General features: G+C 40.1%; 1 protein-coding gene across 3 annotated transcripts; it reads left to right on the forward strand.

Moving 5' to 3' along the window:
• The first annotated feature begins 903 nt into the window (after nucleotides 1-903).
• met (MET proto-oncogene, receptor tyrosine kinase) lies at nucleotides 904-100,767 on the forward strand. 3 transcript variants are annotated; one of them, XM_057836279.1, is made up of 22 exons: nucleotides 904-1,121; nucleotides 11,895-12,891; nucleotides 14,859-15,056; nucleotides 50,891-51,094; nucleotides 60,764-60,889; nucleotides 61,022-61,198; nucleotides 63,011-63,168; nucleotides 63,528-63,645; nucleotides 63,716-63,852; nucleotides 67,810-67,974; nucleotides 68,660-68,759; nucleotides 75,699-75,908; nucleotides 83,777-83,926; nucleotides 88,634-88,787; nucleotides 89,073-89,207; nucleotides 90,655-90,909; nucleotides 91,366-91,446; nucleotides 92,744-92,925; nucleotides 93,577-93,686; nucleotides 93,789-93,954; nucleotides 94,195-94,331; nucleotides 99,311-100,767. In XM_057836279.1, the coding sequence occupies exons 2-22, from the start codon at nucleotides 11,896-11,898 to the stop codon at nucleotides 99,597-99,599; spliced, it is 4,248 nt and encodes a 1,415-aa protein (XP_057692262.1). In that variant the 5' UTR covers nucleotides 904-1,121; nucleotide 11,895; the 3' UTR covers nucleotides 99,600-100,767. The 3 variants fall into 3 exon arrangements, with proteins under 3 accessions (XP_057692262.1, XP_057692263.1, XP_057692264.1); XM_057836280.1 differs by having other exon boundaries at nucleotides 89,073-89,192; XM_057836281.1 differs by lacking the exon at nucleotides 89,073-89,207.
• The last annotated feature ends 10,386 nt before the right edge of the window (nucleotides 100,768-111,153 follow it).

A 111,153-nucleotide genomic window follows, 5' to 3' on the forward strand; every position in this document is an offset into this window, starting at 1 on the left:
CTGAGAGTTTTTTGTGGGTCCTCTACTGATGGGCAAGCCTCATTTTGCGATGTCCAACTAGCTTTGGGGGCTGGAGTTCTTTTGACTCAGGACACAATCTCTGGGAAACATGTTTTCTCAGTCAACGGGAACTGACCCAAGAATTTCTGCTTCAAACTAAAATGTCAGATTTTGGGTTAACTCCCAAACTCCTCTTTTTGTGTTGATTCCCCAAAAATACAATAATTATTAATAATCTAATAAAGAATAATTTTATAATCATAATTGCTGATAAGTAAGTTTTTGAATTCACCAGAGTAGGCACTTTTCCTATTGCGGTTTGAATGTCTTAAGTAACAGAGTATTTATTTATTTATTTATTTATTTTTATTTTTATTTTTTACCAAAACTTGTCACTTGCTCTAGAAAGGTTTCGTCTCTGTCATGCCTATCAAAACACTGAAAGTTCACAATTTTAAAGCCATTTGCAGGGTTCTTAAGATTAACTTTATCATGATATTTTGTTCTGGTATCTTCTCTTATCAATTTAGCACACACTAAGTTGCACTTAGCAAAATGAAATTAAAGTTGCACTTAGCAAAATGAAATTAGGTAGGCATATCAATCATGAAGAGACCCACAAAAAATTGCTCTAGAAAAGCTTTAAATGCTTTAATAGCTGTCCACTCTAGCAACCACTGACACTGAAAGGGTTAATTATTTCACTGTGGATCCTTATGGTGGTACTTAGTGTAAAGTTTTGAGAAACACTGTGTTTAAGTGATGTGAAACAGAAGAAAATGTGACGAAGACACAAAGAATTTCACCTGAACGGATTGACTGAGGTGGGAAGGAGGCTGGGGTACCAGGTGACGTCGGTGAACCGTGGGCGTGGCTTGGGGCACCGCGCGCGGAGGGGAGCGCCGCGCACGCAGCCGAGACCGGAGAAGCAAAGCGGCAGCATCGTGTCGGCTGCGCGCACGCATCTGCTGTCACTGACCAAAAAGACAGTTTTCTTTTTAGTCACGAATAAAAACAACAACAAGAAGATAAAGAAGTCGTCGAACAAGTTGAAGCGACTTTGTTTTGGACTTACTTGTGAAGTTTCTCGGGCAGAATATGATTTAAACGCCGACGAGCAGGTGACTCCAATCGCCGCTTTATACCTTTATTTTTAGTATCAATTACACACTGCGTACTGGTTTGAGTGGCTTCAGTCAAAATGTGTTGTTGACCTGGCTTTGTGCGTACTCGTGTGTGTCTGTGCTGCCCATGCAAGTGCGCGCTCGTGCATGTGTGTGTACTTTCTGCATGACTCACTTTCCTCCTCAATTCGAAACATTTCACATCTTTTGTGACCTTTCTTCGCATTGCTTTTTGTGGGTTGCAGGTGCACCCCCCCCCCCCCCCCCACACACACACACACACGCGTAATGGTGATTCTGATTCACTTCTTTTGTTTGTTTTTTTTTGTTTTGTTTTTGTTTTGTTTTTTAAAGTGACGTCTAATTCAGACAACAGTGATTCCTTCTCTACACTTTAAAGTGACTCCTGGAGAAACTTGGGTTCTGGTTGGAAAAAAGGCTGTTACTTTTCAGTATTGTGTGTATTCTGATTGGAAAAAAGGTTCTTACTTTTTAGTATTGTGTGCATCGATTTCATTATGTAGTGTGTCATTAGTCCCTTTAGAGCACCCTACAAATAATAATCATAGTAATAAATGACAAATTATGTAAATCTATTTTGTGTGTGTGTTTTTTTTTTTATTTTTTACTTTGTTCTTATGGACTTTTAAAAATGACTTTAATTAAGGATTTTAATTTATTTTATTTTCATCATTTTGACAATGGACATGAACACATTGTATTTTACTATATTTTTGTAAATACAGTGCATCTTTAATTTCCTACATGCCTGTTACAGGAATAGAAAGTAAGTGTGGTTGTTTGTGCTAAAGGTTGTTTGTCTTAGCGTGTTTTGTGATTGGCTGGCAACCAGTTAAAGGTGTACCTAACCTCCTGCCCTTAGTTAGCAGGGAAAGGCTCCAGCACCACCACTACCATAGTGAGGATAAGTACAGTACAGTACAGTGCAGTGCAGTGCAGTACAGTACAGTACAGTACAGAAGATGAACGATCTATTAGTATTTTTTTTTCAGTTTGTTTGAAAAAGAAAGTCACAAGCAGGGCCGGCCCAGGCCACTTGGGGTACCTAAGCAAAAATAATGCCGAGGGGCCCATATTTTTGGCCCACCATTTCGTCACAGAGTACTGTGAAACCCATACATGCAATCCAACCCATATGTCCACATTTTGTATATTAATCAGATTTTGTTGCACTGCATATTTCAAACTTCTCACCCCATATGATTGTCAGTACTTACAGTAGATGGCGCCAAACCTTTTTCTGATTGGTATGCTACTTGATAATAATGTCCGATATAAATGAAATGACTATATCTGCGCTCTCCAGTCCAAATGCATATTATGTAGGGCTGTCAAAATTAACGGGTTAACGCGCGGTAATTAATTTTTTAAATTAATCACGTTAAAATATTTGACGCAATTAACGCACATGTCCCTCTCAGACAGTATTCTGCCTTTTGGTAAGTTTTACAGCAAGACGTTTTGTGCTGTCTAACAGCGAACTCTTGTGGTCGCTTTGCGACATGGTTTATTGTTTTTCTTGCCAGTTCAATATGGGCTGCACGACGTCTCTGTTGTGCTTATATGATCCTTGGAAAAGATTTGTCCGTAAGTATGGTTGTTGTAAAGAATGTACATATTATGTTAATAAGCGAAATGTTATATTTTTTGTATGAGACGCTTTTTGTTTATGTTTAGTCAACCTGTATAGCGTGCTAAGCTAACGTTGTTGCTAATGCAATGCTTGTTTACTTTTTTTTGTAGTTTTACGTAAACGTTCTAAAGAGGACAATGGTTTGAGGCCATTTTATTAATAAATCAGATGAAAAAGGAAGAAGTCTGATTATTAAGGCGTCGTTCACTAGCTGTCTAGCTTTGGAAAAAGTAGACGCTTCGGAGTGAGGACAGCATAGACAGATTTAAATGACAGTAGAGTGAAATGCCCACTACAGTCCTTATGTACCGTATGTTGAATGTATATATCCATCTTGTGTCTTATCTTTCCATTCCAACAATTTATTTTACAGAATATGTATATAATTCACAGAAAAATATGGCATATTTTATAGATGGTTTGAATTGCGATTAATTGCGATTAATTACGATTAATTAATTTTTAAGCTGTAATTAACTCGATTAAAATTTTTAATCGTTTGACAGCCCTAATATTATGCCAATATTTCGTTTTACTACAATCAGCGGAAGCCGTACATTTGCCGTTGCCGACAGGTGACAACTTGCTCGACTTTACTTGATTCGCTCCGGGCTTTTGCCCTGCGGCTAATGGCAATTACCAGTATGACATATTGACAAGCTCAGCTGACAACAGCGTTCAAGTCGGAGTGTCTTGCACAACAACAACAACATCAACAACATCCTCTATTATCTCGATACTGCTGTAGGGCTGCAGCTATAGAATACTTTAGTAGTCGATTAATTGATGGACTAGTTAGTTCGAATAATCGAGTAATCAGATAAGGAACATGAAAAATTTAAATACCTGAGCTCAGCTTTTAATGAGGATCTATGTACAACAAAAGAACAATTGGCTAACTTGCATAGAAAAAGTCAGCTAGCTTAAATGCTATAAAGTGCTAAAGTTTTTTTTAACAATGCTCTTAACAAATGGTTCAGACACATATTCCCACAAAAAACGGCTAAATATACCTATTAATTAAATTATGAATGCGTTAAAAAAACATTAGCTCAAACAATAACTTAGCTTACGTTGGTCTTAACAGGAGCAGTTGGATTCAGCCATGTAGAAAGAGGCAGACCAGAGGGCAGTGTATCCACCCTAATCAATAAAACTAAATGCAAACACTTTCAAAATAAACCATTACAACGCCACTTTAATTAAATGAATACTCGAAGCAACAACATTTAATTCGAATGTTTTTTCTAATCGAATACTCGAGTTAATCGGTTAATCGTTGTAGCACTATACTGTTGTTTCTTTTCTTCTCTGGTTTTCTTCTTTCCTTTCTCTGCTCCAGAAGGATAAATTCTCTTCGACATATTCGTGCATCTATTTTCAAAGCAAGTTTGAGCACCAATCATCGCAAAGCAGGTTTAACGTCACTCCCCAGGTTGCCAGATTGTAATGACAAGAAAATGGATGTTTGCATAGATCAACGGCAATGCGCGCCACATTTTTCACGATGCTCTATTAGTAACGTTTAAAAAGAGGTTTCCAGATTGGGGGGGGGGGCCCTCTAGTGGTCAGGGGCCCTAAGCAGCTGCATAGTCTGCGTATAGGCTGGGCCGGCCTTGGTCACAAGGAAGCAACCCATACTGTTATGGTTTGGGGCCCTACAGTATAGTCATTGTTGTCAGCAGATCCTCTATCCCCCTTCCAAAACCCTGAACATCGACATAATGATTTTTGTGTGAGTGTGTGTCCCGCTGACATTTAAATAATCAAATTAAATTTAAAAAAAAAAAAGGGGCTTTTTATTTTCTTAATGGAAGTGCGTGTGGGCGGGGCCACATAGATGGGGCCATGGAGTGACAGTAGGAGTGCATCTGTGTCTGTCATGTCACGCTAATGTACTGCTGCTGTTTTGATGCCTTTGACGCCGCATGTGTCACAACCACATCAAGCTCAGCCTTCATTCAAATGCACATTTTGCAAATTCTACCACAACACCGCAAAACTCCGACTGCCCCCCTACCAAATAGATCCTTCCCTCAGCGTGCCCTGTCACCCGCACCGTGTGCCGCTATTGAGTCGTCCGGTGATTTATTGTCCCACCAGGGTCCGTCCCGCCTCTTGGCTTTTAATTGAGTTTATCTTAACGCTCCCTAGAGGCTTCGCTGTTTTTAAGTCAAGTGCTTGTGTGCCTTTGAAGCCCCTTTCACACAGAGAACCAGGCAAAATTGCCGACTCCCCAATGAACTCCTTATGGGGTTTTCATACTAAACCCTGCAAAACCCATAGGCGGAGTTTGACTTTTGGGGCGGGGGGGGGGGGGGGGGGGGGACAACATGTGGATGACCCTGAAACGCAGTGTCAGCAATAAAATTCAATTACAAGAAAATTTATAATAACAAGTTGAAAATGAGCATTTTTTTTGTTTCCCATCATTCTTGAGGGGAATTCTAAATCAGGCTGCTTAGGACAGCCATACTTTTCTCCAAAATAGTCATCCATCGAAAATATGGTACGCCCGCTGGTGTCGTCCCAATGTAGTTACCCCCGTCAAAAATTGTATCCCCTGGGCGAAGCCACAGTGCTGCACTGATTTGCTTGATTTCCATGTTTTGGTGATGTAGTTACAGTATATACGAGGATTTAAAACATGGCCGATCCTTAACGTAACATACATACTCAATGTAAAAAAGGCAATGCCTTACTATTTTACTCGTAGGATGACCTATAACTGTTATTACTGTAATTCAAGTCCTGTATGAAGTTTCTCCAGTTTAATAAACGTCGATGTCCAAAATATAAAACTGTGGTTCTTTTCTGGTTTCAATTAATTGTTTAAGTCAACATAACTCATATCTAATGTGTAACTACGTTGGCGAGACACGGGTGGTGGCTCTGTTGTACAATTAGTTTGCCTGGCACGGCCAGACTGTTCTGCCTGTGTTTTTCAAACACTGAGAGTATAGTCTGGGACCCAGCCCATTAACAGCCTCTCGAGCAAGTACAAAATCAATCGACAAATCAGATTTGTTTATTTGCGTGACGTGTTCTTAACGAGCAACGTCACTCTTCCGCGTCGGAAGTCGTCTCCACAACAACACAGATGGTGAACAGGAGAGCCGAGAATATGTTCCAATCCACGGTTAAACCAGTTTTAAATTACCAAAAAAACATCGACACAAGTCATTGACAACAGTCTGTCTCGCGCTAACCATGTTGAATAAACTCCGCTCTCCTCGTATGTTTACTTCCGCGCGCAAGTCCATCGTCCCGCCCGTCGCTGATTGGTCCACTCCACTGTCTGTTTGCTGTGGCTTGCTCCGCCCTGGAAATTTTATCCGCTTAATGGTGGCCAGACTCAATCGCTGGAACAGCGGTGAGTCTGGAGTACCAGGCTAACAATTAGTGTCTTGAAACTCCACTCACCATTTTGGCAGTGCTCTCTGACGTTTCATGGTCCACATTTTCAATCCTTTTGCCCAGTAGTTGTTGTCGATTTTGAAAGCTTAGGTTTGAAAAAATTATGTATAACCATTTTGCCTCTTCGGTCCTCGGATAGTTTTGGCTAAGCAAAGCAAATGACCGGCTAAGGTGCAAGTCACATAATCTGTTCGAAAAATAATTTTGACCCATTATAAAAATATCTTCTTTAATGTTCATTGTATTCACTTTTGTTGTTTGTCTTATTGCTTTACAACTTTTATAGACAATTTTTTACCAGACAACTCTTAATTTTAAAATCATAAATAGGAAAGTCAATTACGTGGAATGACACTTTTCAGCCATCGAAGGGGGCTGCCTCCCACGGCCTCCCTTTAAACTCCGCGTATGGCAAAACCGTAATGTTTGTGACGTGTATGCTCGCACAGAGATACAGCATGCGGCAATCTGATAATTGAACGACATCAGTGTCTGGTGTGATTTGTTAAATCCCCAAAATTGAAATGACTCGTCTTGACTATAGGGACCTGCCGATCACGTTTTTTTTTTTTGTGTGTGTACAAATCAGTTGTGCAGCAGAAAAATAATACACTTATATATTTTTGTTTTCCATAAATAAATATTTATTTTAAAATATGATCATCCATTGTGATGAATTGAGCTATCATGGTTGTGATTTTCTTTACTCAAGTTTTTTTCACCAGTGCAAACATACATTTATAGAAAAAAATATGCTGTACATATATTTTTTTGCATATATTTTGTTGCCTGTAACCCGAAACCCATTAGCTGCCGTTGGTAGTTATGGACATCACATCCATCAATCCAACTGGAGGGCTGACATTTGGCAAAAAATCGCTGGCAGCCCTCCCAGTCAAAATGCATTCACCCAATTCCGATCTTCTGAAAATAACGTGATCGGGCCTCAATTTCCAATCACATGATCAGATTGGCGACATTCCTAGTTTCCCCAACCTTTTTTGCACCATGGACCGTTGTGATTTGGGCCTTTCTTTCATGGACCAGCAATGTGTGGCAGACAATTACAGTAAATACTGTATAAAATAACACGGCAATGGCTAAAAACGAATATTAAATGCAGGGAAAATGTAACACACCATACAATGAATCAACCATTTTTTACAGCGGCCTCTCCTAAACTTGACGGCAAATATCCTTGGTCGCAGGCATAATGAGTTCTTCTCGAATCCTGAACGGTTTCTTGGCTTTAGCAGTACGATTCGCCACGAAGTGTGATCAGGGGTGAAAGTGGCTAGAATTTCTTGCCGGAACTCCCCGATGTGAATGTCGCCACGGAGCTGTTTTTTCTTTCTTTTTTTTTTTTTTTTTTTTGGGGGGGGGGTGTCAAACCTCCTAAAACTACTAACTACTAAACGTCCGTGGAATAAAATAAATAATAAATATCAGTGGAAACAGATTACGCTACACAAGCACTTTATCATGCTTGTTGTTAACACTTGTGTATGCAAATCTGATGTTGGTAGACTGTTTTCTTCTTGGAGATGAAATGCATGTGTGGCAGCTTAGCATTTTTTTTTTTTTTTTTTACATAGCGTTTTGACAGTTGCCGTCATATTTTCGGAATCAAAGCACCGTGTACCAGAACACTATTCCGGCTCAAAATCTTATATTGGAACTGCGTTCCGGCCCGGAATCTTATACCGGAACTGCGTTCCTGACTGTTCTGGCCCACTATCACCCCTGGGTATGATGCTCTCAGTGCATTTGCTTTTGTTGCCTCGTTTGCTAGCTGTTACCCGCATGCATACAGTGGTACCTCGACATATGATCACATCGTCACATGATCCTTTCGACACCAGATGTAAAATTTGACTCGTCATTTGTCTTGAAATATGACGACATGCTCGAAATACGACGATTTATGACAGCGTCGCAAGTTCATTGTTTTCCTGCAAGACGGACGCACACAGATTTTTCTTGTGAGAATCAACATGGATCCCAAGACGGGTAGTATGGATGGTGAAAAAAGGAAAAAGGTGATACTTACAATTGAAATTAAAAAGGAAATGATAGACACATATGAGGGTGGTGTGTGTGAACTGGCTAGACAACGCGGCTCACCGGTCCCCCCCACCTAACTACACACCCACTGTCTCCTCCCTCCGACATCCATTCGCCAGTCAGTTGAGGTGACAATAAAAACGCTTTTGTTGTTCCTTATGTTTTCATAATATATTTGTTTTAGATGTGTCTTATTTAATGCATTTGTTAAATTAGACAGAACACGGCTCACCGTATCCGCATGCACCCGCCGTCTCCTCCTACCTTTGTTCGCCAGTCTAATACGCTTTTTAAAAATTTCAAAACGCTTTGTAAATTTTTTCATTGATTATTATTATTAATTTTGATTTGTATTTATAATTCATTTTGTTATGTGTAATTGCTATTAGTAATTGTACCTGCAGAATTTTATTAAGGATTTAGCATAGGTTGTTGGGCTGTGGAACGAATTAATCGAATTATAAAGTATTCTTAAAAGAAAATCCCGCTCGACATATGACCATTATGACTTACAAAACAAGTCCTGGAACAAATTAATATATTAATTATTAAAGTCGTATGTAGTGGTACCACTGTTTTATGCAGAATGGACTTGGTTGTAGACTGCTCTTCAGGCTCAGCAGGTGGCTTTTTCCCCGTAAAAAAGCTGTCCAAAGACGCCACCGCACACAGCCAACAGCAGCTAACGTTACTGTTTACATTGACTGACGCTGGGCGGCTATAGGTGTGCAAACACCCCAGTAATGGCGGCCAACTCGGATAAGTCAAGAGGCACAGGCGAGATTCCGGTTGTTAGCAAATTATTTATTATTTCCCTGTGGCCGGGTAGCAAATGTGCCACGGACTAGTACCGGTGTTCTGGAATTCCTTACGACCATGGCGAGTACTGACTATTTTTATTGAGTTTTATTGAGTACCTTTTCATTGCCTCAAAAATCCTTTATGCATATATTGCCCTCTCATACTTTTAACCATTGTGTTTTCTTGTGGAAGCTTTAAAGCAGAGTGGTGATCTGTTGACCACATTGGTCACGTAGCGTATTCCCACCATCCTTATTTGATATAACTACATTTAAATATTTTCTTGAGGCATTTTTTAGTATGTTCTGCCTTGATGCATCTAAACAAAACAAGTTGAAAACGCACGGTAGTACTTTGGTTGTCAAATTCGCCTCTTGTTGGACGTTTCGCCGATGTAGCACATTTTGGCAGAACACCGGTCACCGGCCCGGTGGTTGGGGATCACTGCTCGAACACACATGTACTGTTCCTCGTCTGATCCTTCCTTCAATCCGAGAGCATCGTTGGTTCAACCATGTTGCAGTCTGATGGTCCGCTTTTTTTTCTTGTTCTGTCTTTTATGTTCCATTTTATATTGGCCCAATTTTGTGTTCCTATTTTGTGAACTACTTTTTGTGTTCCACTTTTTGAGGGTTTTGGTATGTTCAACTTTATGGCTACTTTCAGACCGCAGATTAAAGTGACCCAAATCAGATCTTTTTTCCCTTTTGTCTGACTCAAATAAGATTCTTTCATGACGTTCTTAACAGGCCAAGTCACAATCTGAATCTGATTGTTTCAAATGCCATATAGGCCAGGTATGTGGTTTGAATTAAACATGGATTGGATTTTTCAGAACGGGACAAAACTTTTTTTTGGTCCCACATTTTGTCGTCTTCCTTTGCGGTCGTAGTTTTGTGTTCATGTTTGGGGAAAAAAAAGAAGAAGAATTAAGTAACTTTATGTACCATGTACAGTGGGCCAAATAAGTATTTAGTCAACCACTAATTGTGCAAGTTCTCCCACTTGAAAATGCTAGAGAGGCCTGTAATTGTCAACATGGGTAAACCTCAACCATGAGAGACAGAATGTGGAAAAAAAAACAGAAAATCACATTGTTTGATTTTTAAAGAATTTATTTGCAAATCATGGTGGAAAATAAATATTTGGTCAATGCCAAAAGTTCATCTCAATACTTTGTTATGTACCCTTTGTTGGCAATAATGAAGGCCAAACGTTTTCTGTAAATCTTCACAAGCTTTTCACACACTGTTGCTGGTATTTTGGCCCATTCCTCCATGCAGATCTCCTCTAGAGCAGTGATGTTTTAGGGCTGTCATTGGGCAACACAGACTTTCAACTCCCTCCTCACCCCGTGGCGTCAAAATTATAACAAGAACGGGGAGTAAAAATCTCAGAACCACACGGGGGACCTAGAGAATGACCTATAGAGAGCTGGGACCACAGCAACAAAGGCTACTATCAGTAACACAATGCGCCGCCAGGGACTCAAATCCTGCACTGCCAGACGTGTCCCCCTGCTGTGGTTCGCTAGAGAGTATTTCAATGATCCAGAAGAGGACTGGGAGAATGTGTTATGGTAAGATGAAACCATAATAGAACTTTTTGGTAGAAACACAGGTTCTCATGTTTGGAGGAAAAAGAATACTGACTTGCACCATACCCACTGTGAAGCATGGGGGTGGAAACATCATGCCTTGGGGCTGTTTTTCTGCAAAGGGACCAGGACGACTGATCTGTGTAAGGAAAGAATGAATGGCGCCATGTATCGAGAGATTTTGAGTGAAAATCTCCTTCCATCAGCGAGAGCATTGAATATGAGACAATGCTGGGTCTTTCAGCATGACAATGATCCCAAACACACAGCCAGGGCAACAAAGGAGTGGCTTCGTAAGAAGCATTTTAAGGTCCTGGAGTGGCCTAGCCAGTCTCCACATCTCAACCCCATAGAAAATCTGTGGAGGGAGTTGAAAGTCCGTGTTGCCCAACGACAGCCCCAAAACATCACTGCTCTGGAGGAGATCTGCATGAAGGAATGGGCCAAAATACCAGCAACAGTGTGTGAAAAACTTGTGAAGAGTTACAGAAAACGTTTGGCCTCCGTTATTGCCAACAAAGGGTACATAACGAAGTATGTATATCAACTTTTGGTATTGACCAAATACTTAGTTTCCACCATGATTTGCAAATAAATTCTTTAAAAATCAAACAATGTGATTTTCTGTTGTTTTTTTCCAGATTCTGTCTCTCATGGTTGAGGTTTACCCATGTTGACAATTACAGGCCTCTCTAATATTTTCAAGTGGGAGAACTTGCACAATTAGTGGTTGACTAAATACTTATTTGCCCCACTGTAGCATTCCATTTTTGTATTTTTTGTGCTCTGTATTTTTGTATCCTTTTTTTAATCTGTTTGACTATTTCGTATTGTGTGTTCCTCTTTTGTGACATTCTCTTGTGTGAGCTACTGTACCTTTTGAGTCTCGTCTTTTGGTAACCACATTTTGTTTTCTGCCTGAGAGATTCACTTTTTTTGTTGACTTTTGTGACTGACTATTTTTTTATGTCCTTTTGCATTCCGCTTATTTATCTCACTCTTATTTGTCGTCTATTTATTTGTGTTTTGTACGTTTGCAAGTTTTTGTTCCGATATTATATGCTCATCCCTTTACGTCACACTGGTGTTTTTTGTTTTTCTGGGCCCAGTTTTATGTGTTCTTTTGCTCTCCGTTTTCCCTTCTTGTGTTTGTCTCACTCTTTGACCACTTGTTTCTGTTTCAGTGTTTTATTGTTCAAGTTTTTTGAATTCTCACTTTTTTGCTTTTCTCCATCAGGATGAAACTTTGCTTCCTGCAAACCTTGCGTGCCATGTTGCTATTGTGGTGGTCCTTTTTCTGGCCCGGCATGCTTGGGCGGTGGGTTGTCTCCTCCGAGTCAACCAAAGTCAACTTCTCATTGGAACACAGTCTCCCGACGTTCACCGCTGAGTTCCCAGTACAGAACATGGTATCGCTGGATGGCGTCGTCTACGTGGGCGCCATCAACCGTATCTACGCGCTGGCGCCCAACCTTACTAAGCTGTCTGAGTACCGCACAGGGCCTCTGCTGGGCAACGAGTCCTGCGGCTCTGGGGGTGTCGGTGAAATGGATAACCACAATTTAGCCCTTGTGGTTGAGAATATGTACGACAAAGGCTTGTTCAGCTGTGGCTCGGCGGACAACGGCGTGTGTCGCCGCCACGTCCTTGACGACGATATCAGCCCAAAGACAGTGGATGAGGACGTTTACTGCTTCGCTGACAAAGTGTTCCCTGGCAGAGGCATACCGGCGGATGCCGACGTAGTGGTTGGCCCATCAGGCTCGCAGGTGCTCAGCGTAGAGAGCAACGTCATCCATTTCTTCGCGGGCAACTCAGAGATTCCCAGCTCGGGGAGTCTGCCAGATGCCATGACTCGCCCTCACACCCTCTCCCTGAGGAAGATGAAGACTAGCCAAGACGGGTTCACCTTCTTCTCTGAACTGTCCCACATGGATCTGATCCCGTCGCTGCGGGGGAACTACTACCTGCGCTACGTTCACTCCTTCCACAGCGGGCCCTATGCGTACTTCCTGACGGTGCAGCGAGTTAGCCGGGACTCGCCGGCCTTCCACACACGGATCGTGAGGATGTGCTCCTCGGATTTGGTCATCCGCCGCTACGTGGAGATGCCGCTGGAGTGCATCAGCACCGACAAGCGGCGGCGACGCTCGGCCGAATCCCGCAAGGTGTTCAACCTGTTGCAGGCGGCACACGTAGCCAAGGTGGGCGAGGAGCTGCAGCGTCACTTCCAGGTAATTTTTCATGGCTTTTAGGGGATTTCAGCCCTTTTGTTTAAATGAAATTATATATCGTGGGAGCAGTAACATGAACATTACAGTGGGGCAAATAGGTATTTAGTCAACCACAAATTTTGCAAGTTCTCCTACTTGAAAAGATTAGAGAGGCCTGTAATTGTCAACATGGGTAAACCTCAACCATGAGAGACAGAATGTGGGAAAAAAAAACTGAAAATCACATTTTTGATTTTTTGATTTTTTTCCAAATTAGAGTGGAAAATAAGTATTTGGTCAGCTACAAACAAGCAAGATTTCTGGCTGTCAAAGAGGTCTAACTTCTTCTAACGAGGTCTAACGAGGCTCCACTTGTTACCTGTATTAATGGCACCTGTTTTAACTCATTATCGGTATAAAAGACACCTGTCCACAAATTTAGTCAGTCACACTCCAAACTCCACTATGGCCAAGACCAAAGAGCTGTCGAAGGACACCAGAGACAAAATTGTAGACCTGCACCAGGCTGGGAAGACTGGATCTGCAATAGGTAAAACGCTTGGTGTAAAGAAATCAACTGTGGGAGCAATTATTAGAAAATGGAAGACATACAAGACCACTGATAATCTCTCTCGATCTGGGGACCCATGCAAAATCTCACCCCGTGGCGTCAAAATGATAACAAGAACGGTGAGCAAAAATCCCAGAACCACACGGGGGGACCTAGTGAATGACCTACAGAGAGCTGGGACCACAGTAACAAAGGCTACTATCAGTAATACAATGCGCCACCAGGGACTCAAATCCTGCACTGCCAGACGTGTCCCCCTGCTGAAGAAAGTACACGTCCAGCCCCGTCTGCGGTTCGCTGGAAAGCATTTGGATGATCCAGAAGAGGACTGAGAGAATGTGTTATGGTCAGATGAAACCAAAATAGAAGTTTCTGGTAGAAACACAGGTTCTCGTGTTTGGAGGAGAAAGAATACTGAATTGCATCCGAAGAACACCATACCCACTGTGACGCATGGGGGTGGAAACATCATGCTTTAGGGCTGTTTTTCTTTAAAGGGATCAGGATGACTGATTTGTGTAAAGGAAATAATGAATGGGGCCACGTAACGAGAGATTTTGAGTGAAAATCTCCTTCCATTAGCACGGGCATTGAAGATGAGACATGGCTGGATCTTTCAGCATTACATTGATCCCAAACACACAGCCAGGGCAACAAAGGAGTGGCTTCGTGAGAAGCATTTCAAGGTCCTGGAGTGGCCTAGCCAGTCTCCAGATCTCAACCCTATACAAAATCTGTGGAGGGAGTTGAAAGTCCATGTTGCCCAACGACAGCCTCACTGCTCTAGAGGAGATCTGCATGGAGGAATGGGCCAAAAATTCCGGCAACAGTGTGTGAAAAGCTTATGAAGAGTTGCAGAAAACGTTTGGCCTCTGTTATTGTCAACAAAGAGTAAACAACAAAGTATTGAGATGAAATTTTGGTAATGACCAAATACTTATTTTCCATCATGATTTGCAAATAAATTCTTTAAAAATCAAACAATGTGATTTTCTGGGTTTTATGCCACATTCTCTTTCATGGTTGAGGTTTCCCCATGTTGACAATTACAGGCCTCTCTAATATTTTCAAGTGGGAGAACTTGCACAATTCGTGGTTGACTAAATACTTATTTGCCCCACTGTAGGTAGGAGTTTTGTTTGTCAGTATCAATCACTGTATTGGCTGGTGAGGAGATTCGAGATCCTGGAAGAATACACAGCTAGCAAGCTTCTTGCCCAAAATCAGCCAGGCTGAATTTTTGAAATTTAGAGCGCTTGTTTCAGATTCCTTTTTTTTTTTTTATTTTATTTTGAGTCAGACCCTTTATGTTGTTTTTTTTCCCGTAACCTTTATTTGAATTTTAAATAGCTAAAATTAAACCATGAACTTTTTTTTTTTTTGGTACTTAAATGTATTCTTTATGTTTTTTTCTGAGATTGAAGAGGGAGACGACGTGCTTTTTGCCGCCTTCGCCCGTGGAAAGCCCAACTCCAGCGAGCCCACCACCAACTCTGCTGTGTGTGCCATCAGTATCAAGCACCTCAATAGCATGTTTCGAATGTACATGCAGAGGTGCAACACCGTGGACCCGTACCATTTCACTGGTTCAGATGGCAAGGCATGCTACAACGTGGTGAGTTCTGCCTGACAGCCTGCTAAAATTTCTGTCAAAGAGTTTTTTTGAATACATTTGTGTCATGACTGATTTTCGTTGTGTATTTACATACAATTTACAATACATTACCTAAGAGGGTAAGCAAATCTTCTGATAGCCATTTGATCTTCCGGGATCTCGTCCTTGATCGCACCGGTGGAATTTTGGAATTTTTCCACTTAAGACGCATGTGGATGAAAGAGTTCAAAGTGCAATGCCGTCCACTCTAATCGACCATATTTGGTGCAGTTACATCGTTTTTTTTTTCCTCCTACCTCTCTGCTCACATAAAGCGTCCATTTTAGGACAAAGTATCCCGGACTGCAGCCAAGGCTCACAGCCACTGCTGGAATCAATCATGTGACCTCGAGGACACCCTATCATGAGGGTCGTGCTTTCCAATACTATTGACAAAGCACTTCATTTACAGTGGACGTTTACAGCCACTTGCTCCTCTGAAAAAGTCCTCATTCCCCTCCATCCGCCAACAGACCCCCGAAATCAATCAATGTGTCAATCAATAATGATGTGAAGTTAACTAGTTAGCTGTCCGGGCCTCCAGACCGCTGCAATCTTATCGTATTTCTTCCTGCATAGTTCCATGGTGTGCCTGTATGTCAAAATGTTAGAACCATACTTACAGTCACAACAATACATGGCAACTTGTGTCTCTCGATGTGGAATATGCTGCAATGGAGTGCACACGACTCATTATCAGTTTTGTTGTTTGGACAGGGAGAGCAAGCAGGGCAGGTTTATTGGACGTACAGCACATTTACAAGTGAAATACAAGAAACCCCACAAAACCAATTTAGAGACATTTGATCAATTTTCATATAGAAGTATAGTAGAAATAATGATAGTAATGATGATGATGATGATAATGATATAGGCAAGGGTGTAAAAAAATCTGAGATATCAAAGGACTAATCTACATCTGAGGCACACTAGACAACCCCAAGCTTTTTTTTTTTGCTTTCTTTTTCAAAATCACACAGATAAAAAAAGTGCTTTACCTAAAACGACCCAAACTTTTATAGATTTTCATATTTTAATAAGGAAAGCATACAAACAATGACAGAAGGGGAAAAAAATAAGTCAGTGAACCCTCTGCATAAAGAGACATAAAGAGCAATTGAAACCAGTTTTTACCAAACAATTTAAGTCGTGTGTGCCCAATCACTGATAAGTGGTTTAAAGCTGCCCTGCCCACTATAAAACGCACACCTGGTAAGAAATGTCTTGATGAGAGGCATTGTCCGATGTGCATTACTCCTCAGTCAAAAGAACTGTCTGAAGACCTGGGGTCACAGATTGTTGATTTGCATAAAGCTGGGAAGGGATACAAAACCATCTCTAAAAGTCTGGATGTTCATCAATCGACAGTAATAGAAGTTGTCTACAAATGGAGAGATTTTGGCACTGTTGCTTCTCTCCAAAGGAGTGGCCGTCCACCAAAAATGACACCAAGAGTTCAGCGCAGAATACTCAGAGTTAAAAAAAAGAACCCTAGAGTGTCTGCTAAAGACTTACAGAAATCACTGGCACAGTCCGATATCCATGTGCACACATCAACTATATGTAACATTATGGCCAAGAATGGTGTTCATGGTAGGACTTTACAGAGGAAAAGACACTGCTGCTCGTTTAATGTTCGCAGAAAGGCACTTGGACACTCCACAGAAATTTTGGCAAGATATTTTGTGAACTAATGAAACCAAAGTTGAATTGTTTGGGAGTAACACACAACGTCAAATGTGGAGGAAAAATGGAACAGCTCACCAACATCAACACCTCATCCCATTGAAAAATGCTTTCAAATAATGTTTTGAACAATATTCATCCTTGAATTAAGAACATTTCGGACAAGCATTTGTAAGATTAATTATACAAACTTTTTGCTTAAAATAAGCCTGTTAAGCTTTTCCGCTAGCTATCTTCTTATTTCAAAAAAATTTACTTGAAGCACTGGCAGATAGTGTCACTTATTTCGAGTATATTTACACTGAAAACAGGGGAATTTGTTCCCCAAGCACACAAACACACAATTTTAAGGAGGTGGGTTTTTGTAAATTACCTATATAACTGAAGTCATTATATAATGCAAATAAGTTGCTTAAAAGTTGGTGGGGATATTTTAAGCATCCTGAAAAGTTGTTAGTGTTACGTCCCTACCGTCCCTATGCAAACCTATGCCCTTGGATATAGGCAGGCACGGCGCAATTTAGAAAAAATTATGTAAGTATGAACATTTTCGAAAACTTAAAAATATTCAGGACAACACTATAATCTATAAGTTAGTTTACAGTAAGAGCAAAGTAAAAATATAGTTTTAGAAAATAAAGACGGAAAGAAAATTGGAGGGGGGTCTAAAAAAGTAAAAATAAGTACAGTGGTCCCTCGACATACTTTGACACACGATCTTTTCAACATATGACGTAAAATTTGACTTGTCATTTGTTTCTACATTCGACGAAATTCTCGAAATACGACAATTTATGACAGCATCGCAATTTTACTTGTTTTCCCGCAAGACGGACGCACGGCAGATTTTCTTGTGAGAGAAATCAACATGGGTTCCAAGAATGTTAAAGCAGGTGGTGAAAAAAGGAAAAGGTGAGTCTTACTATTGAAGATGGATGGAAATGATAGAAAAATATGAGCGCGGGATGCGCGTCCGTGAACTGCTTGACAACACTCCTCCGACCTCCGTTTGCCAGTCTTTATAAGTTAAGGTGACAAATATTATTGTGGTGCAAAGAGATCGCCAACTTCGTCGGATTTTTAATCATTTATTTCAGAACTTGTGCAACACAACATGCCAACTGTCCGTGGCAGTTGACGCCAGCAACAACAGGACGTTAAAGGGCAACTGAAGAGCTTTTCGGACTTCGTTCTTGAGCGTTTTACTTGGGTAAATTGTATTAAGTCCATGATTGGCTGTCTCAAAACTCATATTAAAAAGTAATAATAATAACTAGGCCTGCAAGCAGGACTGAACGGGCCCTCGCAATCTAGCGCAACTCGGACGTCACGCAACTCGGACTGTGTGCAGGTCAGGGTGGTGGCAGATCCTCCTCTCTAATCATCTCATTAGAACCTAACATGCTCGAAAGTCGCCTATTTACATTCCCACACCCAAGAGATAAAAACCCCTATTGGAGAGAGTACTACAAAAAAGGAGCCACTACTGAGCTGTGCAGCCAAGCCCTTATTCAAAACCAAAATTAATCTTCTAACTGGGCCAATTCGACCAAGTGTGCCAACTATTGTGGCTCTATAAGCTCCCTGAATCTCTGAAAAAAAATATTTCCTTGAAATGGCGAACAAAGGGTCGTCACGGCAACAGACAGAGACACGTGGACATGGGCCGTAAAAAAGTATTTTAATAGGTCTTGAAACTACAATGACCAACATGAAAAGAACTGGACATGTTTTGGAAAAACGAGTGACTTTCTATCGCCACTAGTTGGCGCTGTAGGGTTGATGCAAATGACCCCTACAAGGCCCTTCAGGGTATGACTCTCAACAAGCACGGGAAGTTTGGCGCAGATATCTTGTATATCTGCCGAGTTATGACTGTTCAAAGTTTTTGGAGAGAAAAATTGTTGACAGTCATTTTCACTTTCCTGTTTGGACCCCTCCGCTTCAACGAAACTTCAATATTTTTCATCAGGCACCTGAAGACAGGTCTTAAGGTTTCCCTTATGCAGGTTTGAGGTAGATTGATTTTTTCCTTTAGAGGAGGAGTGTGTCCCGTAAAAAAGGGCATTTCCTGTTCCCACTAGGAGGCGCCAGGCACAAATGGTAAATTTTCAATCCAGTCCTGCTCAGGCTGGTATACCTCACACACATGCCAGATTTAAAATAGATTGAACGTTGTATGAGGGAGTTATCAGTCATTTTCCGAATTCGGTGTTTTGGCGAAAAAATGGAAGAATTTGGCGCCCCGCCCAGGTCAGGCCCGTGAATGAAAACACACCATTTTTATAACTTAAGATTTCATATGCCTCATGAACAGTCTCACCAATTTTGAGAATGATCAAACTAATTCCCTAGGTGCCAAGGTGTAAAATGTGCACACTGTAAATCGATAAAAAGTTCACATTCAATCCAAAATACCCGATTTCCTGTAGGATTTGGAATGTGTGTGCAAGAGACTTTTTGGAGCAGTTTTGCACAAAGTTTTGACTCTCCAAATTTCATCACTCTATGTGAGAAAAACCTAAATGGAGAGGCCTTTTTGAAAAATTCAAGGGGGCGCCACTGAGCCATTTTGTTAAATTGTTTCGTAACGTTGCAAGATTATCGAACGTTATCCAAAGCCGCATGTATGTGCAAATTTTGGTGAGTTTTTATGCATATTCAAGCCTCCAAATGTAAACTCTTACTGTGAACCCATGAAAATTTCACATTCGATCCAAAATACCCGATTTCCTGTTGGATTTGGAATATGGGTGCAAGAGACTTTTTGGAGCAGTTTTGCATAAGGTATCTACTCCCCAAATTTCCTTGCTCTATGTTGAAAAAACCCAATAGGAAAGGCCTTTTTTAAAACTTCTTTCTGTCGCCACTAGTTGGCACTGTAGAGTTGATGCAAATGACCCCTACACGAACCTTCAGGGTATGACTCTCAACAAACACGGGAAGTTTGGCGCAGATATGTTGTATATCTGCCGAGTTATGACTGTTCAAAGTTTTTGGCGAGACAAATTGTTGACGGTTATTTTCACTTCCAGTTTGTACCTCTCCGCTTCTACAAAACCTCAATATTTTTCATTAGGCACCTGAACACATGTCTTGAGGCTCCCCTGAAACAGGTTTGAGGTCAATAGATTTTTTTCCCTTGGAGGAGGAGCCTGTCTCGTAAAGAAGGCCATTTCCTGTTCCCACTAGGGGGCGCCAAGCCTAATGGGTAAAATTTAAATGCAGTCGTGTTCAGGCTGGGATATCTCATATACTTGCTAGAAATGAAAAAGATTGAACGTTGTATCACGGAGTTTTTAATCATTTTCTGAATTTGGTGTTTTGCCCAAAAATGGCCAACTTTGGGACTACGCCCAGGCCAGACCCTTGGATGAAAACTCACCATTTTGAAAACTTAAGATCTCATATGTCTCCTGTATAGTCTGACCAATTTTGAAGACGATCCAACTATTTTCTTCAGCGACAAGGTCTCAAATGTAAATCGATAAAATTTCGCATTTGATCCAAAATTTCCGACTTCCTGTTGGATTTGGAATATAGGTGCAAGAGACTTTTTGGAGCAGTTTTACGCAATGTATCGACTCACCAAATTTCATCATTCTACGTTGAAAAAACCTAATAGGAAAGGCCTTTTTGAAAATTTCAAGGGGGCGCCACTGAGCGATTTTGTTAAATTTTTTTGTAGATTATCAAAATTTACGCAAAGTTGCATGTATGTGCAAATTTTGGTGAGTTTTCGTGCATGTTCAGGCCTCCAAACGTAAACTCCAACTGTGAACCGAAAAAATTTCACATTTGATCCAAAATATCCGATTTCCTGTCGGATTTGGAATATGGGTGCAAGAGGCTTTTTTGAACAGTTAGGCATAAGGTATCTACTCCCCAAATTTCATCGCTCTACGTTGAAAACCTGAGAGGAGAGGCCTTTTTGAAAATTTTAAGGGTCAAGGGGGCGCCACTGAGCCATTTTTTGAAATTTTTTCAAAACGACGCAAGATTATCAAATTTTACGCGAATCTGCACGTATGTGCAAATTTTGGTGACTTTTCGTGCATGTTCAGGCCTCCAAATTGGCCATTTTCATTTGCCATGAAGAAAGAATAATAATAATAATAATAACTAGGCCTGCAAGCAGGACTGAACGGGCCCTCGCAATCTAGCGCAACTCGGACGTCACGCAACTTGGACTGTGTGCAGGTCAGGGTGGTGGCAGATCATCCTCTCTAATCATCTCATTAGAACCTAACATGCTCGAAAGTCGCCTATTTACATTCCCACACCCAAGAGATAAAAACCCCTATTGGAGAGAGTACTACAAAAAAGGAGCCACTACTGAGCTGTGCAGCCAAGCCCTTATTCAAAACCAAAATTAATCTTCTAACTGGGCCAATTCGACCAAGTGTGCCAACTATTGTGGCTCTATAAGCTCCCTGAGTCTCTGAAAAAAAATATTTCCTTTAAATGGCGAACAAAGGGTCGTCACGGCAACAGACAGAGACACGTGGACATGGGCCGTAAAAAAGTATTTTAATAGGTCTTGAAACTACAATGACCAACATGAAAAGAACTGGACATGTTTTGGAAAAACGAGTGACTTTCTATCGCCACTAGTTGGCGCTGTAGGGTTGATGCAAATGACCCCTACAAGGCCCTTCAGGGTATGACTCTCAACAAGCACGGGAAGTTTGGCGCAGATATCTTGTATATCTGCCGAGTTATGACTGTTCAAAGTTTTTGGAGAGAAAAATTGTTGACAGTCATTTTCACTTTCCTGTTTGGACCCCTCCGCTTCAACGAAACTTCAATATTTTTCATCAGGCACCTGAAGACAGGTCTTAAGGTTTCCCTTATGCAGGTTTGAGGTCGATTGATTTTTTCCCTTTAGAGGAGGAGTGTGTCCCGTAAAAAAGGGCATTTCCTGTTCCCACTAGGAGGCGCCAGGCACAAATGGTAAATTTTCAATCCAGTCCTGCTCAGGCTGGTATACCTCACACACATGCCAGATTTAAAATAGATTGAACGTTGTATGAGGGAGTTATCAGTCATTTTCCGAATTCGGTGTTTTGGCGAAAAAATGGAAGAATTTGGCGCCCCGCCCAGGTCAGGCCCTTGAATGAAAACACACCATTTTTATAACTTAAGATTTCATATGCCTCATGAACAGTCTCACCAATTTTGAGAATGATCAAACTAATTCCCTAGGTGCCAAGGTGTAAAATGTGCACACTGTAAATCGATAAAAAGTTCACATTCAATCCAAAATACCCGATTTCCTGTTGGGTTTGGAATACGCATGCAAGAGACTTTTTGGAGCAGTTTTGTACAAGGTATTGACTCTCCGAATTTCATCCATCTACGTTGAAAAAACCTAAATGGAGAGGCCTTTTTGAAAATTTCAAGGGGGCGCCACTGAGCCATTTTGTTACATTTTTTCGTAACGTTGCAAGATTATTGAACGTTATGCAAAGCCGCATGTATGTCGAAATTTTTGTGAGTTTTCGTGCATGTTCAAGCCTCCAAATGTAAACTCCTACTGTTAACCGATAAAAATTTCACATTTGATCCAAAATACCCGATTTCCTGTTGGATTTGGAAAATGGGTGCAAGAGACTTTTTGGAGCAGTTTTGCATAAGGTATCAACTCCCCAAATTTCCTCACTCTATGTTGGAAAAACCCAATAGGAAAGGCCTTTTTTAAAACTTCTTTCTGTCGCCACTAGTTGGCACTGTAGAGTTGATGCAAATGACCCCTACACGAACCTTCAGGGTATGACTCTCAAAAAACACGGGAAGTTTGGCGCAGATATGTTGTATATCTGCCGAGTTATGACTGTTCAAAGTTTTTGGCGAGACAAATTGTTGACGGTCATTTTCACTTCCAGTTTGGACCTCTCCGCTTCTACAAAACCTCAATATTTTTCATTAGGCACCTGAACACATGTCTTGAGGCTCCCCTGAAACAGGTTTGAGGTCAATAGATTTTTTTCCCTTGGAGGAGGAGCCTGTCTCGTAAAGAAGGCCATTTCCTGTTCCCACTAGGGGGCGCCAAGCCTAATGGGTAATATTTCAATGCAGTCGTGTTCAGGCTGGGATATCTCATATACTTGCTAGAAATGAAAAAGACTGAACGTTGTATCACGGAGTTTTTAATCATTTTCTGAATTTGGTGTTTTGCCCAAAAATGGCCAATTTTGGGACTACGCCCAGGCCAGACCGTTGGATGAAAACTCACCATTTTGAAAACTTAAGATCTCATATGTCTCCTGTATAGTCTGACCAATTTTGAAGACGATCCAACTATTTTCTTCAGCGACAAGGTCTCAAATGTAAATCGATAAAATTTCACATTTGATCCAAAATTTCCGACTTCCTGTTGGATTTGGAATATAGGTGCAAGAGACTTTTTGGAGCAGTTTTACGCAATGTATCGACTCACCAAATTTCATCGTTCTACGTTGAAAAAACCTAATAGGAGAGGCCTTTTTGAAAATTTCAAGGGGGCGCCACTGAGCGATTTTGTTAAATTTTTTTGTAGATTATCAAAATTTACGCAAAGTTGCATGTATGTGCAAATTTTGGTGAGTTTTCGTGCATGTTCAGGCCTCCAAACGTAAACTCCAACTGTGAACCGAAAAAATTTCACATTTGATCCAAAATATCCGATTTCCTGTCGGATTTGGAATATGGGTGCAAGAGGCTTTTTTGAACAGTTAGGCATAAGGTATCTACTCCCCAAATTTCATCGCTCTACGTTGAAAACCTAAGAGGAGAGGCCTTTTTGAAAATTTTAAGGGTCAAGGGGGCGCCACTGAGCCATTTTTTGAAATTTTTTGAAAACGACGCTAGATTATCAAATTTTACGCGAACCTGCACGTATGTGCAAATTTTGGTGACTTTTCGTGCATGTTCAGGCCTCCAAATTGGCCATTTTCATTTGCCATGAAAAAAGAAGAATAATAATAATAATAATAATAATAATAATAATAATAATAATCCTTTGCATTACAATAGGGCCTTCGCACGCCTAGTGCTCGGGCCCTAATAATAATAATCCTTTGCATTACAATAGGGCCTTCGCACGCCTAGTGCTCGGGCCCTAATAATCGACCGCGTTGTTTTTGAGCAACACCTTAGCATCGAGGGACGCGCCTCCCTTACGGCCGCTACCTGATGACGTCAATTCCTGACGACCGCGCCAACACTCTAAAGCACCATGCTATCCTAGAAACTAATATACCCTAGAAAGTAATATCTCAACTCCACTCTCTCTCACTCTGTTGTCAGCTGCGCGGTGCGTTCAGGTACACCATTCAAAATACATCTGCCATATTAGAACATGATTTGTTACATTATTACTGGTATTATTTATATTATTACTATCATTATATTGTTATTCCTGATTTGTATTCATAATTTATTTGTTTTGCTCTCTGTAATTGCTATTTGCAATAGTAACAGTAGTATTAAGGATTTGGTGTAAGTTTTCGGCTGTGGAGCGAATTTTTTGAATTATAATGTATTCTCTTGGGGAAATCCTGCTCAACATATGACCATTTTGACTTAAAAACAAGGTCTTGGAATGAATTAACTTCGTATGTAGAGGTATAACTGTAATTAAATAAATAAATAATAAAAAGCACTGGTGAAAATAATTAGTGCACCAATTAAGTGAACACAAGTCAATAAGAAAAAATACTGAATTTTCTTTCTATGTGTTAAAAAGTAAAAAGTAGAAAAAAAAAATATTTAAACAAATAATAATAATAATAACAATCCAAAAATTGGGGCCCTATTTAAAAAAAATTCAGACCATAAAGAAAAAAAAAAGTTTAATATTTTTTAGAGGGGCGTGCAACTAAATTCAAAGAAAAAAAAAATACCACTGCACATCATAAATAAGATAATAACATAACAAAAATATAAGGTCAAAATGACACTGCTATACTATCCGAATTTGGAGACGAAACAAAAAACTACTATTAAAAAAAAAAAAAAAAAAAAAAAAATTAAGAAATAATCTTCTAAAAAAACTATCAAAATATGGATACTGCTAAAATGAGATTTAAATTTTAATTTATTTATGATATATGATTTAATTAAAGTTGTCTTAGAAAACCTGCAGCATTTTCCAAATCTGAATGAAAGAAAAAGTAATAGAGTGGAAAACAGTTAAAGAAAGAAACAGTAAAACAGAGTTGTTGTTTTCCCTGAGCGGAACAACTGCTGTTCATCTTTTGTTCCTGGAGGTGATCTGTGTGGTCGCGCCAACATGTTACAAGGATGTCAACGGTTACATTTTACATCCATGTTCCTCTTGGCCAAGCTGAACACCTGCCGCTCATTTTAATGACGTCCTTTTGACTTTTTTATTGAGCTTTTATCACACTTTGAGTGTCAGACTGCTTGTCTTACAGTCTTATGGTCAGACGGTGCCTCGTTATAGTTACACAGTTAAAATATTTTTCCGCTGTGCAGACATCTGCATTTTGAGCGACTGTTCATTTTTCACCTCATGTCCTACTTTTCAAAATAAATACATTTTATCTTAAATTTCTAATACTCTGTCAAAATACGCTCTTGACTTTTTCCAGTCTCTTTGTGTGACAACCACTGTTTAAAAAGAGAACGAGACAGAGTTGAAGTGATTGATGGATCATTAAATGGCATTAAAAAAACAGTCACATTAGAGATGCTGAGGGCACTTCTTAAATTCTACAGGTACCAGACTCCCCCCCCCCCATCTTTCATTATTTTTTTAAACAAGTAATTGTACTTTTACTTAAGTTGAAAGTATAAGTGCCTCGTCCACCTCTTGTTTATGACTGGTCCGGTGAGCATCTGGCGGGTAGTCTTTGCTAGCCTCAGATATGATAAAAGGACTCATAAATTCATAAAGATTGTCTGGCACTGAAACACACTCCAGCACACAGAAGCTTATTTTGGTCTTTTTTTGTGTTGCTGCTGCTGCTGCTGCTGGAGGGGGGAAAACGTCCCAGAAAGAATCTGGCGAGCATTGAAAGCGGAAAGAGCACGTTTGAACTTTTTTTAAGTGGCGGTTGTCATCGCCAGCGAGCCTCCTAATTCTAGCGCATGATGGATGTTTTTAATGATGACTCACGCATTGCTGGATGTTTGGGCAAGAGTGCCACAACTTTCATTCAATTCAGTACAACAAATATTGAAAGAGAAGGCAAATAGATGCAACAAAATAGTGAATAAAAGTAAATGAGAAAATAACCCAAATCTTTTGAAAAAGTTTTATATAACAGGGAAAAAAATACATTTCAATTAAAATAAGTGTTAAAAAAATATGAGAAAAATAATTTGGGGGAAAAAAGATGAATAAAGGGCATAATAGCTTAAGAAAATATATAAATAAAGTCAATAAAAAAGAAGTCATGGATGACTGGTTAGCATGTTGACTCAGTTTTGATATCAAGGGTTCGAAATGTTAAAAAAGGAAAATTAAAATTAAGAAAAGTACCAATAAATACGTACATTGATACTAAAAAACAAACAAATAAAAAATAGAACATTAGAAGAAAAACTATACTAAATGAAGACAAAATACTTTTTCCCACAACCCTTGTAAGGATAAGTGGTATGGAAGACGAATGAAGGAATAAAATACTGGTGTTGCACCGATACCATTTTTGGGCTACCGATACCGATTCCAACTGGCTGTGGTATAGGCCGATACCAATAAAGTACTGTACAGGTACCTTATTTTTTGGGGAAAAAAATAAAATAAAATTCTTTTCATACTAAATTACTGCATACTCACTTGACTGTAAACTGCCATTGATGACGCTAACGTCCAATTTATTTGAAGTGGGAGGGTTAGCAGCGAAGGAATGAACGTTCATTCGCTGCAACCCTCATACTTCAAATTGATTGGACCTCTGACTTCAAATGGATTGGATGTCTACTAGTGATAAACTTATCAAAATTCACCGCAGAAGGATGATTGGACATCACACGATTGGGCATCTATCATCATCTTGCATAGCTGGCGGCCATCTTGGGCAGGGCAACATCGGGTTTGAAACAAGATTTTAAAAAGAACATATAGAACAGCATCGGCACGTTATTTCTTAGTACTCGCCAATACCGATTACGTCATTTTACCATCGGTGCAACCCTATAAAATACAATATGAATAAGATAAATCAGTGTTTTTCAAACTTTTTTGAGTCACGGCACACCACAAACTGAAGGAATCTGACCTTTTAGCTCAACTGCCGGAATCACGGCAGCCGAACCATCGGGACTGCGCTAGCGCAATTCCAAAGACCCGGGCCGGCGGAACCCTGACAACTCAGCCAAAAGGCCAAACTCCACGCATTCACCTTAGTCGTAATCCATTGTACTGACTCCATTTTAAAAGCTGGAAAAAGGCTTCGAAACACAGGTTGACAATTTATTCCAAGTCGGCAGCTATCATACAGCACAGAGAGACCCAGGCGAGGAGGCAAACTGGATCCAGGGTCACCATATCATAAGTCACAAAAGATTCCCTAGAAAAATGACAACGATTAGTTAAACATTCAGTCTTTTAAAGGCTCTGGTGATGCGGGCTATGGTCCAGAAGAAGGTTGTGTTTGGGCATGCTTTAGGATTATTCTCTGCGTGGATTGGGCAGGAGGGGTTCGGGTGTTACTGTTTTCAGGGAAACGAGAGTTGAGGATTTTGCCACCTCAGCACGCTATGAGTGCTAAGTGTCAACTTCTCAGTCGCGGGTTCCTCGTTAGCAGATGCTCCTTGTGGCAAGACAAGATGTCCCGTCATTGTTCTGGACTGTCCATTGGCCTCCAGAAGAGCTCATGGTAGGATTTGGTGGTAAAGCTGTCTTGGCCATCCCCTGCTTGTCTCGCTCAGTCAGCTGCATGATGCGCATAGAGACGCTCGGTCAGCGTGACGTTCTTGATGTTTGTCTTCTCCAGATATGATAAGGCTGTGCTGACCCTGCACTCTCAGTCAGTAACATTCGGGCTCTTTTACCGCCCTCCCACATCGTTTATACTCCGAATATACTCTATTTGTTGTCCTAAACTATGATTAAATGCCTTTTTATTATATTGAATATGCTGGATAAATACAAACAGTCAAACGGTAAATACGAGAAAAGATAATATTCTCTGATTAACTTAAGTGTGTTAGAGTAATACAAACAGTAAATACGAGAAAAGATACTAATCTTTTAGCACACCACAAACCAAAAATGTTCGAAAATTACTTTCTGTACATTATATTTAGTTATAAAATAATTTCTCAATATTTATACTTACTCAGTGTGAAACTTGAGCCTGTTTTGATGAACACAAAGCCGATATCCTGGCAGGAATCTTCTTCAACAGCTCTCATTTGCTCTGTTTTAATTTTTTTTTTTTTTATAGCAGTTAGGCTTGAAAAGCTCAGAATTATCATACAGGGGGACTTCAGCAAAGTCTTTAACCGCATCAGGGCCGAACATCTCGCTGAAAATAGCTTTGTGGGCAGGTAGTATTAATGTCTCTATGATCGTGTGGGACTTTTTGGATTTAGCAACAAGTTCCACAACAAGGTAACTGGCTTTGAAGGCTTTCTCATTGACTTTTTCACAAAGCCTAACAAAATAGACTTGTTTTGAAGCGATGGGTGTTTCGTTTGGAGATGACGTTTTAGCATGCTTGGTACCATGGCGCTGTTTGATAGTTGTTCGTGTTGCGTTCAAGAACTGCTCGGATTTATAGCAGTCAGCCACCTTGCTGTCCTCCACAATGTGTTGGAATAAAACACAATGGGAGGATTGACGGTCGTCACATATGGATGAAATGGAAAGGACACTTTCGTGTATATCGACACTTGACGAGTCTAATCAAATGATGTACAATAGACCCCACTGACCAACGTCACACAATGACGTGTCGCTGTATTGTGCCGCCATATTGTCCGTCATTGTGTGTCCGTATTCTCAATGGTCTCAATTTATCGTGCAATTTATAGTGCAATTCATGGAAGCCCCGGTGCTTTCAGACGCCGTAAACTCATTGGATGTGTTGCATAAAAGGCGTTATGTGGAAAAGCTTTGGTCGATCCATTCGCCAGCTCCATATTTGATGCCTAAATCGATATTTTTCGACCCGCTGTCTTCGCCGTCTCTGCCTGACATCTGCTACCCTGATATCTACATCTATCTTGTCCACAGAAACTTAGCCTATTGTCACGAAACTTTGAAAAACTTTAAGAGCAGCACTCTAAGCAACATTACCCTGTGTGACCCTTTACTTCCAATTTTCTAAAATGGCGACAATCAATTAAAAAAAAGGTTGACTGCGATGGCCGACGCTTCAAGGATAGGTGGATATTGGACTATTTCTTCAATAAAATCCGCAATAACTGTGTCTGCCTCATTTGCAAAGAGACAGTCGCTGTTTGCAAAGAGTTCGATGTGACGCGATATTACCAAACAAGACACGCTGACATGTACGACAACATTACAGGGAAGAAACGCAGCGAGAAATGAAAGCAACTTGAAACTAGTTTAATTTCACAGCAGCAGTATTTCGCAAGAGCCCGAGTATCGAAAGAGAACGCCACAAAGGCGAGATTGTTGAAATTATGAATTAAAAATAATAATAATAAAGCAAATGTGACACACAGAAGGGCTTGCTAAAATTTGTTTAAATATATTGTTCTACGTAAATCAGCCAAGGTAGCCCCCCACATTTTTACCACACCAAATCTGGCCCCCTTTGCAAAAAGTTTGGACACCCCTGTTTATCTGATGATCCGTAGACGAGGCCAGCTTCTTTCACTTGTTACCAGCTAAATAGTATTCAAAAAATAATGATGGTGGAAGAAATAAGCATCTTGAATTTGAAACTGTATGTTGTTGGCGATTAGCCTCGCAATGATTTTAATTGTGGTTGTCAGCCCAAAACCCTCTAAATATATATTAAATGCATCTTACCAGATATAAAATGACTACTACATAATCTGTGGTGATCGTTTGGTGCCCAGTTTTCTTGTCGAATTGCAGCAGTCCATCTCGCTCTCCTCTCCGGGTCTCTCGGAATACGGTAGAACTTCATGTCTCTCCGTCTATCTTCTCTGTTACTGCAACCAGCCGCCACACACGCCTTCACCATTTTGATTATTAATGTTAACGAGCAGAAAAACACGCCATAATAGGAGGAATTTACGTAAGGCGTAAACACGACGAGCTGACGGACAATATGGCGCGGAGGCGTGGTTGTGACGTCATGTGAGTGGGGTCTATAGACGTGTCAGGGTCCACATTGTCGCAGACAGCAAGGTGGTTGATGGCCAGAAATCCGAGCAGTTATTGAACGCGACACGAGCAATACTTTGCTCATCTGCACACTACCACAACCTTCTACCTACTGTTTCCTTCCTACTGCAACTCCGCCTGATGAGGTAAAAAAAAATAAATGCCATTTTTCTGACGATCTCTCACAGCACACAGAGTTAAATAGTGCTAAACTAAATCATGAAAAAGCCAACTATAAAATATACGAAAGTACAACAGAAAATGGAGGTTTATTAAAGAAAAAAAAAACTAAAATCACTTACAGTAATTATTTTTAAAGTTGTTTTTCTAATAAAGATGTATTTTAAAAAGTCTATTTGAATGAATTTTAAGAAACGGGAAAAGGAGTTCAAGAAACTTCAACATCATCCATGATTACTGCAAGCCCTCTCATTGCAAATGAATTTGATGTTTATTTGCCATCATATTTGTTATGTGCATTTCATCTCATTAGGTAACATGAGGGTCCAATATATCACAGTCGTGCTTATGTGGTCCTCATCATGAGAAATGTTTGTAGTCAGCGTGAAATCAATGTGTCGGCTATCTGCTCATGAAAAGCTCATTAAAATGACCGTCGCTCAAAAAGCGGGGCTAATACAAGGGCGCCGTATAATCAATTGGTTGGAAGATTGAATTTAAAAGCAATCAGCATTTGCTGCTTTTTCTTGCAATCCATGCTAATCTGATCGTCATGTTGACCCCGCACACGGACGTGGTTGCTGTTTTTGCGGCATGCTCGCACCTCCAGACGTGTCGTCATTGAGGGTAGTGTGCGAGAATGCAGGTGTCCACCTCTCTTCACTGTGTACACCTGGAATACCTGTGCGTGATTGCACCCTGAGAAGCACCTTGGGTGCGTTGACGCCATTCACGTCGTCATCCTTTTTCGCTTGATAGTGAATCAGTGAAGGCTTCTTTAACTATCTTAAAGTATTTAGATGTTTTTTTTTGTTTTTTTTTTATTGTGTGTATGTGGTAAGGGGCGGCATTCTGTTACTAAGGCCTGGGGTTTTTTTGTTTTGGATCTAAGCATGCCACTGCATGTCGTGCCAGCGTTCACGACAGGGTAGAGGTGCGGGTGGTTCCTCGGCAGGCATAAAAGAATGAATGTTCTTACCTCATCTTGTCCCATCCTGTCCTGCTTTTGCTCAACTTTTACACTTTGGAAAATACCAGCTACTGTAAATGTGAGATGACACAGTACAGTAAATAAAACTGTTAACTGTGTGAATGCTGCAAGTTCACATATTATTTGAGCTGAAAGAAAAAATATGCTTTGGTATTAAAAGGAAAATGAAAGAACTTGTACAACATCTAATTAGATAATACAGTGGTACCTCTATATACGAATTTTATTCATTCCAGGACCTGGTTTGTAAGTCGAAATGGTCACATACATTATAATTTGATAAATTCGTTCCACAGCCCAAAAGCCGACACCAAATTCTTATTAAATGGTACAATTACAAATAACAATTACACATAGCAAAACAAATACATTATAAGTACAAATCGTAGTAATAATACAGTGATCCCTCGTTTTTCGTGTTTAATGGGGAAAGTGAAAAACCAAAAAGTGGCGCAAAATTTTATATAGGCCTATATATATTTCTTTTGTGTTCAATGTATTTATTCAGATTTAGCATTGGAAACAGACACATATAAGACATGTTCTTTCATTTTTTCCCCCAAAGTATAATTTTTTTTTTTTAATGTGTATGGAAACAGACACATATAAGACATGTTCTTTCATTTTTTTCCCCCAAAGTATAACTTAGATTTTTTTTATGTGCATATATATACAGTATATATATATGTGTGTGTGTGTGTGTGTATATATGTATATATGTGTATATATGTATGTATATATATGTGTATATATATATGTATATATGTGTGTGTGTACATATATGTATATATGTATGTATATATGCGTATGTATATATATATGTATGTATATGTATGTGTATATATATACTGTATGTGTGTTAGAGCTGGACGGTAAACCGAAAATTTACCGTCACCGAAATTCTTCACGATGACCGACGTAATTTTGACCATGTCGGTAAATTCGGTAAATTAATTAAACAAGAAAATAGTCTTTTCATCCCGCTTTGACTTTGTGTTGTTCGTATGTGTTCATTCCCCTTTAAGGAAGCAGCCAATGTACTTACGTAGGGAGTCACGTGATCATCAGGAAGCCAATCAAACAGAAGCCCGGTTAGCTAACGCTAGCAGCTAACGCTACAAGCAAAACGTGATGGAGTGTGGCTTAAGGGAGGTTCGCCAAACTTTCACCCGACATTTAGTAGACTCTTGGTGGCATCCAGACGGACTTTCACCTGCTGTCCTCCCTTGTTCTCACGATTTCCGGAGATTGGGCTTTCAGTGCTTTCTACTGGTAGCCAGGCCATAGGCTAACGCTAGCGGCCGCTAGCGGCTAACGCTACAAATGAACGTGATGGAGTCGGATAGCGGCTCTAACCTTGTCGAAACGGCTGAACTTTATGAGTGGATTGGGCACGGACTGCATCTAGCAATTACTATGTTTCGTTATTTTGTATCTGACTGTGTGTGATTTCTCTGATAGCTTTTGTGATGGTAAAGCATTCAGCATAAAGCACAATCCAACGGTGAAACGTATAATATGACCGAGAAATGGCCCCAGCTATTTTTCTGTATGTGCTTAATTCTGTGTCATTATTGCTATCATAAAATCTAAAGTGTTTCATTTGCAGAAGATCAATATAGCTTTAATGTGTGTCTGTCTGTCTGTTTGGGGGTTCATGTATGCGTGCATTTATTAAAAAATGCACTGGGGGGAAAAAAAACCCTGAAACCATAAAGTAAACACTTGTATTGAATAATTATGTCACAGCAGCCATTAACAATAAATTGTCTTTTTGAAGTGTACTGTTCAAGCTGCAAGTCATTTGTGTTACAATGACATGTTTGAACAGGCATATTGATTTTGACAATGTACATTGTTCAAGCCATACACGCCGTTATAAATGCTCATACTTGAATTCTTATTGTTTACAATACATTTTTATAAACAATGTTTAGACTGCATGTACAATTGTTAAATATATCAAATTGAATGCTGGTAACTAAATCAACAAGAAACTGTTCATCTGTATTTCATGCATTGATTCAGATTTTCAAATTATATAACAGTCCGCTTGGGCGACTTTATCGTCATTTATCGTTATCGAGGTAAATCTGCTCAATTTATCGTGATACGTGTTTAAGGCCATATCGCCCACCCCTAATGTGTATACATATATGTATATATATATATATATATATATATATATATACTGTATATATATGTATATATATATATCAAGAAATGGTTTTTAAGCACTTCAAATGTAATATTTATGATAAGTTTTAAGCATGTTACTGTCCCACCGAATTCATTTTTTAAACAAGAATAAAGTAGTAGAAAAATGCCTGGCTTTATTAAATGCTTCATTGAGTGAGTCCACTCAAATCCGCTCAAGCTCCTCACTTACACATAATGAGTTGCTACAGCAGCAGTTTAACAGGTTAAATGATGATTGACGCATGCAGCACTTTGAAGTTCATGTCTCTGGCTACATCACACCAAAACATCCGTCAATCAATGTTAACTTTAGTAAGCAACTCCAGTGCACGTGCACTGCCTGACGAACAAGGAGCAGGGAGAGGTAAGGAGGGAGAGTGAGACAATGCGATTGGCTCAGGACAGCTCATCCGTATTTTTTATTTTTTTTTGAAAAAAATCTGCAATGGACTGAGGGCGCGAAGTTTGAAGCGATAAGTAGTGAGGGATCATTATAATAATAATGATAATGTAACGGATCAGGTTCTAATGTGTCGGTTGTGTTTTGCATGCTGTTCCTGAATGCACCGTGTGACCGACGAGAGAGAAAGAGGTGTGGTAGAGTGGGAAGTTTTTACTTTTTTTCATGTTCGCCTGAGTTATGCTCCTGCGTTGCGGTGACGGCGAAGTGACTACGGCGTCGATGAGCATTCGATAGTTCTGCAGTGAGGGAACGCGTTGCTCTGTAATTCACCACCAAGCAACTAAAGGGGTGTTGCGTTATGTTTGTACGGTTTTGGGGCATGCTCGTTGACTCCCTCTAATCTTGTTTAACGGAGAAAAATAAACAATGCTAGACAGAACGCTTGAATATGGATCTTCAGATCATCAACATTGAATAAATGTTGATCATACTGTACAAATGTTGAGGCGCAGGCGATGCAGAACACGGTTTCGAGGTGGTCTGTCCGACTTCTGATGCAGCACAGAGTTCTAGCCTAGGGTGGAAACCAGCAAGCTGTGGCGGCTAGCTTCAAACTGGCGGGGAGCACTGCGTCCAGCATTTTGTCCGAGGTCTGCAAAGCCCTCCAGCCCTATTTGTTTGCCGTGTCCGACAACCAGCCAGTGGGAAGGCTTGGTCCATTTTTGCGTGTAGAAAAATAATGTTTGACAACGGAGGTGAAAAAAGAAGGAGCCAGAAAGGCTACGGCAGAGGGTCGTAAATCAGGTCTTCCTTGACGGCGCAGGTCTGACGCGGAAGCATAACTTGGCCTTAAGGGTGTCTGTAGTTGTCTTGTGTTGCACAAGTTCTGGAATAAATGATTTAAAAACCTGACGAAGTTGTCGACTTCCTTGCCTATGTTACAATAATAATAAATGTCACCTTAACTTATAAAGACTGGTGAACGGAGGTCAGAGGAGGATTGTCGAGCTCATAGACATATTCCAAGCCAGTTCGCTCATATTTTTCTATCAATTCCATCTTAATTTCAATGGTAAGAGTCAACATTTTCCTTTTTTTAGCATCTCCACTACCTTTCTCGGGATTTATGTTGATCTCTCTCACAAGAAAATCTCTCTGCGTCCGTCTTGCGAGAAAACAATGAAATTGCGACAATGTTGTAAATCATTGAATGCTGTCATATATCGTCGTATTTTGAGCATGTCGTCAAATGTCGAGCCAAATGTGGAGTCAGATTTTACGTCGGCTGTTGGAAGGATTCGTATGTCGAGGTGTTCGTATGGCGAGGTGCCACTGTATTATATACTGCTGACCACCACTAGGGTGCATAGTTTTTGTTGCTTTGGCAGTTTAGATCAAGGGCAAAACACAATGAACCTCTAACTGGATTTCCCCGATTTGAACTCATTCGACTTACTCACTATGCCATCATCAAGTTGATTAATTTCTCCACTTCCTCTTTGCCTTTGTCCATTTTCCCCCCATGAGTTGACAGTGTGGTGGCTGTTGAGTTAATGATCAATCCTGGCTGTTCCCTTTTTTTTTGTTTTGCCAGGAAGACCAACAAAGAACAGACGGACAAACAGACAAAAGTGTTATCTTTGTTACACTCATAATGTGCAGGGAAATGAGCAGCAGCCATGTGTACCGCCTAAAACCGTGTTTGAAGGGTGGAAGTCAAGCTGAAGCTTGAATGTTATTGTTTGGGAGGGGGATGATTATGTGTGGTTGAAGGTTGGGTGCTACAATTAGAAGAATAAATAAAGGACAGGTGTTGTCATAATCGTCACCAAAACTCCCGTATCAAAGTGGTCGACCTACCTTATTTCCCTGTCACGTTGTCCTCTCACTGCCATGGGATCTCTCAGTCATTTCTGTCCTTTGAAAACATTTCTAATCACAGAGTCCAGTTCGGCGTACAGGCTTGTGGCCGCAGAGCTTCTACTTCAGCTTCTAATTGAAAGTTTTGGATGGACATATGCACAAACACACGCATGCCTGGGAAAAAGATGAGAGTATGTGTAAAAGTTTGCCTTGTAGATGAATCCACAATTACGATAACAAACTAGAGTATATTTTATGTTTTTTAATGTTATTAATGGCCTTTTATGAACTATTACACGATTATAATTTGTGTTTTTTGCGTTTCAAACAAACAGTGGGGCAAATAAGTATTTAGTCAACCACTAATTGTGCATGTTCTCCCACTTGAAAATATTAGAGAGACCTGTAATTGTCAACAAGGGTAAACCTCGCATTGTTTGATTTTTAAAGAATTTATTTGCAAATCATGGTGGAAAATAATTATTTGGCCAATACCAAAAGTTCATCTCAATACTTTGTTATGTACCCTATGTTGGCAATAATGGAGGCCAAACGTTTTCTGTAACTCTTCACAAGCTTTTCACACACTGTTGCAGGTATTTTTGGCCGCTTCCTCCATGCAGATCTCCTCTAGAGCAGGGGTCCCCAACCTATTCCACAAAGGTCCACTGTGGGTGCAGGATTTCATTCCTACAAAACAAGATGACAACACTTTTTCCCCAATCTGGTGTTTTACAAGTGCAATCAGTTGATTGCAGTCTGGTTTGACTTGTTTTAGTAGAAGCCTCATTGGTTCAACTGTCTCTGATGGATCGGCTGGAACAAAAACCAGGACCCACAGTGGGCCTTGAGGACTGGGTTGGAGACCCCTGCTCTAGAGCAATGATGTTTTGGGGCTGTCGTTGGGCAACACGGACTTTCAACTCCCTCCACAGATTTTCTATGGGGTTGAGATCTGGAGATTGGCTAGGCCACTCCAGGACCTTGAAATGCTTCTTACCAAGCCACTCCTTTGTTGCCCTGGCTGTGTGTTTGGGATCATTGTCATGCTGAAAGACCCACCCACATTTCATCTTCCATGCCCTTGCTGATGGAAGGAGATTTTCACTCAAAATCTCTCGATACATGGGCCCATTCATTCTTTTATTTACACTGATCAGTCGTCCTGGTCCCTTTGAAGAAAAACAGCCCCAAAGCATGATGTTTCCACCCCATGCTTCACAGTGGGTATGGTGTTCTTGATGCAATTCAGTATTCTTTCTCCTCCAAACACGAGAACCTACCAAAAAGTTCTATTTTGGTTTCATCTGACCATAACACATTGTCCCAGTCCTCTTCTGGATCATCCAAATGCTCTCTAGCGAACCGCAGACGGGCCTGGACGTGTACTTTCTTCAGCAGGGGGACACATCTGGCAGTGCAGGATTTGAGTCCCTGGCGGCGCATTGTGTTACTGATAGTAGCCTTTGTTACTGTGGTCCAAGCTCTCTGTAGGTCATTCACTAGGTCCCCCCGTGTGGTTCTGGGATTTTTGCTCACCGTTCTTGTTATCATTTTGACGCCACGGGGTGAGATCTTGCATGGAGCCCCAGATCGAGGGAGATTATCAGTGGTCTTGTATGTCTTCCATTTTCTAATAATTGCTCCCACAGTTGATTTCTTTACACCAAGCGTTTTACCTATTGCAGATTCAGTCTTCCCAGCCTGGCGCAGGTCTACAATTTTGTCTCTGGTGTCCTTTGACAGCTCTTTGGTCTTGGCCATAGTGGAGTTTGGAGTGTGGACAGGTGTCTTTTATACCAATAATGAGTTAAAACAGGTTCCATTAATACAGGTAACGAGTGGAGCATCGTTAGACCTCGTTAGACCTCGTTAGAAGAAGTTAGACCTCTTTTACAGCCAGAAAATCTTGCTTGTTTGTCGGTGACCAAATACTTATTTTCCACTCCGATTTGGAAAATTAATTATTTAAAAATCAAACAATGTGATTTTTTTCCCCCACATTCTGTCTCTTATGGTTGAGGTTTACCCGTGTTGACAATCACAGGCCTCTAATCTTTTCAAGTAGGAGAACTTGCACAATTGGTAAATACTTATTTGCCCCACTGTAACTCCATTGCATTACTTATTATTACGAAAGATGCAACGAAAAATCAGTGGCCGAAAAAATTTAGGCCGAAATGTGACTAAAAATGTGGCTTCGGTTTTGGTCTGAAACACTTTTGAAGCGTTGAGGGTGTCCGGTTTGGTGGCCTCAGCATTGCATCTCTGCCTTATTCAGATGATGTGATGCTGTTGGCTTCATCTGGGAGGGACTGAGTGTCGAGCCGTTGGTCCTCCGCGTTGAGAGGAGCCAGTTGAGGTGGTTCGGGCATCTGGTTTGGATGCCTTGGGACCCCGCCGGAGGAGCTGGTTGAAGTGGCTGGGGAAAGGGAAGTCTTAGCTTCCCTGCTTAAGCTGCTGCCCCCACGACCCAACCCCGGATTAAGCAGTAGATGATGGATGGATGGATGGATGGATGGATGGATATATATATATATATATATATATATATATATATATATATATATATATATATATATATATATATACATATCAGGGTCATAGTTAGGTACAGGTTTAGTACAGCAGGGAAAACCAAAAGTCTTTTTATCACACCATTTGGGTTAAACCTAAAATGCAGCTCTTCTTAAAGTGCAGAATTAATAGAAGAAAACATTAAACTTGTGTTAATGTGCAAAATTAGACACCTTTTTTTCGCGGATGGAAGTTAAGTCAGGTAGCAAAATAAGATGCTTCCATTTTCAATGTTGGATTACAACACAGTTAAGGCAAGGCAAATTTATTTGCAAAATAAACATTTCCTGATTTGAAAAGATAAAATAAAAACTTTTCAAAAGTGTTTAGTAATATAGCATTTGATAGTTCCTAGTTCCCACTCTCTACATTTGTCACAACTTTCCTAACAGTGAGTTTGTCTTCTTTTTACTGCAATGTTGGTTCAGAATACAAATTACAAAATGGTCGTATGTCGAGCAGGATTTTCTCATAAGAATCCATAATAATTCCATTAATTCGTTCCACTGCCCAAGAACCTACACTAAATCCTTAAAAATTACTGCTGGTACTATTGCAAATAGCAATTACACTGAGCAAAACAAATAAATGATACAAAATCGGTATAAAAATGTAATAATAGTAATAATAATAATACCTGAAATCATGTAACGAATGGGGTTCTAATGTGGCGGTTGTGTTTTGCGTGGTGTACCTAAATGCACCACGTGGCTGACGTGACAGAGTGAGGTGCATTAGAGTTTTTACTTTCATTTTTCATCTTCTGTTGATGGAGTCAGCTGCGGCAGACAGTAGGTGTGTTGTGTTGCACAGTTCTGAAATAAATGATTAAAAACCGGAAAACCTGGCAATTTCTTTGGCGATGTGACAGTAATAATAATTCTCACCTTAACTTATAAAGACTGGCAAACGGAGGTTGGAGGAGGACCGTCGAGATTGACAGTACGGCCGTATTATCGAGCCAGTTCACGGACGCGCACGCCACGCTCATATTTTTCTATCATTTCCATCTTCATTTCAATGGTAAGCATCACCTTTTTCCTTTTTCACCAGCTGTTCTTGGAACCCACATTAATTTCACGCACAAGAAAATTCACACGTCTGTCTTGCGGGAAAACAAAGAAACTGCGGACCTGTCATAAATCTTCATATTTTGAGCATGTCGTCAGATGTAGAAACAAATTGCGAGTGAAATTTAATGTCGGATGTCGAAAAGATCGTGTGTCGAAGTGATCGTATGTCGAGGTACCACTGTATATGGCGGAAAACACTCAGGTGACTTGAATCTCTGCTCTGAGACCCCCAATTTGGCCAACTTTCAAAATTGGCCGATACATCATTGGAAAGCTTAAAATCTCAGTTTTCTGGGGGAAGAACAATTTTGAACAGGAGGGCATTTAAAAAAATGTTTTTAAACAGCAGAACCCTAACTGGAGGTGAGAGCATGAAAGAACAGAATTAAAGACGCCACGACTATAACAACGTGAGAGCTAACAAAACCATTGTAACGCACGCTCCGTAGCGTTTGCTTCACAGCCCAAAACGAAACTAGTAGTGGCAACGAAGCAACATGCTAAAACAATGGACAGTTTGCGCACCACGCCAGCGACGTGCAGCGATTGATTTTCAACGCACCCAGGAAAACGAAAGCCGGACTTTGAAGTGACGAAGGCAGCCAGATCTGTTCGCATGGGACAGAGCTAGTGTGAAGTGTGAAGCGGTACAGAGATTGTGAGTTTTTAACCCTGAAAAATAACCCACTACAATGGTGGAAGGGGCGGCATATTGTTTCTACGAAACGCAGTCTACTTAAACATGAACATGTGGATCAGTTGATCTTCCTCAAGAAAAATCTGCCCTTCAAAAAAGATATAGACAGTCATGAGGAATAAAAAAATGTGGAAGCACAGGCATAAGTAAATGACTTTGCTGTGTATAAGGTTAAAGTAATGATAATAGACTTGTCTGTCTAAAATGCCATGTTTTTATTCCCCCAATTATACCAGTGGTAAAGCATAATTTATTATTTATTTATGATAACACTAGTAGGTTTAATTCTTTTTTTCTAGAGCTACTGCATATAATTAATATGTTTTGCTTGTAAGATGTTTACGTTGAAAGTTTGCACTTAAATTACTTACCCATTGTGTTCAAAACACCAGGAAATACATAAATTAAATTACTGCACTTTATTGTTGTCTGTCACTGGAGTTTTATTTTATTATCAATCCCATCCAACAAAATGACGGTCATATAGTAAGCTTTATTTATTTATTTATTTTTCATAAAAAAATAAAACATAACATTGGTATGAAATTTTGTTGTTTAATTTAATCTTTAATCTTTTTTTATATGTTTAGAATACTGTACGAACACACACAACAAATGTTTACTATCGTATCGTTTTCACTCTGTATCGAACCGTATCATTCTTAAACTGTATCAAATCGTATCGAATTGCTCGGCTTTAAGAATGTATCGTTTTTTAATCGAATCGTAACCTGTGTATCTAGATACAAATCGAATCGGCTTCATGCCAGAGATTCCCAACCCTAGTAGATATCCGTGACCTTTTTTTACAGACACCATTTTTTTCATTGTGACGTAATATGCGAGTGAATAATTTTTCAAAGTCGTTTTTTTTTTTTTTTTTTTAACTAATCATTAGACGAGAATGAATGATTCTAAACTAAAAATGACAGACATTTCAAATAATAGATATAATTACTGAGCTTCTTTTTATGGCTGGGTTGAAACAAAAGCAGTTACGCGACGTCTGTAAACTGGGGTTTCCAGGGTAAAACGGACAAATTAAAAATAGTTCGGGGGCTTAATGCGCCATGAATCTGCTATTGCAGCATATAGACATATTATTCTATCAAACACAGCAGTTATTTTTGCTTAAAATAAAGTTTCTTTTAAAGAGGAGTGCAAGAGCAGAAACTGCTTTTTCAGTCTTGTCTGTTTTTTCCACCATATATGAAAAATATATTTTATAAATATATATTTTAAATTATTGGTTAAGTTTTCGGCCGTAGTTTTTCCATTTCAGTGCAACCCTCATTATTACTAATTATATTGGGTTTGGATGCTATCTGAGCCAATACACTTGAAGTATCTCAGGGTCTGAGGTCACACGGGTGCATGTTTTGATAGTCCGGCAAACATCTGCTGCAGACATTTCATTCTAATGTAATCCAAGCACAATGCCAGCACCCCTTCTGTGTGTGCTTAAGTGTGTGTGTCTTTGTGGGTGTGGATGTGTGCATACGTACCCAAGCAATGGAGGCAGACACATGTATAAACGTACACACAGATAAACTCAACAGATCTTAAATCAAAGGAGCTATTTCTTCAAATTTTCTTCTTCACGTCACTATATACATTTGGAGAAGGGGCTTCCTGCTGACAGGAACTCGTCTTCCTAAAAACTGGACAACCTTTTGATGCTAAGTTTTTGTAAAAAGTCTGAATGATGTTGAGCTGTACATGTAGTGCTTTTATTATAGGAAAACAATGTTCCCTAATGTTGTGATTATGTGAAAAGAAGACAAAGACAAACAATAAAACTACACTTTAGGGAAATTGTGACAGAATGCTTCTGTAAAGGGAAAAAAAACTATAGATTTTGAGCTTTCGTGAAAAGTAGACAAATTATTGATGCAGCACTTTCCTTAAAGGAAATTGTTGCAGTTGTTTAATGTTCGAATTTTCACTTTGTGCCGAAGGATTGGGTGGCCAACAGTTCAGGTGTGCCGTACCTCATGCCCAGCTGGGATAGCCTCTAGCAGGCCCGTGCCCCATTTAGAAGAGGAAGAATGCTTGTTTTTTTTCTCCCTTCATGTAATGAATATTCTTAATCAGAATTAAGTAGAGATATGACCGAAAATTCAGCCAAAAACTGCTAAAAAAGCATTATCGGTTTTCGGTTTTGAAGACCGAATGTTTACAGACAACATCTCCCCGGTTTGGAATTTGTAGTGGAACATGTTGGCTGTGAGCCAGTAGTGTTAGCGAGATAGTATCAGCAAGCGTGTTGCTTCTCGCTGTGTTTTGATGACGTCATCACAAAAGGACTAAGGTTCTTCACACTATTCGGTGGTGAATTTTCAGTCTTCAAAACCGAACGAAAACCGAAAATGCATTATTAGCCATAGCCATTTCTGGCCAATAGTTTTCAGGGCCAAATTTTCGGTCACATCTCTACCGATAGTGCATTTTTCAGCTATTTTCGGCAGATAGTTTTCGGCGCCGAATATTCGGTCACATCTCTAGAATTAAGTGCACAAAGCAAAAGCAGTTTTGTTTTGCATTTTGGTTAGCCCGCTCTTTCATTTTCATAAACATGAGTTCATGACAACGCCATGCAAATGTACAAGTCTGTGGGGAAAAAACAAACAAACAAGCACATTCAGCTGCTTTGAGGCTTTGTTTGCATAAGAAGGAGCATGTAAAACTTCCCTCAGTCCAAAATCTTCTGGCAATGCAGTTAAAGTGACAGTGTTCATGCTTGAAAGTGTCACAATGGCCAATAATTGAGCTGATGACATTGTGATTATTTTAGGGCTGTCAAAATTATCGCGTTAACGGGCGGTATTTATTATTATTATTTTTTGATTAATCACGTTAAAATATTTGACGCAATTAACGCACATGCCCCACTCAAACAGATTAAAATGACAGCTCAGAGTCATGTGCACTTGTTACTTGTGTTTTTTGGAGTTTTGTCGCCCTCTGCTGGCGCTTGGGTGCGACTAATTTTATGGGTTCAGCGCCATGAGAATTGTGTAATTATTGACATCAACAATGGCGAGCTACTAGTTTATTTTTTGATTGAAAATTTTGCAAATTTTATTAAAACGAAAACATTAACATAATATAAAATTTCTATAACTTGTACTAACATTTATCTTTTAAGAACTACAAGTCTTTCTATCCATGGATCGCTTAAACAGAATGTTAATGTTAATGCAATCTTGTTGATTTATTGTTATAATAAACAAATACAGTACTGTGTACAGTATGTTAAATGTAAATATCAGTCTTGTGTCTTATCTTTCCATTCCAACAATAATTTACAGAAAAATATGGCGTATTTTATGGATGGTTTGACTTGCGATTAATTACGATTAATTAATTTTTAAGCTCTGATTAACTCGATTAAAAATTTTAATCATTTGACAGCCCTAGATTATTTTTAGTTTTAGTTTTCTTGCTGCTGTTTTAGTTTGCAACAGAGTTCCGCAGTCAAGTCCTAAAAAGTGTCTTCTGGTTAGAGCTACTGGTTCTGACTTCTGGTTCTAACTCTTAGTTGTGATCTGACCTGGCTCAGGATTTCTGTTACTTCTGGATTTCGGTTATCTCATCAATGGTCACATCTGTTTCTGGCTAGTTTTCTATTTTTGTTCATATGACTATGGTTAAATTTGGATTTTGACTTTAGCAAGGCTTGTTGCATTCTAACTTTTAACGCTCACTTACTGTACTGGACTGTCTCAGGAAATTAGAGTACACAATATTCTAATTTTTTGAGACAGTCCTGTGTATATATACAGGACTGTCTCAGGAAATTAGAATACACAATATTCTAATTTCCTGAGACAGTCCAGTACAGTTTGTATAGTCCTTTACAAAGGTTCTAACTTCTGGATCTGGACTCTAGTCTAACTTATGGTGCTGGCTTGTGGTTCGAAAGTTTTATTCTTGCTTGAGAATGTGACAGCTGGTTCTTTGTTGTAGTTCTGACTTTTTTTTGTGTGTCAAAACCATGATATATGATAGCGCTACTGGACCCAGGTCAGTTGATTTTCATTTCTGTGAGAGAAAGTAGTTTTCTTGATGTCCCTAATGGTGATTACATGCTTCTCTGATTAATGAATGAAGAAATGAATGAATGAAGACGTGCACTTGGAAGGGGAGTGTTTGATGGATCAGACTTCAGGAAGAATACAGCGCTTCCAAGCAGGACAGTTTTTTTTTTTTTTTTGTCAGTGACCTGCTGACACCGCTCATTTGCTTCCACGCCATCGGAAAGTATGCACATGGAAAAGTTATAGAATACACGAGAGTCCCTGCAGCAGCAACACAATTTTTCAGCCACCACGTCATTAGGTACACCTGTGCACACTGTGAATGAAAAACGTGTTTGATACGTTAGCATTCCATTTCGTGGATGTCAAAGAAAGCTGTGACATGATTGGACCACATTTCATTTTGGGAAAGAGGACAAACATTCGTAATGATTTGAATGGATTACATCCTGCCAAAAGAAGTTAAAAATCTAAAAAAAAAAATTAAAAATCTGAGAAAAAGCAGCCCACCTAATAAGTTATTTGACTAATAAATGGGGCACAAGTGTGTGTGCCTGGTGACTTCTGTCTAGCAACAAGCGGATATAGCATCAACAAACTCGCTGGTTCAAAATCCCTCAAAGTAGCAACACTATGCTGTTACTATCTTCAGGAAGCCACGTTCGCACGTGTGTCAGGTCTGCTGTCAGGTCGTCAGGTGGTACAGTGGCGCCACCGTGCCGAGCGGCGCTGCCTCGTTGTCAGCTTTTTGCGACTGACCCTAGCGCGACAACAATGGCTGCACACGCGTTGCGACAAATGTGCATTTATAACGCTGAGAGTCGTGTTTCAGATGGACGTGTGTTGAGAGAGTGCAGGTGGAGACGTACATACGGATTTCACTTTCACGCACACCCTCAAGAGAACAACCTCTCCAGTTCATTGATTGCAATGTCAAAGGTTGTCCATTCCATGTTGTCCACTGGCACCAACTTTATTTTGGTTGAACAACTTTAGCATACCAATTCTAAGCATTTTCGCATTCAATCAGTTCTTACTTTAAATAGTATTAAACTGCATGCCAAGATGTAAAATTGTTATGACTGTGCCTCAGCGCTTTGCCGATTTTTATTAGCATGCCAAGTGTTAGCATGTTCTTATTTGAGCAAATGTAATTAGAAAGAGTATTTAAATTATGGGCGCAACGGTTCAGTTAGCCTAAGGTTCGGTTTGAACCTCGGTTTTGGGATCACGGTTTCGCTTCAGTTTCGGTTTGCATTAAAAATTTTTTTTTTTTTTAAACTGCCTTTATTTTGCTTTTAAGAAAATAAAATAAACACTTAAAATGTAAACATTTTTTACTGTTAAAATGCCTCTTAGCTCTTTGGCTTGTGTAGCGACTGCCTACTGAAATACACACACAGTAGTAAAAAAGTTACCTGGCAAAGTAACTGGTGTTACCTTTCATATTTTTTTTTTTTTGGGGGGGGGGGAGGGACAAAAAAAAAACATAGTAACCTTTGCTATGTTTGGAGGTTATTTAATGTTGTGAATCAACCGTTGTAAAGTTGATAAAATTGCTCCCGTTTTTGCATTAGTTCCCTTCTGTGCACTTTCGACATGTGAAAATTTTAAAATTGTTTCATCCTTTAAAGATAGACTCAAGTCAAGATATTGCCGATTTAGGAGTATTTTAGATCAAAAGTTACTTAGGTTCGCTAGGAAGGTTCACTACAACAGAGCCTTTCTGAGAAGTTTACTGCTCTAAAATGGCGGCTGTTTACTAACGCTACCGAGTCTGTCATTTTGCATGTAGTTTTATATGCATGAGATATCTAGGGGTAGATTGTAGGCTGTCGGCTACAGTCAGGAAATATTGGAGCCACTTAGCCTAGCATCGCGTTTGCTACAGCGTCACAACAAACACTCTTCCCTCCGTGTCTCTGACTTTTTTTCGGGTATTTCAACCAACGTATTAACGCACATTGTCTCGTTGCCGAAACGGTGACAAAATCGGAACGGAGGAAAGAAATGTAATGCACAAAAAACATACAGATTTTGAACGTAACGTATGGCGTACACGTCTAAAAATCAGTGCTCACTTGTACAAATTACACCGAGACAGTACAACTTGACAGGTAGGAATTATAGTGGACCGTCACAGTTAGGTAGTAGCACTCTGTAGCACAGGACGTCCAACTATCAGTGGTCAGGGCGAAGCTATGTGCTTCAGGGAATCATGTTCGATGGCTTTGCGTGCCATTTCATAAATGTCGGGGATTACGTTGTTGGAGAAATATGTCCGCGAGGGAACAATGTAACGCGGGTCAAGCGTTGCAAATAAATTAACGAAGCCCGCCTTGTGTTTTCACTGGTGTCATCTTCGGGGTTGTCCTACTCTGAGAAAGTGATATCTGTGGGTGATGCCGGCTGAGGTGCCGGAGTCATGTTATAAGTGTTGCCATTAGCATAGGGAACAAGCACTGCGCATTGCTTGCAAATTGTTTTTTTTTTTTCAATATTTTCTCTCCCTCTGCATTGTTGTCCACGGGGAAACTGAAATGTTGCCACACAGCAAATTTGAAAGAAGCCGGTGCTTCCTCAAAATTCGGTCTCTCCACTCCTCCGCTCGCCATAGCTTTTTGTTTTCTTTCTTGTTTCACTTTCACTTCGCTCGTAAGCGAGAGAGGGCGTTACTCGGCTTCCATTACACAGGTGCTTGACAGCGATCGGACATTTACTTGCGGGGCGGAATTTCTCCACAGCTGTGCTTCACGTCACACACAGGCACACAGAGCTCGATCAACTCATTCCACAAGCATTCGGGATAAATTAATTGTAAAACCGAAAAGGCGCAGTTCATAAAGGCGTATTGAACCGTACAGGGCGAACCGTACGGTTCAGCTTTGAACTGCGAACCGTTGCACTGTTAATTTGAATGAGGTGCAAGATGTCAAATCCTTATCAATGTTTCAGAGTGTTTTCTGTACCCGTGTTACTACTTTTGTAATGTTGTAGTGCCCAAACTATTTCCACTGATGACTGCATGCACAAAGATTCAATGATAACTTTGACGTTCTTTCACGTAATAATTTAAGTAAACACGGTACATCAAATAGTAAAAGTGTTGTTCTGTAAAATTGCGAAACCACAGCTACACTATCTGATAAACGTGGTAAATAGTCATGGATTTTTGCAGATTTTGCAATAGCCCTCATTCCTGTAGCCAGCTACCTACCCAATGCACTGAGCCATAACCATATCGCGTCCCCACATTCAAAAGGAAAATAGGGGCAAACAACTCCAGAGAATGAAAATATTTAGTGATTATTCTTCAAAATATGTGATGTTTACGCTTGGCATCTTGACAAAAAGAAAAACTGGAAAAAATATGTTTGCCTCTGTTACTGAACTATTCACTTGTATAAAGGTTGTAGATGTTTTGTGCTGCATATTTAAAAGCTTGAATATAAATCCAGTTTATTAGTAAGCCTAGTATTTTAAACCAGGGACCCACCTGTTGGGAGTTAAGGTGTCACAACCTTTTCACAATGGCCCCCAGGTTGCAGTTTAGACACCTTTGTCAGCAATTAGCATGTTAGCAATTCATTCTTTTAAATGGCAATAGTTCTTGATTATACAAATGACAAGATCTACATTAGGTGGTTGAGTTCTAAACTGGTCCCCTGACTGCCACTGTTGCTGCCATATTCTTGAGTGAAAAAAACAATAGTATTATCGTGTAGACTTTATAAGTGTGCAAGAGTCCATTTTTTTTTTTTTTTTTTTTTTTTTTTTTAACAACCGTCCCTTTTGATATAATATCACATTGGGAGCTATCTACTTTCATACATGAGGGGGTTTGTGAGGCCTTCTGAGCTGCGCTAAGCCCCCCCTTAGCTCGTCTTTCATCTGGCTCCGCTCGTAACGGACTGCGTTGCATCATGGGAAATGACCGGCACACTGTAGAGCGCTGCTATTGCCGTAAGAGTGTCGCCGGGCCGCTATCCACTTGTTGTGTCTGTGCCTGCTGGAGCGTCGGAAAAAACGCAGTGAGCGGAACCAGAGTTTGATGTAGAAAACCCACCGCAACCCTTTTACCCCCTCCCCGCTCTCTTTGTTTTTAGTCATGGCCTTCAGCGGCGGGCCTCGGCTTACATTAATCATTAATGACCCACAAGGGGGGTTCTTATGGTCCTTGACCTGGCTGCTTGACCGCGCCGCAGCTTTGCTTGTTTTCTCAGCCTCACTGCATCATGACCTCTGCACCAGCACTTAAATGGGACGGGTGGGGGGCATACAGGTACTGGATGAGCCCTTGATCTTAATCAGGGTGGGCACAGACAAATTACTTTTGGGTATGTTTAGCTTTAAAGGAATTCTGTTAATGGCCAAAGTGAGCTCACAATGGATGCTACAAATAAAATTGGCAAACGCCCTGCACATTTTTGGGCAGGACTTTTTTTTTTTTAATTTATTTAGTTTGTTCAAGCATCTACTCTTAATAGTGACGAGTGGTGTCCACCAAATTTCAAGTTTCTAAGTGAAACTAGCTACTCCTAAATCTCGAAGCAATAGACTCTGGAAATAACCTTTAAAATGTTTGCATCAAAGTAAAATGTCAGACTTCTTGTCTGTTTTCTGGTATGGCTTGTTGGGACATTTTATGTGTAGCTTCATCATGTTAGACAGACTGGCCAAACTTTGTAAGACTGAATCGCAGACTGAATTTTAAAGAATTCCAGGAGCTAATACCCAGCTGACAAGTCCCTTTGGAAAGTACACCACAAGGGCAGTTTAAGACAAAAATAATAGACCTTTATGTTTTGGTGCATGGCTTCTCTAGACTTTTTTGGTGAATTTACGCAATCTACTCATGATAGGCCACACACCAATATGTTGCCAAGGAAAAATAACTCAGGGGTTGATTTTTATTTTTCATCTTTAACCTTAACGGAATTCTGGGGTCGAGTCTGCCCATGTTAATTCTCACCTATGACAATATTTGGACTATAAAGCATCCATCTGACTATAAAATACCACCCACTAAATATGACAAGAAAACAGCATTTATTGATAGCTAAGCTGTATCGGACTATAAGCCGCAGTTGTCCTCACTGTATTATGGGATAGTTACACCAAAAGATATTAATCGGTGAGACTTTATTTGACAGGGGTGTCATAAGACTGTCTTAAGACCATTATAACTATGACACGACACTGTCATGAGTAGAGCTAGGCTGATATACTGTATATCAGGCCGATATATGGACTTTTTTCCAACATTGGCCCTTTGCCGATTGAACAAAACAAACAAAAAAAAAAAAGCACATTAAAATAGATTTTGATAAGGCATCTGTGTGCGCCACTGTAGCTGCCACTGACTGATAGTAGGCAACCCAGTAGGACCCTGCAGCGGCTTGAAGGCAGGCCGCTACAGGAAGCCTTTAGGCTTTCCTGTTTTGTAAATATTGTAAGATTTTTCTTTATCTTGCATCAGAGAATATGCAATGTTTCTTAGCCTTCAAATGTGTTTACTGAGTGATGCTTACACTCTAAATGTAACTTGTAGTGTTAGCATTAGCTTTAGCATGGCAAGCATCCTCTTAAACTCTCACTCTCATTTCATTACATCTCATTGTGACGTCCTGGTGGGTTTAATTATTAGAAAAAAATGGACTGTTCTTGCTGAGTGTGTATAATCATAAAAAGAAGTGCTGCGGTCATTGGTTTGGTAGCACTAGACCGAATTAATCCTTTAAGTCTCAGGTCATCATTGTAAATCTGAAGCTGTTGAACTTGAAGCATTTTTTTTAATCGGCTTTCATAATGTACAGTACGTGCTTTAAAAAAATGTGTAGTGGCTGACAAAATCGGCTAAAAAATGTTTTAGATATCGGCATTTAAAAATCCCATATCGGTCGACCTCTAATCATGAGCATTAATGAATGCTTATGACAGATGTGTCATCCGGCAAATTATCTCACTTTAGAATGGATGTAAAAAATCCGAGTTGCACATAATTGGAGTTAGTGACATAACTTGCCGGATGACACTTAATGACATCTGTCATAAGCATTCGTTAATGCCCATGACAGTGTCATGTCATAATTATGGCGGTCTTATGGCAGTCTTATGACACCGCTGTCAAATAAAGTGCTACCTATTAACCCAAATAAATCAACATATAAGCCGCACTTTTCAAAATGAGTGGTAGTGTTTTATAGTCCGGAAATTATTTGTGCTATATAAGTGCGTTTTAAATTCAGAAGCAAATTGAGAGTAGCTGTTCTTCCGTTCTATGGTTAGCTCACACACTTTTTGCAATCACAGGAGCCTTTAGAAAGTGATCTCTGGTCACTTGCCTTTCTTTAACTTGCTAGTCATTTTATCTTTATTGTTCATTAGCTGGTTGTTAATTTTGACTTCTCATAGTGTGTGCAACTGCACCTGTATGTCTTATGTTTCCCTGAGTTTTGTTGTGTGATAGACTGATTACAACGAGGCCAAGTTTTCCTTGTTTTTTTTCTTTTAAGTCAGCCTTCACCTTGTCCGCGTCACCGTGGGGCATCCATGAGTGTCATCAAATACCCCGCACTTAACGGGTCGCCATTGTCTTGACTACAACGGCGACGTGATTGGGTTTCACTTTTTACGCCCGCAGTTCGACGCATGCAAGATGATATGCCGGGCTTTAGTGTCAAAGACCAAATGAGGCCCGCAGATGCAAAAACATCTGAGCCCCTTCAAGAAAAGAAAAAAAAAAAATTTTTTTTTTCCCCACTTCTTATATCACACATTTGTATGATTGACGCTGTCATGTCTATGCAGAGTTCGTCAGATGAATGCGACCCACACGAGGGTATCCAAGAGGGCAAGGAAGGAAAATATCGTCTACAGGTGACCCAGTTTGTGCAGCGTCTGGACTACTTGCACAAAGAGCTCACAGGGACTCTAGTGACCTCTATCAAGGTGCTTCCCGTCCACGGACATGCCGTCGCCTTCCTGGGCACCGCCGACGGACGCCTCATTCAGGTAAGAGGGCCATGGCAGCATTGTAGCTGGTGGTTTTATGTCTTTGGAGGTAGCAATTCTAAAAGGTCTAGGAACCTCTCGGACAGTAGTTCTTTACTTGGGTTCGATCAAACCCCAGGGATTTGGTGAGTTAGTCTCGTGTTTGGCGAAGGTTACGTAAGACACGCAAGGCCCCATTTTCATATTCTGACTAAATCTAGGTATAGTGACGTTTTTGAACAGGTTTTTGACTGGTTTGCCCCAAATTTAAAGACTTCATTCCATTTCTTTCAATTGCTAGTCTTCTGTCCGATGGGAGGAGAAAGTGTTTTTCTTAGTGGAAGATTGATTCGCACTGGCTATGAGGAAGTACAGCAGACCTACAGTGTATCACAAAAGAGAGTACACAAGAAAGCCCGCAAACAGTTTACGAAAACATGTCAACATAGCACATGGATTACTAAAACCATGTCCAATGGTCTGATGACACGGGCGGGCTTTCTAGTGCACCGTCTTCAGAAGAGGCTTCCCCCTGGGGTGAAAGGCATGCACACCAATTTGATGTACAGTGTGGCGTATGGTCTGAGCACTAACAGGCTGATATCCCACCTCTTCAATCTCTGCAGCAATGCTGACAGCACTCCTGTAATGAGTCACATGACACTCTGGAGGGAAAATGACAAGCAGTACTCAATTTGGACATTTAGGGATATTTTTATATTAATGGCTATATTTTGAGGGGAAAATAAATTAACTATATTACCATATTGGCCAGAATATAAGACTCTGTTTTTTGTATTGAAATAAGACTGAAAAAGAGGAGGTCGTCTTATATTCGCGGTCTAGACATCATACCCATTCACAACGCTTGATGGCGCCAGATATCATTGAAGCGATGTTCTGTCATGACAGATCTCAGCTACGCTCCCCATTCACGACCCTAGATGGTGCCAGATACCATTAAAGCGATGTTCTGTCATGACAGATCTCAGCTACTCTCAAGTTTAACCAGTTTGCATTATTTTATTGCAATGTTGTTCCTTATTCAGATTTGTTTCAAGACTACAGTTACAGTTAGACTTCACTTTGATGGCTAATGCAGTTATTGCAATTTTGTTGCTTTATCACAATAGATTGGTTTATATACATTTCTAAAACCAGAAGTCATTCATTTAGGAATGTGAGTGAACTTTAGTTTACATATTTAAATGCTCAGATGTTAAGATTTGAATGAGGCGAAATAACGTTTTTTCTCTCAAATATATTGTTATACTCATTTGTTTCGGATGTACTGTAATTATTTTCTGTATAAAAATTCATTTGGTGTTCAAAAAGTCTTTTTTTTCAAACTTGAGTCTTGAAAACGAGGGGGTCGTCTTATAATCAGGTCTTATATTCGAGCCAACACTGTATATAAGCTGCACACAGACTATTTTTCATTGTGTCAAAGTTTCATTTTGTCAGTGTTGTTCCATGAAAAGATATACCGTACTTAAATATCTGCAGAAATGCGAGGGGTGTACTCACTTTTGTGATACACTGTATGTGCAGCGTGGACTCAAATTTTGACCTGTTTAAAAGTATGCTGTCAAAATGTGAAGAAATTTGAACAGGGATTCACTTACATATTAGCCTGTTAGCTTAAATATATCAGTGCTGAATTTGGGGAACGCACATGTGAGAGGTTCGGTACCTTTAGCAAGGTTTAAAAACACTGCTCTAGAAGAAGGGATTTTAAAATATGACAGAAAGTTCTTCACCAATAAACCAGTAACTTATGCAGGGCCCATGTGTGTTTTTTCCAACTATTGTGTTTATTTAGTTATTGGGTAATTTATCGAGGGCAAAGAAGATCTGGCATTGGTGTAGCTCTTTCCAGAGGTTTTGGGATGTTTTTGGAGCAGGTTTTGCAGAGCCGAACCGAGACCGTTTTGTTCCAGGAAATTCCATTTCCAACTTTATTTGGAAATGTTTGATAGGAAACATAATCCCCGCTTTTTGGGAATGACAGCCCTCAGCTTGACGTCTGCTCAGTGAGCCTCGTTGGTGCTCCACTCACGGCATGGTTAGTGTGTAGCGTGCACAAAGAGCAGCTGTTTGTTGGCGTTCGCACCTGCTGCCTTTCTTTCAGCATTTTAACGCATAAAGTCAGGAAGTACAAGTTGATCACTGTTGTTAAAGACGTAACTTCGGGTAAAGGCTTGCATGGCAAATCATAAAATTTTGCTGCCATGCTATGCCCATACGTGATGACCAAAGCTCGAGTTTAGTATTTTTTGTCTCTTATGTAAATTATTCTTTAGTTTTGGTGGCAGTTTTATAAAATCTCTCAGAAATGTTTAGCTTTTAAAGACCCTGGAAATGGTTCTTATGGCTGCTTCAAAGAAATATGGCATAATTTCTATGACTTTCTGTCCATAGCTTGTTATATTAAAAAGACTTCAGGGGCTGAATTTCCAAAACATTCCAGATGGCAAGGATCGCTTGACATTAAAATCGATCGTCCGGTTCAAACCAGAACAGCCAACTTCATGTGTTACAGTTTCTTGGACTTTTTATGTTCATCAACTCACACTAGAACTGTCTAACAACTTTTACGTTGTGCAGTCAGATTAGCTTTAATGGCATAATTTTACCCCTGTAAAATTGAGAGCGCAAGGAACCCAATAAATTAGACCGGTTACTTTTGACAAGTTTTAACCAAATTAGCGAACTTTCTTTGTCTTTTCAGGCATCACTTCTTGAAACTTTTTGCTGATCTCCTGATGGTAGACATGCTTGACCAAAGTAAAACTTGCATCAGATGCTGGATTTTTCCAAACATCTTGTTTACGCCACTGAACCAATGGCGGGTCATCAAACTTCGTTTCCCATGCTCAATGACTAAAACTCTAAATACATCCAAATTATAAGCAATCAAAGAAAATTTCTGGGACTAGACCGTCTTTGGACACCTGGAAATCCCAAAATGAGCCTTAAGAGCATCTTCGAATGAAACAGTATCCGAATGATTGTTCAATTGATAAATCTCTGGTAGTCCCAATACTTCTGTCTCTGCCTGGCATAAATGGACAGTTAATTTGACAGGACAGCTGCTGGAGAAAAACACACAGCAACAGCTGCACAGAACTCTCACTGAGTTGGGAATGTCGTGCGAGGGAACGTGTCAGCGAAGACCGCCGCTCGGCCATTAACGTGCCGATCACCGTGAACTCCCCCCAGCCCCCATCAAACTCACCCCTACGCAACCCGCCACTCCCGCCTCCTCCTATTGGCTATGCCATCCCGCCCTTTTCCATGCAGCTGTCGCTTCTTTCCAGCTCGCTTGTGTTTCACAAATGCGCAAGTTCATTCACCCTGTCCGTGCCACTGTGTAATGTAATGTGATTTAAACATACATTGAAATACAAAGTGATCCAAAAAATCTCAAAGTTATTAAAATATTATTCTAATTATGTCAAAATGTTATAGTATTAAATTAGGAGTTCACATCCAAAAATCCAAGATTTTTTAACTATTCATGGTGAATGACAGTATTTTATATTGTGATATAAATCATATAATCTTGAAAAGTATAACATTTTAATTTTGATAGTTCTATGCAGCATTCTTAAGGATTTTCTCTTTCAGACAATATTAGGACTTAAGATATGCGTATGTTGAGAAATAATTCATTTTGGACACGCTACATAAACAGCACAAATGTTATTTTATTGTTTTCTGTTAGGTGTGCTACAAAATCTTGACCTAAATACAAACAATATTAGGATAGTGATTCTTATATTGACACACAATTTTTACTGCGATCCAAAAATCAGATCAAATAATAATTTTATGGCATGCTGAGGCCACATTTGCTGACAACGGTGAAAAAGCGTGAGAACATATGGTTGCCCATATGTCGAGTATACCTTCTTCCCATTCAAGAATTTGTCGAAACGAGTACTTAGTATTTGTGTTTTTATTGAGTCTTTTATTACCTTTTCATTGCCTCAAAATACTTTTTGCATGTGTTTCCCTCTCATACTTTTAAGCATTGTCTTTTCTTGTGGTAGCTTTAAAGCAGATTGTTGATCTGTTGTTGTCTAGCGTATTTAAACCACCCTTATTTGATATTACTACGTTTAAGTATTTTCTCAAGGCATTTTTGGTATGTTCTGTCTGTATGCAACTAAATCACGTGTCCCCAACCACTGGGCTGAGGACCGGTACCGGTCCGTGGCGCATTTGGTACCGGGCCGCAAAAGAAATAATAATTCATTAACGACTGCATATTGGCCAAATTAACTTCGGCCCCTGCCCCCTAACACACCAGTATCCCTGTCTACTCTAGATATAATACTAAAGGATGGAATGTCGTCATAGGAATCCATTGATTGGACTGCTAGCTGTATATCTTGTTTTGTATATCTATGTGCGCTTGTCCTCGATAATAATGTCTGACATAGGGCGGGCGACTCACATTTGTTCCTGGAGATAATTACCCCCCCCCCCCACACACACTAGAACAACTGAAAAACAGACGTCTTTGGACAGATTTCTTAAGGGGAAAAGGCCACCTGACGAGCCAGAAGATAGGTCTACAACCTCGAAGAAAACTAAATCTACGCTACTTCCCAATCACTAAAGACCCACGAACTGCGAAGGAGTGGATTCGTGACCCGTTTGTGAATAAACCGAGTGATTCGAGCATGTCTGTGCACCAGGAGGATCAATTTGTAGAGATCACGAGTGACGGCGACCTTAAACGTAGGTTTGAGAAAACAACTCTACCGAGGTTCTGGATTCAAGTCATTCTGGAATATCCTGACATCGCTATAAGAGCATTGAAAACCGTGCTACAATTTCCCTCGTATCTGTGTGAAGCGGGCTTCTCTCACTCTCCCATCACACATTGATGAGACCATCTCGTCCCAACAAAACAAGCTCAGGCCTCCCACTGATTCAGCGGGTGACTTAGCTATATATTTTCCCTGCACTTAACACGACGTGGCTAAAAACAAATGTTATTTTATATTTGCTGTATTTTTCTGCCGCACATTGCCGGTGTTCTGACCAATTTTGCATGCGCGTAACGTTAAAAATGGCCGCGAATGCAGCGATTCCAAAGTAAATACCACAAACTTTCTTTAAAGAAAGGAATATTAACTTACGTTTGCCATGTTAGCTGCACACAACAACTGCACGCAGCTCTCTCACTTAACCCTTTAACACCTAAGCCTATTTTGGCTGAATTTGCATGCATTTGATGTTGCCTTTATATTTCAAAGAAAAAATTGTTTACAATGGCCACATTGGGTCCCTTTTTTCAGGACACCTTGAACTTCATGTCTAAACTGTTGTTTTCTTCACTGACCAATTATAATCCACATTTTGGACCCAAAAAGACAAAAAAAAAAATTCCAAAATCTTTTTTCAAAATTTGTAATGTTGACGTCCCATTGACAACCAAACATGCTCGACCAACCGTTTTGAAGCTTGATAATATTTATTCAACTTGTTAGGATAAACATTCAATAGAAAAAAATAAGATTGAATAGTTTTATGTTTGAGAATTCAACACAAACAGCAGGTATGGTCATAGGCGTTTTTGGCCTTTACACATACTATGGTCAAAACAGGTTATATAGTGTGCAAAATAGTGAGAAAAAAATTTATATATATCATCTAACACAAAAAGGGTTTGGAAGATATCTCTGTGAAGTTAGGTGTTGTACCCATCACCTTATCAAAAGTTTATACGTACATGCAGTCAAGCTTCTCGAACACACATCTACATAAAAATTGAAAAGATTATAGTGAAGAAAAAATATATATAACAGTGAAAAAAAGTATTTTAAAAAATATTGTCAAGTACAGTAGTTCAATTCAAATTTTTCAGGCATGCGACCCAATAAAGTTTTTTTATTTTTTATTTTTTATTTTTTATTTTTTTGCGCACTCAATAAAGCTTCTTCTTAAACAGGTCACGGAGCTGCGTCACACACAATGTCATACAGCCTTCTCTTTCGCCGTTTGCGCTCTACTGTCACTTCTACTCGCCGAGACGCCGATTCATCAGAGGAAAACAACGACAAATACGACTCATCTTCTTCCTTGAGTTAATGAAATAATGCATTAGCTTGTGCTAAATGTAGTTTTAGATTCATTCTGCACGCTTCAAAGTCGCTCGCTCAAACCAACCGGTGTTGTGCATTTTCCGGCACAACACCGGCTGTTGCTTGCTTCGCATGCCTCCCTTCCAATAGTTGGCGCCTCGCTCGGAAATTTATTAAAAATGATCACATTTGATTCGTCCTTCCTGACATCACAACGACTCTTGGGATAAGTAGTCTTTTGTGCTGCTTTTGGTTTTGAAAAAGGACAAGAAATGATGGAAATATGGAGATGGATACATGGTCCATGCAGCGTTTTAATGCATATTTATGAGTGCAATAAAACTATAACACTCAAATGACATTATCTCCCGTTTTTCTTGGCCGATTGACTTCAAATAAAAACTGGTGTGGACATCAACTTCCGCACTTTCAAACGAAACCAACCAGCAGTACGTGGGTGATGTAATTACAGCGTGACGAAGTTTCAAAGACGATATGCGTAAACGCGTCGCTGCCGACACGTTCGGTGTTAAAGGGTTAAGGACTTCGCCGTGTTGTTAAGCATTAATTTACGCCATTTTCGTGTCGCACATGTATGTTTATGATGGAAATAGTTTTTTAGCACCGTTGGATAACATTGAGAGTCCAACCGAATATAAAAGAGGGCTTTTTGATCGCCACAAAAGCTTTGGGAGAAAACACCGGTCTGTGAAAAAAAATAAAGACCCAAATCACACCAGTCCGTGGTGCAAAAAAGGTTGGGGAACCCTAAACTAAACAAAACAAGCTGAAAGAGCACGGTGGTGCTTTGGGTGTCAATTTTTTTTTTACTCCTCACGTCTCATCTCATCCTGTCTTTCCTAATAATTTTGCTTTTCCTGCTCGTTTTGTGAAATATCGACAGTGCTGTCATGCTCATTAACGTTCCTCTCGGGTTAAAATTGAAACATGTTTATGTCGCTAGAGAAGCCCTGGAAGCCCGGCAGCGTAACCATGAGACGTCACCGCCTTGCGACTTCAACAACAATGGCAACCTGCTAGTTAGACTAATTTTACAAATTGTATGAAAACAAAAACATCAAGAGGGGTTTCAATCTCAAATTATTTTAACTCATAATAACATTTATCTTTTACAAACTACAAGCCTTTCTTTCCGTGGATTCCTTTGATGAAACTACAGTAGTAACCAATATTGACGTATTTTATTCCCACTGTTTTTCCAACTTTTGAAAATTTTCAAGCTCAGAATCACTTAAAATGGCTTGTTTGGACATGAGTCCATAAGATTTTTTTTTTCTTAACATATTTAACCAATTTTGATCTAAGAGGTGAAATTTACAACCGGAACTGATTTCTTGTCCAACTTTTTATACCTTTCAAAGCCACATAAAGTACAAGCCCTGCAAATTGTCAGCTTAATGTTAAATTTCTTGGAATACTCCTTGGAACCTTTTAATGCATTGTATCATTTGCCATTTCAAATTTTTTGTCAATCAGTAAAAATGGTGGCGAGCGGTGTTTTTTTTTAATTTTTTTATTTGACAGTGTCCAACTTCTTTAATTACCGTAATTTCTGGACTATTGGGCACCCCTGATTACAAGCCTCACCCACTACATTTTCAAAGGAAAAAACCATTTTGTACATACATAAGCCAATAAGCCGCATGTGCCCACTTAGTAACATGAGATATTGACAAAGAAATAGAGTTTTCAAAATTTTAATAACATACCTTAACTTTTCGTTCCAAACAGTGCCAGCAAACACGGTAGGTATATAGCGGCGGCACGGAAGTTACATAGCATCAACACGGCGGTAACAGCACTAAGTGGGCTGGTTATTAAAAACATAAAAGTCTGTGTTAGCTATCTTCATCTTTCTCCTGTGCACTCAAACCATGGAAGTCTTCACCCTCAGTGTCGGATATGAAGACGCTCAGATACAACACACCACGCACCATCCAGTCTCTCCTTCGTTGTCGCCTTCAATGTCTCCCATATTGAGGCAAATTCACTCCTGAGCCCGTGCCATCCTCCTCGTCACGCAGCAGACTGGCCCCTCGAAACCTGTTGGTGATGGCGGACTTCTTTCACAGTACACCGCTTCACGCTGTCAGGCTCCCTCGGCATACCTGTGCAAAAGCTGCTCTTTGCATGCGGCAAGTCTTGGCAAACGATCTCTCGCTGCTAGACATCTAAGCTTCCATACAACTCGGATGGCCAATTTAATTTCTTCTAGCATTTTCCATGATGCGGGTCTGCCAATTCTACTCATGCACAAAGACGAGGGTCTGCCACCTCTATTCATGCATAACGCACAAAGTTAAACCACCGGTAGTAGTGCAAACTAGCGTCTACCTCGACGCATATATGCCACGTGTCTTACTCCCACATTCCATGCTCGAGCGCCCCTGGCGGCTGTCAGAAAAATGCACAAATTGGCTGCATCATTGCACACGCCGCAGGACCCAAAATGAGGGGAAAAAAGTAGCGGCTTGTAGTCCAGAAATTACGGTAGTTCAAAATGGCAGCTCTAAACCAAAATGTCGGACGCTTTGTTCAAATGTCTTGTTACTTGAGACTTTTTTTTGCGTCCTGTCACAATAGACATAATCACCCATTTTTGTGTCGATCGATCAAACTTGCATCGAGGGCAGATTTTTTTTTTTCTAATTATTTTGCTATTGAATAAATTTTGAGGGTCACATTTAGGACCTTTAAAATACATAAATTAATTACTTTTCTGGTATTGTATGGAGTAGGATTGACTTTTCTGGTATTGTATGGAGTAGGATTGTGGTGATATTTTAAGTGAACGCGATTGTCTGCATACTTCCTCATTCTCACACATATTGTCAAGTGTGCGACCTCCCCAGCGGTTCAACGTTAGCTTTGCTACATCGAGAATAATGGCCGCCTGGAGGAGTTAATGGTGGTGTGAATTACAGCTTATTGTATTAGGCGAGTTAAGGTGGGGGAGTGTTGGGGGTGCTGGTGTTTGCCGAACAAACAGTGCAACTGCTGTGTTATTCCCACAGAGCGAAGCAGAGGGAAAAATGTTTCCTGAGCACGGTGGTGCAGAGTCCGTGCGAGCAGGAAACTGAAATACAGCAAAAGTTGACAGCTTCAAACAATGAGCGACAGTCACGCCATTTTTTATCATTTTGTTCCTCGTGCAGGTGGTTGAGAAGTCGCTAGTTCACAACATACTGACACTTTTTCCATGCTGGACTGAGTTATTAGATAGATGTACTTGACAAAATATAAAGTGAAAGCTTTTGTTTTGATTTCATTGTTCACTAAAGGAACTCCAAGGTCTAAGACTTTGTACGTAAAGGCTCAAATATTGTTTTGTGACACTTTTGAAGAGGGTGCAGATTAATTGGAAGATATGAATTGATAGACAGAGTCAAATAGGCATGTATGGATGGGCAACACAGCAAGACAGACAGTCTGTGCATTTGGCACAGGTTCCTCACATGTGAGAGGTGCTTGTGTGTTCAGTTTACATGTTTTTGTGCATTGACGCATGGTGAAGAGCCTCTCTTGCGGTTTTACATACGTCACCTCATATGATTCTTTTGTGCCTCTTCAGGTGCGCTTTTCCCGCTTTGCCTCGCCACACGTCAGCCTGCGCTTGGACTCCCGACCCGTCACGTCCTCAGTTGCGCTGTTCGATGGCCAGGGTGCTGGAGCTCTATTATTGGCCACCGGAAACAAGGTGAGGTCATTGACATTTAACACAAACAAAATATGTACTGACTGTGAAGAACATTAATTAAAAGTTGTGACAGGTAGGGGATATACGGATTTTTCTACGTGAGTGCTGACTCTGAAATTTGAATTCTACCAGATCACCAAAGTGCCCCTGATTGGCCCGGGCTGCAATCAGTTGACATCCTGCACTTCCTGTCTCCTGTCTTCGAGGGTGACTGAGTGCGGGTGGTGTGACGGCCGCTGCACGCGAGCCCACCAGTGCCTGTCCCCTTCCATTTGGACGCAGGACTACTGTGCACCTGTTATCACCAAAGTAAATGCAGCAGACACAAGTAGATTGCAGAGATGCGCTTGTATCAGGATATAACCTGTGACAAGAATTAAGATAGAACCCCGGGCTGGGTAGGTGGGGGCTGTGGCTCTGGGGTGGCGCCGCGCGGCGTCTCCGCTCGTCTGCGTGGCTCTTACGAGTTTGGTGGGATTCGCGTGTGACTGGATGTTATTGGGCGCGCTCGGGTGGGGGACCCCGGTGCCAGGATTGACGATGGGGCAGCGTAGGGTCGGTTGCCGACGGGCTTACTCTCACAAGGGATTCACACGATTATTGGTTTCGAGATCACAGAGCTGATTTGTGTATACTCCACCCCCTCCCAATCACTTTGCTTATAGACTCCCTCCACACCCAATTTAATTTAACCAGGAAATAATTTAAGAATCTTCTGGAATGTAATTTGGACCGGGAAATAACATAGAGTCCAAAGTAACTAAGACGTATTGCGTATGCCTCGAAAAAATTAATAGTGAAATGTTAAGCTGTATATTAAGATTGTACGCAACCTCAATAGTACAGGGAGAAACTTGAATTAACCCAAACCTGCCAAGAATTAAGAAGTTACTTGAGTTCGGAGGCAACAGGTGGTAACGTAGATCAAGAGGTAACTTTAGTAAGTTGACATGGAGGTAACTGAGTAGTAACCTGTTCCGGAAAAATAACTTGAGGCCGTCAGTAACTCAGGAGTAATATGGAATGACTTGCACCTGTATATATTTTACGTTGTGATGTTATCAAGTGAAAATCTAAACAAGGAATTTACTTGCAGTCAGTAGTAACCTGGAATTCACAGGCGCTAACTAGTACCGACAGTAAAAGTAAATGGGGTGCAGTGGATGATTGGTTAGCACGTCGCCTCACAATTCTGAAATAAATGGTGCAACGTGAATGCTTGTTTTTGTACCCAGCGATTGGCTTGCACCCAGTTAAGGTTGTACCTCTCCTCCTACCCATATTCAGCTGGGATAGACTCCAGCACCCCCATAACCCTTGTGAGGTTAATCGGTACAGATAATGACTGACTGAATGAATGAGGTAATTCGTAACCACCATGTAACCTTGGTGACCACTAAATCAAAGCCGAACGTGCATACATGTGCATTTTAGGCAACAGGACACTGCCTGTGTTTGATGTGTTGAGTGCAAAGAAGCGGCGTGATGCCGTCACAAAGTCTGTTCCCAACCGTCTCAGATGACCTGTGTGTGGAATGCTTCTTATGAAAGTGTTTGGACAGTATTCCATCAAGTAGTATTCCGTGGCCTATTTCCAGCTCTAATGGAGCTTCCCCGCCGACACCAGTGTTGTTCTTGTGTCTTCCACGCCGAGAGAAGATCTAACTGCTGCTGCTTTCTTTTGGAATGCAAAAAAACCTGAGAAAACACTTTTCATCTTCTTTTCGGAGACCATCAAACATACAACATTAGCAACACCTGCACAAGCTAATCATGTCCAACTAAAACACAAACTTACTGAACTTTGTTCTTACGAATTTCGTTTTACTCTTTGAAGAACCTATCAGCAATTTAATAATGCTAGAAACATTTCAAAATATTTGTTTATAGACAAAAGCAACCAAAGTGGTCCAAATGAATTTCAAAAAAGTAAAATTTGCACACCTTGGAGCAACTTGAGAAAAAAGTATAGAAAGTAACTTGATCTAGAAATTATCCCATAGGTAACAAAAAGTTACTTTTACCAAGAAAGGAAGTGATTTGCACTTGGTGAACAGCACTGAAAGCCAAAGGTTCTCTCTTCAAAGAATTCCAAGGTGTGTGATGGGAGTGTTTTCCTAGGTGTCTCCGTCATCCGGGCCTCTCCGTGGCACCACAGCGGTGACCATCCGCGGCCGTAACTTCGGCTTCGACAGGACAGAGCGCTTCAAGGCAGCGTTGGTTAGCGTGGAGCTGGCCGGCGCCCCCTGCAAACTCCCTAGACAGGACAACCTCAACAGGTCTGTGTGTGTGCGTGTGTTGATGTGACAAAGAGGTCCTATAGGAGCAGCTTTAATGGAGCTTATTGTGTGTGTGTTAAAGAAGGAATGTTAAGAAGCCCCCCAGAATCCCATCCCCCATCGCATCCCAGATTTCCACATTCAGCACATGATTCCGCTAAGTGGAAAATTGCTGGGAAAAAACTCAGCATCCTGACTTCCCGCATTTGTTAAAAAAAAATCCAACAATTAAAAAGCCAGAAAACACAACTAAAACCACTTCCCAGTCTTTCCCAATTGCATTCCTCTAGAACGTGATGATGATTAGATTAGGAGCACACTAAGTTCTGTGTCTTGTGGGGGTGTTGTTGTGTTTTTAGTTGGACTGAGATGCAGTGTTCCCCCGTCTTCACTGGGAACTTCACCCCGACTGGACATGCAGTCAAGGTCACCAGTGGACACAAAATTGCAATCATGGAGGGCGCCTTCACCTTTGTGGTAAGAGTGGTGGCGCACTTTCATAAAGTAACCAAGTCAAGTCACATTCAAGCATGATCTCTGAATTCAGAATCCAGTGATCGACAAAATCTTCCCGACATTTGGCCCAAAGTCCGGTGGCACTATGCTGACCATCAGGGGTTCCTTTCTGGACACTGGCAACAAAAAAGAAATCACTGTGGGCACAGCCACCTGTGTCATCCAGAGGTAAGTAATGTACAGTGGGGTAAATAAGTATTTAGTCAACCGCTAATTGTGCAAGTTCTCCCACTTGAAAATATTAGAGAGGCCTGTAATTGTCAACATGGGTAAACCTCAACCATGAGAGACAGAATGTGGAAAAAAACCCAGAAAATCACATTGTTTGATTTTTAAAGAATTTATTTGCAAATCATGGTGGAAAATAAGTATTTGATCAATACTAAAAGTTCATTTCAATACTTTGTTATGTACCCTTTGTTGGCAATAACAGAGGCCAAATGCTTTCTGTAACTCTTCACAAGCTTTTCACACACTGTTGCTGGTATTTTGGCCCATTCCTCCATACAGATCTCCTCTAGAGCAGTGATGTTTTGGGGCTGTCGTTGGGCAACACAGACTTTTAACTCCCTCCACAGATTTTCTATCGGGTTGAGATCTGCAGACTGGCTAGGCCACTCCAGGACCTTGAAATGCTTCTTATGAAGCCACTCCTTTGTTGCCCTGGCTGTGTGTTTGGGATTATTGTCATGCTGAAAGACCCAGCCACGTCTCATCTTCAATGATGGAAGGAGATTTTCACTTAAAATCTTTCGATACATGGCCCCATTCATTCTTTCCTTTACAAAGAGCCTGGTCCTGGTCCCTTTGCAGAAAAACATCATCCCAAAGCATGATGTTTCCACCCCCATGCTTCACAGTGGGTATGGTGTTCTTCGGGTGCAATTCAGTATTCTTTCTCCTCCAAACACGAGAACCTGTGTTGTACCAAAAAGTTCTATTTTGGTTTCATCTGACCATAACACATTTTCCCAGTCCTCTTCTGGATCATCCAAATGCTCTCTAGCAAACCGCAGACGGGCCTGTACGTGTACTTTCTTCGGCAGGGGGACACGTCTGGCAGTGCAGGATTGGAGTCCCTGGCGGTGCATTGTGTTACTGATCGTAGCCTTTGTTACTGTGGTGTCAGCTCTCTGTAGGTCACTAGGCCCCCCCGTGTGGTTGTGGGATTTTTGCTCACCGTTCTTGTTATCATTTTGACGCCACAGGGTGAGATCTTGCATGGAGCCCCAGATCAAGGGAGATTATCAGTGGTCTTGTATGTCTTCCATTTTCTAATAATTGCTCCCACAGTTGATTTCTTTACACCAAGCGTTTTACCTATTGCAGATTCAGTCTTCCCAGCCTGGTGCAGGTCTACAATTTTGTCTCTGGTGTCCTTCGACAGCTCTTTGGTCTTGGCAGTAGTGGAGTTTGGAGTGTGACTGACTGAGTTTGTGGACAGGTGTCTTTTATACCGATAATGAGTTAAAACAGGTGCCATTAATACAGGTAACGAGTGGAGCCTTGTTACACCTCGTTAAACCTTGTTAGAAGAAGTTAGACCTCTTTGACAGCCAGAAATGTTGCTTGTTTGTAGGTGACTAAATACTTATTTTCCACTCTAATTTGGAAATAAATTCTTTAAAAATCAAACAATGTGATTTTCTGGGTTTTTTTTTCTATCTTCTGTCTCTCATGGTTGAGGTTTACACATGTTGACAATTACAGGCCTCTGTAATCTTTTCAAGTAGGAGAACTTGCACAATTGGTGGTTGACTAAATACTTACTGTATATGCCCCACTGTACTTCACACACTGAGGGCCCAATTTACTTTAAGTTTGCTGGTGCGAAAATTTGTGCAAACTTGATCAGTCAGGCCAACGGCTTTGGAAGCTTATCCACTAACCTGGTGCAACCAGTGTAAAGTTTAAACAGCACATCTGAAAAGCAGGCACACATTGTAGATTTTCGAAATGCCAGAAAAAATGTTACCACGATAAGGCTCCAGCACCCTGCAACCCTGACAGAGAAAGCAGTGTTGAAAATGGAGTGATGGAAGTGGTCCATTCAGCTATTCTGAGCATCGCAATGATTTTAGGGCTGACTTGAAGCCAGTCACAGAAAAAAAAACATGTTTTATCATTAATACAGTAGCAAAATTCCCTCAAACTCATTTTAGCATACCATGACAATGGAGATCAGTTTTTCAGGCATTCTGTCAAAGGTTTTAAATGCCCTAGAAGTTACTTATTTCAAACAAAAGATGACTTTAATTGTTAAACATTGTCTGGCTTCCAAAGAATAAAGCAATAGATTTACTACATACAGGTAGTCCAAACGAACGAGATCCGTTCCTATTCTTGCGACGTAACCTGGATTTCCACGCAGGTTGGAATGAACCCTTTAAGTACCCTGAATCTCAAAATCATTATCCAAAACCAATTAATATATGTCATATTTTTTAAAATTAAGTAAAAACTCAGATAGATGGATACATAGGTAGTTATTTCTTCCCTCCCTTAACATCCATCACACCATAGTTCTTCTTACAACTGACATTTATTTATTTATGTATTTATGTATTTATTTGTTTGTTTATTTATTTATTTATTTGTTTATTTATTTATTTATTATTAATATTTATTTACACACATTTAGAAAATACAATTATGACAGAGCATACAATAATGCTATAAAGTAAATCAATAGAGACATACAGGGGTTGGACAAAATAATGGAAAAACCTTAAAAAAAAAAAAATAATAATAATAATAATTATGTAGGGTGTAGGTCTGCCTTTTGCAGCAATTGCAACCTCAATTCTCCAAGGTATTGATTCATGCAACTTGTGAATTGTTTCCATAGGGATTTTAAGCCATTCTTCAGTTAGAATACCCTTTAACTATTTTAGAGACGATGGCGGTAGAAATCGGCGTCTTATTTGAATCTCTAAAACTGACCATTAATGCTCAATAATGTTGAGGTCTGGGGATTGTGCCGGGCATAGGGGTGCCCAACTTCATTAGAATGTTCCACATGCCAATCTTTAATAATGATGTTCAATGATTATGATGCCAAAACGTTTGGTGTTTCCATTATTTTGTCAACAGCTTCATTCACTTACAAAAACATACCTCAATCGCTGCACAGTAATACAGAGGGAAATAAGGTCCAAATCTTGGGCAATTCAACAAGAAAAACTGCAGCTATGAGTGGCACCGGTTCAGCGGTGAAAATGAACGCTGCTCAGAGCTAACGGGGGGCATCACCGAGCCTGCGTCGTTTACCGTTTTCCTGCTTTCTTGTAATGTTAACTGGCGTTCACCCCCGCTTCCCAATGTGTAAACAAAGCTCGAAACTAACAGAAAGTAGCGCTGGCGTGACATCAAACAAGTCCGAATGAAACAGAGGAAAGCGGACCGCACATATAGTATAATGAAATACCAGGTATGCATTGCAATTAGAGATCAACCATTTACTAACTAACAAAATTAAATGACAAATAATATGCTGTACTTACCATCAATGCTGAGAGGTGGCGGACAATATACTTAACAAAAAATAAAACACTGGAGACAATACAGCTGACGAGAATCTGGCGTCGTAAAGTCGAAATCACATAAGTCAGGTACGTCGTAACCCAGGCAATACCTGTACTATGTAACATAATCATATGTTTGCTTGCCCTTTATAGCTGCACTCACAATACCATCACTTTAAACTTTGATTTGAATGAAATATAATTATACAATCATAGCACCGCTATAGATAGATAGCATTTTGTTTTTTGTTCTTTTTCTCGTCTGTCTGCTCCTTTCCTTTCTGTCCCCCTATAACCCCTTCGTGTAAGCTGCTTTCTCTTTTAAATAAAATACATGAACAACCACAATGGGAGTATACCAACCTTCCATATCGCATAATAAAACTGTTCAGTCTATAAGGGCACCCATTCTCCGTGTCTAAGCAGCTGAACAGGACAGGTAAAAAAGTAAAGAAAAGAAAAAAAACTTTGCTTCGCAAATACTGTACGACGATCTCATAAATAAACATGGCCAACTCCACCTCTGGATAGATGGATTAAGTACAAGCTATTTAGGATCCTTGGAAACCAGACTCTAATTTGCCATATTTGATGCTCGCAGTCTTTCGTCGAACATGCTGATCTGCAAGACACCGCCTCACACAGTCCCGTCAGCACAACCCGTCAAGCTGATGGTGGACTCTGTGGAGCGCCATGCCCCCTCCCTGTTCACCTATAACCAGGACCCCCTCATCAATAGCATCCAGCCATCACGCTCCTTTATCAGGTAGAGTATGTTTATTAGTATTACTACATCCATAAAGGAAGTGTATACATGTTTGCACCCCTAATACTATTTTATTTAGTTAGATTACATGAATATTTTCTATGTTCAACCAACACATATTAGTCAAATTTCATTTTATGAATTTAATTTATTTAACATGTATTATATGCCTTTTGAATTGTTGTTTAACTGTAACTACGTTTATTATCGAGCCGTTTGTTTCTTCATTTAATTGTGTTTATTTATTATTTAAAGTAAATACATTACAATAATTTAATGTTTGTTTACACCATTTGGTCCATGCAATTGTAATTTTAAAAAATGATTACGTAATTTGACTTTTTACTAAACAAATCAGATCGTCTTTTTTCAGCATTTATCTTTGTGTTTTAATACAATGTTTCTTGAGCTTATTTTATAAATGTATTGTAGTATATATTAATTGGACCAAATGTTCTACATGACCAACAAACTAATTTCTTGTTATTTAGTGTGTGTGACATGTTTTCTACATCGAAAAGTCGACTTTTGACTGACCGTCTTTCTGACAGCTCAAAGAGGAAGCGTGTGGGAGTTGATGAGGGGTTAAAAACGCTAATGCTAACACGTCTGGCTCCCTGCGGTCATCTCACGTATCACCGAGATGGAACGATGCTAATGCTTACATCCGCTCATGCTCCCCCAGTGGTGGCTGCACGCTGTCGGCTCACGGTTTCTTCCTACAGTCGGGCCTCCAGCCTGAGATGGTCCTCACCACTGGACAGGATGCTGTTGTCTTCCACGTGGTGAGTACTTCAACGCAAAGGGTTAGGGTTCTGGAAGTTACCTGATTGTGGGAGTTTATTTGCCCAATCAGATTTTAGCCTCTGGTATTCCCATTCCCTTCTTAACATACTCAGGACATTCACAATCTGTAGTTCTTGCTGATGTCAAAAAAGAGCACTTTAACAATGGGACTATTTTTTTTAACCAGTATTAGAATTAGAATAGATTTTTTGGGGGGGGGGGTCTTTATTATTCTCATACAGTACAAGCAAGTGAGGTTTTAACCTTTTTTTTTTTTTTTTTTTTTTTAAAGAAAAAAGACACAAACAAAAAACACAGCAACAGATATACTCATCCAAACAGAAAAAAAACTCAATCCCAATTCCCCACGGCACTAATCTCCAATATGTTATTATTTATTCAATTTTTTCCCAAGAGATCCTGATCAAGAGAAAAAGATAAATATACAGTATATTGTGTTTTTTTTTTAGGCAGAGCTATAAAAATCCACTTAAGGATGACAATCTGTGCATCTGACATATGACAAAAAAGGGTTCCAAGCATTCTCAAAGGACCAAGCAGATCCACAGCGCGTTTCTCAATTTGAGAAAATATACCGTATTGGCCCGAATATAAGACGGTGTTTTTTGCATTGAAATAAGACTGAAAAACAGGGAGTCAATTTATATTCGCGGTTTAGACATCATACCCATTCACGACGCTAGATGGCGGTAGATATCATTGAAGCGATATTCTGTCATGACAGATCTCAGCTACTCTCAAGTTTAACCAGTTTGCATTAATGTATTGCAATATTTTTCCTTATTCAGATTTGTTTCAAGACTACAGTTACAGTTAGACTTCCCTTTGATGGTTAATGCAGTTATTGCAATTTTGTTGTTTTATTTATTTACATTTCAAAAACCAGAAGCCATTCATTTACGAATGTGATTGCACTTTACTTTACATATTTAAATATTCAGATATTAAGATATGAATGAGGCAAAATAACATGCATTTTCTCTCAAATATATTGTTATAATCATTTGTTTCGGATGTACTGTAATTATTTTCTGTCTAAAAATTAATTTGGTGTTCAAAAAGTCGTTTTTATCAAACTTGAGTCTTGAAAAAGAGGGATCGTCTTATAATCAGTTCCGTCTTATATTCAGGCCAATACGGTACGTAGCATCTCTTTAGTCCAATAGGCTTGCGTAGGTGGGACTGAAGACTTCTATCTCAAAAGAATTAGCCTCTGAACCAGCAAGGTTGAGAATGCTATGAGGTAGAATGGTAAGCAGATAGAAAACGTACAGCTGGAACAGGGGTCGCGTTAACCGAATATTTTCCGTCGTTGACCGGTTTTTTAAAACGGTGACAGAAAAAACTGAAGTCCATCCGTCATTTTGACAGGTTGCAATTCACACCCCAGACCACAGGGTGGCGAGTGAGCATATTAATTAGCTATTGTCTCTCTTGATGCATGACCTCGTTGGCCTTACTCGGAAAAATGTCAAGGCAACTGAGTGTTTGCCTGGCACGGCCAGACTGTTCTCCCTGTATTTTTCAAACACTGAGAGAAAAGTCTGGGACACAGCCTCTCGAGTAGGTGCAAAATCAATCGACAAATCAGATTTGTTTATTTGCGTGACGTGTTCTTCACGAGCAACGTCACTCTTGCGCGCCGAAAGTCGTCTCTACATCAACACGGATGGCGACGGGAGAGCCGAGAATATGTTCCAATCTGCGGTAAATTCAGTTTTAAATGAGCTAAAACACATCGACACGAGTCATTGACAACAGTCTGTCTCGCGCTAGCCATGTTGAATAAACTCCGTTCTCCTCGTATGTTTACTTCCGCGCGCAAGTCCCTCTTCCTGCCCTCGTCGCTTTGCTAACGGCACGTCTGCCCGTCGCTGATTGGTGCACTCCGCTGTCTGTTTGCCTCTTGTTAAGCTTGTTCGGATGGAATATTAATTAAAAATGAATGAAAACTAAATACTATTGAATATGTCATTATTATCATTTTAAAAATGTAAGTGACGGGTAAAAATAGATTATGACCGGATTTTTATGACACTGTCAGTCAAAATGACAGACAACGAAAAAGTCTAGCGCAACCTCTGAGCTGGAACCACACCAAACGGAGCAGTCAAGGGATTTTGAGCAACATCTATCTCTGTGATCTTTGATAAGACAGCAAAAATGTCGGACCAATATGAAGTTAGAGAAATGCATAACCAGAACATGTGTTCATAGTCGGCCAGAGCCTGCTTACGTTGTTCACAAGTAGAGGAGACCGTATCAAATCATTTGGTCAGCCTAACTTTGGTATAATAGACTCTGTGTAGTATCCTACACTAAGTAAAACTGTGTTTAGCAAAGATTGAGGATTTGTGTGTCCTGTGCAAAATTTCTCCAGAACCAGATAGCTTTTAAAGTTAGCTGTGATGACGTTGCCATTTTTTTGTCCTCTGGTTGGTCATAGCAACACCAAGTGCATTATACTGTATATACAGTCACAGTAACTGGAGGTACAGTAAAAGCTAATAGAAAATTAACAAGTAACTTGGTAGCACCCAAGACTGACACAAGAAGTATCTCATACCAGAAAGCGGCTTCCTACTTATTTTGATCCAGGATCCAAATGAATATCAATACCTGTTCCATGTGTTTCTCCACTCATTCCAACTATCAACTTGCCTTAGGACTTTTCAGTGATTACTCAAAACAAGAACTTCCCGCTGGTGACCCAGCAGAAGCCTCTAAAGATGAATAGCAATAGGAAAGGAAATGAAGTGTAGCTAAGCACGTGCGGAGCATGGAATTGTAATCAGCCATCCTCACTCCCACTTGGAGGAGAAAAGACTCCAGTGTGTGCATGTGGATGGAAAAGGGCTGAAGTTAAATGGAAGACGGGATAGTGCAATACAGGAAACGTCTGCTCAGCTTGTCATTCAAGTCTAGCAGCTCGGTGAGAGCTTTAGGATGTTCTGCATCTCCTCAACCTCACCGGCCACACTTTATACTACTTATATTTCTCTCACGCACACGCGTGAGACATGGCTGAATGAGAGCCCATCGGGCGGGGTTTCTATTGGCAGCTATACCACTCGCTTTGAATTCCGTATGGCCTTCAAGACAAAAAAATCTGAATGGACTAAGTGAAATGGGAAAAATTTATTGATTACACATTCAGAATTCATTATGTATCGATCATTTGTTTCATGATCAGTTAACTTGGTCTTTGTGATACAAACAATATTATACAGTTATTCTATCCTGAAATTTGATAACTCATATCCATCAGTATATCATATCATAGTCACGTCAGGTAAAAATGTTTTGGACCTATCTTTTTAAAAAAATAATATTTATGAATAAATATATGAAATTCAATTTAAAATAGTTTAATATCCCTAAAATCAAGATGATTTATTCTTTATTCCATTTTCTTTGTGACAAATTTCGTTTTATTCATTCATTATAATGAGTAAATTTCGGAAAATTGAAATGCATTGTTTAGCAAAGGATTGATCGAAGAATTTCATTCATTTCATTTTCATGGAATGCGGCTTTTATGCAAAATTAAAACAGTATAAAATCAATTGAATACATAAATGACTTAATTATTATTGTTTTCAAGAGTTTGCAAAATTCTCAAAAAAATAGAACTCTAAAATGCAATTTTAAATAATTTCATTTGATGATAAATGTATTAATAATTTTGTGTCAATATTAAATTAAATATAATAATAATTTATGATTTTTGATTTTATAATCATAATTTATTACGTTTGCAATCATCGCATTTTTAACATTGATTTGATTAAAATATGTCTTATCATTTAACCTTTGTTTTTTCTAATCAGGGCCCAAAAAAAGTCCTCAAAATGACTATTCCATTTGCCCATATATCATCGTATCAAGGTTTCAGCATGAATTTCCTCTGCAAAGGTGCATTATTCATATTGTTTCTAACTGTGTACGCGTTCCTAATGAAGTGTCTGGTGAGCACACAGGAAGTTCCTCTGCGTTGTACTTGTCACGATCCAGCAAAGTATTCCTGTATAAAAACACCCTAGTCTCACGCTGATTGACTTACACACTAGTTGGTGCTCCAAAGATGTGTTAAGGGAAAATGAGAAATTTTATTGGCCACTCCACTCAAGACTCAAGAACATTCTGCATTAATACTTCTTTTTACCTTCTTTTTGTTGTTGAGGCCTCCATTAAATGCCGCTGTTGTCTTCTCGGAGCACAAGAACATGCAAGCACATGCATGCTACAATGACAAGTCAACATGACTAAGTTGTGTGTGCAACCAAGAAGTAACTTGTACCTGGAACTTGTTACAACGGTAACCTGCACCTAGAATGTATTTGAGCAAGGAATTAACTTATAAGTAGCTTGTAATCAAAAGTAGTTGCCCACACAGAGTTAGATAAATGTGTGTGCACAAATACATGTACGTGCATGGGTGTGTTTGCCCGCAGGAGGCTATATGGAAGATGTTCTGCTACGCTCTATGATGATCTTATCCATCACCGGGCTCCTGTCGAGAGATAATTTGGGAATTTGGCGAACAAACACACTATGACATGTCATCTCACACTCACACACACATGTAGACTGATGGCCGCTGTTTAACCTGGGCCGATGTGGTTTTCTACTTCCTGTGGGAAAGCGTTGGGCTGTTTTGTCTATTTGCGCTATTACCAGGTTCATTTATTAGGCTAAAAGATTTGTTTTGGAAGTTCCTCCTTTCCCCAGAGGAAGGCTGAGTGCTTTGCTTTGCCTTGGAGGAGGTCATTTGCATACCTCACAGAGAGTGACGTGTCAGTTAACACTTAAAGTTGTATGATTATTTTTTGGGGGCGAAAATTGTTTAAGTGCTGGGCAGCACCTGCTTGGCGATGATGTTCTTCGGAGATCTCAAACCATGCAGAGAAGTGTGAGAGTGTTGGAACTTTAGGGTTACATGAGTCACTGAAGTGTGAATATGAGGGTATTTTGCAGTGTGTGACAAGTGTATTAAAAACCAGTCCAAAAAAGAGCATCCAGTATCATGACTCTTTTAGTTTCAGTGAGTTCATTCCATATGTGTGTATGGTATGGTATGGTATGGTATGGTATGGTATGGTATGGTATGGTATGGTATGGTATGGTATGGTATGGTATGGTATGGTATGGTATGGTATGGTATGGTATGGTATGGTATGGTATGGTATGGTATGGTATGGTATGGTATGGCATGGTATGGCATGGCATGGCATGGCATGGCATGGCATGGCATGGCATGGCATGGCATACAATAGTATGGCATAGCATAGCATAGTATACTCTTGAGAATGACCACATTTGCGTGTGATGTGTATGACAATATCAAAACAGCAAACAAATAATCATAACACTTGTTTATCTACAGTAAATATTTACTTTGTCGAGATTACAGCTTCATCTTACTGTTGTGATATATCAAGATGATGATCGGATTGTATGATTACAGGTAGTCCCCGGGCTACGACGTACCTGACTTGATTTCGACTTTACAATGCCGGAGTCTCGTCCGCAGTTCTGTCTCCAGTCGTTTTTTTTCTTTTTTGTCGCATAACCAGTACCTAGTTAATATCAGGATCCCTTCCTCCCCCAGCAGCGTCGCCGCCATTCTGCAGTTCCTGACGGCGTCACATCCCACTCCCTTGTTCTTATACTGCTGCTTCTCACCTGGCGCGACTCCTCTTGCGAGTCCAATCCGCTTTTTTGAGTTCGGACGGCGGGCCCGCGTTAAGTGAGGCAGCGCTAGCGACCTGAGCAGCCATGATATCCCCCTTCTCTCGCCTTTCTACTCTTTGCACAGCACCCATTTCTCTCAGCAAGACGACTCACTCGCGAGTAAAGCCTGAATAGTCATTCAATATAACGGCATTTAACACAACGTACCTCACAGTATCTTATTTTCTTACTTTATATTTTTAATATGACGTATAGTACATGTTTTTGGACAGTTATATTGTACTTAGGGGGTACATAAAGGGTTAATTCCAACTTACCCGGAAATTCGGGTGACATTGCCAGCCTAGGAACATAACTCGTTGGTAACCTGGGGACTACCTGTATGATGTCATTCGCTGCCACTGACCATGATAAACATCAAATCCCCTCTATGTTTGTTATCAATATAAAAATGATTTTAAAAAAATATATAGATGTGCATTTGGAAGAATGGCGCGCTAAAAAAATTCCTAACACCTTCGTGTAAACGTTTAAAAAATGCAAAGTATGTTAAAGGGTGAAAAGGATCTGCTGGAACGTTCCTTCTGCCTCAACTTTCCCACAAACATGAAAGAGATTTCACATATCCTGTCCAGCACCAGTGGAGGTTCCTGCATCGTCCGTTTGGGCCAGGTTGAGAAAACTACTATTTTCCCTTACAATATGAACATTTAGCTGTAAAACCAAGCACAATTGTGCATTGAAAATATCAACAATGGAGTAAATGTATCATCTGACAGGACAAAGACGTGGATAAAAACTAGCCTCTTCATTCATCTACTTGATATACTAGGGGCAAAAGTTCCTTTTTTGTTTTCTCAAGGCACAAAGGAAGCGCTATACAAAAAAGGGCATGTCTGGAGGAGTTTAGTGTGGAAGAATTACCTTGTCAGTCCCAAAAAGCTGTTTTTACTACAACACAAATCCACAATCACTTAAAAGCTTTTTCTTAAAGAGTCAAGCTGTCCATTACCTCAATGAACAAAAGTTTTTAGATGGGCATTTCACTTGTTTCGCACGTTTGTACCATCAGAAAACAAAGTAAAATGAACACAACATAAATTCTACTCTCTCTTGTGTGTCTCTGCTGCTAATATAGAATATGGGTGAATTGTAATATACATGATTTTTCTTGTTATCAAGCCTGTAATTCATTTTGTCCCCTGAACAAACTTTTTCCCCAGAGTTGTGTGTATGGCGAGAACCGCACCTCCATCCAGTGCACCACACCCTCCCTGGCCAAATTGGCTCTGCCGCCGCCAGTGGTAACCAAAGTTGCTTTCATTCTGGATGGATACCCCACTGACCAATGGGATCTGATCTATGTGGAGGACCCCCTTTTCCAAGACCCCAAACTTACGTCCAAGGACAATAAGAGCGTTTTGGAGCTCAAGGTGAGGCATTGTTGGTAATGTTTAAAAATTAAGCCTCTGAAGCTAGTTTCATTTAGCAACACGACATTTGGTATGTACAGTATTGTGAGTTGGTCCAAAAAATGTCTTTAAAAAAATCATGCCAGAAATGACAGAAATCCTGGATTTTAGTGTTTTTAAGCAGCCTGTTTTATTTGCTATTTATGGTGAGCTTTGCCACCTGCTCTTAAAACAAAAAATATCAGCTTCTGCAGCCATTTTGACTTTAGTTATGAACATGAAATTTGGTAAACATGACTATCATGGTAACAACTGCAAAAAGTAAAAGAGCAATGCACAAAGAGACAGGTATTCTGCCATTTTGATTTGTAGCAGATGTTTAAGGTTCACTTAAAGTGCGTATGACACCAAAAAGCATGTTTATTTCATATTTCACGCGGTGTTTTATGCTCCTGAATGAAATGGATCACTTGGATGTGTGTGGAAGCGATCGTTTCATATATTCAATTTTTGAATCCCACGCCATGAAAATGAGTGACTTCCGACTCCAGTCTCGAGTTGAGAAAGAGGGCGCTGTGACGTGTACGGTTGAAGGAGTCCTCTTCACTATCCAGCCATACTGTTGTATGAAAAGGACTAAGGATTCATCTGATTTTGCAGATTAATTCGTTTATTTTTTGCATCACACCAGCCAAACGGCTGCAGAAAAATGTTGCTGCACCAGGGAGAGGCATGTGAGCCTTTTTGGGATTTCAATAGGTTCCCATTAACCGGTGGAATTTGGCCAAAACAAGCCCTACTACTGTGGGACCATTGGAATTTGGAGGAAGTGAGTAAACATAGTGTTTTGTATTATGTCAAATACTGGGATCATTTTAATACGTAGGTGGCTTGCATTTTGTGGCTGACATGCTCCTTGTCCACTCGGTCGACGACCGGCGACTTGTCGCACATCGCCCCACAGGGAGAGCACTATACTCGGCTCATTGCTCTCTTCATGTGCCCGGTGTTCTGTAAAAATTTTCCACCCGATCAGAAATGACAACTTTGTGTTAAAAATAGCAGCGAATACAGCGATTACAAAGTAAACACTATATACTTTCTTTAAATAAAGGACTATTTACTTACATTTGATCATGGATGGGCATGTAGAAAAGTTCTCCTTAGACACATTCTGTCATGTTAGCTGGACAACAACTGCAGCCGCTCTCCTATGACTCTCCCGCTATTTACGTCTTTGCCGTGTAGTAAAGCATTATTTTGCCATATTCGTGTTGACCATTTGGCAGCTACACGCTCCTCCAATGTCGGCCAGTTTGTCCGGCGGTATTATCCAGCTGCTTCCCCCCAAACAAACCGTCGAACGACGAGCTCTAACTTGCTCGCCACCGGGCAGGTTGCCGATCGGCGAAGACAATCGACAACCCCACCGTCATGTGAAATGATCCAGACTAGTTATGTGTGATTTTCCGCTTCCAAGACTTTGAAACATCACTCGGTTCGGGTTAGCATGTCGGCTAGCTGTCACGACTCTTGGTTTGTTTACATTCTCCAAAGCCGGGGCAGGGAAATGACAAAAGCCCGACTAACTATGGTGGCATAAAATATTGTTCGGGAGGTGCGACAGTAAATGTGAAGTGGACAGTTTTGACCATTATGGAGACATTTTGCCATGTTGTCCTGAATAAATGCATTTTTATTATTACATATTCCATTTAGCACAAGATTTGTCATGGCTATACCATATATTTAGCAATTGGGGAAAAATACTTCGATAAAAAGAATATCCTGTAAAAATATTGGAGTAGAGAGACTGAAACAATGGCATTTTGCGGCTCTCTTCATCCCATTTTCCTCATTCTGAATAATTCACCCTCAATGGGCTGAAAAGTAAAACAGATTAAACCATTCTCCTGCCGACGTCATCCACCTGTTGAGGATGCTAGAGCCCTATAATGGCAGGTGTGGCTAACCGGCAGATTAAAAGACTAATTTCTCGTCATCTGCGCTTTGCCAAATTGTTGTATGCAGTCGAATCGTCTCAAAATGATTCTAATTCACATAATAATGCTATTTAAGACTTTTTTTTTCTCCTGTCGTACGCACTTTAACGGATCCTTGCTGTAAAATGTGAAGATTCAGCCTCGGAAAAAAACTTTCCTTAGCAACAAGAGGTTTTATAGGCATGTTTAGTATTATGGGACGAGCCACAAAAAAGACCCAAGATGCCATGCCCTAAAATATACAGGACGTTGACCATTTTGGCCTGAGGTTACCACTTTAGGCCGAAGTTGCCCATTTTCCAGTGATTCTTCAAAGACTCCAAAAGTTTTTGTCTATTTATTGTGTAGCACATGCTGTCGAAAGACCAACAACCCACTAGACTGTAGAATAATTTTATTAGAAATATTATAATTGATATGATATTAAAAAAAAATCTTCACTGCATGTGGATGCAGAATCAACTTTGTGAATTTACCATGAGCTTTACAAGCTGGCCAAATGTGTCAATACTGTGGCTGCCTTTGCATGCATACTCATGCACATTCCCACATGCACGCCAGTTTGGGTCACGCCGGGAAGGAAACAATACAGAAAGAAAAACAGGAAGTTAAGTCTGTTTCCCATCGTTTATTTGTCCCGTCTCGGCGGCCCAACCTATATGTCTGTGAGCATATTGTTGTCACTTCAAGGTCAAAGAGCTTGACAATGTCATCGTGTTAACACAATGAAAACTAAGTTTGTTTTTTTTTTTTTGTTTGTTTGTTTGTTTGTTTTTTTAAACTAAACTGACCACAGGCCATGACAGCTGTGCTCAAAAATCTTTATTATTTTTATTTTTTTATTTTTTAATTCCTTGCATGACCTTGGCCCTCTTGTTAAATCCACTTCCCCCTTCTCCTTTTACCCCTTTAATGAAGACCACTTTTTTAGCTGAACTTCACATAAACCAAACTGCTTCTGATAAGGTTTAATTGCGTTCTCATTTAGCATCATCTGTTTACTGCCAGCTATTACATACGAGCACACACATATAAGCCACTGAGGATTATTGTCAGATAACTCCATTTATATGACTTTGTGAAAGTATTGCATTTATAATCACGGCCATAAATATTGGGTTATGGATACAGTTGTCTTTTGTTTTGTTAGAGAGACCTACACGATGTTTTTGAATGAATATTTACAGTAGTAAATGAATGAAAATAGTGTACGAACGAGATGTTTACTTAGCTAAACCTACCAATTCTGTCCGAAAAAGATGTCCCTGGTGCCAAATTCACTTGTAAAGATGTGGAAGAACAGACTAATATTAAGTTAAAGATATGGCTTAAGTGGTGAGGGCTAAAAAGGTGAGCTGATCTGATCCAGAGTTATCTTTTTTACCAACACCTTTTTCTTGTGTGCATTGCCTTACGCCACTGACAATGACATACTCCTGTTTCACCAATCTATTCTTTACCACCATATGCCCTGTCTGTCTTATGTATTATATCCTCTGGTTGTCTTACGTCTCTGACCGTTCTTGGGGGAAATTTGCTTTTTTTGTGCAGCAATCGCAAATGCTACTCGGTGACAGCCAACGAATACCTTTAATTTTTTCATTAATAACAAATCTTAATTCTATAATTTATTTACATTTCACTCTTACTAAAGTTGTTTTTCACAAGAGAAAAGGTAACAGCGGCAGTCAGATACCATTTTAATTTTTTTAGGTCATTCATTGTCAGACAGAAGAAGCACAGCAAAACGCCACGCTAAAAAATAAGTAAAAATATCAAAATGCCTCACTTCTTCGCCCTCTGAAGGACCATGGTCCCAACAAAATGTTTACTGCATATGAAATGTGAATGGCTTTACCTTGCTGGCGTTAAACTGGTCTTTTGGACGTCCACGCAAGTCGATCCATTCTTCACATTTTTTCCTCCAAGTTTTTGGTTTCGGGAAACGTATGAAGAAAACGTTCTTTATATGTCGTAATGTCTAGAGTCGTTTCTACGAGTTCCATAGCAGCAGTGTTTGATCGGCAGGTTCTTTTTTGAAAGATTACCGGAGAAAACAAGCAGAAATAACATGGCTTGTATGCGAGGGCGTGTCAATAATGTCCCACTTCCGTGTTACGATAGTGACGTCACGGTCTAAAAATAGCATTCGTGCAGTACTCTATTGACAATGCAAAAGTGAATTTTGGGTGACAACGGACTTACGTACTCCGGAACAGGTGACGATAATGCTCCAACATATTTATCAGTGAAGGGGATGAAGATACTGACGACGTCAGTGCACGCAGACAGTCTGACAGTGTATAAAAGTATGTCTGTAAGAAGCAACCTTGTACACGACCTACCTGTGTTCATCTAGCCAACTATTCACTACTCTAATTACAGCCTTATACGCGTTGCCATGTTGTTATTTCACCAGGATGAAAGACGAAACAGCAGAAGGGAAGGTGTTGGGACACCCCTCTGTTATTGAAAGACTTGGTACGCTCCGTCAGCTGCGGGAGTTAGGATACGGAAGCAATGCATTCCTTTGCTTTCTTTCTTTTTCTTTCTTTTTTTTGTGTGTGTGCTGCCACCTACACATTGGAAGTTTCATGTACTCTTGCGTCTAAACGCGAAATGTGAAATAACTTCAAAACGCCACTTTTGCATTATTGCGTAAGCTCGTTACCATGTAACGCGGCCTCAAATTGCTTGCCTTTTGCACTTGGATTTGTAGTTGTTAGAAAAAAAATAGTAGCCTTTTCTTCGCTTTCGTACTGGAATTAAATCAATGATTCAACCTCTAACGAAGTCTCTTTTCCCCCCACATTTATCTGTACTTTCCAGTTAAGTACAGTTGTTTGTGAGTACTTTTGCCACCTCTGCACTTGACCCACATAAATGCATGGATAAACACACGCCAGCTGTGAGTGACGTGAAGGAACGCTCACATGTCGCTTCACGGGAGATCCTCCTGGCATTTGGCACTGTGACACTTTATTTAAAATTTGAGACCTGTAACAAAGTTGTCATGACGACAGCTGGAAAGATGTTATTTATTTGGTACATTTTAAATGTATTCTTTTGTCAAGATTTTTAAATTGGCTGTTTTTTCGGTACATTTATTAAATATTTTAATAATTCAGGGATAGACAATAAGGAAAATTCATTCGCCCCATTATCAAAACCACTGGCCCAGGTCAACATGTCAGTTATTGATCCCATTAATCACAAAAAAGTACAATTTGCTTGAATATCATTATTTTTTTTGGGGGAGGGGGGGGCTTTTAATGAAAAGTTCAGCAAACCGGTGCAAAAACATGAATCTAGTGCAAGTAATCCTATTCCATTATCACAACCATTATCATTCCATAATCACTCCAGTATAGCCAATTTTTCCTCCGTCTCCTCCTCAGTTGGCTGATTTTTGTGCCCTGATGTTTTCAGGGGGGGAAAAAATGCTTGGGAGCTTCAGTGGGAGGCAGGCCCGCAGCAGAGCCCCGTGCCTGGGCAAAGATTTCCTTTCTTCCCTTTACCGCTCTCTGAAAGTCTCCCCCAGCTCGCTTGTCGTGGCAATAATTTAGAAGTCAAAGAGATGACTAATTAATTAAGGCTAAGGATTTTCAAGCTAGGCCATCTTTAAGACAATATTATTTTCTCCGTAGTCACCCGGATTAATTATGAAATGTTATGTTCATACCATAAGTTTCATACTTGTTCACTTTTCTCTGACTTACTTGTCTGCATATGTGGGCATTAATCTACACACCTCACAGTAAACCCCGTTTTTTGTCTCATCGTAGCCGAGCCAATTCCAGCGGTCTTGCCACTGGGGCTGAAACTTTCGCTCCCTTTTCTCGTCATATTGGATTTTGCTTTCCCTCAACTCCTCCGGTGACATTCTCTTTCTCGAGTGGTCTCTTTTCCCTGGTGCCTGGCCAGGTGCTGGGGGTTTCAGAAACATGTCATCCTGTATTATAACATTAGTTGGGTATTGAGTTTCGTCTTGTAGTATAACGTTAGGTGGGTAGGTTGTGCACGTTCACGCGGTAGCAAGTGAGCAAGCAAGGTGTGTTTACGCCCCACAGAGAGCAACGGTTGGTTGCATCGACTGTAAGGTTGTCTTTGATCGGGGTAGCGTAACATCATCAAAACAGGAAACCACTGGGAATTAATGTGAAATAAGATTGTTTTTGTTTGTTTTAAATCAACATATTATTTTTACTGGCCCCACCGTGCTAGTGGTTGGAGCATTTGGGTGGCCCTGACGATTTTGAAGATATGTCTGGGCCACGTGGTCATTTATATCAGGGGTCCCTTAACTACGGCCATCGGGCAGGATATGGCCCGCCTCCACATTTGGTCCGGCTCCCTGAACAATACCAGAGAGCATTTTGAATTTTTTTTTTTTTTTTCGCAATAGTGTTATTTATTTCCTGGTCTTTTTCTGTGAAGAACTCAGGGAGGGTTATTTAGTTATTATCTATTTAATTAATAGTGTTATTATTATTTATTATTATTATATTATATGATTATTTTTATTTTATTTACTTTTGTTCCGTGAAGAATCGAGAAAGGGTTATTTGATTGTGGCTTTCTGAAAAACAATACATTTTTACATTTAGGCACTCCTGCAATCGTCACACTTTTTCTGTTACAAACTGACCCCGGCCCTCACAGGAAAAAGTTTGGGGACCCCTGATTTATATTGTCGACCCCTGTAAATATTCTTTATGTGATAGCTTGTGATTTTTGGGGGGCGAGAGGGAATTATTTTCTGGTCATTCTATCTGCTATTTTTGGGACATTATTTATTTATTTATTTATTGTAGATTATTGAAGCCTTTATTGGATAAAATAACTTGTTCTAAAATAATATTAATTACTACAATATTAATTCTATTACATAGCATACTTTATACATATTTTTTACTATTTATAATAATAAACAATTGTTTGAATGCTAAGTTTTTTCACATGCAAGAAAAATTGTAAATATCGAGTATGTGTGCACTTTTGTGTGTGCATGTGTGTGTATATGAGTGCGGCAACAGGTGCGAGCATCCACTCTGTGTCAAATCTGGAAATCCTGAGCTGTCACGCGAGGAATGTGATCATTCTTTTTATTGCCTTTTGCTGCACTCAAACAAGCATGCGACTATTAATGTGTACGTGTGTGCGTATGTGCATCTGTGCATGTGTGTGGATGGCATAACGAAAACAAGTGAGAAAAAAAGTGTAAATGAGCAAAGAACGACTGGTGTTTTGTCGCCAGACTATAATAAGAGCAGTCTCCAGGGTGATAATTCATTGAGACTTTTACTTGGGTCACTTTAAAAAGTTGATGCAAATACTATCTGGAATGTTTAGTATGTACTTGTAATTAAATGTAGATTGGGCAAGTGTCAAAAATCGACCAATTATCAACAGCTTTTCCTCACTTAGGCTCCAGGTACGTTTGATCCTACCCCACTAGAAATTGATCGCCACTTTTTTTTCTTTTTTTTTTTTTTTTTTACCAAACTGTTTTTATACACATAATGAATTCATGTAACAAATATAAATAATTAACTTATATATAATTTGGTAATTTATTAATAATAATTCACATTTGAATGTAGTTATATTTTGAATAATTAGTTAAAATCAAAGAATTTTTAAAAAATGAAATTTGAAAATGAAATTGAAGTATTTTATTAGAACAAATTTTAAAACTGATTTTTTTTATATATAGTTTTTATAGTTTTATGAAATAATTTTCATCAAAATAGACTTGTATCATTTGTTTGTTGTAAATTAATAAATACATTGACCAGCTGTACTGCTTGACTTCACTATTCGCATGCCTGGCAAAGTGCTGCTGTTTTGCTTTGCAGCAAAGTTCTAATGCTATCTGTCCGGCAGGGTGACCGCATGGACCGGGAAGCCATGAAGTGCCAGGTGCTGACAGTGTCTAACCGCAGCTGCGAGACCCTCACGCTGGTGGGCAACACGCTAGAATGTACTGTGCCCAATGAGCTACAGGCGGCCCCCGCCAAGGAGCTGCAGGTGGAGGTGAGAAAAGCACATTTAGGACATCATCAAACATCATCCAGTGGATTTAGATGCAGTAATTTCCACAAGATGGCAATAGTCAGAGCAGTTGGAAAGTAATCGTTTGATGGGATGAGAAAATTCAGATTTGCGTTCTGCTAGAGATGAGTCTAGTGTTCCCCCCCTCAAGCTGCTGGTTTCCACAGTGATACGCGCCAGCCTCGTTCAATGCTGGACTTTTATTGTGAGAGTACCACATGCCGAAGAGCTTTCACTCATCACATTTAACATCTCCACCTATCTGTAAAAAGCAGGCAGAACAGTAAAGGAATGCCTGAGTCAATACTGTAAAGATGACGGAGACACGTAAATCTCTTCTTACATGTCCTGTTGGTAAAAAGAGGCAGGCACCTGTACCAGAAATGTAAGAGCAAAGGTATTAACATAGATTTAAAATGAGAAATCAAAGTTAAAACAATCACGCATCGCCATCTCTTATGTTTATTAGTCCTGAAATCAGTACTAGTTTACAAACATGCTGTAGGCCCTCATTCAATTATTTTATTCACTACTAAATGTTTCAACAGCGAGAAGTGTTTTTATTGCAATATCGTGTAAACAACAAAACAACAAAAGTGTCGCCTATCTTCCAGACAACCCACATACTGTAGATGCATGTAGTGGCGTGTGCCGTTCCGAGATGTTTCATGAGATTAGAGCTTCTCACAACAGACATAGAAAATGCTTTCCCATGGAAGATGATTTATGGAGGTATGCTCTTGCCTTTTGCAACCGTGACATTAAGGTGATGAAATATTTCCAATCTGAAAATATTTGACATTTGAAAAAGTAGGTGTGATTACTTATTACCAGTGTTGGGCACGTTACTTTAAAAAAGTAATTAGTTATAGTTACTCACTACTTCTTCCAAAAAGTAACTAAGTTAGTAAGTGAATTACTCTATAGTAAAAGTAACTAGTTACCAGGGAAAGTAACTATTTCCGTTAATTTAAAAAGAAGTTGTTGTATGTCAAACAATTTGAAATTTTCTGAGCAGTATTCGAGTCAGTTGAATAGAGAAGAACAGACAGGTAGTTGTGATATAGAACCTTGTAATATTCATTGCACCTCACCAGCAACAGATTTATCCTACACTGGAAGTGCAACAAAAATAAACAGTTTTTTAGCCACTGGCTTCGTGGTAGCGTGTGCAGTTGTTAGGTGCTTCAGCAGATTTGAATTGCTTACCACAGATGTCGACAAAAGCTTTGCCCCGGGACATAAATTACACTTTACATGTACCTTTTTTCCTTTAATTTTGACAAACTTGAAATAGTGTTTATATCTCCACCTCGTAAAGAACACATTTTCGTCTGAATGCTCTGCCATCATATCCCTCTGCATCTGTTTTGCGTGTGTGTTTGCCGTACGCGCTGTTCCGGGTTGTGAGTGAAAACACCGGCTCGGATTGGCTTACCATGACACATGACTCTAACCCTCAGCCAATCACAATCACTTCCATCGCATCTATCCAGGGGGTGCATTCAGCTAGCCTCATCCCCCTACTCCTCCCGTCACCCTCAAAGCGTCTGCCGTCCTCAAGTTGGAAGCAGCATCTTTGCTGGTTGACAGTGGGGGATGGAAACGAGGCTAGCATTTAGGTGTAGCAAACATAGAAACGTTAGCAAGCTTTGGAAAGCATTGTCTAATTGAATGAGCAAGGACAAACAGCCTGGAGTCATAAGAAGTACGTGCGCTATTCTCAAACCTGAACGCACCCCAAGTCTTGGATGACAAACAGAGCAGAGTAGACTCGCTACGGCTGGTAGTTTCTTCATTTTATTCAGAGTAAGTAACTCACCGCTTTTGACCGTCAGTAACGGTAACGGCGTTGTAACGGCGAAAAAAATAATTTGTTAGATTACCCCGTTACTGAAAAAATAACGCCCTTATGTAACGGCGTTATTTACAACGGCGTTATTCCCAAAACTGCTTATTACTGGAAAATAATAACCGTGCTTGTAAAGTTGATAATATACTGTATAACAGTCGAATGTGTTTTCCTCCGATCCTGTTGGTGGCAGTAATGAGTCTTGCAATATGGTGGGCTTCTGGCATCAAGAGTGGACAAATACGTATGTTCACGTGTTAGTATATAAAATTCCCAAAAGTAGTAAAGGACCTTTTAGACTTCACTATTAAGAAGGAATAGATGTTTCTTTCAAATGACCACTTGTAAAAATATTTTTTAAAAAAACGTTTTTAACAACTTTTACTGTATTTAATAGGGTGGGTTATTATCTGTGAATGTTGTTGTTGAGCAAAACATGGCATCTAAAAAGTGAACAGTTAGCACAAAGCTGACAAAAGCAGACTTTTTACAGGAAGTGCTCCTAGCGTTATCAAAGGACTTTTATTTATCTCCAGGCTAATATCCTTTAGCTACGATCGCACGCATATTATCACACGCACACCCACACGCACTCACCTCCCCCACCACACACACACACGCACTCTGAAGTCAAAGTGGTAACCTCATAACCACTAAACTTAATAAAAGCAGAGGCAATATCACTGATGTAATCTGACCTCAGATAACTGCATGCATTCATGTGCGTTCATATGTGTGCCTATACTGCCGCATGGCTCAACGGGATTAAACCTTAGTGGCACTCAGATAAAAGTGTTACATATGAACCATTAATTCAAACTAAATTGAACTACTATGTGTTGTTATATGCATGTGTTAATAGAATTTATTTTATTCTACTCTGTTCAATGTCGCGTTTTTGAAAATCATAACACAATAAAAAGTATTGATAAAACTCATTCAATTACAGTTATCCTGTAAGTAAGGCGCAGATGTATTTGCGCCCCTTGTGATTATGCAAGTTCACCCACTTAAAAAATAAATAGATGTCTGCAATCTCAATCATAGATGCATTTCCACTTATAGAAACGTGATATAAAAAAATCCGGAACTTACATTGTATGATTTTTTTATTATAATTCATTTGTAATTTAATGGATTTCATAAATATTTGTACCCCTGAGAAAATCAGTGCTAATATTGAGTGCAGAAGCCTTTGCTTGCAATTACAGAGTGAGACGCTTTCTGTAGTTCACCAGGTTTTCACAGATGGAAACAGGGATTTTGGCCCATTTCACCACACAAATCTTCCTAGATCTGTAAGGTTTCGGGGGCTTAAGTTCCATCCAAAGATTTTCTATTGGACTGAGGTCTGGAGACTGGCTTGGCCACTCCAGAACCTTGTTATGCTTTTGGCACAGCCACTCCTTGGTCAACTTGGCTGTGTGCTTCGGATCATTCTCATGTTGGAAGACCAGCAATGACTCATTTTCAAGTCTGACTGAGGGAGGGAGGTTGTGGCTCATAATCTGACGATACATTTCACCATTCATCCTCTGCTTTATACAGTACAGTCGTCCTGTCCCCTTTGCCGAAAAGCAGCCCCAAAGCATGAGGTTTCCACCCCGATACTTCACAGTGGGGATGGTGTTCTTTGGATTGTACTCATCTTTCTTTTTCCTCCACACACAACGAGTAAAGTTTGCACCAAAAAGTTCTGCTTTGGTCTCATCTGACCATATGACTTTTTCCCGTGACACCTCTGTATCTTTCAGATGGTCCCTGGCAATCTTCAGTCGGGCCTTCACATGTACTTGCTTCAACATGGAAACCTTCTGAGCAATGCATGATTTCAAACCATTGCACCGTAGTGTTCTACTGACAGTAGCCTTTGAAACTGTGCATCCTGCTCTCTTCAGATCATTGACCAGCTCCTGCCGTGTAGTTCTAGGCTGAGTCCTCACTTTTCTCACCATGAGTGATGCCCCACAATGAGAGATTTTACATGGAGCCCCAGTCCGAGGTAATTATCAGTCATGTTTAGCCTTTTCCATTTTCTAACAATTGCTGCAACTGTTGATTTATTCTCACCAAGCTGCTTTCAAATTGTCCCATAGCCACTTCCAGCTTTGTGGAGCTCAACAGTTTTTCTCTGGTGTCTTTCGAAAGCTTTCTGGTCTTGCCCATGGTAGCAGTTGATTATGACTGACTGTAGGGTGCACAGGTGACAATATTGAGCTCAAACGGGTGGTGTGTGGGTGGTTACCGATGGGGTAACGGTGAATTTTTTTAAGGTGGAATTTATTTATTTTAAGGTGCAATTTATTTATTTTTCATATATATTGTTTACATAGTTGTATTGTAATACGAAATCCTTGGGGGGGTACAATAATTATTAGCCTATTCTGAAATTTTGAATTACCATATGCTATTCTCCATTCACTTGTAATTATCATGTCATTCGTCATGTGTAGGCCAGGTTTACGATCCCAGATCAGCTGCAAAAATTTGTGAACCATGTTTTAAAAATAAAATTGTAAAGCATCAACAGCGGGATGCGAAACCAGGACCAAAATATAACCATTGTGCTACGAGGTGCCACATCCAGAAGCATCTTCAAATTATATTACAGAGTTAAACAATTCAAAAGGTCTGGCTGAAATGTGTATTAATTTGTACTCAAGCTGTTATGTGTTAAAGAAGAAGAAAAAAAAAAAACACAACAAAACGATATGGTTTCACAGCTTTGTGCTGTGATTGGGGGGCGGCAAAAGCCTTTTGAGGGCGCACTGTGCCCCGACTATGGTAGTGGGTATGGTAGTATATGTTATGAAATCACGTACATTAATGTGTTCCAGTGGCGGCAGGCTGACTCCATCCGTCACCTTGGCAAGGTGACTTTGGCACAGGAACAGGACTATACGGGCCTGGTGGTGGGCTGTGTGCTGGTCAGCCTGCTACTGTTGATGCTGGCCTCGCTGCTCATGTGGCGCAGAAACAAACGCATTGATGGTGAGTCACCGGGACCTCCACCAAGGTCACATTGCTGTTTTCTTATACGTGATCCCCCACCCAAACTGATTTTTGATGGCGGCGTCCACCAAGGCCACATAGCGATAGATTGCTTCCTGCCAGCTTAGCATCCAATGACGTGACACAAAAAGACATTTTTTGTGCTGGGTGCATGATGCGGCTCATAATATCTGCTGTTTTTTCTCCATCTTTCCTGGCTATCCTGCTACTTTTCCTCCTGTCCTGCTTCTCGTCTCGATGGCTCACGACCATCATCTTCCGTAGATCTGTCTGAGGTGTGGTACGACAGCCGTGGTGATATCCAGCACCTGGACAGGCTTGCTAGCGCCAGGAGCGTCAGTCCCACTAATGAAATGGTGTCTCACGAGTCTGTGGATTACAGAAGTACGCTGCTGGAGGGTATGTGGGAGCTTCCTGCTTTCGGCTCCTGCGCTGCTTACACACTTTTCACGCCCTATTGCTCTTTTGATTGTCAGTCATTACAATTGCTGTTGACGCAATGTTACAGATGTCAAAATATATTGCCATTCAGAATTCCTTGCTTTGCCCGTGTACTGTATAGCTTTTTAGGCAATTAGATCATGGCTGAACACTGCCAGCTCTCTCAGTTTAAATAGATTGGACGTTTATGGCAGTCATTGAACATCGACTATCATCACATTTGTTGACAAAAAATATTTAAAGGGATAGAAAACACTATTATTATATGCAGTTCAGTCGAAAGAACCTTGTTGAATAAGGTGAGAAGACACAAAATTTCATTTTTAAGCTTAATGCAAGGGTTTCCAAACCGATCCGAAAGGCCTGCTGTGGGGCCTGGTTTTGTTCGAACGGATCCAGCACAGACAGTTGAACCAATGAGGTTTCTGCTGAAACAAGCAGCACCTAACTGCAGTTGTGCTTGTAATACACCTAATTGGTGAAAAGGTGTCACTTTCTTTGGTTGGAATAAAATCCTGCACCAACAACGGGCATTTGTGGAATAGGTTAGAGACCCTTGCTTTAATGGACTCATGAAGTGAAGCGGGCTTCGACTGAATCTCATAAGTGGAAAGGAGAACGCGAAAGATTAAACAGGTACAGGTACACTATAAAGAGTGTGTGCCTACTTTTGTAGCTACTTTTGACTTTTTTTGAGTGTATTAGCGTTCATGTTTCACACTTGCGTGGTATGACTGACATCAAGTTTGTCATACAACGGCTATACTTCTAAGTAATTTACTTTTGAGTTTGCCATTATTTTCTCCATTATCATAGGTCTAAGAAATGTGCGATTTGTGTACATAAATGCTTTGTGCAACTGTATTGAAGGTCATTTATTCTAGGTGTTGTCTATTGCTTAAATCTTTAATCAACCACTAACAACTAATACGCTTTTTGTAGGTGTAACACCTGGTTGCAAATGACCAAAATTCTTTCACAAATTAGCAAATTAAATTGCACGACCCTTTAATCCAATGAAATGCAATGAAATATTTTAAAATGATAAAAACCTTCGAGGCAACTGAAGGTTCTTCCTTGGCGTGAAATTACAGCGCCCCTTTCCCTGAGGACTACAATGATCTCATCTGTCTACCTGGTGTGTAAGAACATGACCTTAGCTTATTAGTGAATAGCACAACCACACTTCCTGGCTGTAACCCCTTTAGGACTCATGAACACAACAGAGATCCCTAAACACAAATATGACATCATTTAGACTTGCGCCAACACGTCTGTTTGATCTAGCTCTACTGTAGCTAATTGTGGTCCAAAGCAATTCTAGTTGTTCTGGCTAAAATGTAGAGCACCTAAGTTGATGGTGGTGACTCATTCCTGCATGTTTCAATGCTTGTTGACCCCTTAGACCAGGGCATGGAGCGTCCAGAGACATGCCGTGCGGCCCCTGTTCTGTACGGGTCAGGCAGAGAGCCACTGTCGCCCAGGCTGGGGGTACTGGCCCGCGGGTTGGGGATGGATGGCGAACTAGTGTCGCCACTTCTGATGGCGCCCGTTCACATTGACCTATCCAGTCTGCATCCAGAGTTGCTGAGAGAGGTCCAGCACGTGGTGATTGTACGGGAAAGACTCCTGCTGCACCTCAACCAAGTCATCGGCAGAGGTAAGCAGTAGTTAACTGTTAGCGTAAGCACAAAGATGGCCGTCCGTGGATCAAATTCACCCCAATTGGCCGTCCCCTCACCCCTCCTTTGCTTTGAGATTACTCCGTGAAGGAAAAGGAGCCTCCAATTTTCAGCGCGTTTTCACCGCGACTAATTCCTGCGGCGCTCGCAACCCGACACTCTCGACCATCTGCGACAGCGTGATAGGGGAACGTCGCGCTCATTTCATTCCCACCACCTCTGAGAACTCTTATGCCCACAAACTGCAGCTATAATTCATTGAGTGGGGGTGTTAATGAATAAAGCCTGGTGTTGAGTTACACCGGCAGTCAATCAGTCTTATGTGGTCTTTGAAGGTGTACAAACATGTAATATGTCAATAGACAACATCAAACTTATGGAGAAATTAAAAATGATGTAAATAGAGGTTGCTAAAAAATGATGTATTCCCATAGGTCACTTCGGATGCGTCTTCCACGGAACTTTGCTAGAGCCAGATGGCCAGAACCAACACTGTGCCATCAAGTCTTTGAACCGTAAGTGACATTGTTGTCTTTTATGTTTTTTTAAAAGTACTGTATTCATTTTAAAAATGTTATTTTTTTCCCTAAACTTCATTTTTTTAGATAACATTTTAATTTTTTTAAAAAAGTTAATATACAGGGGTACCTCGACATACGATCGCTTCGACACACGCTTTTTGACATCCGACGTTAAATTTGACTCGCCATTTGTTTCCACATCCAACGACATGCTCGAAATACGACGATTTTTGACAGCACCGCAGTTTCTTTCTTTTGCCTGAAGACGGACCCACGGCTGATTTTCTTGTGAGAGAAATCAATTGAACACACATTGCCAAAGGCAGAACGCGAACGTGGCCATAGCTATTAAGAGTTAGAGTTAGAGTTCAGATAACTATAGCATAAAGAACATGCTAACAAGTTTACCAAACCATCACTGTCACTCCAAAACACCAAAATAGCATGTGAAATGATATCCGAATATGTTAATAACTTCACACATAAGTCGCTCCTTAGTATAAGTCGCACCCCCAGCCAAACTATGAAAAAAAAACTGCGACTTATAGTCCGAAAAATACGTTACTTTTTAAAATAGTTAAAAACTTTAATTTTTGTTGTTGTCGTAAATACTTACTTATTCATCATTAATTTTCTCAATTGTATTAATATTACGACTCCATGTAACATTCCTGACAAAATAAACCCAAATTGTAACATTTATAATTCTTTAATAATTTATAATGGTAGCGGTCAACAGTGACCAATGTTCCATAGCTAACCATTTCCAAAGAAATGTTTCAAATCAAATAAAGTATGACATAGCAATCATGTTACTGGACTGTCACTTTATTTCTATTCTTGAAAGGGATGAATTTGTGTGGCCTGGTGAGGATTTTAATCTAGTAAAGATGACAGTGAGTGGGTGGGCTATGATGAGGTCCTGTCCCCTGGGACCTCAACCTTTTGATTTTCATCCCTTTGTTGCCTTCTTATTCCACGTGGTGGGTTCTTCCGGTCGCTATTACACCCATTTAGCGAACAAACAGGACCTACAGTACAACAATTTCATACTGATGGCTCACTTTCTTATGAGCGTGTGCTAAATTGGAAAAGCAGAGCTTTAACATTAGAGCTGAAATGTGTTTACATCGGACGGTGTGAAGGTGAGATATTTCAGATAATAAAATGGTAAAAGAATATCACTCATTCCTTGCCTTCTCTTACCACAACTGGCAAAATCGAGTAGGGTGATTTCATACATTTTTCTAAAAGCACTCTCAGTATCATATTTTTTCACCCCCCTCCAAAGGCATCACAGACTTGGACGAAGTGACCCAATTCCTGAAGGAGGGCATTATTATGAAGGACTTTAGCCACGCCAATGTCCTGTCGCTGCTAGGCATCTGCCTGCCACCCGAGGGCTCGCCACTCATGGTTCTGCCCTACATGAAGCACGGAGACCTGCGCAACTTCATTCGCGACGAGGGCCACGTAAGATTAACAGTGGGGTCTTCTGCTCCATCTGGCTAGCTACATGCATTTTGCTTTTCTTCAAATCTTAATACTTTTACAATAAGCTTCTGTTTATTGTGGGAGTTACTTGAGAAAACTGCTGAATATCTTATACTTTGTAAAAATGTATAAGATATTCAGCATTTTTCTTAATTTTTTTGCTCAAATTTCTGGACATTGTGCTGCTCCATCTGGTGGGCGCAGACATGATGGAGAGGGTCACAATTTGAAGAATTGTCCACTCTCTGCCAAACTGCTGCTTATTGTTAAATGAGTTCTTTCGACTTCACTGCCACCAGACAATGCTCAAATCTCAATTTGTCTTTGTTTTTTGTTTTTTTTGTTTTTTTGCCTGCAAACTGAGAGAGATCAGCCAATCCACAGCTCTTAATTTAAAAACCGTCCAAGTCATTTCACTTGTATTTCAAGGCATCAAGTTGTACTAAAATGGAAATACAAAATATGAAAATTTCAATAGACAGTTTGTTTATATTAAATTTGGAAAGAACAAAAATAAAATAAATAAATGTAAACGTATCCGAACACTGAAAATCTCGAAAAGTTTGGAAGTAACCTTATTATTACTAGTCCTTTGACATCACTCTTTGTTGTTTTTTTTGCCCCCCACAGAACCCAACAGTGAAAGACCTGATGGGCTTTGGACTCCAGGTTGCCAGAGGGATGGAGTACCTCGCCAGCAAGAAGTTTGTCCACAGGGACCTTGCAGCCAGGAACTGCATGTGAGTCCACGGAATTACTTCTGATAAATGTCTGTTCCTTGCTCATTAGTGGAAGAAGATTTTGACATAATGGGTTGATTCCCTTTGCTTTTGTGTTTACAGGTTGGACGAGAGCTACACAGTTAAGGTGGCTGACTTCGGGCTTGCGCGCGATGTCTATGACAAAGAGTACTACAGCGTCCACAACAAAAGTGGCGTCAAGCTGCCTGTCAAGTGGATGGCACTGGAGAGTCTACAGACACACAAGTTCACCGCCAAGTCAGACGTGGTACCAAAAAACTCATAAAGACAAAAATACAGTAAAACATTGACTTATGAATGCCTCAACTTAGATTTTCCATGCATCGCCAATTGTTTCTTTTTTTTTTTTAATCATTTTGCAAATGATCATATACCAGTAAATTGAGATATATGCCTGATCATGGAACTAAGTAAGCTCATAAGTCAAGGTATACAACACATTATGAAAAAAATCATCTAATGTCACCGGTTTTCATTTTCTCTTCAGTGGTCATTTGGTGTGTTGCTTTGGGAACTGATGACCCGTGGGGCACCGCCTTATTCTGATGTCAACTCCTTTGACATCACCGTGTTCCTCCTGCAGGGACGTCGTTTGCTACAGCCTGAGTTCTGCCCCGACGCCCTGTAAGTGTCATTCCGCTCACCTCTTTTATCTGTTTTCATATACGCACAAATTTGGTGATATCGACAAAACAATTGTGGGTAAGGAAACACTTTTAAAAGTAATAATGTATTATTTTTGGGGGGGCAGATCAGAGGGTGGAAGGCAATTTTAGTTTGAAAATCCATTTGCAATTTGAAAAACTACAAATGGATTGAAGTTACGTTAAAGCAGCACTAGGTAACTTTTCAACCTTTATAAACTATTTTTATCATATTTGTGGTAATACAGTGGGGCAAATAAGTATTTAGTCAACCACTAATTGTGCAAGTTGTCCCACTTGAAAATATTAGAGAGGCAACATGGGTAAACCTCAACCATGATAGACAGAATGTGGAAGAAAAAAAAAAACAGAAAATCACATTGTTTGATTTTTAAAGAATTTATTTGCAAATCATGGTAGATTTGGTCAATACCAAAAGTTCATCTCAATACTTTTTTTATGTACCATTTGTTAGCAGTAACGGAGGCCAAAAGTTTTCTGTTACTCTTCACAAACTTTTCACACACTGTTGCTGGTATTTTTGGCCCATTCCTGCTTGCAGATCTCTTCTAGAGCAGTGATGTTTTGGGGCTGTCGTTGGGCAACACGGACTTTCAACTCCCTCCACAGATTTTCTATGGGGTTGAGATCCGGAGACTGGCTAGGCCACTCCAGGACCTTGAAATGCTTCTTACGAAGCCACTCCTTTGTTGCCCTGGCTGTGTGTTTGGGATCATTGTCATGCTGAAAGACCCAGCCACGTCTCATCTTCAATGACCTTGCTGATGAAAGGAGATTTTCACTCAAAATCTCTTGATACATGGCCCCATTCATTCTTGCCTTTACACAGATCAGTCGTCCTGGTCCCGTTGCAGAAAAACAGCCCCAAAGCATGATGTTTCCACCCCCATGCTTTACAGTGTATATGGTGTTCTTCGGATGCAATTCAGTATTCTTTCTCCTCCAAACACGAGAACCTGTGCTTCTACCAAAAAAGTTCTATTTTGGTTTCATCTGACCATAACACATTCTCCCAGTCCTCTTCTGGATCATCCAAATGCTCTGTAGTGAACCGCAGACAAGCCTGGACGTGTACTTTCTTCAGCAAGGGGACAAGTCTGGCAGTGCAGGATCTGAGTCCCTGGCAGCACATTGTGTTACTGATAGTAACCTTTGTTACTGTGGTCCCAGCTCTCTGTAGGTCATTGACTAGGTCCCCCCGTGTGGTTCTAGGATTTTTGCTCACCGTTCTTGTTATCATTTTGACACCACGGGGTGAGATCTTGCATGGAGCCCCAGATCGAGGGAGATTATCAGTGGTCTTGTATGTCTTCCATTTTCTAATAATTGCTCCCAGAGTTGATTTCTTTACACCACGCGTTTTACCTATTGCATATTCAGTCTTCCCAGCCTGGTGCAGGTCTACAATTTTGTGTCTGGTGTCCTTCGACAGCTCTTTGGTCTTGGCCATAGTGGAGTCTTGCTTGTTGGGAATGGAATCTTGCTTGTTTGTAGGTGACCAAATACTTATTTTCCACTCTAATTTGGAAATAAATTCTTTAAAAATCAAACAATGTGATTTTCTGGGTTTTTTTCCACATTCTGTCTGTCATGGTTGAGGTTTACCCATGTTGACAATTACAGGCCTCTCTAATCTTTTCCAGTAGGAGAATTTGCACAATTGGTGGTTGACTAAATACTTATTTGCACCACTGTATGTCGACTCACAACTAATTGAATGACACCTCTTTCATATCGTGAAGGGGTCTGTATCACTTTCACAGGCACTAATTAACTTTGAGGATGGTGGCAGGAACCCTACCACGCAAAAAAAAATACAAATGTGCTGACTGCTTTACGGCTTACGTCACTTACCCTTTCCCCATTCATTATAAAGATGGAAGTCGATGCAAATCCTTTCGCGCAAGTTCTGCAAAGATGGCAGAGCAACAAAAGAGACAAAAAGTTTTGTCCGAGGAGGAAAAAAAGGAAGGCTACCAGGATATACAGAATAAACACTGGCCCGGCTTTCACTCGCTGGCGTGACCAGGAATTCATGAAAGTAAAAAAGATAAATAAATAAAATAAAAGATGGGAAATATGACGAAGGATAATACTGAAGTTTTTAAGTTATAAGGGAAAAAGATTACAATTTTTTAAATTCATCAAACGTGCTGGTTATTTCATAATCATACTAGCAATATAAATATACTGTATCTCATCAAGACCTTTAATTTGCTGCAAGATTTGCTGTGGGTTAATTACAATTTCATTTTTACCTTCTTACTGAGTAAATTATAGTTTTCTCAAGGCCAAAACATCATGCTGTGAAGACATCAAGTGTTTAATTGCTGCTTTGTGAGCATGAGTGAATGAAAGGCAGACAAGCAAAAACACACAAAATGAACCTAATGTGACATGACGACTGTGGGCCAAAGCTACCTTTTCCCCTCCTCCTCCTGGAAATCGGATGCCGGCGTTCTTATCCTCTGAGTTTTTCCTTATCTGGAGTCGTTGCTTAGCGCCCATTGCGGCAGCATTCCAGCCGCTGTCATCAGGAAGGCCCATCGATCAGGAAATGTGTCAAAGCCAGTAGAGATTTTCAATGTACCTTAGCTTCTCTTTCAAAAAGCATATGTTTGGGATCTGCTTCAGTCATGATATGATGAGCAATGTTTCTCAACACATTAAGGGGGAACCTGGTAAATACTGCACTTTATTTACAATACATTTGCTTTTAATCCATTATCAATGTGATTTAACAGTCAATGGACCACTTAAACATCCACAAATGGCAGGTCAAATTCTTCACAACATTGCCAAAGAATGTAGGTAGTACTGTAAAGTGGAGTTAGGTGGTACTTTTGGATGACCAACCCCTAAAAATGTTGGTGTGGATATAAAAATAAGCTAAGTATGACCTTCCCTTTAAAGGTTTGTTTCAACTGTAACATTCCATGGACAAACTCAATGTCCCAAAAATCTAGTTGGCCACTTCCAGTGTCATAGGTAAGTGTACCACTGGAAGACCACCCCTGAACATGTTCAGATTTATCAAGGAGAATCCAGTTTGACCTTTCGTCCACAAGTTATTACCAACCAAAATGATCACTGGGCAGCTAAAACACTGACGTTCCCAACCAGATATTACACAACATTGTAGAAAGAAACATGTGGGATTGTTTGAAAGGCCACCTTTAGAAATGTGAAAATTGTTTAAAGTGCAGAGAGCATCATGAAGACCAAACATCTCAAGGAGCACTGTGCAAGCAATCATATTGAAATGAAAGTAGTATCAGACCACTGGAAATCTACCAAGATCCGGCCGTCCCTCTAAACTTTCACCTCGAACAAGAAGAAAACTGATCAGAGATGCAGCCAATAGGCCTATGATCACTCTAGATGAACTGCAGAGACCTACAGCTGAGGTGGGAGAGTCTGTCCATAGGACAACAATCAGTCGTACACTGCACAAATCTGGCTTTTAAGGAAGAGTGGCAAGAAAAAACCCTTTCTCAAAGATATCCATAAAATGTCTCTTTTAAAGTTTGCCACAAGCCACCTGGGAGACACGCCAAACATGTGGAAGAAGGTGCTCTGGTCAGATAAAACAAAGTTGAACTTTTTGGCCACGATACAAAACAATATGTTTGGCCTAAAAGCAACACAGCTCATCACCCTGAACACACCATCCCCACTGCCAACATGGTGGTGGCAGCCTCATGGTTTTGGCCTGCTTGTCTTCAGCAGGTACAGGGAAGATGGTTAAAATTGATGGGAAGATGAATTGAGCCAAATACGGGACCATACTGGAAGAAAACCTGTTGAAGTCTGCAAAAGACCTGAGACTGGGACGGAGATTTATATTCCAACAGGACAATGATCCAAAACACAAAGCCAAATCTACAATGGAATGGTTCACAAATAAGCATATCCAGGTGTTAGAATGGCCAATTCAAAGTTCAGACCTGAATCCAATCGAGAATCTGTGGGCAGAGTTGCAGACTGCTTTTCACAAACGCTCTCCATCCAACCTCACTGAGCTCGAGCTGTTTTGCTGGGAAGAATGGGCAAGAATTTCAGTCTCTCGATGGGCAAAACTGATAGAGACATACCCAAGCGATTTACAGCTGTAATTGCAGAAAAATAATAATCTTTGCTCAGCACTATGATATGATGTACACTTTGTAAATATAAATGTGTGTGAATAAATTGAATTGAATTGAAAAGGTAGCGCTACAAACTATTAATGCAAGGGGGCTGAATAATGTTGCACGCCCCACTTTTTAGGTTTTTATTCGTTAAAAAAGTATAAAACAGCCAATAAATTTCATTCCATTTCATGATTGTGTCCCAATTGTTGTTGATGAATTAAAAATAGTTCAGGGGCTTAATGCGCCATGAAACTGCTATGGCAGCATATAGACATATTATTCTATCAAACACAACAGGTCTTTTGGCTTAAAATACAGCAGTTTATTTTAAAGAGTGGCACAAGAGCAGAAACTGCTTTTTCAGCCTTGTCTGTGTTTTACGCCATTTATAAAACTAATTAGGCCAAGAATATACCGGTCCAGCCTTCTTGAGATCTAATTGCCGTGAATGTGGCCCACGAACGAATTTGACACTCCTACTTAAAAGCGTGGTGGTAAAAGTAAAACTTGTTCAGGTGTAACCATCAATTGAAGGGTTTCAAACATTCCAACCCCTGCTTATTTTATTCAATTTAGCCTCAAAGGTAAGTCTCACTTGGCAATATAAAACTTGATGAATGTTTTTGTTATGAGTAGACCCACAAAAAAATTCCCAATTAGCCATGGCCAAAAATACATAGGAAGTCTAATATTTTGGTTTGGAGCACCAGTTTTAGTTTTAATCCCTGCATGATCTCTGTTCAACCCCTTTCACACTGACCATTTTTTTCCTAATCTCACTTGAACCCTACCATCTTCCTCGCAGCTACACTGTGATGGTGGAGTGCTGGCACCCGAATCCAGAACGTCGCCCGTCCTTCTCCGACCTGGTGTCCAGCATTGCTGCTATTTTTTCCAGCTTCAGCGGCGAACACTACGTCCTGCTCAACACAACCTACGTCAACATTGACAAGATGAGCCCTTACCCGCCCCTGCTCACCACCACCGATCCGGCATCCACTTCCTCCTCTTCCTCTTCATACTCCGAACCCTCAACCTCCCTAACGTCCCACCCGCTCCTTTTTTGCCAACCCGACCGGGACTGTTGTACCTGAGGATTACGAGGGAAGAACTACTGTGTGTCCCAACACTGGACAGAGGACAAGCTCTTAATGTACATAGATTGATGTTAGTCTCATGTTATTGACTACCTGGACTTTTTGTAGGAGGAAGTCATGAGCCTTTAAGGGGAAGTGTTGCTCCCTTGTTGTTAATGTGAATTGTGGTCAGTAAAAAAAATGTTGCAGTTCCGTGACTTATACGACACAATTATTATAAATTAATATTACATAAACATTTTGGACAATTTAGCTTCTTTAAAAAATCACTTCTGAAGCCCCTGGACAATATGGAATTGGAGGCACATACATCTATCGTATATAGACTCGCAAAAATGTCTCAAGAGGCTATGCCTGGAAATATGCAGGAATCTGGGGTTCGAAGCAGGTACTTGATGTCTCATTACCAGGAATCATTTTTTAAAAATGCTGCTTGTAGCTTGATTTTGGCCATTTTCAGAGGTCCTTATAGATGTCATCTGATTTCAACAAAATGTGAAGCATGTATATTGGTGGGTGATAAAATGATTATTTCATGTGACTGGAGCACAACGGCAGTTCTGGCTTGCCGTTGGTTTGCTAGTACTGTACACCTGAGAATATTATGACATTTTAGCCCCCAAAGCCAGGTTCACTTGAATACAGGCCTATCATGAGAATAGCTACAAAAATGTAAAAAAAAAAAAAAAAGAGGCCATGAGCTTAAAAAGATACACGAAGTGATCCATTTTGGTTTGAAACTGTCATTTCCAGAGATCCTTCAATGACAAAATCCTCCTCAAGATTATGTCTGGCTGCTGCCAGGTGTATAGCACCTTTACTAAACCGATGGATAGAGCATAGTTGCTTGCATAGTGGCTTGTGATTTTTTTTTTTTTTTTTTTTTTTTGTCATTGCGTGCGGATGAACCATATTGGCAAATTTCTAGTCACGGCACTGCATGTCTTTAGTAATCGCAGATTGGACAGGAATGACGAAATTAACACGCAGAATTTATTTGATTACAGTAATTGTAATTTATAATAAAGCATTTGTTGTTTTTTTGACCACATCGACAGACTGAATGTTTGCTCTGAGAAGAAAATATTTGTATTATATTTGTGGCGGTGACACAATAATGACGAACTCACTGCCATTTTGTAAATAAAAACACGTCAATTCATGATTAGCCCTCTTTAGCCACCTTCATTGTGAGAACACATGACTGCGTTTCGTGCGCGTGCGTTTGAGTGTTGTTTGTGGTTAGTGTAGTATGTGGGTGTGTGCCTGTGCGTGTGTGTGTGTGAAAACGAGAGAAAGATTCTAAACAAGCCTGGAGGTACATGTTCATCAACTTGCGGGATGTTAAAATTAAATTGACACTAGTTTCTTATGTGCATGCTTTGCTTTCTTAATTAAACGTCTTGCTTGTACGCACCTGCAATCCAGGTGAGTGCACCGCACCCTCATGTAATTTCACGGAGATGAATTACGGCTGTTGTCATTCTTTCCACTGCTGTGTGCCTGCCTGATAGACACATTTACAATCATAGACTTACAATCATGTGTGTTTCGGGGGCTTAACACTTGTTGGGCCTCAAATGCTGTTATTTTGCTCATATAATTTTCATTCTCTTCCTCTGTTCCGGGGTAATCTCCAACCTGTGAGCTTCTATGGACCTTTCTCCAGGTGCTGTCTACACATCCAAACCTCATCGCCACATTCTGTAACATTCAGTTCCCTGTCAAATTAGTCATGACCATGTCTTTAATGATCTTTAGGCTGTTGTCTGAAATGTGATTGAATGTCTATAATAGTTTTTAAAATTTTTTTTATTGTATCTGTCTGCGGCTTGCAAGACGAGGGATTGTCTGGCCATATGTCACAACAGAGCACTAACGATGCTCCTAAAACAGGTCAAAGTAAAACGCCAACGATAACGCGCTTGGGTTGGTACACTGTAAAAAATTGCTGTAAATTTACGGCCGATTTTGAACACTAAAATACCGTTTCCGTGTTAAACAGTTAATTACTGTAGTTAGCAATGCATTGTGGGTAATTAGCAATGTATTGTGGGTTACCAACATTAAAGCAACAAGACAAATGTTGTAAACGGTATGTTAATGTTTCAATTACATAACACTACCGTATTTTTGGGAAACAGTTTTGACTGGAAATTTGGAGCATGGTCAGAAATCTGACTTCTTTTGTGGCAATATAGACTGTTTTTTTTTTTTTTTTTTGCCAATTTAAATTAAAATAAAAAATAATTTGCCATCAAATCCTGGAGAACCTAATTACCCATAATTTGGATGTTGGAGACTCTTCAGAGGATGACTTTAGATGACATATGCTGCTATTCAGTGCTTGTTTTTCAACTTATATTCAGATTTATGTGTACTAATTTATAAACAGTAAGTTAATTAAGTCTTACTCATATTACCTAAAATATTTTATATTAAACTAAAGTTAAGAGGATTGCTGGATAGCGATATATAATATTGATGTTTATTCGTCTGGAGTGCCAGTAAAAGGCAGTTTTCTATTGTTTTGCAGAAGATGCAGATGAGAAAATTTTTTGGGGAAATAAATAAAAGGTGTTTGCCAGCGAGCGGTTAAAAAGGCAAAATCAGAGTGTCTCATATGTATCCAACAGTGGAGTTACAATACGATAACATTTATTTTTAATTATTTCTCTATTTATATTATTATTTATTTAATAAATGTATTATGTTTATGTTTTGATAATGTTAGTAGTTTTAAATTTTGATGTTGCAAATATTAGCTAAATGCATTAGCGTTAGCTGTAGCGGATGATGTATGGGAGTTGAGCATCAGACTACAACACAATCACATCAACGCAAACACTAGACTGGATGTTTTGTTGGCCTATAGCAAGAGTGGCCAACCCTGGTCCTCGAGAGCCGCAATCCAGCATGTTTTCCATGTCTCCCTCCTTTAAAACACCTGACTCAAATAATCAAGATTGTTATCAGGCAACTGCAGAGCGTGCTGATGAGCTGATCATTTGATTCAGGTGTGTTGAAGCTGGATTGCGGCTCTCGAGGACCAGAGTTGGCCACCCCTGGCCAATAGGTTATATTATTATATTATTTGGTGTCACCTCCATTCTATTCTTCCCATATATTGTATGTTTCTTGTTGTATCCCCACTCTGATCTAAACTGGCCCTTCTCCAAAAATTGTAGTATTCCATTACCCTGAAGACTGATTTATGCTTCTGTGTAGCGGTGACGGCGACCTACGCCATAGCTTGACGTGCACCTCCAAAAAGTCAGAACATTGTTTCCGGTTCAGCACAACAACAACACCAACACCATTTTCAAACATTCGCAAACGACTTCTGTGTCGCCTACGCTTCAACATTTGTATTGACAACATTTGTTGTTTAATATTATTCAGCTGCAGCTGCAAATGCACACGTTCCATCTCCATTGCCATTGCTGTCAATGACCGGTGGAAAATAAAGGAATTCGACAAGAGTCCCCCAAACCCACACAAAGACAAAGCCACACCAATCTAGTGGTATGGCGGTGAATTACTGTGGAAACGTCACTGGCTGGGACAAACTTTGTCCCCACATCATACATGAGACCAATGTTTACATTTGGAGTAAATAAGACAGGTGCTTTTTTGCTTCAATTTATTTATTTATTTTTTACAAACTCTTACTTCATATTGAAGAACCCATGCAAAGAAAGGGAGTATTATGGACAAGGATTTTTCACGCATTGTAAAGTCAAACCCAGCAAATAAGCATTGAGCAGACAACCAGGGCGTGAACTGGAAAATCACCGACATGCAAGCACTATGGAAACGATGCACAGCTGGAAGAGATTGGCCAATCAACCCATGAGCAACCCAGAGCTATAAAAGCAGGAAAGGAAGATGGCAGCCTGGTTTGGCTATTGACACTTGCAGTCCTGTGCAGCTGGAAGCATTGGCAAAAGATAACCAGAGAGGCAGCCGGTAAGCAGCAGAATTAAAAGATGAAATGTGCCAGCAGCAGCCATTACCACATGGCTTGACTCACCGGTGGAAAGGTTTGGACAATTGTAGTATATTGTTTAGGGGTAATTTGGGATTTGTCCTTGACCGATCACCACTTCCTACCCAGCCTGTCCTGCTTGACCCGACGACGCCAGAGTTCCAGCCCAATCAACTTGCTCAGCCTGTCTTGCTTGACCAGACTATGCCAGCACTCCATTGAGCTCAACCTGTCCTGCTTGACCCGATTTCGGCAGATCTTCAGCCTGACCTACACGACCTGACTGCACCATCTCTCTGTTTCCTGTCCGTTTTCACTGCCTGCCAACACGATGAAATAAAACCTGTTCTGTTTCGCACCTAACATCAGCATTATTTTTCTGTACTAGACTGAAATATATGCATTCATAGACTGTAGTCATTTTCCCAAATACCGTTAAAACACAGTATATCGTTAAAAACGCAGCATACTATAGCTCCTCAGTTGCCTGCTCTTTACTGTGAATTCTGGTAATACAGGAATATACAGTTTTTCCTGGATTATACTACTACTGTTAAATATTTTTACATTACCAAGACGGTAAAATAAGTCTGGTAATAGCAATCCTGCTAACGGACTTTTACTGTATTTTCTATAAATACAGGTATCAACCGTTTTTCTTTATTACGGACTATTATTGTGAAACATTTTTACATTACCAAGACTGTAAAATAACAGTCTGGTAATGGCAATCCTGCTAACGGACTTTTACTGTATTTTCTATAAATACAGGAATCAACAGTTTTTCTGGATAACGGACTATTACTGTGAAACATTTTTACATTACCAAGACTGTAAAATAACAGTATGGAAATGGCAACCCTGCTGCCAGCTCTTTACCGTTATTTTACACTGAAATTTTTTACAGTGTACATAAACATATTCGTAAAGATCTCCGAGATGTGCACTTTCGCAATTTTCGCTTAGTTCTTGTGCTTAGTGTCATTTTAGCTAGCTTCCACTAGCTAGTCCTTGATGGGGTCTTGTTTGAGGTCAGGGTTATGAATTGGGTTGGCTACACTGTAAAAAAATTCAGTGTAAAATAACGGTAAAGAGCTGGCAGCAGGGTTGCCATTTATATACTGTTATTTTACAGTCTTGGTAATGTAAAAATGTTTCACAGTAATAGTCCGTAATCCAGAAAAACTGTTGATTCCTGTATTTATAGAAAATACAGTAAAAGTCCCTCAGCAGGATTGCCATTACCAGACTATTATTTTACTGTCCTGGTAATGTAAAAATGTTTCACAGTAATAGTCCGTAATCCAGAAAAACGGTTGATTCCTGTATTTATAGAAAATACAATAAAAGTCCCTCAGCAGGATTGCTATTACCAGACTTATTTTACAGTCTTGGTAATGTAAAAATATTTAACAATAGTAGTCTAATCCAGGAAAAACTGTATAGTCCTATATTACCAGAATTCACAGTAAAGAGCAGGCAACTGAGGAGCTGAAGTATGCTGCGTTTTTAACGATATACTGTGTTTTAACGGTATTTGGGAAAATGTCTTTGCAGTCTATGAATGTATATATTTCCGTCTAGTACAGGAAAAAAATGCTAATGTCAGGTGCGAAACAGAACAGGTTTTATTTCATCATGTTGGCAGGCAGTGAAAACGGACAGGAACTAGAGAGATGGCGCAGTCGGGTCGTGTAGGTCAGGCTGAGCAGGCTGGAGATCTGGCGTAATCGGGTCAAGCAGGACAGGTTGAGCTCAATGGAGGGCTGGCATAGTCTGGTCAAGCAGGACAGGCTGAGGAGGTTGATCGGGCTGGAGAGCTGGTGTAGTCGGGTCAAGCAGGACAGGCTGGGTCAGAAATGGTGATCAGTCAAGGACAAATCCCAAATCACCCCTAAACAATATACTACAATTGTCCAAACATTTCCACCGGTGAATCAAGCCATGTGCTAATGGCCGCTGCTGGCAAATTTCATCTTTTAATTCTGCTGCTTACCGGCTGCCTCTCTGGTTATCTTTTGCCAACGTCTCCAGCTGCACAGGACTGCAAGTGTCTCTGTCACGTGACTATGTCGTAGCCGGTAACGCGCGCGGCCAAATGGACACACAAGTATGGAAGGTGAATTATGCCAAACAAAGGGTCACCACAATGTCATTATCATCATTTTTAAAATTTAAGTGACGGGTAAAAATAGATTATGACCGGATTTTTATGACCCTGTCAGTCAAAATGACAGACAACGAAAAAGTCTAGCGCAACCTCTGCTGCAGACAGACCATTCTCATAAATTCTGCCCTTGCAGACATTTTGGGTTCATTTCTCAAAACAAATTGCATTCTCTTGACCAGCCAGGGGAATGTTTTTAAAAATTCACGTCGCATCATAAAATTGGGTAGGCATGCTAATCATAAGTAAACGGGCAATAAAGTCTGAAGAAGTTATCACCAAAAACGGAAAGTCCACGCTTCACTGGTCATTTCCAGTGAAAGTTATACTTTTCTGTCTGGGTGCATCAAAAATCAGCAACCAACAGCAGTAATGCAATATTTGGTACAAATGTCTCAAGAAGGAATGCCCAAAGCCTCACAGAAAATCTGCCATTTCAGTTCAAAGCAGTCATTTTAATCCTTTTTTTACCTACTTTCTTTTGAAAGATGTGTCCAGGCATGGATGTAATTTATTGGGGGTTGCAACCCACTCAATATTCCAAACAATCTTTCACAACCTTCCCGACATCATATCATAATTATTTAAAATGAATCAATTTTTTTTTTTTAACGTGCGATACATTTTGGTCCTTCCCTCACCCTGTTGTTTGGAATTAAACCAGCATGCAATCTCATGGGAGAATGGTCACCAGCTCTGGGAGGGATCCAGAAATCATCTTGGTGACTTGATCCTGGCTAATCTTAATTTTGTGTTTTAATGGTCAAAATGGGGCTCATTGAGGCAGTATGATGAACATGAACCTGCCTGGCCATTTGGCACGACCCATAATAGTTGTTTTCGAGCATGTTTGGATGAAAATACAATGATGAACCATGCACTATATCCGGGCAAAAGCACAAGAGGGATTGGAGTGGAATCCCTGTATTATCCAAAACGTAACTGGCTGTTTTAGCACAAAATAGGGCACCTCGAGGCAGATTGTGGCATTTATTCTCATTTATTGAGCTGCAATACACAAACTTTGAATATGTGGAATGAAAGAATGTGAACTCCAGTATGGATGCTCCAGTCTTTTCGTGTTTCTCTCACGGCTGTTGGAAGCTCACAGTTTTCGGGCACAAGGACACGAGAGGATCTGGGTGAAATCTACGTTCTTAGGCAAAATATAACTGGTGTTTTGACCAAAAATGTCAAACTGAGGTGGATTGACTGGCGCAAGCCCCCCTGAAATGCAAATGAACTGTATTGGTGCTTTGGGAGACAGGTGTTTTGTTGCGTTCAATCTTTTTATCTCATGTTTCACATTTCATTTTTTGTGATTTTATTTGATAAATAATATTAAACTAACGATAACAAATGATTTATTGCATGAAAGTATATATACAGTGATTGAAAAGCAGATCCTTATTTTTAAGAAATAATTGAATTTATCTATTTCTGAACAATAACTCTTATAAGAAATAAACACACGAAGAAAGTGTATCGCATGGAGTTTCATTCAAAATTAAATATGGGCACCAGTATTAGCTACCAGTTTCTCTAAACGCCTGGGAATGGCAATTAACTGATGTAACAAGGAACTCCTGTGGGCTTTCAAATTGGGGGAAAAAACTATAATAAATAGTTATCTATCTGTGATGATCATTCAAAATCAATAGTGTTCTCCGAATGGGGGTTGAGAAAATAAAGCCCTTTTTACTGAGGCCTTTCCAAACAATAAGCGATGACAAGAGAGAAGTGGGCATCATTCCAGTGTTGTTGATTTGGCGACACAAAGCTGTTAGCCAAACGCTAAGCTCTATTCTCTAAACCTGTGTCACATGACCCACATGGACACACCTACTTCAGAAGTAGATCAACAACTGACACACTTGCCCACTTGAGACATCTGTAAAGAAAACAATAGTGTGTCCTTATATTGTGGAAAGGGAGGTGGTGTACCAACTTAGTTGGTTCATTATTGTTGAGAAATTTGCGAATTATAAAGTCCAAACTTAACCAGGTCAAAAATCCAAGATCGTATAAATAAGATATCACCAACCTTGTGCACTTTCATGATTGTTGGGAAACATGGCAATCACAATAGACCTTACGTCATGGGTGTCCAAACCTGTCCTCAAGGGCCGCTGTGGGTCCTGGTTTTTGTTCCTACCAATCGAGCACAGACAGTTTAACCAATGCAGTTTGTGCAAAAACAAGCAGCACCTGACTGCAATCAACTGATTACACTTGTGAGACACCAGATTGGTGAAAAGATGTTGTCTTGTTGTGTAGGAATGAAATCCAGCACCCACTGCGACCCTATGTGGAATAGTTTGGACACCACTGCCTTACGTGATCCAAAAACTAGGGTTGTGCCGATCATGTTTTTTTGCTCCCGATCTGATCCAGATCGTTTTAGTTTGAGTATCTGCCGATCCCGATATTTCCCGATCCGATTGCTTTTTTTTGCTCCCAATTCAATTCCAATCATTCCCGATAATTTTTCCCGATCAGATACATTTTGGCAATGCATTAATAAAAAAATGAATAAAACTCGGACGAATATATACATTCAACATACAGTACATAAGTACTGTATTTGTTTATAATGACAATAAATCCTCAAGATGGCATTTACAATATTAACATTCTTTCTGTGAGAGGGATCCACAGATAGATAGACTTGTAATTCTTAAAGGATAAATGTGACTTTGTATAGTGTGACTAAATATTGCCATCTAGTGTATTTGTTGAGCTTTCAGTAAATGATACTGTAGCCATTTAACTGTTGTGCCCAAATGCATGATGGGAAGTGCACCCATGACTGTGCGTAGTGGTACCAATTGATATATCTTCTCTGCGTTGGGAAATAACATAGGGTGTTAAGAAAAAGATCAATTACTACCTTTCTTCCCCACATTGCTTCCCAGGATATTTCTAATGGTAGGGAGAGGGATTGTAAGGTTTTAACCAATAAAAAAAAAAAAATGCTCCAAAGGCTGCCAAAATTCACTCTACTAATTTTATGCTGCCTTTTAGCTCTATATATAGGTAAAACGGCGCCATTACAGATTGAACGCGACAATGCGTGAGTGGGTCATCCAGCGCATGCATTAATTACGTTAAATATTTTAATGTGATAAATTTGTAAAAAAAAAATTAATTACCGCCGTTAACGGGATAAATTTGATAACCCTACCTTAAGCCTAAACTAAAGACTCTGGATGAGTGTAACATATTATGTCTGTAACGTTAAATACAATTAGAAAACGATTTAATTAAAAAATATATATATATATATATATATATATATATATTTATATATTTAAAAAAGCCATGTCCGATATTTTTTTGCCGATTCCGATACTTTGAAAATGACGTGATCTCCGGATTGATCGGGACATCTCTACCAAAAACCGTACTTAAAATATAAACACTACGGATTGCAGTGTGCAGCAGCTTTAACTGTACACGGTGCATATTGATTTGCTCCAAATCTGTTCCAAATCCCCTTTTTTGTTGGTCATTGGTTGGAAATTTCTCTCTTTTCATGGTTCTGGAATGCAGCTGTACTTGTAAAGAAGCCCGATTGTGAACCATACAGAAGTTTTGATCGTAACCCAATGAAAATTTGTGGTAAAAAGTACACGCACTGAGGCTGGTGAGAATTGAGTTCCTAATAAATCACTTTGGACATAGATTAACGTATGCAACCACAAATTATTTTGTGTGTTATCATGAGATAAAGCCACCAAAAGAATGTCAAGTAACATTCTGACCTACTGAGTCAACGTGCACCCATTCAAAACTGTTAATGGGCTTTGGCATGGGAGAAAGCAGGGAGGCGGATGGCACCGGGCAGAAACACACTCTTACACACATTTTCATGTACACACACATCATGAAACACACTGCCCCCTGCTGACACACTGTGCATTAACCAGAAATGCTTACTGGTAATTTTTTTTCCAAGATCGTCATCATAAAACCTGGAGTACAGCTCCAGTTTGCATTGGATTTTACCATTTCGTGTTGTATTGTATTGCATCAAATTATATCTTGCCTTATCCTATTTTATTGTACTCCACTGCATGTACTGTACCACACCTTAACATCTAATGGTATCACCACATACGGCAAAGATTTTATCATGTTATATTTTATTTAGGGTATGCTTTATATGGAAAAGCTCCTGACATAAGTATACTATTTTTCTACTTTTTCAGCGCACTGCTCAACCAACTTTTCAAATTTGTTTTTACTTCAACATTTTCCAAAAATTCACACGGCGCAGTCTCCTTTTCGACCTAGGCCGTAACATTAACGGTTGTGGCGCGATTTTCGACAAAAAAAGCCCCATCCATTTCCAAGGGAAAAACTGTTGAAATTTAAAATTTTTAAATGTATGTAGTACTATAATTTTTGTGAAATTCACATCATCCATATGTCAAAAAATCTGGAAAAATCAAGGCGAAACAGAACCAGGCTATTATTTTGCTTTTGGCAAAATGCATATTTTCTGACAAACTTTGAGAAAAAAAAAACTTTACCATCTTTTTCAAATGGCTGAAAATTTTCTTCATTTTTTGCTGGCTTTCAGTTTATCACGGTTTTATGATTTTTCATGGTTTTTATAATTTTTTTCTCCACGTTTTTTCCCCCCGGATTTTTCTAACACCGTCAATGTTTAGACCAGTACTTCTCAAATAGTGGGGCGCGCCCCCCCGGGGGGGGCGCAGAGCGATGCCAGGGGGGGCGCATGTGTCCTCGGGGAACATACTTTTTTCTTTTTTTTTTTTTTTTTGCCGGACTGGAATTAAGTGTACTTGCACATCCACTCAGTGGGTGGCAGTGGCGCTCTCATTTTCAGACTGCGTGCAGTATTTTTGAACTAAGGAAGAGCACTCAGCACACAGAAAACAGATATGAAGAGCAGCGCCGCCGCCGCCGTTTTAGAAAGCCGTTTTCCGACCGGACTCACTCACGCAGCGACCCACTGTCTTGTCCGGTTCTCACGTCGCCGCCCGAGAAGTGCCATTTTCGCCTTGGGATCGTCACGACGACCGCCCGCACCTACGGTTCTACCTCGGCCGCCGAGAATGCGCTTTTTTCGTGCCGTTTGTCTTTTAGCTTTGACTTTTAATACAATGGGTGATGAAGAAAGACCACTGTTTACTGTGTCTAAAAATAATTACAGCGGACTGTCAGAAGCCAAATCAATTAAGACGCCACTTAAAGACATTCGACCCCAATCTCATTGATAAGCCGCTTGATTGTTTTTCAGCGAAAACGTGCCGAATATTGCCAACAATCGTCCTGCTTCGTCAGTGTTATATCAATAAACCAGTGAGCATTGTTAGCATGCTCATTGCAAAATGACTCCACACCATTGCAAAGGAGGTAATACTGAG

This window comes from Corythoichthys intestinalis, chromosome 5 (assembly GCF_030265065.1).
Source record: "Corythoichthys intestinalis isolate RoL2023-P3 chromosome 5, ASM3026506v1, whole genome shotgun sequence".
Lineage (NCBI taxonomy): Eukaryota > Metazoa > Chordata > Actinopteri > Syngnathiformes > Syngnathidae > Corythoichthys > Corythoichthys intestinalis.

Coding starts and splice junctions, on each gene's coding strand:
- met (XM_057836279.1), top strand. CDS start 11,896: ATGAAACTTTGCTTCCTGCAAACCTTGCGTGCCATGTTGCTATTGTGG. Junction 12,892..14,858: donor AGCTGCAGCGTCACTTCCAG/GTAATTTTTCAT, acceptor TTTTTTTCTGAG/ATTGAAGAGGGAGACGACGT. Junction 94,332..99,310: donor GAGTTCTGCCCCGACGCCCT/GTAAGTGTCATT, acceptor TCTTCCTCGCAG/CTACACTGTGATGGTGGAGT.